Consider the following 144,179-nt stretch of genomic DNA (forward strand, 5'->3'; position numbering starts at 1 on the left):
GCAGATTTAAAAAAAAAAACACATATTCAGAGTTAGACAAATAAAATAAATACAGGAATATCTCTGGGCTCTCCTCCCCAGGACAGGACGTTATTTTATCAATATGTCTCAATATCCATCAGAACATGTGCCCTGGCTCAGAAGAAAAGTATATACCGTAAAACTCCAAATAATAGCCAAATCGACAAACTGCATCGGCTAGTATTAGAGACAGGCGTCTATGAGAGACAGGCCTTTAATTCCCTTTACACAAAACTTTTCCTCTGCAAAGATGTAAAATATTATCGAATTAATTATTTCAGACACACTGAATGTCTACCCATATGACTAGGCTATCCGATGACAATTACGGATAATCATTCATTTAGTGCTGAAATGTTGTTCATTGATTGAGATAAGATCCAAATAGCGGGGATAGCCAGAACAGATGAAAGACGTTTTAATCAAACGTAATTTACAAAGAGATCGTATCACACTGAAAGCTCATATTTTGTCACTAGCAACCTAGCCTATCTGTCAAATACAGTTGCATTATCAGCCCTGACCAAAACCGTTCAGGAATTATTTATGCAAAAGTGGAACGTGCATAATGTTTAATTCTCCCTCCTTTTCCTCACGAATGAAACAGCAGGAGAGAGCATGAACCATATTATATATCATGACCTTCGCATGCGCAGTCTGCGCCATACTGGCTTAAGCCCAATTCACACCAAAGATTCGCGACGAGATGAGCTGCAACATTCTATAAACCAGCAACTTGATGCAACATTCTAAAACCTTGCAACTGTGACTAGACATGGTGAATGCTTTGTGACGGCTTGCAACGACGTGCAACATCTAATTCACACCGTTGCAACTCCTTTCTGCAACGGGCTTTAAACAGATGATCTGATAGGTTTTAGAAGATTAAATACAACCCGAAACTAAAAAACAGACCAGGCCTGTATTTGAGACCGGCCTTTAACCCAAACCTATAGCCACACCAGGCGTTTAAAAGAGACAGGCGTTTATTTGGCGCTCAGCTATTATTTGAAGTTTTACGGTAGTTGGAAACTAGTATGTAGCGCCGGCCAGGTAAAGACTTTGTTTTGAAGGACGCTATCAGTAATAGATATACCCTCTGCTATTCACACTATTCTAACAGGGTAATTAGTAGCTGTGCAGCCAGATAATCAAGGGTAACATCCAGGCCTCTGTGAAAAATTGGATTTTTTTAGGTTGAGAGAGCAAGTTAATAGTAGAATGACAATTTTCTTATCGGCTACTCTGAATAGGGAAATTAATTTTTTTATTTTACTGTCTATAGGAAAAAATGAGCGGCTCTGGAAGCAGTTGGACCCGGAATAAGTATTACGTAACATATTTTACGGCACATTATTGCATCACGTCTTAACCACTGGATTAATTTTTTTCATCTGTAAAGTTAAGTTAAAGTTATTGATTTTCCTCAAAATCTTCAGTTTCCAATGTATCAATATACAATAAAATCTGCGTGTGTATAGTAAGTATAAGCATAAGTATAAGTATCTATACTCTTTTGATCCCGTGAGGGAAATTTGGTCTCTACATTTATCCCAACCTGTGAATTAGTTAAACACACTGAGCACACAGTGAACACACAGTGAGGTGAAGCACACACTAATCCCGGCGCAGTGAGCTGCACAGTGAGTGAACAGCGGCGCTCGGGTAGCAGTGAGAGGTTAGGTGCCTTGCTCAAGGGCACTTCAGCCGTTCCTACTGGTCGGAGTTCGAACCGGCAACCCTCCGGTTAGTCCTAAGCGCTAACCAGTAGGCCACGGCTGCCCCCGTGTGTGCGTGCGTGCGTGTGTGTGTGTTGATGGATGTATAATTTCAGTGGTTGGACCAACTGCAGTGTCCTGTGACCTCTGTGATTCAGTCTATAAATATATTTTTTTTTTTTGGCCCACCACCACCTCCTCTCTTCGGAGGACAACTTTATTTTTAATTAAGTAATATATTTTTCAAATGCAAATACAATTTGTCCTACCTCAACCATTTATCTAACCCTGGAATCATATAGCACCACGTGAAGTGAAACATCAGACACATGAAACGCAAGTGAGACGGAGAGATAGACAGACAGATAGATAGACAGACAGATAGACAGACAGACAGACACACAGACAGACAGTGGGACAGGACGATGACAGAACTGACAGGACGGGACTCAGTTGTTTGTAATTGAGTAGAAAGGTCTGTGAGTGGTCATGATCGGGTTATGGGAAAAGGCTTTGGTAACATGCTATGTTTGGGTGTTGTTAGTGTGTGTCTATATATGTAGAGTGGTGAATGTAGGGGGGAAAGGAGGAAATAAAGTTAAATAAAGGATCAACCAATCAATCAAATAAACAAACCAGGGTTCTTGCAGGTTTCAATAAGTCAAATTTAAGACCTTTTTAAGACATTTTAAGACCATAAAGATTGAAATTTAAGACCTACACGAATAATCAAATCAAAGAAATTCTGAAAAAATCATTGAAAAGTCGTTGAAAAAGCATTAATTTAATTTACAGATAAAGCAATCAAACTAGTAACCTTCCACACCCAACGTCTACAACCCAACTGATTTTTACATTGCTCACTTGTAGTATACTCAAGGAAAAATATCCGTGTCACATACCAAATGCCCTAAACCTTAAGCCCAAAATGAAAATAATCTAAAACAAACAAATAGAAATAGATTTCAGCAAGGAAGTCAAAAGTTGAAACTGGGTGTGAAAGTGTGTTTTGGGTGGACATTCTGCACTTGTGTGTGTGCGTGTGTGTGTGTCTACCTCAACCATTTATCTAACCCTGGAATCATATAGCACCACGTGAAGTGAAACATCAGACACATGAAGCGCCAAATTGAGGCGGAGAGATAGACAGACAGATAGATAGACAGACAGATAGACAGACAGACAGACACACAGACAGACAGTGGGACAGGACGATGACAGAACTGACAGGACGGGACTCAGTTGTTTTGTAATGAGTAGAAAGGTCTGTGAGTGGTCATGATCGGGTTATGGGAAAAGGCTTTGGTAACATGCTATGTTTGGGTGTTGTTAGTGTGTGTCTATATATGTAGAGTGGTGAATGTAGGGGGAAAGGAGGAAATAAAGTTAAATAAAGGATCAACCAATCAATCAAATAAACAAACCAGGGTTCTTGCAGGTTTCAATAAGTCAAATTTAAAGACCTTTTTTAAGACATTTTAAGACCATAAAGATTGAAATTTAAGACCTACAGAATAATCAAATCAAAGAAATTCTGAAAAATCATTGAAAAGTCGTTGAAAAAGCATTAATTTAATTTACAGATAAAGCAATCAAACTAGTAACCTTCCACCCAACGTCTACAACCCAACTGATTTTTTACATTGCTCACTTGTAGTATACTCAAGGAAAAATATCCGTGTCACATACCAAATGCCCTAAACCTTAAGCCCAAAATGAAAATAATCTAAAACAAACAAATAGAAATAGATTTCAGCAAGGAAGTCAAAAGTTGAAACTGGGTGTGAAAGTGTGTTTTGGGTGGACATTCTGCACTTGTGTGTGTGCGTGTGTGTGTGTGTGTGTTTGCATGAGAATGTGTGGGGTGGGGTATGTGTATGAGCCTTGTCAAGGACGTCGTTAGGCTTACAGTATTTTGGGGGAGCTGAAACCACCCAAAGATGATCAAAAGCCCTCCTAAAAATATATAGTATTAATATGCGTCCAAATTCACTTAAATTATTCTCTGTTGAATTGCTCACGGAGTACTTATCTCGCACAAGTCGCACAGACGTCACTTGAAAGAGCGAAACCGGAGCTTTCAAATGATGTTAGCGGCTAGTGCTGATAAGCAGTTTGCATTTTGCGGCTAGCTTATGTTTCTCTGCATGCTCTGGCTTGCGACTCGCTGTGATCTAGCCCAGGGGTTCCCAAACTTTTCGACAAGGTCCCCCAAATACCACTAGGTTCTGGCCAAGGACACCCTTGACGTGTTAAACCCATCGACAATACTAAGGCAAATGTAAAATACATTAAGCAATCCTAATAATTATTTTAGCCACAAGCACTTCGCAATGGAGAATACAGTGTGTAAAATTGGAGTTTTCTGCTATATGAGAGCTATCACTCTACTATTATTCCCAGTCATTATAAAGTTCAGATATGCACCAAATTATTATAATGACATTGTATAACAACTCTCATAGTAATAGGTATATTTCAAATGTATTTATTTGTTGCTTTTATGTTGCACCCCCTTGCGGCCCCCACTTTGAAAACCACTTATCTAGCCAGTGTTGCCACAGTTACCTTGAAAAAGTAATCTGATTACTCCTTTAAAAAGTAACTTAGTTACTTTTAAAATCAAGTAATCAGTAAAGTAACTTCAATAATGTCTAGTCAGTACACCAAATAAGGAAGGCCTATAGATAGAAATTGTGATGATAGAATATGTAGATTTTGGTAGTTTGGGCTTTTCATCTTCAAAAAGAGAACAAACGGGAGAGCGTGGTGTTTGCAAAGAAAAGGCTTTTCATGTAGCCTTGGCAACTAGCCATCTAGTATAGGCCTGAATAATAGCAAATTAAATGACACTTATTAAACTCACTTCAACAAGTCTTTTGAAGCCATGGGCAATGCTACAAACAGTGCAGTGTGCAAGACTATCATTATGTTTTACTCTTATGTGAAATGGGTCTTAAATGTTCCTTTATGGGGGCCATTGACTCTGCCATGACACTCCTGTTCCTAGATACACTGAACTGATTAATTTAGTTCAGGAGAAAAAAGATAAAAGCCCACCTACACTGAAAATCGATTGGTTGATTTAGTAAAACAGGCCAGGATGCTTTCTGTCTTGGATGTGCTTCAGGCACACACGCACCACCCCTCTCTCTCTCCCTCTCCGTTGTGTGCGCGCTAAACTCAGATGCACACGCGATTTGAATTCCCGATCTGGCTTGCGCGCTCTTGTTCGTTCTAGATTCCGGGAGATTTTATCTAATTTGCGGGCGTCAGGAAGCCGCTATCGGGAGACTCCCAGAACTTCGGGAGACTTGGGATGTCTAGCTAGACAGCACTTTGTCACCAGCACAGAGTGTACAACGTACCATAATGTTATCATGTTTAGCGGACACAAACTCAAAATAATGACTGTATAGCTAAAATGTGCATCTCTCTCCTCCCTCTATTGTTGTTTATGTTTGTGTTGCTGCGTGGTATTACACGTGAGTCATCATGCTAAAAACGTGAGCGTTAACCCCCGAGACAAGAAAAAAAGCAAAGAATATATATTTTACTAAGGTAGGCTAAATGACAAAAATAGTAGGCCTAACGCACAGTGACTTGGATAAGTAACTTTAATCTGATTGCTAGAAATTAGGGGTTTGCACCGACGTCACGTTCTGGCCGGTAACTATGGTAACCCAGCACGCGCGGCCATATTGGCGATACTCAGTGAATGAAATACAATGGAGTATTATGCACTTTGGATATCTTACGTGATTGTAGCCGTGTCTAAACAACAGAAAAGCTCATCAAAATGCGTCTAAGATGCAAAGACATATAGGGCAGGACTTGGACCACAAGAAAAGGCGCGATATTTCGAGAAATTACGGATTATTGGCAGCGCAGATCCATATGAGTTGGGTGAGGGAGACGAAGTACCAAGTTCAACCACAAGCGCCCCCGTTCCTCTGATAACTTCTGGCATTATTGTCCCTTCTCCCTGGTTTTTTAATAACTTTTGGAAGTCGATACCTACACCAGATGTTTTTCTCAGTCTGACCTATTGGTACAACCTAAAACACGGCAATAATTAACCATTTTCCTTGACGATGTTAGGGATTACTTCAGTGCCTAATGCTTTCTAATGAGGCGAGTATCTCCACTATGGCGATGTCCAGATCTGATGACACGCCGTGCAAACCCCTAATAGTAGCGTGTTAGACTCGTTACCGAAAAAAGTGGTCAAAATAGAGAAACAAGGATACAAGGATACAAGGATACAAGGAAGTTTATTGTCACATGCATATAGTTACTGGAAGTAAGAAATGCAGTGAAATTATGTCTGGTGTCAGCCTATTTGTGCATTAATGGGGGGGAAAAGTGCAGTAGAAGAGGGGTTTAGTAGAAACGCAGCATCACTGGATCTAGCCATGTCTCGTTGAAAGTAGACTTTCCAATTTTCCACACATAGCCGAACTTTAACAAATTCTGAGGAGACGCAGACGTATTTTGCGGGCAGGTATTGCATTTATCACAGGATTTGTAGATTTATCACTGCGTAGGCTAGGTACCAACACCAATATCCCCCAGAAAGAACTATAACACACTGAACCAATGTTCTGAGCATTCTGCTGGTTTTGGTACAATGGTAGCAAAGACGCTAGAGCTCTGCTTTGCAAGCTACGACTCAATACTTTTTTGCTACTTTGTAATAACTTTCTACGGCCAGCGTTTCTGGAAATGAACGATGGTGAAATATTTTTTAGACCTGACTAAATTAATTCTAAGACCTCGGAATGAAAATCTGGCCGTTTTTAAGACGTTTTAAGGCCTTACATTTAAAGTTCTGAATTTTAGGCTTTTTAAGACTTTTTAAGACCCTGCGGGAACCCTGACAAACAGATAAAGACAGAGAGGGAACCAAGGAAGGTCTATAGATATAAATATTTCTACTCAAGGAGACAGTTTTTCAATTGAACCGCTGTCCAGTGTGTGAGTGTATGTGTGAGTCTGTGTGTGTGTGTGTGAGTAGAGTATGACGGTGAGTCTGTGTGTGTGTGTGTGTGAGTAGAGTATGACGGTGAGTCTGTGTGTGTGTGTGTGAGTAGAGTATGACGGTGAGTGAATGGATGTAATTAGGTTTTATTTGTGATGCCTCCTTCTGCCTAACTCCTTGATTTTATTTGTGTTTGCTTAGGCCACAACGTTAATCCCTTCACATCTTGACACACACACACATGTTTGGAGCAGTAGATCAGACGCAATCAACGGCTTCCACAAGTGCTGCTGCTGGTTTGAGTGATGGGTTTAAAATGAGCACCTGTGACAAGTGGACATGTTGTGCACAGGTTAAAACCTTTCTAATGAATTCCACTGACCTCCTGGGAGCCTTCCTCAAATACTGTCTTAATCAAGCTCATGCACACACGCGCCGACGAATCAATCCTTTTAAATGTCAGGCGACAAAAGAGCCAAACCACCATTAAAGCATCTTGATGCCAGAGAACGAGAGAGAGAGAAAGAGAGAGGGAAAGAGAGAGTAAGAGTGAAAGAGAGAGAGAGAGGAAAGAAAAGAAAGAAAGAGGGAGGAAGGGAGATTGGCTAATGGAGAGAGAGAGAGAGAGAAAGAGAGATCAATTGGCCATTGTAAAGCGACCTTGGGTACCATGAAAGGCGCAATATAAGTCCAAGTTATTATTATTATTTCTGGTGAAAGAAGCACTCAGGAGTCCATTGCACTCCTGAATGGCAGAACCAGGCGCTATTGCCAGCGTCTGTTGCCACAGTCAATTACCACAACAAAAAAATCCCACACAGATTTATTGATGAGCAAGTGCAGAGCTTCATGCCTCTTCTCTTTACTCAAAGAGGAGCAAAGAGGATGAAAGAAAATGTAATCCAGAACATGTTTTTAGTATTTTCTCACTCACTCACTCTCTCTTACTCTCTCTTACTCTCTCTCTCACACACAGACACACACACGCAGGGACGCATGTGCGTACACACACACACATTTCTCTCTCTCTCTCGCTCACACACACACAGACATACACATTTTTTTCCTCACACCTCTCTCTCCTGTATTCTTCTCTCTCGCCTTTCCCCTTCTGTCTGTCTCCATACCTTTAGCTGGAAGGGCTTGCAGTGACAGTCTGAATTCTTCTGCCTTATCTGTTAGTTGCGAGTTGAGAGACTACAAAGATTCACAGAGATTTGCATTGTCTTCTGAAAGAAATGACTGTAACCATTAGTAATAGAAATATGAAATGAAATGACTTCCAGTAGATAGAAAAGATAAACCGTGTGTGTGTGTGTGTGTGAGAGAGAGAGATAGAGACAGACAGGCAGAAAGGGAATTCCTGTGGAAGGGGGTTATAATGTTCTTTATTACATACACCTCTAATGAGGACTGATGGGTCATAAGTGGCTTTTAGCACTCGTGCATGCGCGCGCACACACACACACTTACTCACTCACTCACTCACTCACACACACACACACACACACACACACACACACACACACACACACACACACACAAGCACAAACTCAATAGATTCACCACTGCCATCATGAACCAGTCAGCCCCAGTCACAGTCTCATTCAGTCATGGTGCTGGTGCTGGGTGAAGAGTGCATTAGAGAGACAAGTAGGGGGTGACCAACATAATATAGCAGCAATAACTGCGCCGCAGGAGCCCATCTGACTGCGTATAGATGACAGCTAGCAGGGGTGAGTGGGATCTGGTGTCCATATGGAAGGACAGTTGAAACATTAGCACTGGCCAGAACAGCTGAAGTGGTCTCTTACAGGGTTCATCAGGAGTTCCTCAGAAAAGTGGCTTTCCAAATAAAACCTCTTTTTATATACCCTTCTGAGAAGACACAAGGGGCCTCTAATTTAAATGACAGGCAGACAAACAAGTCTTTTTTTTAATCAAGCTGATTTTTTAGTAATAAATACTATGAGAAAGACCCTCTGCATAAGCATCAGTTGGTCAGTTGCCATTTGAATTAGGGCCCAGAGTCTAAAAAGAGACTTCTCAAAGTTATCAAACAGCTGTAGAGCTGTGACTTCAGAGGCGATACTGGGGATTCCACACAGAATCATTTCTCAGAGGACTTGAAGTGAAATGCTATTCAGAAATACTATTCTTTTTTTTCAAAACTGCTCCACTTTTTTACTTTTACTCTATGAATAAAACATGAAAGAAAAATAGCAACTTAACCCATAACCAGAAAATCTGATCTTTCTCTGGGCAAAGATGGCAGCTGAATTCTGATCCATGGTAAACAACATGGTTCCTAGAAGTGGCTCCTGAAGAAATATCTTGCTCTGCCTATGTATAATCTTTGATACAACACAACAACTCCTTCACACAACAACAGACGCACCAGTAAAGGCTTCTACATACCTGACGCACCCGACCGGTAGCGCGACAATGTGACGTCAAAATGACGTAGATCTCTCTGGCGCGCCAGGGTTTTGGCCGTGTAGCACACGGTAGGGCACCACCAGAGCCCGTCTACGGAGAGCCTGGCCACTCCGTATTAAGTCCCATTGTACCGAATTTTGGATGCAGTTCCACCAGAGTTCCACTGGGGGCGATCGCCATGAGTGCAGAATGAATGTGAGTCAATGGAGCTAGACAGCTAAATTTGTCTCTTTCACCTGATTGTCGTTGACAAATCTCAGATTTGATTGTAGTTTGTATAACTTCAACATGGGTTATAGGTCAAAAGTTGAATGAACGAGTACTTATGTCCTTTTGTTTTCTTACAGGTTGGGTCGTTGTTTCACATAACACGCTAGCATTGTGCTAATGAATGACATCATTGACACATTTGAAAGGCTTTTTAGAACAATTAAGTGACTTTAAAAAATATAATACTCAACCAAGTGTATTTTCTTTGCCTCCCCTTTCGAATGCAATACTCAAATTACTTGAAAAAAATTATATCCCAAGAAAAGTGGCTTTTTTGAGGGGTACAGCTCCATAGACCTCCATGCATTCTGCACTCGTGGACGAGCGCCCTCATGTGAAACCACAGAAGGAACTACAACCAGTTCAGAAACCGGAAGTTTTCCGAGAGTGGCAGTTCTCCCCTTATTAGACATTCTCTGGCACCACTAGCGCGACAAGGCGGAAACAGGAAGATGGACTAGTTCGAGGGCAAGCGAGAGTTGCAGTGTTTTGTTACAGTCGTGAATTTTTAATAGTTTGCTGGATAAGTTAACAAAGTTACCAGCGAGAGTTGCAACACATGGAATTAAGAGGAAAGAATAGAAACAATTTATTTTCAAACAAAGGATATCTATTAAGGCCTGAACAAAATCTCTTTCCACTTCAGGAAATTACACAAACTCAGCCAGCTGCTAGCTAGCTAGCCAGCTAACTAAACTGTTTAAATTATTAAAATTTCCCTCGGGATGACTAAAGTATCTATCTATATATATCCATCTATCTATCTATCTATCTACCTGTGCGCACACCTTGGAAACTAGATGATAATGATGGTGGTGGTTGTGAATAGTAGCAACCAAAGTCTGAAGCACCATCATCACAGAAGCTAGCTACTAGTGTTTCTTACTGCAGCTTCTTCTGCTGTGTAACGTAGTTAGCGTTAATCTTTTCACAACAGCGACACCTCTGTTCAGGAGAATATTGCAACTAGTGTTGCAACCACCACGCGCGAGTATAAATGGTTACGGCGCTTCTGTGACGTCACATTGTCGTGCTACAGGTCGGGTGCGTCGAGTATGTGGCGCACTTAAGGCAGATGCAGCAGTCATGCTGTGTACTGACTCCAGGTTCTGGGAATGGGCCGTTGGTGGTGATAACAAAGATGATGATGATGACGGTGATGGTGCTGTTTTGAGGCTGATGACATGGGCCATTAGGGGTCGTGGGCATGATGGCGTGGGCAGTGCCCAGATGGCAAAGCCGGCTAGAGCTCTCCACCGGGCGTCATGTCGCAGCCTCCCAGCAGATGTGTAATTAGTCCCAGAGCCAGACGTTTGGTCGAGTTGCTCTGGAGAGAGACCTGTTGCAGATGGTCCGTGTGTGTGGAGAGAGAAGTTAATTAGCCTCCACGCTTTGAAGCTGAAAATGCCACCAACAGCCCACTAGTTTCTCTCTCGCTGTGGGCTGTGGCCACACTGTGTGTGTGTGTGTATGCCTGTATAGAAAGATGCTCCACCACTCTTATCACAGAACGTGAGAGTGTGTGTGTGTGTGTGTGTGTGTTGGCGAGAGAGTGTGAGTATGTGTGTGTGTGTAAGTATCCACGAGAGACTGTGAATGAGAGAGGGGCTTCTCAGACAGCGCCTTTCTCAAAGTGCTGGAGCGTTTTTCCAAAAAAACAAAAAAAAAACGTATTGATTTCCTTTGGCTCCTGCCAAGGCTGCTGCTGTGGTGGGCTTGTTTTGGGCTGGTGTGCTGGGAGTGCTACAGACAGTGATGTATGTGGGAGAGCCCCGCTGCGCTCGCTAGAGACCACACAGACCAGCAATACGCCACATTTATTAAAAACTTGTAAAAGAAAGTGGCAGTGGAGTTGCAGAAGCAATTTCTTTTTTTTTTTTTTCTGTTACTCTGCCCTGCCTCTCTCAACACTGCCTCCATTTTACCTCTAATGCACTTAGAAAAATCTGGCAGGAGCCGCTGCGTTCCTTAATTGCCACACATACACACACACACACACACACACACAGAGAGAGAGCGAGGGAGGGAAAGAGAGAGAGATTGATTTTAACCTTACATTTTGTAGCTTGCAGCTCCTCATGCTGTTTTTACTATGTAACAAATTTATCTCTTTTTCTCTTTATCTCTCTGCCTCTCTCTTTCATCCACCCTCTGTCTCTCTCTCTCTCCTCTCCCATGGCCAGCTGGTGTTGTGGCGGGGCAGTCTGTTGGTTGTAACTCAGGACCAAGGACATGTTCTATTAACTGCACTGGGGCATGAAATGCCGTGAAGCAGACATCATCCAAATCTTTGGCCAGAACAGCTCAGTGTCCTGCTGATGTTCTGGAATATGTTCAAGAATGTTCCAGAATGCTCTAATGACATTAGGCAGACCCCTGAATCTAGCCAGTCCTGTGTTCGCTGCAGGTATTGTCTGAGTGGTCCAATACGAAATACAGCATGTTACCGTCCAGCTTAGAGGAGTAAGGTAAGGTAAGGTATATATTTATATAGTGCATTTTTATTGCACAGAGTGCAACCCAAAGCGCCCAATGTGCAATGACATAGAGGATACCCTGGTGAAATCGGAGAGTGGTTTAGGGCATTGAGTGTGGAGAAGGTCAATTAGCACATTAAGAGAGATAACAGTGGTGTCAAGTCAGATAGAGGGGAATAAACAGATAAGAGGAAATACAGAATATATATATATATATATATATATATATATATATATATATATATATATATATATATATATATATATAAAGGGGATGGGGAAAGAGGCAATAACAGGAAGTATATCACACCAAGTAGAGTGTCTAGTCTAGTAGACAACTCAATGTCATTCTCATTCCTTTTAACAGACACAGTATCAGAGCCCTAGGGGTTATATTGGTAGGTGTTTGTTTCTATATATCATATGGTTATGGTTATTGGATTTGACAGATGCTTTTGTCCAAAGCAACATACAAATCCAAAACAATATAATATTTAAATTTAACAGGGAACAGATTAAAATGTTGGTCAGACTATAATAAGGAGAATAGCAATAATACACATAATAAATAAATTATTAATAATAAATGTCAATTCCATCAATAGCCTAATGAAATAAACAATGAAAATGAGGGAAAAAAGCAATAATAAACAATAATGTTCATTCAATCAATAATATAAAAACAATAACATGGTAAGACTACATTAAGGAGAATATCAATAATAAACAATAATGTCAAATTAATCAACAGCCTAATGGATATAAAACATTATACAAACCATAACGCATAAGAAGCGCTTAAAGAACTAAGTGCATGTTGAACAGATATGCCTTTAGACCCCTCTTAAACAACCCACAACTATCATAGGAACGAAGAGCACTAGGCAACTCATTCCAGCAACATGGAACCACTGAGGAAAAGAGTCTTGAATTAGACCTAGCGTTTATGACTGGTCGACACAACAGACGCTCATCAGAAGACCGCAGTGGGCGGTTTGAGATGTACGTCTTGATTATTGAATTAAAATAACAAGGAGCAGATCCAGTCAGTGTCCTATAGGCCAAAGTGAGAGATTTAAATTTAATTCTGGCTACTAGGGAGGCAATGGAGAGTAACTAGGAGAATACATGTGTCCTCTTTGGCTAATTGAAGACCAGGCGTGCTCCAGCATTCTGAATCAGCTGTTATGATCTTATTACACAAGCAGGTAAGCCAGCTAATAGTGAATTACAATAGTCCATGGCCTGAACAAGAAGTTGTGTGGAATCTTGTGTCAGATAAGGTCTGATCTTCCTAATGTTGTAAAGCATAAACCGACACGATTTTGCAATTAAAGCTACATGCTCAGAGAAGTTAAGTCGGTCATCAATTACAACGCCAAAGTTACGTGCCGATCTAGTTGGGGTCAGTGAAGTTGAGTCAAGCTGGATGTTAATCTGTTGGGGAATAGCTGTTTTACACTGTACTGTAGCTGGAAACACCAAAAACTCAGTTTTTGAGAGATTAAGCTGAAGGTGCCGATCTTTCATCCAGGCTGAAATATCCTTAAGGCATGCAGAAATCCGGTGGGAAACACTATAGTCATCATATCCACCTCCTTATAGCTTCATGGTAACATCAATGGCCTTCACATTTCTAGTTCAGTGCTGGCTGTTTGGCTTGATAATAAGTAGAATTATAATGGTTATCCCCTCTCCCAAAAACAGATAGGACCCATGAGTGATCCCACTTTGGCGTTAATTTGAATAGGGGAAGGGATTAGCCTTAGGATAGAAACGACATTAAACATTTTCACCATAAAAACACTGGCTTTTCCCACATAATTGATTGGAGAGGAACATGCTTAATGTAAGATAATATCCAGGGCTCCGAACCGGTTCAAGGAACAAAAACGAACGGAATTTTACAGAATTTTACGAGGAGCGGAAACGGAAACGAAAACAAAATGGTCTTCAACTGTTCCGGAACAGAAACGTTATTCTGAAATCCACAAAACCGGTTAATAAATTTTTTTTTCGTTCTCTATATAACAGCCTAATAATTTGATTTCTGCAACGAATAAAAAACGAATAAATGGACCTTTGGTCCAAATGAGTATATTTTGTCTTGCTGTTGTAATGTAACCTATCTGTCTGCCACTTCGGATCTTAGGCCAGCTCGTAGTGTAGGCTACTGAAACTGATTTGGAAATTGTTTGTAGCCTATGCGTAATAGCCTATTTTGCCTGTCCACGCCTTGTCGTTTTAAAGTCGGGATTTGAAATGTTTGCGCAATTATAGCCTATTCTATGTAGAAGAGTTAAAAGGGAAATTTGAGGTAGGCCTTGTCAGCAACAGACAGGTTTGTTTATAAACAGGGTTGGAATTATAGCGCAAGCCTTTAAAGATCTCCATATAACCATGGGGCAGCCGTGGCCCACTGGTTAGCACTCTGGACTTGTAACTGGAGGGTTGCTAGTTCGAGCTCTGACCAGTGGGCCACGGCTGAAGTGCCCTTGAGCAAGGCACCTAACCCCTCACTGCTCCCCGAGCGCCGCTGTTGTTGCAGGCAGCTCACTGCGCCGGGATTAGTGTGTGCTTCACCTCACTGTGTTCACTGTGTGCTGTGTGTGTTTCACTAATTCATGGATTGGGATAAATGCAGAGACCAAATTTCCCTCACGGGATCAAAAGAGTATATATACTTATACTTATATGGATAAAACTTAGGCTACAACCAGGTAATAGCCCATCTGAATGTTTTTGGATGCCGCCTGTGATTTTATTATTTTTGGGCATAGCTACGGTATAGGCTAAATCAAGGGGAAATAATGAGTAGCCTACGTCTATTCTAAGGTAAAGTCCACAAAAATAGACTTGATAGGCCCGCCAAACACTGCCGGAACTTTAAGAACGAACAATATTTTGCGTTCCGAACCGGTTTAGGACCGATATGTTGGTGGCGGAACGTGTGCAAGAACGAAAACGTTAAACATAGGCCTACCTGAACCGTTCGGAACGGAACGTTTGAAAAATAATTTTGTTTTCAAGCCCTGATAATATCCATACTATTAGTTTATGACAAGAAAGTTCCTGAGAGACTTCACGATCATTGACTCCAAGCAGACTATACATCTATATTCACAGTTTTCATCATTTCTAACTAATAAGCTGTGTTTTCTGTTATGTGAAGCACAGGACACAAAGGCAAAAATTCGGATGAATGGTCACCCTGGGCAGCATCTAACGTGAGCCGAATCAGTTTTATAAAAAGGAAAAGTTTTACAATTTCCTTTTGTCTGAGTGAAGTGTGTTGCCAAGACTTTTTTCCAAGAAGGTTTCTCTGAAACAACCGCTCCGATCTGGCTTTGACCAGGCTCTGATCTGGCCCAGATCCCAAGCCAGGAGCTCTACATGCCAACAGCAAGGAGTTTGAGAGAACCTGGACAGGATCCAGAACATGCGGTATGTCCACCCCCATTCTCTCGGCTGTCACTCTTCTCCAAAGATGAGGAAAGCAGTGAGTCAGAGTGACGGGGCATTTTATCAGATGTTCTGCAGAGCCAACATATGGACCAGCTTGTTCAGTGATAAGTGAAGTCAGAGATCTGTGGGTATGGATGTGCTTTTATCTCTCTCTCTCTCTCCGTGTGTGTGTGTGTGTGTGTGTGAAGGAGTGCATGCAGTATTTATGTATGGGTGTGTGGTTATGTGTGTATGTCTGGGTGTGTAGGTTTGTGTGTGTCCACATATCTCTTTGTGTGTGTATGTGTTCTGTGTATAACTCTGTAAGTGTGCACATGTGTGTGAGAATTTGGAAATGTGTGTATTAAAGGCAGTATCATATCCAAGTGTGTTTGGGGAGCTTGTTTTTGTTTGTGTGCGTATGTGAGTGTGTTTATGAGTGAGAGTGTGCGCGCAAATTTGTCTATGTGTGTATCATGGGCTTGTGTGTGTGTCTGTGTGTGTATCTGTATTTGGAGTTATGTGTGAGTGTGTGTGCGTCTCTTGTGGTTCTGTCAGATGGTGGGGGTGCCTCCTCTCCTTCCCCTCGGAATCCGCCTGGCAGCACGCTAAGCACGCTCCTGAGTATATATGGTTGCCATGGGCAACAGAGGGGAGGCAGACCGCTAATATGCATAGAGTGTACGGGCAGCCACCCAGTCAACCTGCATTTGAGAGAGGGCAGAGAAGGAGTCAGAACCAGGAGAGCCATGACAAAAACAACAACAACAACAGTGTTACAGTTAGTCGGTGCTTTTGATGGTGTGACTGCTAAATAATGAACATTTTGCTATATTAGTGTTCAATGGTTCGGTGTTTAAGGTTTGTTTTAATACTCCTGATGAGATAGTCAAGGTATATTGTCTTGCATTGTGGAAACCTGTGAGCTGAAAAAAGGAAATTTATTTTAATAGAACCAGAGACTGTCAACTGCTGTGAGTTTTTTCAATTGTTTTTAATCAAAAGAAAATTACATGAAGTTACAACCATTCATCTGTGGTAAAAAAAAAAAAGCATGCACTGTGCAGAATCTGAAAGACGGTGTTGTCCCGGAGATTCAGATGAAATAAATTACCAAAATAATTTCATGTTTCAGGATGTGATGTGTGGTGGTGGCAGGTGATCATGACAGTGACTCACCCCCCCCCACCAATCCCCCAAGCCCTGTCCCCTTACTTCATGGTGTCTGTGTGGGAGAGTGATAACGATGCCCACGGTCAAGCTGACGGGTGGCTGAGCACGCCCTCCAAAACACTCACTGGTCCCTGGCCACCAACATATACAAACAGACACACACATACACAGTGGAAATAAACTTGCTTTGAAAGCCCTTACCAGAGAGAAGCTTTTTTGACAGAAGACTAATTTCTCTTCATCTGGGTGTATTTCCTTTGAGGAAATGATGAGTGTAGAGAGGTGGGTGAGGGTCAGAGTGAAGGAGAGAGAGAGGGAGAGACTGACAGAAAAAAAGTCAACAGAAAGCACACATCTTGAGAAGCTTTATGCAGAAGATGAGTATCCTCATGGTTGTGGGGTGTATGTGGATTGTGTGTGTGTATGTGAGGTGGACGGTGAGGGGTATATGGGTTGTGTGTGTGGTGGTGGTGCTGGTGGGTGGGGTGGTGTGTGGGTTGTGTGTGTACACATGAACAGTACGTGTATGCTCCTGTTTGCTTGTGTGTGTGCGTGGTTGCATGTGCGTGTTTCTGAAATTTAGCAGAAGTCTGGCTTTGTCCCTTCATATGACAAACTCTCTCGCTCTCTTTCTCCCTCCCTCTCTCTCATACTTCATGCTCTTGCTATCACAGCTTGGCTTTTCACATCCAAACAACCAAATACATATTGAATGTTCATCTATTTCTCATGAACAGGACTTTTTACCGCCTGGAACATGAAAAATTATAATAAAAATATTAAATAGATATATGCATGCATACGTTGGCGTTTCTGTGTTATTGTGTGTGTAATTGTGTGTGCGTGTGTGTGTGTGTGTGTGTGTGTGTGTGCATTCACCCCCAACCACCTACAATGCCCCAGGACAATCCAGACTCATAAGAGTCTCCTCAAAGTAAGAGATGATATGATATTTATCCTTATGACATAAATCTGAGATGAACAATTTAGGTGTGAACACACAAAAAAATTCATAACGGTTCTCTCCCAATGCATTTACAGATTTCTGTGGTATAACATTCTTTCAGATAGATAGATAGACAGATAGATACTTTATTGATCCCCAAGGGGAAATTCAGGGAATTCAACTTATTATGCATGGCTCTGAAGAGACTCCAGAGAACTCGTCTAATTCAAGGTTTCCTGGCAGAGCCTGTCATGCGTGTAGAGCGTAATTCACCTGTAGCACCTTTGCCATGAGCACAATATCTGCAGATGGATGAGTGGCTAAGCAGAATCCTCATTGTCATGCAGCGCCCCCTACTGATTTCAGGCTACATCACCATTACCGGAGTGTAGAAGCGCTACAATAAAACCCTATAGGGGTGACTCTTATATCAGTCTTTATGACATGTGAATTTTAGTCATTACAGTAAACGACAGAAATGTGTATGCCAGTTACATGGCTGCTAAGATTAATGTGAGGATATGTCTCATTTGCAAACGTTTCACTTGACAGCCTAGATCATCTATGTTGTTCTTTGTCAGTCATAGAAAGAGTATGTTCTTCACTTGTGTTATAGTTCCACCTGCTGGTTGGCCGATTTACTGCTGACCTCCACATGACCTAGTTTGTCAAAAAATGGTCTTGACTTCGTTTCAGTTTAGAGGTCTTGATTACAACTTTGGTTTTGTACATGGCTATACAATGGCAGATAGCCCTACTGAAGGCCTATAGTGGCTCCCTCTCATATGGAGTAATATAAATCAATGAAAAAATCTATGCAAATGAATTGTTCCAGTCTCCTCAACAGCATGTAATAACAAACCAATGTATAGCCTAGCTCAAACCTAGTTCAAAGTAATATTTAAAGCTCCAGGCACATTTAATGAAATGAATCTATCCCTAAAAACAAGTGTACTGTACATATATGTGTATTTATAAGTGGTCTCTTGTGTGTATAATTTTATATTTAAATTGTTATATGATGTTCTTATTTTTAATATTAGTGAGTCAATGGAGGACCAACAAAGTAAAAAAAAAACATATTTTATGGTGCAACACTGTGTTTTCACTGTAATTATAAAAATGAATTACCCATGTCGCTGGACATAAGCCTACAACTGCATTAAAGTGCAGAAGTTCTCCAGTTCTAGTTCTCTAGTAATTTATGCAGTTGCATCATCCTTTACCCACTTTCCCACATGTATACTCCACCATAACTACAGCATACAATTTCAGGAAAATTGTTCATGATTACATACATTATAAAATGTTTTTTTTTTCCTGTGGCGCACAGACTGGCTTAGAGACAGACTGGATGTAAAAGCTTACGTTTTGTATATCCGATCAGATATACACTACATTGATTTATACTTGGCTTATACTGATAAGTATACACAAAGGTTTAAGTTGTTATGTTTTGGCATCCAATACAATATTTGGATGAATATTTTTTTATTTATAAAGAAAACGTAGTATAAAAATGATTAAACATAGTTTACTGAGGAATTACTAAGTTTTCTATCATGACCATGAAAACATGGGCTAGAAATATATATCAACAGTGGGTGGCACTGGCTCAGGAGGTCGAGGAGTCGCCCATGTACCGGAGAGTTGCAAGTTCAAGCTCAACTCCTCCTGACAAGACACTAAACCCCAAACGTGCTCCTGCTGTGCAAGTTGACGCCGTGGTGCAATGGTAGCCAGCTGGGCTTTTGGCTCGATTGTTAGCACACTCAACTCTCAATCCGAGGTGCTGCTGTTTGCAGGTTTGAGTCCAGGCAAATTCAGGGCTGAGGCACACAGTCAACACAACGCAGATTACATGCACAATACACCTACTGCAATAAACGTTCCAGACAAGGGGCAATGATAGAGGCACAGTTGTTCCAAAATTTGGATTGCTTCTTGACTGCAATAATTATGTATTTATGAGTGGAAATTTGTTTCAAATCTTTGTTGTATATTTATGTCTATGTATGTATAAGTATATATACTTTTTTGATCCCGTGAGGGACATTTGGTCTCTGCATTTAACCCAATCGGTGAATTAGTGAAACACAAACAGCACACAGTGAACACACAGTGAGGTGAAGCACACACTAATCCCGGCGCAGTGAGCCTCCTGCTTCAACGGCGGCGCTCGGGGAGCAGTGAAGGGTTAGGTGTCTTGCTCAAGGGCACTTCAGCCGCGGCCCACTGGTCAGGGCTCGAACCAGCAACCCTCTGGTTACAAGTCTAGAGTCCTAACCAGTGGGCCACGGCTGCCCCCATGTGAATGCATTATGTAGTGCTATGGTTGCACGAATTTATGAATGACTAACTGATGCACAGGAACCATTAAAATAAAGCAATATTGGGAAGCATTTTTATTTGTGACAGCAAAACAGAGTTGTACATGTCCGACTTAAAGGAGAATTCCGGTGTGATATTGACCTAAAGTGTATTGAAACATGATACCGAGTGTGAACGTATGTCTCATAGCCCATCTCGGCTTGTCCCCTGCCCTCCAAAGGGCCCTGACATTTAAAACGAGACATTGAGAACTTTGAAAATAATTCAGTGGAAATGCATGGATTCCAGTTGCTGCTACTGGAAGAAACTGGAATCCATGCATTTCCACTGAATTATTTTTGGAATCTGATCCCTTATCATACCTGTTCATTCTTACTAGTTGCTCGACTTATCGTGACTACATTCAAGATGGCTGCAAACGCTAAACTTCGTGAAGGTACTGTCTGTATAAATCGTCTTGTAAGTAAACTACCAGTGCTTTTTCAAAGTTCTCAATGTCTCGTTTTAAATGTCAGGGCCCCTCGGAAGTCTACCAATGAAGTGTGGAGATACATTGAGCCTCGTAAAATGGGTGTAAAACAGTGATTTATTTGCATGGCTAGCCGATGCGAGAAGCACCACTATTGAAAAAAGCTGTTGGTAGCATCGGCTAACTAGCGTAGATTTTGGAGTGCAGGGGACAAGCCGAGATGGGCTATGAGACATACGTTCACACTCGGTATCATGTTTCAATACACTTTAGGTCAATATCACACCGGAATTCTCCTTTAATAATGGTATTTATTGTTCTGATTAACCTTTGTTTTTGAATATTATTAAGTCCACTTGGAAAGCTACCTGCCCACACACTGTTCCCCAGACCTCTTAGTTTATAAAAAGGATTTTCATATCCAACACTATCTAACTGCCCTTTCGAAATATGTAGCCTAAATTACTGACACATTTTTTTAAAATAACATAGGCTACCAGAGACACTAGGAAAACATCTACAGGCAATGTCATGCAGGTTAGGCTATTACAGGGCCTAAAGCAAGGACATTTTCTGTGTCTGAAGTTAGGCTATCAGACATTTTTAAGATCTACATTTTAAACTTTCAAATCTCGCCCGAAATAAAAATCGTTCTGTTTTCAGTCTCTGTTTAACACAAATGATTCGACTAATACGCGTATGTCACACAGTCACCATTTTCAACATTTTCTGTGGTGGGAAACCATCTGTTGCGCTACATTCTATTACAGACAGTAATCTAGACAGTCTTTTAGGCTGGAAGCACTGTGAGAGTCATGTTTATTTACTTCTCTAGTGCCTTTAACACCATGCAGCCTTCAGTGTAGGAGGACAAGCTCAGATGCATGCAAGTGAACATAAACCAATGAGTGACATCTGCAATTCCCTTTAAGACAGAGGTGGGCAAATTAAGGCCCGCAGGTCACATGCGGCCCGTTATGCAGTTTAATCCGACCCGTCAAGCATTTACATAATAGGCCTATAATTAAATTAAAAAAACTGGTATTCATTTAGCTATTTTCTATCATCAGTCAACAAAGCACGTCACAGAACCCAGCCCACTGATGAACACTTGAGCTCTATCCTACGAATTACCACAACTAAAATGATAACTTTGATGCACTGAACAGCACTGTTCCCATTAAAATTGAATCTGTCCCGGCCCATCTGTATATTTTTAAACCCCAATGTGGCCCTTGAACCAAAACGTTTGCCATCCCCTGCTTTAAGAGCAAGGAGCGGAGTGCAAAATCAAAAGGCATGTTGGTATTTTGACGACAAGCGCATCTTTGCAGAAAGAATCTGCTTTCACAGGAGACTGTGTATGCAACAGCTTGCTTTGCTAAAACGTGCGTGTGTGATAGGCTATACTTTGTGATAGGCTATACTTTGCTTATGTAGCATCCGCACTTGCACTAGTATTTGAACTGGAAGCATACCTATGTTCCCAGGGTACTATGTTCCCCAATTCATTTTTCTGCTAACATAGAGAAATTATGGTGTTACAGCAGCAATTAATAATATAAACATATATCACACATATACACATACATACAAGTTAAAAAATAAATACAATTGGATATAGTCTCTGTTAAAGAGGTTGTAAACTGCATTGTCTCTCAGCATAAGATTTTCTCTCATGGCACAAAGGGGAGTTGTAAAGTTATGGCAGTGGGCAGGAATGATTTTCTATAACGGTCCTTGTTACAGCGAAGTTGGAGCAACCTCCAGCTGAAAACACTCTGTTGTTTGACCAGTAGTTCGTCGTTCAGTGGATGTGAGGTGTTGTCCATAATGTTAAGGATCTTTTGCAACATCCTTCTCTCAACAACTAACTCTAGGGGTTCAAGTGTACTTCCAATTACAGAGCCAGCTCTTTTAATCAACTTGTTGAGTTTTTTGGTGTCATTTGCCCTGATACTGGTGCAGAGGATGGCTGCAAAGAAAATGGTAGTAGAAATAGCAGACTGGTAAAACATGTTCAACATCCTGCTGCACACATTAAAAGACCTAAGCTTCCTCAAGAAGTAGTCTCTTCTGTCCCTTCCCAGTTATGGACCCTTTCAAGAGAGTTCAATTATCAGCATCATAGTTGGCCCCACAAGACTTCCTTTTTAACATTCCATATGTTATCTTAATGCAGAGGAAGTAGATTGGGAACCAAATAGAACGTTCAAGCATTGTTTTTGTTTTTATTGTTGAAAGGGTCTATAAACAGCCTCAGTGTTGCACTTCCAGTCTAGTTTGTTACCCAGATATTTGTAGCTTTCCACTACCTCCACCTCTTTCCCCATGATGGACAGTGTTCAACTTTGTCCTAGCCCTCCTAAAGTCCACTACCATCTCTTTGGTCTTTGGCCACATTTAAGAGTAGGTGGTTATTTCCACACCAGGCCACAAAGCTGTTCACCAGTTCTCTATACTTAGTATATCCTACTACTGTACTACTACTACTACCTAATACTGTATATCCTTCACACACCCTACAACTGCAGAGTCATCAGAGTATTTGTGCAGATGACAGACTGCAGAGTTGTACTGAAAGTCTGAGGTGTATAATGTAAAGAGGAAAGGAGAGAGTACAGTCCCCTGCGGTGCTCCTGTGCTGCTAACCACCTTCTCGGACACACATCCTCCCATCCGTACAAACTGTGGTCTTTCCGTCAGATAATCAACAATCCATGATGTTATGGATGTCTCCACCACCTGCATCCTTTGTAGGTTCTCTCTTAGCAAAACAGGTCGTATGGTGTTGAAGGCACTGACTTAGGGCTGTCCCAATGTGAAATTGTGAAGTGCACAAGGGCTCACTCTCATCCTTCATCATCAAGTCGGCATCTATGCACTTTAGCCAAGAGAATTAATAACAAATCATAATGTTGTGATGTGAAACACACAGTTATCCAAAGGGTGGCTACACATGTTTGGTGTGGTCAATTTAACAATATGTCACAGGTGATGTCCCATTCCTATTATTAGCATGTTGAACCCTTACAGCCTCTCAAACCCAATCATTTTTCAATGGATATCAGTTAAGTCTTTGAGGGTTCAGGGCTTAGACCTGAGGGGGGACATAGAAATTCAGCCATTAACCCTTCTATTATGTTTTTTGGCCATATCACATACTGTATATTAACATAGGCTAAGTAAAACAGCGATGTTTCAAAGCTGAGGTTAATCAGAATCCTGATTTGCCCGCTTGACAATGGGAGAGATGGAACTAACGACTGGCCTTTGGCCATAGCAACCATCATTTTAGCGCTAGTAATGGCAGTTTGCCCTGCAAGGTGAGAAATGTGTTGTGGTGAAAAGAAGACAGTCGAGCAACGAGTACGAATAAACAGGTATGATAAGGGATCAGATTCCAAAAATAATTCCGTGGAAATGCATGGATTCCAGTTGCTTCCAGTAGCAGCTCGACTTAATTGTGAATAAATTCAAGATGGTGGTGAATGGTAAACTTCCTGAAGGTACTGTCTGTACTTAAACAGGCAACGTGCACCAGGAGATACATACTTTTTTTAACATCCTGTGGGGGCATTTCTAAAAAAAAATTCCAAATCAAGTTATGATTGATCAAAAGTCCTGTCTGTTATCAGTCTCTAGGTCACATGACTTGGTTCAGAATACTCTTCAGGCATAGGCACTAGTGATGAAGATGAGGATAATCAGGTAGAATTGAGAGATAAAACATGAGACTGTAAATAGTTCTGCTGAGGAGGAGGAGGAGGAGGAGGAAGAAGAGGCGATGGAACAAATGCCTAAAAAAGCTATAAGGAATTTAGGTGACAGTGCTTAAATTGAGGGACATTTGGCCATATTTACTGAAGTGATCAGGCCAACCAGCTTAACAATGAGCAGTCCCTTATAGAACTCAACAGTCACCACTACCTCCCCAAGGGGTCAGGTACTGGATGCAAGTTCTCCATTAATTTCTCCATTTGATGTCTAAAAAAATCTGTGGTGCTATGGTGTGAATTGTGATCGTGCAACATTTACTTTTTTGTGCAAAACAAAAACTAATAGAAAATAAACAAAAATACATTATATTATACATATGTATACACAGTGGCGGAACAAGTCAGAGACGGGCCGGGGGCGGGGCACATGACCGGGCCCTTTATTAAACTCATCATAACATAATTTTACAACATACACATGCTCAAGAATAGCAAGCCTGACAAGCCAGCTTCACGGAGAGCAACTATGTAATTTTGAAGTCCATCGAACCTACATGAAGTGTAACCAACAGAACAACACCCACCCTGGACCCCTTCCAGTTTGCATACCGAGCCAAGCGGTCTACAGAGGATGCAATCTGCTCTGCCCTCCACCCAGCCCTCACCCACCTGGAAAAAAGAGACTCATATGTGAGATTGCTGTTTATAGACTTCAGTTCTGCATTCAACACCATAATACCACAACAACTCATCTGCAAACTTGACAAACTGGGACTCAGTACCTACCTCTGCAACTGGCTACTGGACTTCCTCTGTCAGAGGCCCCAAGTAGTAATGTGTTGGCAACAATACCTCAAGCAGCATCACACTGAGCACAGGGGGCCCCCCAAGGCTGCGTGCTCAGTCCGCTGCTCTTCACCCTGCTGACGCATGACTGCACTGCAACCTACAGCAACAATCACATAGTGAAATTTGCTGACGACACAACTCTGGTGGGTCTCATCACTAAGGGCTTAATTAGACTCAATACAGGTTGGAGGTCGACCATCTGACCACGTGGTGCAGGGACAACAACCTCCTGCTGAACGTCAGCAAGACCAAAGAGATTGTTGTTGACTTCCGGAGAGGTCACACCCAACACCTGCCACTGACCATCGACGGTGCTGTGGTGGAGAGAGCGAGCAGCACCAAATTCCTGGGGGTGCACATCAGTGAAGACCTCTCCTGACCACCAACACTGCATCACTGGCGAAGAGAGCTCAGCTCGGAAACTCAGGCGAGCAAGTGCTCCACCAGCCATCATGACCACATTCTACCGAGGCACCATTGAGAGCATCCTCTCCAGCTGTATCGCTGTGTGGGGCGGAAGCTGCACTGAATACAACAGGAAAGCCCTGCTGCAGCATAGTGAACACAGCTGGAAGGATTATTGGTGCTTCACTCCCCCCCTCCCTGAAGGACATTTACACCACCCACCTCACCCGCAAGGCTGACCAAAATTGTGGAGTGATGCAAGTCACCCCGCCACAATCTGTTTGATCTACTGCCCTCTGGGAAGAGGTACAGAAGCCTGCGCCCCGCACTACCAGACTCACCAACAGCTTCATACACCAAGCTGTAAGGATGCTGAACTCTCTCCCTCCTCTCCCCCTCCACCCTCAGCTACATAACATCCTGGACATTGGACCCAAAATGGCCGCCTGCACTACTCCACTTGCACACTTGCACACTTGTACACTTTACAACTTGGTGTTGTTGTCCTGAAAACACAACACTTCTGCTGCTCTTACATAACTTGCACCACTATGCCACTTTCTTTCTTACTTAGGTCAAACAGAACTACCCAAGCCTTTTATTGGCCTGACTTTGCACTAGTATTTTATTGACTGTCTATGCACAATTTCAACCAAATTTTGCTGCTCTTATTTTTTCATTATTATATGTGCCCTCTTATTTACTTATTTACTTACTTTTTTGTTTACTTGAATGTTATGTTTGTCTGTGGACCTAAATTGGCAAAATATGTCTTGTCTTCACCGTGGGATAGTGAGAAACGTAATTTCGATCTCTTTGTATGTCTGGAACATGTGAAGAAATTGACAATAAAGCTGACTTTGACTTTGACTTTGAACAACAAAAACATTAGGCTACATTAGGCTCAAGCCCCGAATCTCTTTTCAAAAGCCCCGAATATTTTTTTGTATGTGTTTTCAATTTCCAGCGATTCTAATTTCTAATTTAACTTCCCCTCGGTTTCTATAAATGTTACAAAATGTAGCCTACTACTACTGAGCAAATATCCCTTACTTTCAAAGCCCAATATTGACAGATAATCTGATTTCCCACACGATGAGTTTAGGCAATGCCAGAGCCGAGATGTAACGGTTTACGTCATAAACCTGGCAGGAAAGTTCAGAGCGGCGCAGTCAGTTTAAACCGCAAGCCGGTAAGAAAAACTGTTGTCAAGACATTAGGCAATTAGGCTACTGTACCCTAACCTGGCAATAGCCAGATGAATTTCGCTCCGCCTAGCTCCACTCATCCATCTGGAACCGATCCATTGAAGTGTTGCTTCAGAAGGGTGGGCCTAATCAAAAAATGCTTGCATATGATTGAATAAGCCACTTGTCCGTCATCTATTGACGTGCTACTTCAACCACTCACATCGAAGCCAACCTGTGACGCTAATAACAGACTCACAGTCGCTTCTACGCTATGTCACATCTATGAAACTCCCGCCCTGCGTCCTGATTGGCTAAACCATAAAGTTGGTTGGAGAAATCATTCTCAATGGAAGATGTCCCAGATGGATGTGAGTGAAGCTAGGCGGAGCTAAGCGGAACGACATTCATCTGGCTAGGGTCAGGTTAACTGTACCCCGGAATAAAAAAATAAACTTCAGAAAGACAGAAAGTTTGTTGTACTGTATTCTGTAGTCTGTATTCTGTAGTCTCAATGATCGAATCAGTAGATATACTGTAGGCCTATACCTGTTGTCAGTTCGTTCAATTAATTTATTGTAGGCCTAGGCTAGTAGCCTAGGCAAATATGAAACGGAGATGTAACGTGGCTAACGGCGGGATTTTGAACTTGCATGTTTCATGCATTTTAGGGCAAAAAATACCATGGGATTGATGTGTTCTCCATTTGAGGAACGTAATCAACTGCGGACGTGCACAGACAGCTCAGACACAGAGCGCATATAGGCCTAGGTTAGGCTACTTTCACTTTCTAGAGCGCATTCATTAGGCTACGTAAAAGATGCTTCATACCAAAACAACGATCAAACATTATCAAATGTATCATGACGTGTTGTCACAAAGACTTACTCCAATTAGAAAATCGAAACCAAAATCATGTAAGTGTAAGTGTTCTCTCATTGACGCCTGTAGGAGACAATATCGTTGATCCAATTTTGTAAATTAGCACGTCGTAAAGTTCAATATGAGAGTTAAAATAAAGCCAGTCATACAGCAGAACATTTTATTCAATATTTTACACCTACTAAATCATCAAAGTAAACTTCAAAACATTTCAGCAACCGTGAGTCATAACTCGTCCCGACTGGGGCAACCTATAAGCCTAATATGTCCCACTCTGATGAAAATTATTGAAAAGAAACCATTTGCATGATTAAAAAGAAACCGTTTCCATGAGCTCCTCCGGCCTTGTGCCGTGGGAGAGGCCCGTTCCCCCTTACCCGGAGGTGGGGGAGGGGCGCCCTCGCACCGGGCCCCTGCGGTCCCGGGCCGGGGGCGTGTCGCACCCCCCCCCCGCACCCCCTCAAGCTCCGCTCCTGGCCACTTGTATCAACACAAATTGTGGTTTATATGCCACACAAACTTAGTCAGTGCACATACTAAATAGACCACTATATATGTTAGTTTAAACATTCAAACTTTTCAGCTAGCCAACAGGCCAACTGCTAGTAATGTTCGGACATTGAATCGCATTGTTAACCTAGCTAGACAGCTAGGCTAAATGCTGCAACACAGGTATGAAATATATTATGTCTCATTGACCTTGTTGTTTCTATGAACATGAATTGTTGTTTATAGGCAACATCTTTGTCGAGGCATAAATACCCCTGGATATCTACATTAAGTACTTAAACTTTTGAACTAGCTGAGTAGCCTAATTAGCTCGCTCGCTACCTGGCTAAACACTGCTGTGTGGAAACCCACAGTTAAGCGTATGTGTCACTTAATGTTCATTTCTATACAAACCAAGACGGCAGATTACTAAAGAAACGCAAGCACCCACACCATAAGTGTATCTAAATTAGCTATGTACCAAAAATTACATTTTACCGTGACTCGAAGAGTTGTAAACAGTGTTGTAATGCTGCTTGTACAAATCCGCTTGGAGCTTCAGTGGAATTTTGATTTGCCACGAGAATTCTCGGTCTAACGTTGATGTGCCGTGAGAAAGGTCGGAAATAGGCGACCCACCAGGCCAGGACTAACCTCCGAGCGTGGTAAACAAAATTGGATATTACAGGCAGTAAAAGCCCCGGTAAGAACCAAACCAGATTTTGTTCAAATCTCCACATGACTACTGAAAAATGTAAGGTTAACTTATGACATTTTATTTTGAATTATTAAAAAACATGGTTGTTTTAGAATTTTCGAACAAAAGTGCCAGTAATTGGTGCTTTTACGATACCTTCTTATATGTGATTTCTGCAACAATGGTTGGCTGGCTGGTTGGTTAAATAAATAGACACATACGGAAAACACAATTTATATGATACAATGCAGGCCTGTTAACTGTATGACAATAGTGGTTTATTTAAACTACATCATAACAATTTATTTCGTCAGTCATAATGCTCATTTTAATGAGTAAGAATTAAAGGTACTAGTGCAGTGCCCATTCAAACTATTCCTGTAGCCCAATTACATGCCTGCAAGTAGGCCTGCTTTAAAAAATAGGATGATAGGGAAAAACATAACTCCAGGTAAGCATTCAGTAATGAATACAGATAATATAATAATTGAATAAAAGTGAGCAGAACTTAAGCATGGCTACATGTGACATTTTTTACAAATCAAAATGACATAATCCTAACCGCTGTTTTGAGTCAAGGCTATATGCTTAGCCTATTGAATAACTTGATGATAGAGAAAACAAACCATTTTGTGGAATGATGCATCATCATATGAAATTTGCAACAGTGTGACTCAAAAACAGTCTCTGGTGGCCTATAAGTGACATCACACTCTGTCTGCCACTCGTTGCTTGTCGCTGGTTATGCTTTGTATGTGTGGCATAGACCTCTCCAGAATAAGTCCCGCCTCCGTAACTTCCGTATCCATCCAACTTCCGGTCGTCAAATGTCTATGGGAAATAACATGGCGTTTTGAAAGATCGTACCTGTCAAACTCTGTAGGTGACAAAGTAGAAAAAGCTGGTGGGCCGATTGGCCTACACACTTTTGCCATCTAGTTTCCACTGGATTTTTTTATTGTCGGTGGCGTTTAAGAAGTAAACGATTATTAATGCTAACCGGGAGCTAGTTCCGATGTACGCGGGCGGAGGAGGGCGTTAGATCTTGCTCACAGCCAACCAGTCACAACCTAACGTGATGGGTCATTTTCACGTGTGATTCATGCGTGGTTTCAGTGGTCTATAAATGTAAATCGTTTGCAAGGTTCAGCCTCTTTTCAACATGACTTAACTTTGGTTTGACTGTGCGAGTTTGTTGGCTGTTATTGAGATATTTGAAAAAGAAAGAAATTGCAGACAAAGACACTAAAGACATGACGAGATGAGATTTTTTTTCACGAATAACAGATAATGATAAGCAGACTAGGAATCAGAGGCTGAATCGTTGATTGAGTCAACCTATCAAACATGATGATTTCACGCGGGGTTAGTGCTTTATTTTGCATGACATTGATCAGAACCAGAATCGGCCCACCATTTTTTTCTATTTCGCTACCTACAGATGTTTTACCGGTATGATATATCGAAACGCCATGTTATTTCCCATAGACAATCGACGCCCGGAAGTTGGATGGATACGGAAGTTACGGAGGCGGGACTTATTCTGGAGAGGTCTATTCTGAGACGCTCTTTAATTCTGGACCATTATCGCTCGTTTCAATTTAGGACCTTGCAGTTGGAATTGTCGTTTGCTTATTCAAAGTCTAAAGACAGTCCAAAGTAGCCTGGGCTATTCGAAGTGTCAGTTATTGCACATCATTGTTTACGTTATTTTGAAGAGCCACTGCATACCTGAGTGTGTTGGCGTGTTGTTGCAAAATCTGCAAAGTCATTTCATGCAAGCAAACCGCATACAGGGGGTCTTGCACTCGCTTAACTTTTTACCCATGTAACCTACATTGATCCACTTCTGCCAAAGCCCTAGCCTGAAATGTAGGGTCTGGGCACTCACCGTTCGCAGTGCTCAGTCCGAGGGGCGGGATAATCGGTTGTCTTTCAAATTCCATCTGCACACAATAGGACAGCGAGTCCCATGTGTTTTCCCACCAGCGGAGCTAGTTGGCTAGTTCAAACTTTTGCCAACTTAAAACTAGCTTAACTCGTGTCACACTGTTGGCCAACAGCAACATCCATCTTCTTTGTTTTCAAGTAGCAGGGAATTCAAGCCAAACCGTTGCAACTCTGCCATCACTCATTATGTTAATCCCGCCTAACGACTCTATACACGATTTGATTGGCCTGATAGAAGTTTAATTTTTCGAGCTCACAAGCCAACGGAGAGTTGCTAGACTAGCCCTGGAAGCAAATGTAATTTGCTGCCGCTAGGGTGTGTCTAGATTTCTAGGCTACCAAAGCCCTGCTTCTATGCTAGGTTACGGGGACGCTGGCGAGACACGCCGCTCCGTCTGGTATCATGTTTTTGTTTGTTTTTGTGTAATGTTCGTGATTTTATGTAGTGTCATGTTTGTTTTTTTGTATTGGTTTGTCTGGTTGGGTGTTTTCCCTGTTTATTTACGTTATTTTTGATGGTTTTCGTGTTATTCTTGGTCCTTTTTGCTGCTTCTGGGTCAGCTGAGATTAGGAGCTTGCTATGGCTGGCTTTTGCCCTAGCTGGGCATCGGACGTCCTTCCATCCATCCGTGAGCGGTGCTGCACTTCATTGTCTGGTCGAGGGGATCTCTCGGGACAGCTGGACCTGGGCTACTCTGCGAGGGATCTGCCGTGGCCGCCGAGCTGTTGCTGACCTGCGGGCTGCCATGCCAACTGCAGACTAGCGTTGGCCTGGCGGTGAGGAGCTGCAGTCTCACGGAGTAACAGACGGTCGCTGTTGGAGGTCCGCCGAGTTGCGGATCTACACGATCGCCCACTACTTCAGACTGTGCATCCAGTGATCTCCAGACTGCAGTCTACAAGGCCTAACGTTGACGTGATCTCCAGACTGCCAGTGGGTTCACCGGGTTGATCATTTGCTGACGTTGAAGAACTTTGTTGGCATGTCGGTTGTGAAGACACTCTGTGCGGTTTTCGCGGATCATCATTGCCCTTGGACATTTTCGGCTGGTTTGGAGATTGGACTGGTTTTGACATCACCTTTCCCCTTTTTAAATATATTTTCTTTTTTTTCACTTTTTGTTTGTTTATTTGTCTTGTTGTCTGTCTTGTGTGTCTTGGTGTCACGGGTGCGCTGGCGACTACGCCGCTCCGTCCAGCATTTTTTGTATGTGTTATTTTTTAAATGTATTTGTCATGTCTTGATGTCATGGGCACGCTGGCGACTACGCCGCTCCATCCGGCATTGTTTGTCTTGTTATGTGTCTTGTTTGTTGGAGCGATTTGGGTTGCACTATGTGGATGTTAAATGCGCTTTAAAAATAAAACTGACTTGACTTGACTTGACTTCTATCCTCACTGGTAGCTTACAGTACAGTGCTGTGTGGGAGGGGGAGTGGCTAGCGGCGAAAGCCAATGTGTGCTTCTTTTACCGATATATTTAACAATATCTTTTGCATTTCTTATTCAAACAACGTCAAATTTGGCACTGCACTTACTCATGCCTGTAGCAAGACACCTGCCAAGTTTCAGTCTGACAAACTGTCAGCGAGATATGCGTGCCACAGACATTAGGACAGACACACAGACGCTTCTTGCTTTATAGATAGATGCTGTATTTATTGCAAACAAAATTCCGCGATATCTCCCACGATGTCTCCCACGAGTGACGTCAGGCAGACTGTAGCCGGTCTGTCCGGGATAAACTGCCATCTGTTGTAGCTCCTCCCAGCTAGCCTCTGAAGTTCACGTTGACGTAGACAAGTGACACGTGACAAGTATATTCATAGGCCTATAGACTCTATCAACTGCAGAAACAAACATGTGTGTTCCTAAGGCATTTCCGGAGGCACAGAAAACAACATTGACCTAATGGTAAATTGGGGACAAAGAAAGACAAGTTAACATTTCAACCGTAAATCCTCTAGGAACAGATTGAGAGGGTCTATCCTATATATAGAGTATATCTATTCATAGGCCTATACTAAGGTATGGGTATTCAGTAAAGTAATGAATGTTTGTACATTGAGGACTGAGTGTGAATAAGTGGCGAATAAGTGTGGCATTTTGATAGGTTGTGTTTGAAAACCAAAATCAAGTTACTTCCTGTTAGATTTTTGTGTGTTAGGTAGAAAAGTGTGTGTTGTGTTTTGCAAAATGTGTTTCACGAAATTGAAAACTGAGTCAAACACTGAGAATTAGTGAATGGTTTTGCAGATTTGGTGTGGGGTTATTGTGTTGGGAAGACCTGTTTAGAAAATTGTTTGACAAGCAGAAATTTAGTTTGTAAGCAGTTGAAAAAAACTGTAATGTGGCACGTCATGGAAGACGTTTCAAAATGTTAGTTCCACGTGAGTTGGCCACGCTTGTAAACAAAACCATGGTTCCGTGAGAACCAGCTTCCGCGAGGGAGAGTAAAGCTCATCCCAAAGCTGAGTGCGGTATTATAATCCTAAGCACTAATCAAGGGAACTTAATTTAGCTGCAAGGGTGCTTCCCACCCGAGTTCACTTGGTAATCGAGGGGGAGTGGGTAGGGATTAGTTTCGGAAAGGGTAAAATTGAAATATTTTGTTTGTGTAACATGGTAACAAAATACCATTTTGAGAAGAAATAACATTGTTTTGAATGTAAAGTTTCATTTTGCAGGACATTGTGTGTATGTTTTTTGATTTGTGTGTAGAGTTCTGAGAGTATGAGGCATGCTTTCAGAAAATGTGTGTAAACAATCGAGAAAAATGAACTCAAAGACTGGTTGCAGTTCACTATCTGGCCAGAGTTTAACATTGTTTTAGATGGGGCTTCTGTCAGCGCAGAACCATAGTCATGATGATGACAAGAGTGTGGAGGACCAGGGGCATAGCACAAGATCCTGGGCCTATGCATAGGCAGTCCTGATGGGCCCCCATGTTCCTCAGGTAAAATAAAATATATTCCAGACTTTTCAAGGGCCCCTCTTGGGCCCCTATCAGTAGTGGTTTTACCCCCAGTCCAACACCCCTGAGGAGGACTGAGGAGAGGCTATAGCTAACCTGAATTGTCCAATTATCATCGCTCAACCCAATCTATTTGTATTAATATTTTGTTTATTACCTATATGTATTACTATTGCATGGATATTTATTTTATTATTCCTTAAGATGTTCAATTTCAACTTTTTGGAAATACATTGTGTTGCACAAAACGTTTTTAATTTTTTTTTAAGTTTTCCATTTTTTATTTTCCATATGTTTTTTTCTTAATTGTTTACACACAAAATTTGGTACTTGAGACACAATGACCACAACATGTAACTGCACCAACCCCCTGAACCAATTCTGCTAAACTACAAGCACAATTCCTGCTTTACACTCAAATTGCAGTTCTAAAACACACTTTTTTCACAACACTTCACACAATTCTTTGCATTTGGCACAATTTTCATGATTTTTTTTTGTTTTCACAAGGAACACACTGCCATTCAAATTCTAAAGTTAATTGCCCTACTATGCACACGGACTCATCACATGGGCAAACACCTGTCACTCAGTTTTACAATTAGTAATCAGGGGCCGTATTCAACAGGCAACCTGTAGAGAGAGTCACGAGTTTTAAATACCTTGGTGTCCACATTACTGAAGACTTAACATGGACTGTTAACACTCAATATGTTCTGAAGAAGTCCAGACAACGACTCTACTTCCTTCGTCAGCTAAAGAAATTAAAAGTTTCTACATCCATCATTAAGGCCTTCTACACTTCAGCGGTTGAGAGTGTTCTAACTGGTAGCATCATCACCTGGTATGGGAACTCAGTTAGAGATTGTAGTACTCTGCTGAACGTACTATAAGAACTCAACTCCCTGCTCTACAAAATATCTATTCCAGAAGAGTACCTGTAAGAGCCCAAAAGATTCTGAAGGACTCTTCTCATCCTAACAATGGATTATTCCTACCGCTGAAATCAAGAAGACGCCTATGTAGTCACAAAGCCAGAACTGAGAGACTCAGGAGAAGTTTTTATCCCCAGGCCATCCGAACTCTGAACTCACACTATACTGACTTTGCACACATTCACTCCTCAGCACTCATGACCCCCCACACACACACACTTTCTCCAACTTTTGCACATCTCCATAGAACTTTTTATTGATTATTTTTTATTTCTCTCATCTCATCTACCCATGTCCTTGAATGCCTAGCCTTTCTGCCCTTTCTGTGCTACACAAGTAGTGCGAAGGACGGAAGATGATGAATAACTGAATAAAAAGGCCTAGCCTAAATCAATAAAGAGTAAGGCGAAACAAATAGCCTAGTAGTTGCAGCCTAATGAAACATATGGATTGATGCAGTATCTTTGCAACATTATTAAATTAATCTGTCACCATATGCCTATGCCTACGTTTGCAAAAAGGAGAACATTTTAATTTGATTCACAATAAGATGTATTTACATGTTGAGAATGAGTAGTTTTGGTTGTTGGTGGCGTTATTGCATCCCTTAGTTATGCCTACAATGCAAAAATGTTCCATCGCGATTGGAAGCTCCTGTAGCCGCATAGGATTTCAAAACATCGCGACGCGAAATGCCACAAAAAGCTGTTTGTGAATAGGTCTTAGTGAGTTAGGAGTCCTCGACTTCTTTTAAGCTGTCCCAGACTTAGATGCTACTTTTAGGTCTAAAATGCTTCATGAATTACTTTTAGTGAAAAAAATTAGGACCATTATTTTTAGGAGTTGCTCCTAAATTCGCCACTTAGGAGCTACTTTTAGCCTTAAAATTATTTGTGAATACGGCCCCAGAGCTTTAGCATAATGCTTGTGATGTGGATGAGGTGCTGTAGTCAGACCGAAACAGAAAAGAGGATGCAGCAGCATAGTTTTTTTTTTTTACTGTAACTGTATACAGTAAATTCTTCTGTTGTTTTGTATGTAGACCAATGTATGTGCAACTTTATGTTGGTTGGGATGTACTGTACATTGTACACTGTACATTTTTTTTGTGGGGGAAAATAAAATATATTTATTTCAGTGTACTTGTGTGTTCTATAAAAACAATATTCTCAAATATTTTACAACACACTTATGTATGTACTGTCTGTAGTAAGTGTAACACTGAACAAAAAAAGGCCTAAGTCATTATGATGAATGGAGAAGTGTTTTCTATTCATCATAGTGTTTTACACTGAGCATGTCATTGTTCAACTGGTTCTTATAAATGTCTGTTCATATGATGTTTGTGTGTGTCATTTGAAAACAAAATGCCATTTTGAAAAGAAATAACATTGTTTTGAATGTAAAGTTTCATTTTGCAGGAGATTTGAGGGGTTTTGCCCCTTGTGTGTGTTTTTTTGATTTGTGTGTAGAGTTCTGAGAGTACGAGGCATGCTTTCAGAAAATGTGTGTAAACAATCGAGACAAACTGTAAATATGTATCCATTCCTGGAAAAAAAAGGTTGTTCTGAAGAATGTGTCAATTTGTCCCATATAGGGACATAATTGTGTATACTAGTTATTAATTCATATTGATGTAAACAACTTTCTTCCAAGACAGAATTGCTCAATATGCTTTTCTTCAAAGATTTTGATTGCTTCAGATACACATTTCTACTCCTTAAAACAGTGATTTGGATGTTCAATCATTTCATAATATTAATAAAAGTACTGTAAACAACACAGTGCAAAGACAAGCACAGAAAAGAGCAGTGTTTTTATTTGTTGAAAATGAGTCTGCCTTTTATAGAATGTTAATTTTGCACAAATATGCAATACATTTAAATTGAATGGCCCAGATATTGAACATTTAGTTTTGGCCCGCTGCCCTCCACCCCGATTCGTTTTTGGCCCTTGACGGGGAAGAACTTGGGTAACCCTGAGATCGAAATTATGTTGCCCAATCTCAATGGGAAAGTGTCGCTCAGCAGCATTGCCCAAAATGTTGCCCCGTGTATCATCACCTTTACGTTTGTGATAGCATAGCATAGATTAGAATAAGCATATAATTTTGAGAAAAGAATAGTCTACCCTAAGGCCTACATTAAGGGAGCCCATAGGCCCTAGTTGAACAGGTTATGATGATTATGCAGATAAAAATCCCATTTTTAATTTTCTACATCAAAATATTGTAGGCCACTCAAACTGTAGATTCGCCTACCTCCTCACTGTAGCCTAGGCTATAGGCTAGGCCTACTCTGTAGGTTCTCAACTTTGAATTGATTTTGGTTATTTGTAGCTGGGAGGGCTCATTCACCGTGAGAATTTTTATGATCTCTGAAACTGACTCAAGTGACTTAAAAGACTCAAAGGATCCGTATCTGGTTAGTAAGTGAACCAAGAGATCATCATGAATCCGTAAAGATCGAGTTTACCAAGTCTAGAGTTATCCGAACTCTCACGGCTCTGTCAACATGGGTTTTGTGGTCCCTCTAGTGGTAGACTACTGTCATACATCCTCTTATGGCTTAGATGTCCACACGATGTCACTAGCGCTACGCCTACTCACCCTTGTGTGGTGCTGTGGTTTCAGATTATGCAAATAAAAGTCAAATGGATCAGTTTATCCAAACTGAGGTCCTAGAAAGCTGTTCCTTTAACTCATGCAAATAGGCTATTTGAATTTCACTCAAGTTCAGAAAATGTCGATTTACATATCATACGGTGTTTTAAGTTTATTTTTAGAAAAAAGTAAATAATAATAATAATAATAATAATAATAATAAAAATACGTTTAACGCAGACATAAAGTATTTGGCAGGGAGAAGAGCGATAATCTTTTCCATTTTCTAAATCCTCGGGCAGTTTAGGCTGCTGCATTTCTCCCTATTACAGTATGCATGCGTGAAGGTATCCACCGTTTGGAGTTGCCATCTTGCAAATTCCCTTTCCCTGGAGGAGCCCAAGCAGGCATGGGACAACCAAAGTGTAGTTGGTGTGTGTTTTTCAGGTATAATTAGCTCACTGAACAACATTGCTCTTCCACTAGAATATTATTGACACGCCCAGACTCCGAAGCGGAGTTTGACCGAAGTGCTAGCCAGTGCTGTCGACCAAACATGACAGTTCTTGGAATCCGCCTCTAGACCGACCCCAATTCCCGCCTCTTTCGCTGCCATTAGCCAGCGTTTCACCCAAGCCCTGCACAAAATCCATTCTTTCCCTCCTGTCACTCACCGCAGTTGCCTAGTATCGTACATACATCATACTAGACTGTGTTATACTGTTTTCCACAGGAGGAAGAGACACCGTCATCTGCAAAAAAGTGGCAGAAACCATTCTAAAACCTAAAGCCCATTTGGCATTTCACGCATTTTAGATAGTAGCACGTATGTCAGCATCGCCGCCTTATTTGCGCTGCAGTGACATAAGAGGGCTTATTGTAAAATAAGGCCGCATTTTTGCGAATGGACATTTTTATTTGTATCGAATCCGTTAACGACTCGGTAAATGTGTGAACTGTGCCTTTTATCAAGACACCAGTCAGACATATTCTGTCCATTTTGTTGCTAAGGAGCAGAGGCTTTTCTTGGTTTGAGAGGTTGTAGACAGCGCGGAAAAGGTAGTCACGGATGTCGCGACAGTCCAGTTTGTCCCGTTGCCACCGGGACCCGTGTTGGTGAGCGCTCAAGACTGAAAGCCGTGGATCTGGGGGAGTGTCAGTGAAACGAACGAGAGGAAAGCCTGCCCTGGATTTCAATCATTTGCGAGATAAGGCCCGAACGCAGAGAGAAGGGACAGGGCCTCCTCCTTCGCCTCCTCCGCTTCGACGCTACCCCCTCATTCCCTGTTTCCTCCGTGATTTGCTAGGATTCGCACGCGGGTGAAGTTGGATACATTTCGGTGAGGACTTACTTGAGAGCGAGGCCCCCTGGACCCCCTCCCCCACTCCCTTGCAACCCCCTCAATCAATCTACTTTCCCAAATTTCGTGTGAGGATTGGGATTCCACAACCACCCAAGGTCCGTGTGGTTTAGTCCCGTCGAAGCCGGGCTCTCCAAACCAGGGGGATGACTTTAGAATCTATGATGGCTTGCTGCCTGAGTGAAGAGGCGAAGGAGTCGAAACGAATCAACGCAGAGATCGATAAGCAGCTTCGCCGAGACAAGCGAGACGCCAGGAGGGAATTGAAATTACTTCTTCTGGGTACGGTGTCATTTTGCTATATAAAAACTGTCTGTGTTTGTGTTGGTGGATCCTGTCGACCGTGGTTATATAGCTAGTTAGCGTAGCCACATAGAATCTAGGAGGCTAACATTTTAGTGGGAGTGTTAGCTTAAAAGCTAAAAGCTAGTTCACTTGCTAGTCTGCTAGCGAAACATCTGTAATGTAGATTGATAGCCAGCTGGCTAGGTGCAAGCTAACTTGGCTAGCTTGCTTTTTATGGTCCTGACAAGCTAGCCTAGCGGTAGCTAACTACTTCATTTCAGTCGGCCGAAATGGAGGGCCTCAACCTTTAGCGGAGAACACTCGCGTAAATCTGCAATGAGCCAATTAACATAATAGACTGTTGATTGATTTTTTTTGCCTTTCGCAGTATGTGTGGATATTGTTACAGTGTTTCTTTTTGACCAATTCGTTTTTGAAATTATGTCATGAATCTTGCTGTCTATTGACTTTTAAGCCATCAGTTTGTCTACAGCTAGCTCTTTGGCTATGCGATGTAGAAGACGGTGCTTGCAGTGGTTGTAAATCAGTTGGACCCATTTTTGAGGGCCGCAGATAATGATCTAACGAGATTACTTGTCCACAACGAGCTGCCCCTCTTGTCACGGCAGATGGCTCACTGTGCCAGCTTTCTTGTGCGTGGGCTGTTTAACGTTATAAAAAAGGGTTAACTTGTTCAAACCAACATGCCTATTAACAACGCTTAACGTTAACGTTACAACGCTTAACGTTAACGCTGCTTGATGCGTTTCATGTTTTTGACACGCTATTTTAATCTTAATTTTCAATACGTTTGCCCGCAATATGCCTAAACTATAACATGATTGGTCGTTATCGCCAAGGAAGTAACGTTAACCCTAGTCGTGTGTCGTCAACGTTAAATTGAATACATTGGTCATCTCTTATGTTTCAGTCCACCATGAAACACGGAATCTTAACAGGTAAAACTAGGCCAGATACTTATGCCAAATTCCAATTTACTGCTTCTTTGGAGATGATATGGCAAGGGGCCGGAGCATGGACTGTAGCTTCTGGACGTTACATCATAGGCTGACTTCGTCTGTCATTGGTGGTTAGCCTAATTTATTCTCACTTTCGAAGAGGCTGATCAGTGAATGAAAACGATTCTGGCTTTTGGAACTAATGTATGTTAACCCAATAATCTTCTTAAGTGCTGCAATTGAGTCTTTTGGTGTTAAGTTTATGCATAATGTACCAGGCTATCTCGCTGAACAGTCCAGATTTTAAGACCCACTCACTCCGTCACCCAAAACAGGCACTTTAAAATTTAATGTGCCCAATGGTTGAAAATAACCATCTCTCCCCACTCTTAGTTGGCACTGGAAGACTGATAATGTAGGTCAACACAGTCAGTTAGTTTCTTTGTTCTGGATGGAGTTGTCTCCAGAGGCCCAAGTCAAATGGGAACCAGGGAAGAACTGGTGCCTCAGCCTAGGGTACAGAGTCTTAAAGGGGCTGGAAAGGTTGAAGGCACTGTGGATCCTCACAGTGCCCACACACACACACACACACACACACACATACAGGCTATACAGGCTATACAGTGCTGATGCGTATGTGGGTTTGCCCACTTAGGTATCAGAGCTGAACAGCTTTTCCAATCATTTCCTATCAGTCACTAGCTCTGCACCGCAAAACACAGGCTTGCAGATAACTAACTCTTGCTCTTGTGCACATACAGACACACACACAAATGCACACAGACATACTCACACTGGGGGGAAAAGGGGGAGAAAAGATTAAACTCCAGGAGGATGTTGACTTTTCTCCAGACTAATTTTAAAACTGTCAGCATATGAACCCTGTGCACTGTCTTTACACTTCCTACAAACTCAAGCAGGGGACCAACGGCTCCTAACCTTACCACTCCTATCCCCCACCCTCCCACTCCCAAACACATCCCCTCCCACTCCCAAACACATCCCTACAGTTTTATCTCTCACTCAAGACTTTTTGGTACTAGCTCTTTGTCTGAGAACAGACATTTAGGTCGTTCGGTGTTTAACAGCCTCGAGGGAGGAGGAGGGGAGGCAGCCTCTCCGGGGTGGTTTGCGGGGTTAGGAGGGCCAGTTGGCATCAGAGAATGCCCTAATGCTCCCCATCAGGCCTTACACACCCACTGGCTGACCAGGTCTGTGTGTGTGTGTGTGTGTGTGTGTGTGTGTGTGTGTGTGTGTGTGTGTGTGTGTGTGTGTGTGTGTGTGTGTATCTGTGTGTGACCTATTTAAAAACTAGAACCTCTGAACCTACCAACAGAACAGTGTAGCAACAGAACTACCCGCACAGAGAGCGTTAGTGGGCAAAGGTAACAGTCACTGAGTTACTGTGTGAGTGTGTGTTTTCCTTTGTTCATTTTGTTCTTTCATTTCCTCCACAATCCAACTCCCACGCCCCCATATTGCATCCCCCCTCTACTGCCTCGTCCTCCCATGTCTCTGGAAAATCAGGGTGAAAGTGTTGCTCCCTTATCCTGTTACTGGTGGATTATAAACAAATTAAAGAGTGTCTGGAAAAGACTTGGGATTAGCCCTGGTCTTAGCTGGCTATGAGTTAGGCAGGGTAGCAGCTCAGGGCCCAGGTACAGCTACAGCCAGTGTCCAGCAATCCAGTGTCCTGTCCATGTGCCCCTTCTCATCCTGTAGGGTTGCATGTGTTCATCTGTTTGTTTACTCATTTGCACTTGAACAAATATCGATGGCTTCCTCTAACCATGTTCTTGCGTGTACCTTCTGCTGGGCAGCTGTGCCAGGCTAGGTTGTGCATAGATGAGGGACTTAGGCTACCGTCTCTCTATCATGCGCGCACACACACTCAAAGAAACCCACCCACACACCTGTTGTACTCAGTGCTTTTTTTCTTGCTGCGAGGTGTGTATGCAAACTCCCTGTTTCTAATGGGCGCATTTTTAGGAGTATTATTTTGAAACAGGAAGTCAGAGTGACACTTGGGACTTCCTTGTGGAGGACTTAGCTTAGCCTGACTTAACCAGAGTCTGAATGGATATCACAGGGCTGGATGTCTATGCAAATTTGCATCCACTGTGCATTTAAGGTTTGTTAATGACGTGGGAACCCCCTAACCTATCAGGACCCTGTCAGGCCTTGGATAGTGTGTTTGGTATAATATGTATGATGTATGGCATGTTTTTTTTATATATTGAGCACTGCACTGTACAGGTTTGTTGATGTGATAGGTGGTAGAGTGAGACACACACACTCTTCTTTAGACTCTTCTTTTCACTCTTTCTTTATGTCAGAAATGGACTTTACAATTAAATAAACAAAATGTACCAAGCCATGAAGGTTTAGGAAGTAAAGAAACTTTTAGTAAAGCTGAAGCCTGCACACGTTACCATTAACAGTTTGTGTTAGGCCTTGGTGTTTATAATGAAGTTGTTATATTGGCAGTAACACCATGTAGTACTGGAGTTGTTTGAACCGTGGGGTTGGGGTGATCTTCCCTCACAGCCATTTTGGTTTGAGATACTGCTGTTGATGCTCTGTGGTTGGTGGGTGCAGAATCTCCTCTCGTTCAACCATGCTGAGGAACCTATGTATGGCATGCCAATTGCTGTTGTCGTTGGCATGGTGGGCACACATGGTATTCACCCCCCATCTTCCTCCATACTCCTTATAACCTGTAAAGCAACTCCATACTTGCCCCACAGCACCCCTGATCCTGTAAAAACAGCCCTGTTGTCCTGCCTTCCTTCCTTTTTTATTCCCTAGCTGCCTTTTTCTGGACTCCTTAAGCCCTCAGCAATGTTACTCTGTGCTCCCTGAAGCATAATGTTGCAAGGCCCACTTAAAATAAAAAAATAACTCCACCATGTCTCACCTCCCTCTGTTTTCTCTTATTTCCTTGGAGCCTGATCTGAACAAACCCAAAAGCTGTTTGATTGCCAAAGGCAGTGATTTCGACACACCTGTTTCCTTCCCAACGTTGTTAATCCATGCATCGTTCAGTGGAAGTAGCTTAAGTAGTGGTGTTAGGCAGCACACTGAGCATACTTTGTACAGTGCAACACCTCACAAATGATGGACTTATTTGCATTTCCCTCCGTGTCTCTGTCTTCTTATAGCCTAGGCCTACATCAGGGTAATATGACTTCCCAAACTCATTAGCTAGCCTGCAGGGCAGCACAGTGCTACATTTCGTTTCCCCATGAGCGTTTTTTTTCTCCCTTCATTGCACAGAGAATTGAAATCAAAGGCACCCACGTAAAAAAAACCTCCTTCCTATTCTGATAAGGCAATGGCTTGTGGTTTTCATTTTGAGTCAGAAAACAACCAGCAACCACAAGGAACTTCCTTGAACTGAACAAACTCTCACACCTCTCCACATTGACAATAATCCAATAAGTTCTATATTGTTGCTTGGTCTCTGCAGTGTACTGTACCTATTAGCATGTAATTCTGTGCTTCGCCCAGATCAATAAGATGTTGCATCTTATGTCTAATGCACTGGGGTGCAGGGCTGATCTCATCTACAGAGATGCCTAAACGTGTATTCAGCAGCTGGTTCTTGGAGGCATCTGCGCTATGCCTGGACTGGGTCTGGGTCAGGGACACTTCTGTCTGAAACATCAGATGCTAAGCCTCTGCTACTACAATCTGTGAGTTGGTCTGCTTCTGTCCTCTTACGGATGTGGTATTTTGTTCTCCTATGCCGCCACTTTATATTATGTGTTCTGCCTAAAACCACAATTTGCCAGACCTGCTCATCAGGTTGGCACTTACCATAACCCACTGTGCTCCTCCCTCCGAGCCCTCCCTTTGGCCAGCACAGACCAGACCAATCACAAGCACTCATGAGAATGGCTGATATCCTAAGGTGGGGATCACATTAGCCAGTGGCAAGCGGCAGGTTTCCTATTGTTCTCTATGGTTCGGCAGCGGAACGGTGGCAACGCTGGCGTAGCGTTGAACAAGCTGAGCGTTGAACTTGGTTCAACTTTCAAAGCGAGCGTATTCAATTGACAAACCGTTTGTATTGCTTAGGAACGAGAGAAAACTTTTTATGGTCTAAACGTTGCGTTACGTTTGCCACTGCCGCTTGTCGCTAGCTGATGTGATCCTCGCCTAAAGACCATATACCTGCCTGGAAGCACCTTAGAGAGTGTTATTTAATGAACCTGAGTGGCTTCAGTAGTATTAGTGGTAATGTGTCCCATTAACAATAGCTGACTATGCTCCTTATAACCTTGATACCCTTGATAGCCACAGTATGCCAGGTGATTTCTGCTATCAGCTTAAAAGTCTACCTAATGTGTGTAAATGCTGAAGGACTGGACCAGACAGTGTTCTCACTGGAGAAGAATGAAACCGTGCTCTTCTTGATCCCTACTGAAGTCTCCTTCAGCCAGATTCAGCAATCGTAACGGATGGTTTTGGGTGTTCTGGATGCTTGACTTTGATGGACACTCTCTACGTTTCTTCCAGTGGCCGTACCCCAAACATCTTTGGAAGTAACATTTCTGACCTTTGGTGTCAGTTATGCCACTCTCAATGCTTCACTGCCCCCCAACTCCTACATCACCACCATGATGTTTCTTCCCACTGGTGTCAATGCTCCACTGCACCTCGAGCCCTTACCTCCGCCTTCCCACGACCACCAACACCTCCCCAACCACTGTGCTGTGGTGAACTCCCTGGCCCACTGCGCCATATGAGGCCAGGGCCACAGGACAGGGGCTAGTCTTGGCAGGCAAACCCCCGTGTTGCCTGTACTTGGTCAAAACAGCACACCTCTGCAATTTTCCGAGAGGCGGGACCGTTCTGGGTGGTGGTGGTGGTGGTGGGGGTGGGGGGTTGTACATAGGCAGTGTATTAAGGAGAGCAAGGGTAAAGGAAGGAGGGTTGGATTAGAGTCTGCACGTCCCCCATACCCTCAACACACACACACACACACACACACTCCAACTGTCTATCTAACAATTGGTACCCATCAGTGGGCACATGACAGATTAGCACCATGTACAGGCCGTGAGCCAACACAGGTTTTCCTGCTTCAATCAGATTTTGTCCCGCCTCTACCTCCCGCCACAATTTTTCAGTACTTGTGTTCATGAAAAACATTGTCTCCTAACTAGCCTTGAAGTGATTTGACGATTGATATTTACATGATTTTAACATCACTTTTTATCCGTCTTCTCAGATAAAAAACATAGGTTGAGTGCCTCTTTCCATAAGACCCCCTTCACCTCTCCCCTCCCTTCCCCCCTCCACTTTGCTGAAGGCAGGAGGGATGCATAGGAGGAGGAGAGAACATGCTAGAAGTGACCTCCCCAACCGTTCCTCCTCCCTGCACCAGTTTACCATAAGTAGGCTACATCTGACACAATATGCGGACCGGCGCCTCCTCAGCTGAGACTGCTGGTCCAGTCCCACTAGAACACTTGGATAGAAGAAGATGGAGAGAGTTACCAGAACAGGGAAGGGAGGAGTGAAAGAGATGGAGGGGGGGATTTTAGAGAGAAGTGAAAAGGAGAAGGGAGAAGTGTGAGGCTCTTTCGTCATGTGGGTTCTGAAACAGGATAGAGTTAGATGGGCCTTGCCCAGGTGAAGAGGGCAGGAGATAGGCATGGACAACAGCTTACACTGGACCTTGGCTCGATCAGAACCACATCCATCTCCAAATCTGATCCTGTTGGGAAGGGTTCTGTGCAGGTTCAACCCTAGTTAAGGGTGCAGACTAGACTTAGATGGACTTCATCTTCATCTTCCCCAATCACCCACAACCACCAAGTCTAGTATGTGCTCAGTGGTGAAGGAAACTTATTTAGGCCTCTTGTCCTGACAGTCACTGTAAGTTTGGGGAACTATGAGTTTCACTCTCTCACACACACACACACACACAAACCAATTTGCACTTTCAGTTTTACTTATGTTTTTTTTTTGTCTTGTATGCATACTTGTGTGCTGCAAACATTGCCACACAGACACACACACTCATACAGCTCAGCAAATACAAAAACTTTCAGGTATTTTCCAAAGGCTCCTTCTTGTCAGATGGTCTGTGTGCTTTGATCTCTTTATGCCTGCCACACATTAATCTTATTCCCTAGCTGTCTCCTATCCTTCCTCCATCTTTTGTCCTCTCATTTCCCATTTCTTCATTCCTTTGTCTATCTATCTGTTACTCCCTCTGTCTATCTGTCACTATTTCATCTCGTACTGCTGCTCACTCCCTCTTCCCATGCAGCCACCTGTCAAAGAGGTGTGTTAGAGTGTGTGTGTGTGTGTGTGTGTGTGTGTGTGTGTGTGTGTGTGTGTGTGCATTAGAGATGGAGGTATTACTGGTTTAGCAGAGCACCACGATATAATCCATAATGCCTGTCATATTGTCTTGTTTATTAAGTATTTACAAAAGCCATTGTTGTTGTGTGATTGTGTGTGTGTGTGTGTTGTAAAAACTGTCCACTCCAACCAAATGATCCAGCTTGAGCTGGAGTTGGCCAAAGCTCCACAGGAGTGCACAATGCTGCAGGAAAATCATGTAACACGTAGTTGCCAAAGTAGTTCTCTTCATTTTAGCCAATGCAGAAGGCAGTGATGCCACTTTTGGCCTTTTCACACTTCCGAGTGGACCTGAAACTCAATTAGAAAGACTTCTGTTGACACATTTCTATGGAGCAAATACAATGAAATAGCCTAGCCTATAGGGGACCTTACCAGTGTGACAGTGGTTCGATGGTAAGTTGCATCAGTGTGGTTATGACATTGAGCATTTTGGCCACTGCAATTGTGTTGATGTGATTGGGCTCCCTGTTGGCTGCGGTTCTGATGGCAACTAGTGCTGAACCGGTGGTGAGATCCGGCCTGGTTCGAGCCCATATGTGGCCCGGGGCAGCCCGATGTCTGGGGGCATGGAGTCCGTGCCGCACGAGTGGTCTGCCAGTGTGGAAGAGTTTTCGCTCAGCTCAGGCTGGTCTGTTCCCATCCGTTTTGATCAAATAAGGCAATGTGGTCATGACTGTGCTCTTGTGACGAGCTGCTTTGACAACTACACACACACACACACACATAAACTTTTATCTTTCCTCCCCTTTTTTGTGGCAGCCATGGGAGGATATCATTCTCTGCCTGCCTATCCAGTGCCAGCCAGAAAAACACACACACACACACACACACACATTGCCATATATACTCGTTCACACACACACAGTTTTTTTTATTAGCTGAGGCACCCAGGGCGCCCTGTTCTAGCACAAGAGTCCAGTAGGGTCATGACCTCAGGCAGACAGTGGTTCTATTAATACAGGAGGTGAGGCCCTGCAGGAATCAGCTGTGTGTGTGTGACGGAATGAGCGCAGCGGGAACGTTAATTGAGTACGTCTCTCAGGTGATGCTTATGCAAGCCCACAGGGAGCGCCATCGCTCCTGTTCTCACCTGGGACAAGAGGGCAGGAGAGGAGAGCAGCCCAGGTGAACAAACGAGAGAGACACACACCACACATCTTTCTTCATTTTCTTATTGCTGATATGAGTCCTACCAATAAAAGTAATTTATAGTTTATTCACATGAATTCTTTATTATTCTCACTATATTCATATGATGTGCTTAACAATAACTTTGGAAATGCTAAATCCAAACTATTAAAGCAAGTATAAGAAAGACCAGTCCCTGATGGGGTGGGGCAAGGAGAGCATCTATGCCATTGGAGGAAGAAAGGCAAGATGGAGCAAAGATGAGAGGAACGTGAGTGGTGTGGAGGAGATGTGGATGTGGGATTAGGATTAGGGATCTTAAAAAATGGAGCCCAACAGTGAAGGGGAGACACAGGAAGTACTGACACTACAGGAGGAAGGGAGGACAGCTTGGCAGAGGACCAGAAATGGAGATGAGGAGAGAGAGAGAGAGAGAGAGACTGACCCAGGGATAACGAAGAGAGTGAATGAGACCAGAGATGGTTGATAAAGTGAGATGAGAATGTAAAGGAACCATATGCAAGATTGTGGCCAAAACTGGTACTGCAATCACTTTCAAATTACTGTAGAGCGGTGTATCCCCTCCTCCTCCCCCCTGACTCGAGGTTCCAACCCGGATGCCGAAACACTACTGACTTCGTGATTAGTAGATAGGTGGAGGGTGGTGCATCAGGCCAAAACACAACATCAACATCAGTTGAGGGCTGCAACTTCACTTTTTAAATGACAATATCCTGGCCAGACTACTGTTGTCAGTGATATAAGTATTTGAAATGAACATGATTTCTTAATGTCTAGTGACATATCAGGGCCATTTTATGATTAATTGAAATACATTTCTTACATGCGGTTCCTTTAATTATTTATCCCGTGTCCAAAATAGTGTTTCATTGGCATCATACACAAGCAATGACGATAAAACAGTACACAAAATTATATTTATCTTCTCTTATTGCTTATTCAGAGAAAGTTTATGTTTTGACGTTATGGACACACCTTTAGGAGTCTGGAACTAGTGCCAGTTCGTTCCATTGGCGAATCCCTTTATCGTGGTAACTACCGACATTTTGACGAGACATTGGCAAACGCAAGAGACAAGGAGCTGGAGGGGGAAGGCCTACATGCGGGAACAGAGAGAGGGCAGGTAAGGATGGGAGGAACTGAAAAGGAGAGTGGCCTCCCTTGTGGGGTGGGTTAGCGCTTACGGCAAGTTGCCTTGAGCCAAACTCTGGTCTCTGAGTGGGTGGCTGCAGCAAGAGATATGTGGATGAGCTGTGACAGCCATGTTGGCTCTTCAGCTGATACTGGCCGCCATGTTGGCTCTCCATTTGATGCTGGTAGCCAAGTTGGCTGTACAGTTCATACTAACCATCATGGACCTTTTCCAAACCAAGACCCTATTCACACCTACTGTTACAGAGTGAAGAGTGAACTCCATTTTGTAGTGACACTCATGAAGGGGTAGGGTTACCTGCATATTTCAAACCAAAAATAAACAAACAATTGTCTAAAACAAGCCTCCACACTGGCACTGTCTCCATATCTTAATTAAACAAACTATTAACTAGACTATTTTGCACTCTCTCACTAAAATCTGATAGGGCAACAAAATATGATCCCACGTGACCCTAGAGACATTTGTTAAAGTGGTGCGGCTCCTTTTGAGTGCCTAGTGAGCGATAGCAAGTGTGTGCTTCTCAGCAATAGAGGAAAAGAGAGAAGATGCTGCTGCTGCAGAGCCTGTCTACTAATTGCTGCCAAAGCAGAGTTAGTGAAGGATATGCATTGTTTAAATTATTGGCCATTGAATAAAGCGGTGATTTCTCGCACAACATCTCTTGCATTTACCTGTTGCTCATGACCTACTGTTGAAGGGAATTGGGTGCTGACTTCGGTCTTAGAGGATATAATGATCTGACTAACGAGCAGAGGCAGGAAAGGGTAATATTTCTCAGTAAAAATGGCAAAATATGAGCTAACAAAACACTGCAAATTAGATTTATCTACTGAAACAAAAACTCCAGAGTTTGTTTTGTAGGCTACATATCCCTAATTAGCGCGAAGTGCAGCGCTACACCAACACACCAGCAACTACACTCAACTAAGTGTATGCCACATGTATAGTTTAGGTAAGCTATAGTTTAAACGGAGAACCATTTGGGCGAGGGTAATAGCTGCGTAGGATGTTGTTTGTTTTTGAAGTGCAAGACTGAAACAAGAGTCGCAAGTAAGCTATGTGAAGGCATTGGAGCAGCTAAGCATTTCGCTGGTTACTTTGTGACTGTGACAATAAAGGCCTACTACTACTACTACTACTACTATTTTTGGGTATTTTTGGCGAAAATACATTTTTAATTTTACTCTGCCGTTTTAAATAGCCTAAGTCTTACTTCTTGTGGCTTGTACACAATGAAAATGCTTTTGTGGAGGCGAAGTTTTTGTCTGTTGTTAATCCTATCTCCAAAGAGCTACATCTACTGACAAGGTAACGTTTCATGATCCTCGCAAGATGTCTTCGGGTTGACTATTCTTGAAGTTGTATGGCTGGTTCTCTCGTTAGCAACTCGCTACGGATATGCTATATGGCTATGCTAGGGGAACGATTCCACAAAAGTTTGTTTACCATCAGATTGGATTTGTGAAGGTGAACATCTTGCATAGTGTACCTTTTAAGTTATGCTGCTGATATCAGTTTCACTTTTATGATGTTAATTACGCTTCAGTTAACAAATACTGCCATGTGGCCTGAAAAACAGCAGGTTGGGTTATGGTGCTGCATGGACACGTAAAAACTTGCACATGCTCGTTAATTTAGCATCGATGCATACTCTCTTACAGCATTTTCTTTTGTGATAGTTGTGGATGAGTACCTTTATTTTATCAGATGGTAGAGATGCCCATTCTTCTTGACTAAATGCCTCCAGGTCCTGTAAATTCTTGGGTGGTCTTGCATGGACTGGAAGTTTGAGATCTCCTCACAGTGGCTAAATGATACTGTAGCCACAGACGGTTCGACTTGGCCTTATGCGTCAGATCATTTTAATTTTGAGAAAGTCCAAATGTGTCCCATGCGGATGTTTTGGGCAGATGAGGGCAAATGATCCTCCAATACCAATACTCCAACATGCTGCATTTTCCTTCCCTGTGTCTTTATAGCTCACATACCCCCAAAACATCAGAGATCCACATCCATGGGATGGTGCACTTTTCATCATAGGCTTTGTTGATTCCTTTCTAAACATAACGTTTATGGTTGTGACCATGAAGTAAGTTTTTTTGGTCTCATCACTCCAAATTACTTTTGAGTTCTGAGGCTTGTCTAAATGCTGTTTGCCATATTGACAGTGTGCTGTTTTGTGGCATGGATGCAGTAATGGTACCGGACTGTGCAGCTCATTTTTGCTGAAGTGCTTCAGGGTTTTGCTTCTTTGGTTCCAGACCAATGTTCTTTGTAGTTGAGTTGTAACAGTGCTGACCAGCATTTTCCAATCTTTGGATATATTTTTCTATTCTTGATTTATACAGTTCAATTGCCTTTTTCCCCCGCAGATCTTTTGATATCTCTTTTGCTTTCCCCATGGTTCATTAGCCAGCAAAGTTAGAGGGTGAAATGAGGTCTCAAAAGAGCTATTAAACTCATTGACCATATACATGCACTAATTACAATCAAACATGTCATATGTGGGAAAACGTACCTTTAATAGCAGATTAAACCTGGGCATGTGAACTTGTGTATATATATATATATCAGGCCAAACTTTCAAGGGTTTGTAGACCTTTTGATCAGGGCCATTTGTGTGACTTCAGTTATCACTGTTAGTTGAAACAGTAAACTTAAACTTATGTAAAAGTAAACTTATGAGCACAACTGTACCTGTCTAGGTAGGTGGTTCCATGGTACAAGAGATTCTTGACTCAAGACAGAAGCGTTAGTCATCTTTAAGAGGGTTTGTTTCTTTTTCACGTTCTGAAGTCTCTAGTTATCTCTGCCTTCCCCCTCTGCCTGTTTCTAGCCTTTTATCACTCCATCTTGAGGTTCTCTCTCTACCTCCTTCTCTGTCCCATACACACACACACACACTCACGTCCACACATGCATACACACTTTTTTGTTCTCCTTGATGAAGTGCCTGAAGGTGTCTGAATGACCTGAGTTGGACTGCGGCTCCCCTTGTGGCCATAAAAATAGATCAGGTGCCATTCTGCTGCGTTACAAAAGAGATGAATTTTTTTTTTCTCCCCCCTCTGTGTCTCCCATCATTCTCTCTCTTTCTTTATCTTTCGCTCACTCTCTCCATACTTTGCTTGTCTATCCCACTATCTTCCTATCCCTGTCTCAGTCTCTCAGCCCTACTTGGGGTGGGAGTTGCTACAGAGATGACAATATGATGCCAACGATATTTGGGTCACAAATATATAGTTGGAATTATTTACATTTTTACGATACAGCAGGTATTGGAATTTGATTCCCCTATACACTTAGATCCCCTTTTATTATGCTTTGTTTTAGGGCTGGGACAACGCGTCAACGTAATCGATGACGTCGACGCAAAAAATACGTCGACGCAAAATATGAGCGTTGATTCGTCAAGCATAACATGTGCTGCTAAATATTTTTAATTTTACACCTTCAGTGTTTTCCATACGTTGACTAATCTGTGGCTGGGCACCACAAAATCAAAACCGGCCACCACACATTGATGTTCTATGTTGTAGTCCTACTATTTAAATTAAAGATAAGATAATTTCATTGAGCTGCACTTTTTACTCACACATAGCCTTTCCTCGCCCCGCCCGCTCTCTCTCGTAACGAGCCCGCTGCTCCTCCTCTGCATGTGCATTTAACAAATTATTCACGATTGTTGTTGCCACATAGAAGCACTGCATAGAACACAGTGGGCTAAATTGCTATTAAATCCGCTTAGCATCGTGACCATGCTGCGCAAATTTGTTGAAAACTGCAGCATTAAAGTTAAGGTAAACTCTGCTAAGGTCTTATCACAACATAGATTAGTCTCCTCAATGTACTAAGTTAAGTTACAGTATGCAATCAAGCAGTATTTCAAAGCTAACGTTAGAATACTTTTTGGATGTCAAGTTTAGCATGCTTACTTGCAGCTGCTTGTATTCGTTACTCAGGCTCATTTTATTGACTCTGAATGTTTGCAAAATCCCGATGTAAATGGAAAAGTGTTTTCAAAAGTGCTTGTCCAAAGGAGAAGTACGAACCGTTATTTGAACTAACTACGTTATGAATTGCATCCACACATCAGCAGCCTTTTAACTGTGTTAATGTTAATTGCAAGGATTCCCACACAAACGTCTTAAAATGACAGGCACTCAATTAGACATACACTACTGAACTTTATTGAATGCTACCTCTGACTAAGAATGCATTACTTTGCACTTGTATAGTCTTTTATTTCGGAATCTTAAGAGCAATAAACATATATTGCAATGTTAAAGAATTCATGTTTTTTCATTCATATATGTAAATAAACATGTATAAGTTGCTATTAGTGAGTTAATTGGGAGATAATCGATAATCGAATCGAAATCGAATCGGACTGAAAAAATGAATCGTTAGATTAATCGATGCATCGAAAAAATAATCGCTAGATTAATCGTTTAAAAAATCGTTTATCCCAGCCCTACTTTGTTTACTTGGAGCCTTCACAGCCATCTTGGTATCGTAAATTTGTTTGGAACTCACTATTTACTCGCAACACTTATGCAAATCTTTCTTTTTCACTTTCCACCCTGAACATGGGCAAAATGCACCATTAACATCAATAGGTTTTGTATAGAGCTACCACAGGTTACTCTATACAACAACAGGTGGCAGTGTGGTGACTATATATAAAACATATTGATGTCAATGGGACATTTTGCCCATGTTTAGGGTGGAAAATAAAAAAGAAAGATTTGCATAAGACAAGTGAAATTGGTGTTTTCAAAAAGAAGGGATCATGGAGAATTAAGAAAAACATATTTAAAAAAATCTTTGTATATTCCCACAAGGTGTTTGGGTGCTCTGAAAATGATAACCAAAATGATTTTTCAGACTTGTGAGGTCTGCTGTTCAGACCCTGAAGGGATTTGTTTTCTGTTCATTGCTTTTTGTGAGAGTGTTTCTACTTATCTCAGTAAGGAAAATAAATCAAGAGCCTATGTTGAGTACAAATATGTCTTCTGAAGGCTTAAACAGAGCCCAGCCAAAAACTCCAATAAAATTTGTATCAACTTTGAGGGACAGCTATGACCATGCAGGATTATCCAGACCAAACGTGACGATTTTGCTACATACTATTCCTATTTATGTACCAGCATGCAAAATTTGGTTTAGTTCTTGCGCTGTGGGCTTGTGAACTTTGACAAAAATTGAACAAAATCGACACCCCCCTCCCCCTGTAAAACTGGCTGTATCTTGGAAAGTATTGATCTTACATAAGAGTAATTTTACAGTGTGTCTCCTGGGTAACATAGGTACACCTGGTAATTTTTTCAGAATTTTTTGAGACCTAAGTGCGTGGGCCCTGGTTGAACTGACGTGGAATGACCCTAATATTATAACTCCATGCTGTTTTTGTTGATGGACATCGCCGTTTTTCTACCGTTTTAATAAACGGCACACACACTTGCATGGTCAAAGTGAGGAATTATCTGCACTCGTTTTCTTGCCATTAGATAAACATTTAAAAACAAATGCCGGCATGTTGCCATGTTAATTATGTTGATGGCCTTTTAAAATGGTAAACTAATATTTGCGCAGATCTAACTTCGTTTCTGATAGGCAAATTCGGAGGAATAATTTTATCATTGTATTCTTTTGAAAACTCTGCCTTTGCATTTTAATATGGACATTGAATCCGCAAACATGTGAAAACGATGATGTAGAAACCCATGCTCCCTTCCTGATTGGACCTTGTCAGTCTGATGTTTCTTGACTCCCCATAACTCACTTCGACTTACTACTAGCCTACCAGTGGTGAAAGCAGCATGGAGTCTGAAATAAAAGCAGCCTTTTTCTCTTTGGCATCATCTGTAGTGCAGTGAAATACTGTATTTTACAATGCTGACAATTGCGTGATGTGATTTGTGCAAATGGTCATGCGGTCTGCGCTTCAGGTGTCCATCCCTACAGCCTAGATTCAGAAATTGCAAATGTGTGTGTGGACGGAGAACATACTTAAAACGAAACAATGTTTTAAAACAAAACAAAATGGTGTGGAAGTAGCCTCCAACTCTCTCCATTCCCACCTCCCACAACTCTCTGCATCTCTCTCTCTCTCTCTCTCTGTCCCTCCCTGTCCCTCTCTTCCCTTCCCTGCTTTCTCCTCTCTCTGCAGTAAGCATCATCTCATCCCAGCAGCACTCCATGTTTGTGTAAAATAGTAAATGGACTGCAAAACTTGCATGTTTTTCTCTTCCAAGTACTCGGAGCCTAACAATGAATACCTCTCATTCTCCCACACACAAACACTGACTTCTGTCACGTGTAGTGCTGCCCATTGTGTGTGTGTGATGTGTGCATTGATAAATTAGAGGGTTAAATAGATGAATTAATTTAAAAAGTAGTGATCTGTTTTCTTGACACAGTGCACAGAATGAATGGTATGAAGGAGGGGCTTGATGAAGTCTTACAGTTGACACTCTTTTAGTCTAAAAACGTGGTGCATAGCTCAAGGGAACGTGCACTAGGCTGAGAAACTAGGCTATGCACCAGTCACATTTCTGGATACACCATGTCCTGTTTGTAGGTTAGTTTTGCATCGCCGGTCTGCACATCCAAAAGACATACATCAGAACTGAGTTTGCCGGTCTTGTTGGGCTTACTAACGACATTTAAGTCTAATCCAGTCCCAGGAACCTGGGCCTGGTCCAAACTGACATCCGATCCAGTTACCACTGTCATCTGAATTGTGGAAATGAGCACAGTCAGAAATGTGTCACATCACATGTCCTGGAAGTTGAAGAGGAACAGCCTGGTCTGGGACCTGCACTGCAGCGCTGTCTATCTTAGTCATGATAGAATTGTAGGTTGCACAGCGATACCTCAGATGGCCCTACATGGCTCCTCCCATCTATCCCATAATCGAACCCCCCCCCCCCCCCCCCTTTCCCAGTCACTCTTTTTCTTTCCATCATTTCACTTGCACCCTCTTCTCCATAGTAGTGTCTTCATATGTACCCCTTCTCCTCTCTTGCACACTCTTCCCCCTCTTTGTCTCACATGCACGCTCTCTCCCTCTTTTTCTCTCTCTCTCTCTCTCTCTCTCTCTCTCTCTCTCTCTCTCTCTGTAACAGTGTATCCTTGACACATTTTAAAGCCTTAACTCTATCCTCCAGAGTGCACCAACCACCAACGGATCTTGAGGAGAGTGAGGGAGGGGGGGATGGCATACTCAAACAGTCATCCACATTGTACACACACACACGCACGCGCACACACTTACACTTGCTCTCTTACTCTGACATGGTGCTCAGTGAAACTCGCCCGCTGAAGATGCCCTCCATTTTGAGTGAGTGAGTGAGTGAGTGGTGGTGGTGGTGGGGGGTGGCGGCAGAGAGATGGTGGTGTGGTGGGGGGGGGGGTGGCGGCAGAGAGATGGTGGTGGAGGGGAAGTGAGAAAAGCTGTGACTAGAGGAGAGGAGGATCTACAAGGTGCAGAGAGATCCTCCTGTGAGGGCCAGATGAGCGTCAGCAGGAGAGGATGGAGAACCACAAGGCAAAGGAGAGGATAGAACAGTGATGCAGGCAGATGAAGAGAACGAGCGATGCAGTGATGCATCCTCTTGGTCCTATCAGCTACAGCTCTTATCTGCAGCTTCCACCCACACCTTCTCACACTCACACTCCACACACACACACACACACACACAAAGACACACTCACACTGAGATGTGAACATACTCGCACACTGACATCCGTGCACAGATTCACACAGCCATGCACATGCTCTCTCTTTCCCTCTCCATGTCCCTTTTCCCTCACTGCCTCACTCACACATCTAACATGGGTCCGCCTTTCATGATGATCTACTCACACCTGCCCTGTTCTAAAGATGGTCCAATGTTGAACACGTACTGTAAGACATCTTGATGGGTGACATTAATATGTGTTTTGGGTGTTGCAAGGACCTGTATCACTATGTGCTCATCTAATTTGTTTATGAGTAGAGAGAACTGTGAGGTTTTAATGCAAAAAACACCCATTTTACTCTCGTTACAACTCTAAACTCTGGCTGTGGTGACGCCATGCTGGTCTACCTCTGTGTATTCACCTGTGGTTTATCTTGCAATGGTGTCTCCTGACTGCACATCTACACCCCAAAATATAACTTCTAGAAATAAACACTGACAAACTAAAACAACTTCCCAAAACATCCAGTCAAATTGAGCCCCATCCCAAACAGAACTCTGCTGTCAACAGAGCTGCTGACATCAACGGCAGTGTAATGGGGTCACCATGGTGACACTTTGTTTTTGTCGGCTTCAGCAGGTTCTGAAGCCCCGCCCCCTGCTGTTCTGCCCCACCTCTAGCAGGTGCGCTCCTCATGGAGTGCACACTACTTCCCCCTCAGTCCTTACTAGATGCCTTTCAGGTGCTCACTCCATAGGTCTAAAAGTCACATGGCTCAAGACCTTCAGCAATAACCACATAGCTTCTACAGTCAGTCTTGGATACATGACATAAGCAGTCATTGCTCAAGATGCAAAGACTCCATGTTGGCACCATTGCTTTGTACTGAATCAGTGAAATCACAATGCACATGTATTCACTGGACAGGTCAGAGCTTGGATGGCTGTGCGTGTTTGTGCATAGCTTAGCAGCCGGACCAAGTGGAGCGCCCACCAACTTAAATTAGAACTGCTCACAGTCTTCACATGGCCTAGAATTCTTTGTGACCGCAGGCTGGTGGGCCTGTGTGTGGCTGTCTGTCTGTCTGCTGTGCTCTGCTATCTAGATATCTTTAGACAGATGAGCCTATATAGCTGCACTGTGAGGCTCAGACACTGTTTTTTTTTAAACTTTATTCCCATTCTCAGCCGCCATTCACACAGTTTTCCAGTGCTTGCTGCTACGCCAAGCTCTATTTTACAAACAATACAAATCAGCCTGGTATTTAAAGTACAGTAGCTATACAGCCAGAGGGGTGTTAACTGTAGGAGACAAATGTTTTCAAAGCCGCAGCAGGCTTAAGGGCTTTGACTGGCCACTGTCTAGGATAAAGTGACTAAAGCTGCTGGAGGATTAAACGGTTTTCTTCCCGGTAGGTTAAACCTGTTTAAGCTAACTCATGTTAAACTCATTGAAAGCCCTTAACCACTGCATTGCTTACATTAGACTGAAACTAGCGCTACTCCAGCTATTACCACACATTCTGTCATAGTTCGGCAAACAGTGCTTATGTCACTCCAGGCTTGCTGCAATGTTTGGCCAGTTGACGCACAAACACAATCATAGGTCAAAATACTGTGAGGCTTGGCGATATGTAGTTCTGAGGTTCTAAGGTTTTGTATAATAGATAGTGAGTGGGTTAGTTTTAGATTAAACTTCGTAATTAAGGTAACTGCTCTAACTCTACCAGGTAGGCTATAGTCTCACATTAGAGTTAGTATCTCTTGGCACATACTGTAGCCAAAGCTAACAATTTAAAAGTGAACATGTACTAGAGTTCTCAACGGGTCGGGTCGGCCCGACAAACCCGATGGGACCCGTGGGTTCGGGTCGAAAATATAAGCAAATGACTTGGGTCGGTTCAGACCTCGGGCTTAATCTTTTCCGCTCAGTGAAAAAAAAAAAAATCTATTACAGTAATCATCGCTGCTGCTGTTCACCGTAAAGAAAGTCTGGCTGCTGCATGCAACGTGCATCATGTAGAGGGGCGGGGGCGACATGACGCCGCTTCGTGCACGCCTTTAGCCTGGAGAAGAAGATGGAATTGGTGAAAAGTAAACTTGCCGCAGGTGAATTCACCGTCGCTACTACAGGAGTGGGGAAATCAGAGGTCTGGAAAGTGTTTGAAGTGGTGCTGGATTCTGAAGGAAATTCTACAGGTTATGTCCAAAGCTCAAAATGCAAGGTGCTGATGAAATATGTGACCCTGCAAGGCGAAACCAGTCGCTTTGGTAAAATTTACAAAATTAAGTTATTGTGCTCACAACGGCCATAAACTAAGCTTTCCAACGATTAGCATATTGAGGGTATTGCAACAAGTATCGCTAAGATAACCGTTGCCATGGTTCATCCGTCACGATACGCCAGAAGAGGAGAAAACGCTAATGTGTTGAATCTTCACCTAAATAAAGTCAGGGTTTAACAGTCAAAACGTATGTTTTAGGTCGGGCCGGGTTCGGGCAGGTAATTCATGTTGATGTGTCGGGTTACATCGGGTCCGGGCTTTAAAAGCCACAGGCCGGGTCGGGTCGGGTTGTAAGTTTCAGGCCCGTTGAGAACTCTAACATGTACATCACTTTGGGCTGGGTCCGGTATGGGTCTCAAGATTCCAGGTGTTCCACAGGTCATGCTGTTACAGTGAGAGAGACGTGTGGACAGACACACACACACACACACACACACACACACACACTCACTCACACACACACACACACACACACATCCTGGCTGGGTGTGTAGGTAGGTCAGTGGCAGGTACCACACTGTGCCTGGGTCTTGCCCAGCCTGAGGGCCACTATGGGCCTCCGCACCGACACAGTTAGTTGCCATCTGATTTTGCGTAGCGCCTCAAGGCCCTTCTCAGACCTGGCTTCCTCTCTTTCTTTTTTTCTTTCAGTTAGTGTGTGTTTACGTGTGTGTGTGTGTGTGTGTGTGTGTGTGTTTTATATGTGAATTCGTTGGTGTGTGTGTTTGTCTTAGCCAGGCATTCAGCCATTTCCGTGTGCATCTGTGGCTGTGCACACCTCAGTATCTCTGTATTGGCAGTTCCCTCTGGTAGAGTGAGTGTGTTTGTATGTGTGTCTTGAGGCACCTCCAGTGAGCTCCTGGGCTCTTATGTAAGCATGTAGCCCACACAACGGGCTGTGCCTGTAGCTTTGCAGACCTCTTCAAGATGGATGCGCTTTGATGGAACAGAAAGAAAGAGGGGAGAAGTGGATATCTGAGCGGGGGGGGAAAAGAAAGGCAGAGATGAGAGAGTGCCAGAGAACAATGGAGAGAGAGAGAGAGAGGGAAAGAGAGAGCAAACAGAGATTCTTCTTTAAATATATAACCGTTCTCTCCGAGATGAGACGGACTGAGCCATCTCTCTCTCCCTCTCACAACCCTCCCTCCCTCTATCTCTCGTGTGTGTGTGTGTATGTGGAGTGTTCTCGGCAGCTGGTAAAAATAGCCATGGCGCAGAGGGGAAGAGCGCTCTCTCCACGCGTTTCAGGGCAAATTAAAAGTCCTCTTGCGCCGACGCAGTCAACCCCTGCGCTGCCGCGGTGACCTGCTTCGCATTGGTTAGCCTAATGAACTTGTGTGTACTGTGTGTGTGGTGACGGCAAAGCCACATGTTCACAGAAAGCAGAAAACGGAAGAGCAAAAAGGGGGCTTCTGTTTGTATTGCCATGTTTTGTTTGTCTGACCTCATTTATGTTGTCACGTCCAGGTTAATAATCCCAAAATGGCCAAGGCAGAGTGTGTGTGCAGCTTTTATAAATGATACAGTCTCAGTTCCATATCCTTTCCAAACCATTAAAGACTTAACTTTGCCTCTTTTTAATGTGTTTTTAATGACTCATTGACAATTAGATTTCTCCTTGAGTTGGCCACTTAAATAGCCTATATCCTAGATGTTCAATATGCAGTATCATGCAGTTCCGACTTGGGTTGAGCTGGTCAGGACTTCCTGAGGACCTGTCTGATGGTCAGTAAGTAAATATGGACTCTGCCACCTAAACGCCCCCTCACCTCAAGATTCCGCTGAGAAGATAAATGTGTAAATCTGTGTGCATCTGCAACCTAGATAGTGCTTATTAATGTGCATGTGAGGCTGTGCACACCTGTATGGTTGCAGTTTTATGTGTGTGTGTGTGTGTGTGTGTGTGTGTGTGTGTGTGTGTGTGTGTCTTGAGGCATCCCCAGTGTGCTCCTGTAAAGACTCGAGGATTCATCAGGCTAGTCAGTGTATGCCACTCCATAAGGCAGGGGTGAGCAAACGTTTTGGCTCAAGGGCCACATTAGGTTTTGAATATTGGCTGGCGGGTGTACCAACCCCACCCCACCCCAAAAATAAATGAATAAATAATCTAAATGATGATAATGACAAAGAAGCTTAATGTTGTTTTAGAATATTGATTTAATAAGAAATACTGCTAATTTGATGCTATTTAACTCCTCTATAAATGGTGCTAGCCTAGAAATCTAGACGCACCCTAGTGGCAGCAAATGTAATTTGCAGCCAGGGTCGTCTAGCAACTCTCTGTTGGCTTGCGAGCTGGAAAAAACAAACTCTGGTCAGGCCAATCACATCGTGTATAGAGTCGGTGGGCGGCTTAACACAGAGTTGCGACGGTTCAGCGTGAATTTCCTGCTTCTTGAAAATAGAGAAGATGGCTGCTGCTGGCGAACAGCGGTCTTTCGAATCTGCTTTGGGCACTGAAGTCATTCCTAAAAAAGAAAGATTGGTTGTAGCGCTATCGTATTGCGTGCAAAGGGAATTTAACTCAGCGGTCAACGCTCCCAGACTCAACATCTTGATGTGGGTCTGGCTTGTCAGGCTAAAATGGTGCACTGTCACTTTAAGATCATTACTCGTTCTCATAATGATCTTTTGCCAGCTCCATTCAAATATAGCCTATGGCTAGTGCTGTGCCTTCTCACAGTTTATAAATGGGAACTATTGGGAACTACTGTTGCCTTCATGATTTTCTTTTAGATAGATCTGCTGCAATGGAGATAGAGAGAGGACACAAAAAGTATCATCCTAATGAATCATGCAGTTTTGACATTGACATTGTAAACATTCTCTAAGAAGAGTGAAAAGCAGTTTGCAGTAAAGCTAACTGAATGTCATCCATCACAGGAAAAAAATCGCAAGCAGCCTATGATAACATAATTAAATGCTTGACAGGCTGGGATAAAGTGTGTGGCGGGCCGTAGTTTGCCCACCTCTGCCATAAGGTCTTTTTAGTTAAGTGACGAGCCTAGCTGTGCAGTACTGTATAGGAATCGGCAGAATTAATAGTAAAACCTATTCTCATTCCAGGTGTGTGCAGACATGATGGATGTGTACTGTATAGGATACTGTATAGGAATCGGCAGAATTAATAGTAAAACCTATTCTCATTCCAGGTGTGTGCAGACATGATGGATGTAGGCCAGGAGAGTTTGTTTCATACCCATAGTTAATACCCTTATTGTTTGGTCTTGGACCTTTAAGGAAGCTCTCGCCAAAGCCTTTGGTTCCAGTGCAGGAAAAAAGGCTCCATGAGTGCCAAAGTCATACAGCTGAGGCTGTGGTTTTCCACTCCTCTTGTCTGGGGATAGGCGATATAGACTATAGATCACAATATTTCATGGTATTTTTTGTGAGAATGGTACATATAACAACATGGAAATGGTACCTTGGTTGACCTCGCCATCGCTATCTCAGATTTCTCACAAATGATATTACAGTTTGTAGGTGACATCATGACATTTTAGTAGCCATACACTTAGTCTGAACATGGACAGGCAGATCGGGACTTTGTGTATGATGACCCAAGTACCCCATGTGCATTTTGGACAAGCGTTTACACACATCTGAGGTGTCATTCTGTTGATGTAAATGCAGAGTAGTAACACAGGGAATAAGAAATGTGTATTATCAGTGTATAACTCCAGGTATACGTTCCATCCGTATCCATATATTGTATATTGTTGTGTACAGCACATACATAGAGCACCTGTATACAGTTCATGCACAAATAAATGCAAACAATACACATTCATACACACTTAATACATGCATATATTGTTTTCCCAAGTCATTTCAGTGGAACTGTAATTGGGTTATTGCTATTTGATTTATCTTCACTCAATCAAAATAGTATTACCTGAAATACACAATTATATAACATGACCTTATTAATGATTTCCCAAATGGATTTATAGTGTTTTTGAAAGGAGGTCTTCATATATGTAGTATGTGAGTTTGTGCAGTATGTGAGTTTGTGCCAAATTGTCCCCCATTCTCTCAGGTGTATCATTTAACTTGCGTGCTTCTCTGCTAGGAGTCCCTGTTGGGTTAGCGGTCTGCTTAATGCGGTCAGCTGTACATGACTGCAGCTATTTGCATGTGGTCTGAACGCAGCCTGACGGGTGAACTTATTGCCTCACTCCCTATCATGCACCACCAGTGGATTTGCATGGGGTTCAAATCTGAGCTTGCTGGCATTGTGTAGAAGTCTCACTGACAAAGATACACACAGACACACAGAGGAAGAGAAACCAAGGCCTCTCAGCTGTGAACTAAGCCCAAGAACCCTTCCGTTATTTGAAGAAAGCCATCTTTTTTTTTTTTTTCTATCAGCTTTGACTCAGACACTGATCTAAATCTGATCTAAAGCTTTAGCCAAATCTCACCAGATTCCATCTTTAATCCAGATATTAAACCAGATCTTGTTCCTGATCCCAAACCTGGTACTGATCTGAATCTAAAATGTTAGTCACAACATTCTTAGCTCTTGTCTGTATTCTTGACTCCCAGGCCTGGTATTAGCAGCACAAGTCTCTGGATGAGCAGAGTTGGCTTTGTACTGAAGAAAGGTCCTTTGTGGGCTTTGTGCCTCAGAGTTCTGATCCTACCACAAATGTGCACGTTCTGCTTTAACCTATCTGGCTTTATCTTTAACACAGATTAAGGTGAGCATGGTTAGCTTTATGCCGTCTGGAAATGGTCTTGGCAGAGGTTAGAATGAGAGCTATGGTTAGCTTTATGCAAGGGTGTTTGAGTGGATCAGTGCAACACTTGGTGTTGCTCAGGATTTTATTCCAATATCTCTCTCTCTCTCTCTCGCTCTCTCTCTCTCTCTCTCTCTGCTTTTTCCATTTTATTTTTTTTTTGTGAAATAGGACGGTCTCTACGGCAACAGCATAGATTTGAAACGCCTCCTCCCACACGCCGTGGTTTCTGTGAGTGTGCTCAGTTCCTGTGGCCTCCTTTCCCGCATGTGCTAGGCAGGGCAGGCGTGTGTGTGTGTTGGCACCATATATGCAGAGGCGAGTGTGTTCACCATTTATGCAGAAGCGTGTGTGTGCATGCACCATATAGCCTATGCAGAGGCCTTTGTGTCTGTCAGTGTGTGTGAGCACCATGCGTGCAGAGACTTGTTTCTGTGTGCGTGTGTCTCTGTGTGAGCACTATATTGAAATTTGTGTGTGGGGGTGCGTGTTCATGTGTGTGTCTGCATGCTACACATATTTGTGGTTGTCTGTGTAAATAGGAAAGGCAGCACAAACAAGTGTGTGTGACTGTGTGTCCATACCACGTTCATTCTTGCCTATGTCTGTCACAGAATACTTCTAACTGGCAGTCAATTGCCTACTCTGCCATTATTGACTGACTGATAATGGAGTAAAATCTGCCAAATGGGATGAAATGGGTACTGTGGAGGCTTAATCATGACTCCTCTGGTGTACAATTGGCTAAATGTAAAAATGTTAGGGCTGGAACGATACACCAACCTTACGATTCGGTTTGTATGACAATTTTTGAATTTTTTTTGTTGGGGGGGGTAGACATTTTATTAAATAACATTTCAATAGCCTACCTTAGAATGCCAGAGTATTACAATATAATATAATATATCTGTATTATTTTATATGCTGATATAAAAAGAGAGAATACTGAATGTTTGATATTTATGACAGCACACTTTATGCAGATTAGCCTATAGCCTAGGCCTACTATCTATCTTATAAAAAAAAAAAATCCCTCACGGGATCAAAAGAGTATATATACCAGGGCTCTACAGTGCGCCCATTTCACTCGCACATGCGAGTAAAAATGATGACGTGCGAGTGCAAACAAATATTTAGGCGCACTGGTGCGAATGACTTCTAACCATGTCAATGTTTGTCTACAAAATACACCGCAACATCGAGAAACATGTGCAAACCATAGAATCACGTCGCGAATGCAGCATAAAAACTACACCTCCCATCAACGTTAGCAGTTTCGCGTTGTGACTCGCTAGTAGTCGCTTCTATCAAATCCAAGAGCACGCAGAAAAAGCGGAAAGTTAGACTAGCCAGCCAAGATGCAAAGATTGAAGAAATTAGTTCTTCTATCCACCGAATTCATCGGATATAGGAGGAACAGGATGAGATTCTGAGAATGCAGTGAGAGAAGGAAAGGTAACCTAACATGCCTTTTAGCCCAGTTGACGTATTGGCTGCAATATGCAAAATATAGCTGTAGCGAACAGGCACAAAAGTAGCCTCCCGTAATACTCCCATTTTATTAAAAGATAGAACGCTACTGACAACTCCTGGCTTCCATGCATGCTTGTTTGTTTACACCGAATACAAGCTGAAGTGCAAAACGAAAGTAGGCCTAACGTTTGCCTACTGCCCCCATCAATGCAGATATTAAAAAAAGGATAAATATATATCCTTGATGGCCTATGTTGGGTTTTGTGGAAGAGAAAATGGACTGTTTTAGTAGTAGTATTAGGCAGTATGCAGTCAGATAGGACACCATGGGCATATTTGGATTAGCTACAGATGGATTCACAAATAAATAAATTGGCCTACATTTGGCAGGATACTTGATATACAGGCTAAATGCTAATATGGCAATGTATTATATTATTTTACATTAACAAAATGTAGGAAAATAGAACAGACTGAAAATAAAGTAGACACTGATCTTTAAAATCCTGTTTCCTGTAGCCTAAATGTTGTCAGTCATTCTTAATATTCGCAATTGGTGCACTGGCATGTTTAACTGTTAGCTGCAGTGTAATGTTAGATTATGTGTAAGTTAAGTACAGAAGTGACTGTGTGCCCAAATTTTTGTCTGTGCTCCTACATTTTTTAACTTGGGCGCACAAGTGCTCCTGGAAAAAAATGTTAGCGTAGAGCCCTGTATACTTTATACTTACTACTTATTACAACTCTACCTCTTTAATTCGGTTGAAGCCTGGAAATATTGTAAACAAAGTAGCATAGTTGGCTAGTTTATCATAGTCTACTGATTGGACTGTTCAGTTTGTGTTTGAGTTTTCAGGTAATACTTTTGGGAAACATTGGTATTGAGATGATCAGTCAACTTGAATGCAAGTTTTAAACAAATATATACAGCATGCTAATGATGCTAAGCGGATTTAATAGTAATTTAGCTAGTCGTCTTCTATGCGTCCTTGCTTTCACGATTATGAATGTTTTATTTGGATTGTGTTGGCCGAATCACGCGTGTCCATTGAACGAGGGAGGGAGGGAGAGCGAGAGAGAGAGTGGAGCAAGGAGAGGGGGGTTACTTCTATACTGTTTGGTAAAGTTGAACACACAGTTTACAATGAAAGCAACAAGATGTATGAAATGATTTATTTATTTATTTTTGGACGTAGGCTACCGGTAAGTAAAGCGGGAGATGTGTGTTGCATGCGGTCATAACGTGCAAAGCACTGCATGAAATACTAGAAAGGGTGTGTTGCGGTTCTGCCTTTTTCACACCGCGCGGGACAGGTTCGTGGATATGAGTGTCGCGATTTCGGTTTTGAATCGCATATCGTTACAGCCCTAATGTCTGTAAATGTGCATTATTAGGTGCGTTATGAGTGTCCGTCAGCCAATTCCCCAAGTTTTGTCAACGTACTGTATACCCATGTAGTGCTCAGGGGATACCCAATTAGTAAAAAAAAAAATTGCCACTACCCACAGCAAAAGTACCAGAGTCCTTATAGGCAAGTCTCCCCACTCAGCGGCCATCTTGGTAACGTGCTTCAGGCAGTTATTGGGAAGCTATTTTCCTATTCAAATGAATGAGGAGGCATACGTAAGGGAGGTCGTGCTGACATAATAGAATATCAGACAAATTTGTGTTTAAATCTAAAATACACTGTATTAATATCTCTCCCCAAATCACTGAAATAAGGCTAAAAACGACAAAAACGAGGTTGGCTACTTACATTATAGGATGTGTGGGCGGGATGTGTGCAGACAATTGCCATATTGGCGTAACAAAGTAACTTCATACATTTCTATGAAGGATTCTTTTTGTGCTGTGTTTCCTACATAGTGCAATACCAGGCACGGAGCAATGTCCGAGACTCCGTTCTCTGTATTCTATTCTAAGTCCCTCTTACATCAAAATGAGGTGCAGCCTTTATCTTAAAGGAAAATTCCGGTATTTAGCACTTTGAGTCCCTTTTCTGGTTTGTTTTGGATGAACTAGAGTGGTGGACACCGAAATTCTGACGATTTGTCCTGTCTCGACTTTTCTGACTCGTTTTGAATTGCCTTTGACTAGTCAGAGTGGCTGCCTACAGGCATGCTCAAACATGTCCTAAAATAACCCTTAACGTTCGTTTTCAAAACTGTGCAACTCACCGAGCTCAATATTTGAGCCTGAAGCATAGACGGTGGCGCAGTAATATCAACGTGCAATGAGTCTTCCAACAGAAATCAATGGGATTTTACAAAATGCCAAATAAAACACGACAGAAACTGTATTTCGCTACACTACTTGTTTTGGAACATTAACGAACACCACTAACCACGGTTGCCGGTTCGAATCCCGACCAGTAGGAATGGCTGAAGTGCCCTTGAGCAATGCACCTAACCCCTCACTGCTCCCCGAGCGCCGCTGTAGCAGGCAGCTCACTGCGCCAGGATTAGTGTGTGCTTCACCTCACTGTGTGCTGAGTGTGTTTTTCGCTAATTCACAGATTGGGATCAAAAGAGTATTTATACTTATACTGCTGGTTTGCTTGCTTTCTCATTTCCTTTCTTTTTTTTCTGTCTTGTTTGCTTGATTTCTGGTTTTACTTTCATTCTTTTTCAAATTATTGTTATTATTTTTTTCATGCTTTCTTTCTTACTTCCTGTCTCTGCTCTCTGTGCCCTCCTGTCTTTCCTGAAATGTGTCTGGTGGTGAGTGGCACCCTCCTTCTCCCTCTGTCGCCACAGCAGACCTGATCAAAGTTAACTGCTGCCTGGGCACACAGCTGTCACTATACACAGTCTGTGTCATGTCGTCCTGTGAACAAACACGCACACACACACACACACAGTTGACGCTATTGTGAAAGCTAGGCAGAACCAAACCCTGAGCCAGCGTTCAGGAAAAAATTGAAGTGGAAGTTCCCTCATCCCTTGGCTGAGGCTCTCAAGCTCAGCTCAGCTGTTGACGCTCAGCTGTTCTCACTAGGCAGCCACCTCTAAGGCCGCTGGGAAGGTGGAGGACCACAGCCAGTGCGAGATGAGGGAGAGCTGCTATGGAGCAGAGACTGTGAGAGGGGGATTGTGGGACCACAGGCAGCTATGTGGAGCAGGCCGAGTTTTGGTTGGCTGTCTTCAAGGCGGGCAGGCTGGCGTTGCCCCTGGTGACGTCTGCTCGCACGGAACACTCTGGAAATGCTAGTCAGCGAGTTGGCAGATAAAGGCAACGTGGAGAAAAACAACGGGCAGCTCAGGCGCGTGTGCAGTTCCGTTGCTTTTGAGCCTGCACAGTTCTGCACTGTGGCTCTAAAGACAACGGCAGCTGATCAGCAATCAGTTTTTGTGCTTATTTTCTTTTCTTCGTCAGTGGGTGAATGATGCTCTCGAGACATAAAATAAACACACTGGTGATGACACAGAAATACTAGTAAGTGTGTGTGTGTGTGTGTGTGTTACATTGTGCGTAGATGAAGAAGAGAGCCGTTGCCAGCCAAGCATTAAAAGAACTATAAAAAGGTGCCCTTCTGTTTCTAGGTCAGTCTAGAAAAGTGAGAGAGAGAATATCAGAGGATAGAAGGAGGGGAAGGAGAGGAGAAAAGTTCTGAATATCCTAAATTCTTGTCTAGAGGGGGGGTGGTGGCTTGTGAGGGAGGTGTTAAGGAGGGATTTAAGGAGTGGGGCAAGATGAAACGGAGAGAGAGAGAGCGGGACAGCAGCAGAGGCAATGAAGAGAGACCGTGTTTGTATGTGTTTTTGCGCACTCGTGTGATTCTGTGTCTTATACACATACTATATACTTATATACATACTTATACTATATTTCTGTCTTTTTTTGTTTTTCTTTTGTTTGGTTCTTTGTGTGCGTGTCTGTGTTAATATATACATGTGTTTTGTATCTCTGTTTTTCTTTTTGTTTGTTTGTGAGAGAGAGAGAAAGAGACAGAGGGGGTTGGGAGTGAAGAGGCTGATCTTGTGACAGGGTCACGAGAAATAGATGAGACATTTAAATAATTCTGCTCAAACCAGAGACATACACGCACAGGGCCCTGCCCTGGCTCTTGTGCGTGTGTGTGTATGCGCGCGTGCTCGGCCTGCCTTAACCTTGAGGCAGTTGGGCCCAGCTCTAGCACCCCCCTCACCCCTTAATGCCCCCCTGATCCCAATGACCTGGGCTGTAGTACTAGTGCCCTCTGCTTTATGCCTGCTGTTGCTCCTCAGTGCCCCCGCCCCCCATTTTTTATTGCTCCTGGCTGTGGCACTAGAGAGTGTGTAGCGAGAAGGATGATCGAGCAAGAGGTAGAGTACCGGTAGTTTGGATTAGTGTGTGTGTGTTTGTGTTATGACCTGCATGTGTGTGTGTTTTATTTATGGTGATGATGAGTATAATTTGGGGGCACTTGATGTTTGGCATGAATCGCTGTGCGTGTGTGTGTGTGTGGGATGAGTTGACTAAATGACCTGTGATCTGTTGTCTATGCGTTGGAAAGTGAGATTAAGTGTGTGTGTGTGTGTGTGTGTGATTAGTATCTGGGTGTGTCTGTGGATCAGGTCAGAGTTGCTCCTCTCTGTTTGCCCTCCTCTATAAAGCACACAGGGGGAGGGCTGGAGGCGTCGCCATGGCAATGCAAACACTGCTACTTTGAACCTTGAATACAGGTGCCTGCCTCTGTTTTTTTCCCTCTCTTTTCCTTCTGCTGCTCTGCAAATATTTGTGTTCACTCATTCTTTTTCTGTGCCAGATTATTTCACTGGTCTGTGTGTGTGGATCAGGAGTCAGGCCACAGTAACAAAGGAACATGGTGCCCACACACACACACACAGCCTCACACAAGGACTGACAAGGAAGGACTGTCACCATGTGTTTCTGTCCCCACAGAAACACACGGTGACACATCAAAAACATAACAGCACACCAGAATGTGCAGGAACAGTGTAGAAAACACCAGCTCACTGCCTATTTCTCTTTCTCTCTCTCTCTCTCTCTCTCTCTCACTTGTTCACTTGTTCACTCACTCATACACTCACACACACACTCACACGGGCACACACACACACACACACACACACAAACAGCTGACGAAAATACTTGAGCATAATGCTCTCAACTAATGCGGGGCAAAGATGAGCAGAAAACTAGAATTTCACTCTAAACTCTGAACTTGTGCTCCCTCAAAGCATTTCCCATCCTTCTACAGTAGCGCCACGCCTGGTCCTTTCCCCCCATGCTCAGCCCTACCCTCACACTCACTCTGCCACATAGAAGGCACCTGCGTCTATAGCATGCAGGCCCACTTGTCCAGCCGGCTTCTAGAAATTCCTCTAAATCAGTGGAAATCAGAAATCCCCCTGTAAATGTATTGTAAAGAATATTTTCATTGATTTAAACATATTTGCTTTATAACTTAATTGTTTCCCTCAGATTGCTCATGAAGACCTGAACATTTGCTCAATATGGATACTATATTGATAGCAGAGGGGAGTATTAAAGGCACCCTTAACAAGATTTGCTTTTGGGGTACCGCTCTGGTTGAGAAGAAATCAACTGGCTTGTCTTTGTGCTCCAAATGTGTTGCCTCCAAGTGCCGTCTTATCTTGATCGGTTTCAAACTGTCAAGCTAGTATTGTCAGACATAGAACACACTCTGGTATCTCCTCGTTACTCACCATTGTACTGGTGAAGCTGCTATGCTAGCAGTGCTGAAGTTATGCTAGCAGTGCTGAAGCTTGCTTGGAGCCCTCCATGTTATGCTAGCAGTGCTGAAGCTTGCTGGGAGCCCTCCATGTTATGCTAGCAGTGCTGAAGCTTGCTGGGAGCCCTCCATGTTAGGCTAGCAGTGCTCATTTGCAATAGCCCCGCCCCCCAAACTGTGACACGCCCCCATTTTGGGAACCACTGCTCTGAACTCAGCAGGCCTCCTGAGACACAGCAGAGGAGCAGCACTTAACTGGCCAATCCAAAGGCCTTCTGAGAAGATGGCTGTCTACTGGTCACCAAGACCACACACTTCCTGTCTGACAAGAAGTGATGTGAGGGGAGCAAGAGATAGATGGGAGGGACAGGAGGAGAGAGAAGTGACTTCTTTCCAATGGTACTGCATCATTTACAGCAATAGGGAGCTTTATGTAACGTGTGTGTTACATAAAGTGTGTGTGTGTGTGTGTGTGTGTGTGTGTGTTTTTTAGAGGTGCAGAGAAAGTGTAGCAAAGGATTCTAAGATACATTTTTTGAGATGCATGAATACATAGAGACCAGGCGACATCTTTAGTGTGTGTATGCGCTGCTGAGGCAATGTATGTGTGTTAGTTATGTGGGTTTCGGCTGTGGATAATTCATGTGTCTGTGTTCCGGCTGTGGGTTAGATATATGTGTGTGTGTGTGTGTGTGTGTGTGTGGGGTGGTGCCGTAGATGACTGATTATGAACCTTGTGGTTAACCGTGGTGCGTTGAAGGCAGTTTCAGTTTCTGCTGCAGCACAGATTGCCTCGGCTGTGTCAGTCCTTCAGCTCAGCCACTCTCTCTCTCTCTCCATTTCTGTCTTTCTCCTTTCCTCTCCATCCTTCTCTTCCTCGCTCATGTGCTCTGTCCATCTCTCTTGCTCTGTGTGTTTTGGCTAACAAAAATATGTGTGTGTGCATAAGCTGACGCCAAAACCTGTGTTCATTCATGTGGGTGTATGCGTGAACTGCTGCAAACTGTGTGTGTGTGTGTGTTTTTGACACATGTGACATCATCATGCATGTGTGTTGTTTGTTTAATGTGATTGTTGCCGTGGTAGCAACACAAAGGCGGCTGTGAGGAGACGTCCAGGCCGTGTCCAGGTCCCGACAAGCAACGTGTGTGTGTGTGTGTGTGTGTCTGCGTGAGTGTGTGTGACCCAGACTGTGTCTGTGTGTGTACATGTGTCAATAGGTAAATGTGTTTGGGGAGCGTATGTACATGTGTCAGTAGGGAAGCAAGTGTGTGTGTCTATGTATTTGTATGGCTTCACACAATCCTCATAACACACACACACACACACATACATACAACCCTCTGGCTGATTGAAACTCTTGTTGATGCGGGTCCAGTGCTGGTCAAGCTTGGATTGGGTTCCTGTCATGGTTCTAGTCCGGGATGGCCTGGCCCCTTCTCGCACGTTGTCAGCTATGGGTCTCTGATAGAGAGAAAACTCATTTTAAACCCTGTTTGCTTTACAGAGCCAAACTAATGCTGCCCAAGTGTGTGTTTTTAGATAACATTTTAGACTTTTATATATGTGTGAGCATATAGGGGCAGTCTCATTGTCACATGTAAGACAACTACACAGTGTCATCCTATGCGTTGGAAATTAACTAGCCTACCTGGTTCTCACACTCAGTTGACATTTAGCAATGTTCAGACTCGTTCAACAGCATGTAATGCTTATCATGTCTCATTTGTGCGAGCTAACAATGCACTAGGCTAGTGATTGTGATTCATGTTGGTTATGTACATTTGGTTAGAGTACATCTAGGTAGGTACTCCAGATCCTATGCCGATTTCCTTATTCCCTATTAAAGGGTTTCTGTTGCACCTTTACAATCACCTAGGCCTGCAATATTGACATTAACCTCTCCAGACTTAGTCCTGTAAACAGTATTCACATAACCTTAACATCCTGTACTGTCCATAGGTTTCACAAACATCCCTAAGGCTCTTGGTAATACAATTTCTAAAACTGATAGTTCCGGTCCTTGATTGTGATTGGCTGAATCGTGTTCAATGCCGTTGTAAAATCCAGCATAAACATACACCTTGACCGCATTTCGTTCTATATTACTGCGCTACCATAACTTCATACAAAAGTTAAAGTAGCTGCGTCTTGACGTTGCTTGGCAACCATTCAGATAGAGGAAATATATTTCTTGGCGGAAGAATGATTATCTAGGAATAACTCGTTATATTTCTAGTTGCTGTGCCTTTACTGTATGAAACTTTATACTAACAGTTTTAGAAAAGCAATAAGCCAATCGAGTCTGTAGGTTACACTGATTCTACAACAGCTAAGGGGGGTTTTAGGCAGTCTGCTACCGTATCGTGCCTAACAACGCCCCTTAGCTGTTGTAGAATCAGTGTAACCTACGTCCTCTCGGGGCTTATTGCTTAAATACACATTCAATATGCAGTCCTTCTCTTTGTGTCTGTCTGTCTGTCTGTCTCATGCACACATACCCCCCTCCCTATTTGATCCTGTTTGTAAATGTTAGTTAGCCTCGCTGAGACCAGACGGATTCTCAAAACGGAATCGGTCTGGGGTTCCTTTGTTCACTTCTGAAGGGGATCAAATAAAAACCGACTCTTTTCAAAAGTACAGCAAACACATCATTCTTGGTAGGTTAAAATGTGTTTAAAGCAATTGTTTACTCAATTCCAAAGAAGACACTATCGCCATCTGGTCAGCCGATGGTTGTGTTCAACAGTGCTCCTAACCGTACTCCTCTGCCGTAGAAAGTTCGTCCCATGCCGGATATGCAGTTGTAAATTGGTTTCTGGGTTTTTGGTGATTCGGAAATGGGATTGAATGGGAAGGCCAGATGCAATTCAAATGTGCCCACAGATTCATCCAAATATTGGCCAGCGTTGTTGACAACCAGTAACGGCTGTTGCTGCACCGACAGACGGCACCGGCCAATCAAGCCAATCAACGGATGGCACCAACCAATCAAATTACGGTTATACTTAAGTAATTATACTTAAATTACGGTTATACTTTGCATAGCTACCGTCGGGAACACCCACTGGCATGCATTGACGGAATGTAAGGGATTCTATATCTTACTGTATGTATGTCAGAATAGTTATGGGTGTGTCCAGTTGTCACTAATAAACAAGTTAATTAATTAAAGGGGAGTCCTAATCTCTCCACCAACCATTACATACCACATTCTCTGAATTTGGAGGAACCCCAGGAAAACACTGCAGAACTATATGTTCGTTAGTAATAACACACCAGAAGAGTGGAACTAGTCCAAGAAAAAGAGCACTCTGGAATAGTGGAACTAGCACATGATCACTTAGAACAGTGGAAGTAGCACACTTCAGAAATCAGTATGACCTGACATGTGGCCTCTTTTTTTTGATCCCAGACCTCATCAAGTGACCTACTCTACTAACTTCAGATACTGACTGAGTGCTTGACTTCTAGCCTAGCAGTCATACTGAAGGTGTTGAGGTCTTAACCCCTTTAATCACAAGTATCTAGTTAGGAAGTTGCTAACTTCTATGTTCTAACACCAGGTCAGGACCCGATCATCAGTTAATTTTCGATTTGTAACGAGAGTAACCCATGGTTAAAACAAAGGCAGTTATTTTGTTTTTTAACAACACCAGGTCAGAATATTTTAATTTACGAAATTAAGTTTGTTTTAACCGTGGGTTACTCTCGTTGGAAATTGAAAATATCATGTCATTGTTTCATATTGCAATCAATGTAGCCATTGGATGTGTACAAAAGTGCCTCAACTGCTCCTCTGTGCTCCTGTCATTGCTTGAAGCCCAGCCCATATTGGTTAAGTTGTTGTGATTTGGCCGACTGGAAATCAGTTTCAATGGGAGAGTGTCTAGATGGATATGCCAGGACGAATGCAATGAGCTCTCAGATTTGTCTGGTTCCAGGGAATACATAGAATACACAGAAAATACACAGGGGAATACACAGAAAATTTTTTAAATTCCTTAGGGACCTCTTGATTGTGATTCAGTAATGAACTCAGGCAACCATTTTAAATGGTAGAGTACCGAAGTGTGATGTTCCGTTTTCATGACCGCAGAATCACTGGATCTTAAACAAACTTTCAAAGTAGTGTTGAAAGTAGACATGTTGCATCATTTCTAGCTAATAAAAATAAATATAGCCATTTAAATGTGTTTTACCTGCTAGGAAGCAGCTTAGCCACATAACAAAATTCCACTGGATATTTCACATCTTCTCAAAGACTGGCGGCTGTTAAGAGTGAAATTTTTTGCCAAGAAAATAAAGCCAAAACACGTCTGTGAATTTAAGAATTTTAACCGCATGCTGTGAAGTTACATGCAGGTCTCTTTTACGGAGGAAACTCGTGCTAAAATAAAACTCTGTAGTCACGAATTTGATTGTGTTGGTATGAATATATGTTGTAGTATATGATTCCTACAGTGTAAAAAAAAATATATTAGCGTCTTAGAAACGTTGTAAAATTATTGAAATGGATTAAGAAAGCCACCACTATGGTGATTGATTTGTTTAGATCCAGTGATATCGCTGCCTTGACAACACTACGTCATGGCTTCGATACTCTACATTAGATTTACATTATAATTCTGGAATTACGTTATAATTCTGGAACTCTGGAAGGTATTTTGTGTAGTTGTTTAACTGAACTTGTGTATATATGTGTGTCTCCAGGCACAGGCGAGAGCGGCAAGAGCACCTTCATCAAGCAGATGCGCATCATCCATGGCGCAGGCTACACTGATGAGGACAAGCGCGGCTTCACCAAGCTGGTATACCAGAACATCTTCACCTCCATGCAGGCCATGATCCGCGCCACCGAGAATCTCAAGATCGGGTACAAGTACGACCAGAACAAGGTGAGAACCTAAACGCAGAACCTAGAACCAGGGCTGGACCCAAATGGCACCACTTGGGTAGCTCTTACATTACTCAGGTTCTTGGCTCTAGGTGTAGCACTGGGAGGCACATGAATAGATTGTCAGTTCGTGATGAACTGTATACTCACAATTCCCAGCTAACTGTAATATGGAGTGCATAATTAATCAGTGGGTATTTCTGTTGCGTTTGACCTCGGGCAAACTCTAGTTCAGACTTCTGACCCCAACCATGATTAGTCTTAAATGGCCGTGTGTGTGTGTGTGTGTGTGTGTGTGTGTGTGTGCGTGTGCGTGTGTGCGTGCGCGTAGTCCAACGCCATGCTGGTGAAGGAGGTGGACATAGAGAAGGTGTCGTCGTTTGAGCCACCCTACGTCAGCGCCGTGAAGATGCTGTGGGCCGATCCCGGCATCCAGGAGGCTTATGACCGCCGCCGAGAGTACCAGCTCTCCGACTCCACCAAATAGTGAGTACACACACACACACACAAGGATGAGATGAGTAGTGTGTGAGAGAATGTGGAGTTGAGGAGTGGATTATGAGGAGCTGAGTGAGAAAAGAAATCAGTCAATGTGATCATGTGCAAATGTGTGTGAGCGAGAAAGAAAAAACAAGATGAATTAGACACTGACTCAGGGTTCGTGACCATGATGAGGTGAATGAACTGTTTGAACTGTCTGTTTTTAATGCATTTGTTAGCCTAACTGTTTATTTCCTTGCTGTGTTTATGAGTGTGAGATGAAGGGAGGAAGAAAGATGAGTGAATGGATGGATAGGATAGGGGAGTAATAAGAAATGAAATACATTTCAGGACAAAAAGAAACCTACACAATTGAAAATTAATATACAAACATAGCACACACGGGTGATGAGTAAGGAGCACCCTTTCTGAACTCAGTGTGGTGATGCAAACAGGAAACTGGCAGGAAGTCGCATCCATGTTTGGAGTGGCGCCTGATGGTGGGCTGTCCCCTGGGTCTGTGTCCCTCTGCTGACCGACGAACTTAACTAGCCTACCGCAGAGGCCACCTGATTAAAACACACACACACACACATAAATGGATCAGAGAGATGTGCACTAAGAAGTTTTCCAAATAAATCCACTCTGTTCAATATTCAGACTGTTCTTCAACCTAATGTTGAAACAGACTTTACCGACAGACTATAGTAATAAATTACACATGCGCACACACACACACACACTCTCACACACACACTCTCACACTCTCTCACACACACACACACTCTCACACTCTCACACTACCTGACTTCCTATGTGATCATTCCCAGTGCTGGAAGTGTCCTTCTGTGGAGCCTGACAGCAGCAGCAGAGCTCTGGCTAGAGAGGCGGCACTAACTGCAGCCCCCTGGTGGTGGCACACCGAACTGCACCCTCAGGCCCACAGAGCTAGGGAGACAGGATGGGGCAAGCGATCAGTCAGAGAAAACCACTGGCGCCACCTGCTTCTCTCTCTCTCTCTCTCTCTCTCTCTCTCTCTCTCTCTCTCCCCCTCCTCTTTTCTTCTCTCCTACCATCTACCATTAATGAGGGCACATCCGCTGCTTTAAGAAGGCATTAAAGGAAGCTGATGGTATTAGCAGGTCCTGTAGGAACCGCAGACCATCCCTATGGTCGGTGCCCAGCCCAGCCCACACACACACACACACTCATGCATATACTGTATACATCTACCACACACACATACACACACACACACACACACACTGCTAGAGCGACAAGTCTTTTAAGGGCATTCTGCACGTTAGTTAATGTAGAACCAATCTACTCTCAAAGTAGCTCCACTCTGCAGAATATGGGACCAGGCGAGTGCTCAGAGCTTTCTGGAAACCCCAGTTATGTGGTGGACTTAACCACATGTGTGTGTTCTCTGGGAAGCCATCAGACTTGGAGTGCACCAGTTTAATGGCCATAACATGTTAAAACATCCCCAACTCCTTAAACCCATAAAGCTGAAATTGAAGAAGGAACTGAAACACACACACACACACACATATATGCATACACATTGTCCTGTCCTTGAATAAGTAAATATGACAGGGAAACTGGTCTCTGAGACTACACAGACACATGATTTCACCTCAGGCAAACACACCAGAGCAGGTTACACAACATCAGACAGGAGAACACACATACACATACACATACACACATACATACATACACACACTCACAGGGTACAAGGTCACAATAGGGTATTATTAGGCTACCAGTTTCTACCGGATAGTGAAACAGAAGAACACAACAAAAGATAGTGGGCAGACACACACTGCTAGGTTTTAGAGGAGAACATGGAACCAGGCTACAATACGAGGAACCAGCACATGGCATGATGCTTAAGTAGTTGAATGTGAGGTGGTGAAAGAGTGTATGGCTGATCAATTTATTTCTGAATGCACAAATACACTTACTGTTTCTTTTTTTGTAGTTGTTTAGTGTGTGAATGTGCATTGCGTGTGTGTCTGTATAACATGCCTTTGACCCTCCAGCTACCTGACGGATCTGGACCGTGTGACCGCGTCCAGTTACGTGCCCACTCAGCAAGATGTGCTGCGCGTGCGCGTGCCCACAACGGGCATCATAGAGTATCCCTTCGACCTGGAGAATGTCATCTTCAGGTACTGGTACTGGGCAAGGCACAGCACAATGCAGAGCAGAGCTGTGCTCCCTCTAGTGGTCTACGCAAGGAACAACTCCTCTACCGCTGTTGCTGCTGCCACCACTTATCTCACAAGACACCCTCACTGAAGAACACAGGCCATGCCAAAGCTCACACACACATCACATTGGCTGTGCAACATTTACTCTCCTGAAATTAGTAGGGTTTTATGACCCATTAGATGTATTTTGGATGAAGATGCACAAATTGTGCCCTGATTGTAAGGGCGATAATGAGCTTTACATTTTTGGTCATAAAACTGAGTTGCTAATGGTTTTTAGCCTCATGCTAACATCTCCAGTGTTGCTGCGGTAGTGGAATCTGAGTGAGCATGTCAACGGCTCAATAGCCTGCATGCTATCAGTTTCTGAGAGCTTATCTACTTGATTTTGGAGCAGTTTGCAAAAGCTAAAGAACTGCTTGCTGACATTTGTGGAGTTTCGATGCTCCTGGAATCTGGCCCTGTATGCCAAAGACTGAAGACGCACAGTTAGCTGGTGATGCTAGTAGCAGCTCCACAGTCCCGTGTCGGTGTGTAGCTGAAAGTGCTGAAGGCCTGGCCGCCTCTCTCAGTGGGGGTCCAGTGGGGTGCTGGGACTATAGTCTCAGGTCAGGGGTCGTAGGGACATGACCCTGTGTCCGTCTTCACCTCACACTTGGATCACACACTCACACACCAGCTCTGCCATGACACAGAAGGAGCACAGGTGTGTGTGAGTGTGTGCACTCCAACATCTCTGTTCTTTACCTGGGATTTGACTGTTTCTGTGCTCTCTCTCTCTCTCTCTCTCTCTCTCTCTCTCTCTCTGCCTGTCTCTGTATTTCTCTCTCTCTTTCTGCCTGTCTCTGTATTTCTCTCTCTCTCTCTCTCTCTGCCTGTCTCTGGTTTTCCTCCTCTCCCTCTCTCTCCCTTTGTCTCTGTCTATTCCTGTCTTTTGGGTTCTTTCTGTTTCTCCTCTTCTCGCTCTCTCTTTTCCATCTCTCTTCCTGTCTTGGTGTTTCTGTCTCTCTCTCTCTCTCTCTCTCTCTCTCTCTCTCCCTGTCTGCCTGTCTCTCTCTCTCTCTCTCTCTCTCTCTCTCTCTCTCTCTCTCTTTCTATAGCTATCTAAGCGATCTGGATCGCATTGCCGAGCCCAACTACCTGCCCACACAGCAGGATGTGCTTAGGGTGCGCATCCCTACCACCGGCATCATAGAGTACCCATTCGACCTCCAGAGCATCATCTTCAGGTACACCATCTGCCAGGGTCGCCCCTATGGGACCGCCTTGGACCTGCGCCGAACCAGCCCACGCTGTGTGCGCCTGTGTGTCTGTATCAGAGAGACTGCAGGATTGTCTCTGATGAAAGAGACAGATGCATTAAGACAAGGGTGTGTGTGTGTGTGTGTGTGTTTGTTTGTTTGCGCGAGTGTATGTGCGTGCTAGGGACCCGTGCCTCTCACAAATATTTTCTACCATGTGTTTGTGTGTGTCAGATGCGTAAATAGACTGTGTGTGTGCGCTCACATGCACAACAATTCAGTATTGTGCGTTATCTTCCTGAACACGAGGATGCATCTTGGAAAACTTTGGTGGAGAGTCGGTGGGAAGTTGGATCATGGACTTGGACTTAATTTGAGCCACAGTGGAGTTAGGTTTCAATACATGCTGAAAAGATGAATAAAGTACGTTGTGTAAATAATTGCAGTTGCAGTTATAGAGGATGTGGCTAATATTGCAAGACCAGGAAGTAAGAGTCCATCACGAGTCTGGGTATTGCTTGTGTGTGTTTGGAAGTGTCTGCAGGTTACTTACAGTATTTGCCTCTTGCCTCTGCCTTCAGACAGTTTGTGGTGAGATACACCTGTTGTCAAACCTGGTCATAGCACCAAGAGACTCATTAATCCATTGGCGGTATCTGTGTCTCTGTGTGTGTCTGTACATATGTGTTCTGGTAAGTGTTTCTGAGAGTATCAAAGATGGGCCTTTTTGGAAATCAGCCTCTACCTTTATCAAAGTCTGGGGCCTTTATATTTGATGCTTCCCCATCCGCCCAGACTCTGTGGCCCAGTTTCATATTGTCTGCCTGGTTCTCCTCCTGGCTTTACCCACAGTAATGCTGCCGATGCAATGGCTGTTGCCTCACTTGACGCGTTTTTCACCCTTCTCTACTCCGCTGTATTTGTGCAGCTTATCCATCCTCTTGCATTCATCCCTCTTTTTTGGACATTTTACAACTCCGTCGCCGTGCGGACTTTCGCCTCTTTCTCCATGTCTTCTCTCGCTCAGTTCCTCTTTTTTCTGTCGCTCCATCCCTTTATCCTCCCCACCCTCTCCCTCTAACTCCCTCCTTCCCTCCCTCTCTGCTGAGGTAGTGTAGCCTGCGGGGTGTGGCACGGCGGCCTACATTGAGGTTGGTGGCCATGTTTGTAAGTAGGGCACATGTGTCTGGCGTCAAGCAGAAGGAGGTCGGCCGTGTGAAGGAGCTTTATTTTGGGCATCCGTTCCTGGAGGGCCTCGTTTGTCAAAGCCCCTGTCAGCCCCCCACCCTCCTTTCTCTCTCTCTCTCTCTGTGCGCCTGGCTGTATACACACAGGGACACCAGAGGGCGCCATGGAGTCCTCTCACCATTCTTATCAACGTCATGACCCCTCCTCTGCATACAGACACAAGGGGGTGCCATAGATAACAACACAGGGCATGGATGTGAAGAGCATCCTCTCTTCTCCAATGTGTCTTTCTCTCTTTTTTTCTCAATCTCTCCCACACTTTTCTTGTTTTATTCCATAATATCTATTTTTCTCTTTGAGAGGCAGAGTGAATGGGAGTGGCCACATCTATTACTGTTTTGTCTGTGTCTGCCAATGGGACCGGTGTGTGTGTCTATAGATGTGTCTGTCTGTGTACGTACATCTGTGTGTGTGTGTGTGTGTGTGAACAAGGCTATGGCATTTTAATTGCCTCCAGGAGCTCTGGCCCGAGTTGAAAAACACCTAAGCTGAGGAGGAAGGAGGGGAAAGAAGAGAGATGCCAGAGAGATATGTGAACACCAGAGAGAGAGCGAGAAACTCGGGAGATGGATGTATGAAGGGGAGAGAGAGAATGATGAATGAAAGAGGAGAGATCTACATGCCAGCAGGTAGCATTGCCTCCATAATCTCAAGGAAAACAACCAAGGTAACCTACGGGTGATTTAGAGAACTGAATATAATGAAAATCCAAACATGAAAAGCCTGTATTTGAAAAGAAAAAGATGAAGTGTATTAGATACAGTCCTATTCATCAGATTCAGTCCTATTAGTTTTCCATGTTTGGGCAGTAATTACATCAATCTGACGACACCACATTCATACTGGCAAAGGTTATTATAGGCCTTAAATGGTGAGCATAAAATCTGTTGCACCATCCAACATCCAACAAAAACCTCCAGCTGCAAACTTCCTGAGACTTTTATTCTGAAGAGGTGACAAAGCGGTTTTCCTGAGTAAGGAACACCAGTAATGGGAGTCTGCTGCTGGTAGAACACACCTAAGAAGGGGAGAGAGAGAGAGAGAGAGAGAGAGAGAGAGAGAGAGGAGAGAGAGAGAGAGAGAGAGAGAGAGAGAGAGAGAGAGAGAGAGAGAGAGAGAGAGAGAGAGAGAGAGAGAGAGAGAGAGAGAGAGAGAGAGAGAGAGAAGAGATTTGGCAGAGAAAAAGCTTTACTCCCCTCTCCAGTGCAGCATTGGCCCGAGGCTGTTGGGAATCTGGATCTGTGTGTGTGGGAAGCCTGCTTGGTTTGGTTCGAGCTGTTTCTTGGTTACATCACCCTAAGCCCATTAGTGTTGAGAAGCAAGCAGCCCTGGACATCCGCCGTAGTTGAATTGTGACGTTCTCATCACACACTAAATTTACATGCGGGTCTTGACCATTGCTAGACTGTAGCTGCATTACTGCATACCATTACTGTTAATATTCAGTTTCACCTCTACATGCCAGCAGGTAGCATTGCCTCCATAATCTCAAGGAAAACAACCAAGGTAACCTACGGGTGATTTAGAGAACTGAATATAATGAAAATCCAAACATGAAAAGCCTGTATTTGAAAAGAAAAAGATGAAGTGTATTAGATACAGTCCTATTCATCAGATTCAGTCCTATTAGTTTTCCATGTTTGGGCAGTAATTACATCAATCTGACGACACCACATTCATACTGGCAAAGGTTATTATAGGCCTTAAATGGTGAGCATAAAATCTGTTGCACCATCCAACATCCAACAAAAACCTCCAGCTGCAAACTTCCTGAGACTTTTATTCTGAAGAGGTGACAAAGCGGTTTTCCTGAGTAAGGAACACCAGTAATGGGAGTCTGCTGCTGGTAGAACACACCTAAGAAGGGGAGAGAGAGAGAGAGAGAGATAAATGAGCGCATGTAGACCTAGTTCACTGCAGATTGCTAGGTGCAGATTCTGCTTCTCAACCCTAATGGATTTGGGTGTCAGTAAGGCAAAAATCTTACCTGTCTACTCTTTGGGAGATTTTTGGATCTGCCCATTGGAAAGTTTAATCATCCTCTTGTTTGACATTATGTACTATTGTTGTCTTTAGCTTAATATAAATATTATGGTTATGTCCTTCCTGCATGTATGTGTATAGAATAGCAGAAGCTTTTTTTTTTTTTTTTTATGTTTAACTAACTTCAACCTTTGTTATTTGCCTACCTTTTTGTAGGCATGTGAGTATAAACATAGTTAAGGCTTAGGTACGATATCTATCAAATCACAGAGAAAGTGTCCTTGCATTCTTGGCATGAACTGAAGTGCTTTTATGACTATGTTAGGCAGACTTCCTGAGATTGCTTAGTTAAACATTTATCCTGTATTTCTGAAGCAGCTAAAATTTTGTCAGCAATTAAACCAGAAAAGGGAAAAGCTACTTCTTTCCTCAGGTTAGCAGTAGCTTTAAAAATAGCTTTAGTTACCACTCTACCACCCTAATTTGTTTGATGGGCAAAGTCTTAGGTCAAACTAAAGCTAATTTAAAACCACCTTGGGCAAGACCTCATCCGAAAACATTGAGTCAGATTTAAAACTACCACATGCCACATAGCAGCTGTAGTTAATGCACAATAACTTTGCTTGTTGATAGACTTTGCACTTTGCCAGCCATTTAAATTAGGGCCAAATGTGTTGTTTAATTAGGGCCACAGCTAACTATAATATATACAAGGTTAAAAAAAAAAAAAAAAAGATTGCTGTCCATCACTGAAATTTCAGGTTTCTGGCAAAAAAGGTCATATTTTCACCTGCAAATTAGGTTTCTGGCAAACAGTTGTGGGTAACTTTTGCTAGTGTTGCAGCAAATTTGCAGCAATGTCATATGCAAATTAGGTTTGTCACAAGAAGTTCACTGGCGAACACATTTGCCACTAGTGGCAAACTTCTCATTGTTGCCAGAACTTTGCTGGAAGTTTGCCTCTAGCGGCCAACATTGGCAAACTTCTAGCAATATTTTCTAGTGAACTCATTTCTGTACCACAAATCACCCACAAGTTTGCTGCAAATCTGCTGCAAACATTTGATTTTTGTAAGGGGTTCTAAGGGATATGTGCAAATTATTGTCCCACACATTTTAAATCAATTCACCTCAGCAGTATTTGAAATGCTGATTATATGCAGTCTCTTCAAAAGCATGAACACACATTTACCAATTCAATTGTTAGGGCGTTCAGTTCATGGGAAGGTTGCAAGGAAACCTTAGCTGCTTAATGATGTCGTAATGGAACAGTCCTAATGTAATGTAAATTTAGGGGCAAAAATTAACTAAAGCTAAATCAAAAATCTGGCAAAATCTATAGCAACTACTTTTTTAAAATTTACTACCACAACTAAGATCCAAAGCACAGAGAAGAGTGAGTTGGCACTGTGCTCCCATATGCCATTGTATCACTTTAGTTCATATGCAAGAAGCGTTGCTCGTTGCCAGACTTTGCACTTTGCCCATTAGTGAAATTAGGGCTCTAGGTGTGGCTGAAATTATCTCCAATAGTGAAGTGTTTCCTCTTCCTGCTCCCTCTCTCCCTTTTTTGCTTTCTTCTTTATCTCTCTCTCTCTCTCCTTCTCCACTCCCCCCTCCCAGGATGGTGGATGTCGGAGGACAGCGTTCCGAGAGGCGGAAGTGGATCCACTGCTTTGAGAACGTCACGTCCATCATGTTCCTTGTGGCGTTAAGCGAGTACGATCAGGTCCTTGTGGAGTCCGATAACGAGGTACTGCTGGCTGAAACACTGTGCGGGTGCAAACAGTAACGCCCACCGACTTTTTCATGGGATACAAGGTTGTAAATAGAGTACAGTGTATGATTTAGAGTGCGGATCGGGCCGCAAATTTCTGTCCGAACCCGGCCCGCGTCCGACAGAGTTGCGTCCGAACCAGACCCGAACCCGACAGGCATTTTCATTTTTACAAATTGTCTACAGAATCAGATAAGCGTGCACGCACGCAGGTCGCACACATTAACACAAGCAAGCATAGCCTATTGAAATAGAATTCTTGTCTTACCATTGACGAAAAGTCTTAAAAATGAACTTCAACAGTCGTTGAAACTACAGTGCCTCTGTCACTGATCCATATGCAGCATCGACGTTAATTGGGGCAACTCGAGGAAATCCTCATCCAGTTGAACGAGACGACCTTAGGCTATAGCCTACCGGTAGCCTATGTCTTTACCACAGTATGCAACGCAAATAATCTTAAAATCTCCTGATAGGCTAACAACTTTTTTTAACGTCACCCAAGACTGTGCTTATAAGCGAAATGTGCATAACCATTTTTACATTTTACTTTATTCTCAAAAAACAAACGTTTGCATCATGTAAAGCAGACCTGTTGGTTACCCAACATAATAAGGAATTTTAAATGTAAAGCTTCCAATGCATATCGCCCTCATGTGTCCGAACCGAACCAGACTACAATTTCTAAATATTTGTCCGAACCCGACCCGACCCGTCGGGCTCGGGTCGGGTAGCCACACTCTAGTATGATTGCACAGTGCTGTTTTGATATTTAGTGTGTGTTGGTAACAGCTGCTGCTAGCTGTAACTTAACAGTCCTAGCTCAGTTTGGCAACCCAGGTCTGAACAAATCCACCTGAATTGAAGTCCTGAATAAGCACTGGCATTTGACGCTAAACTATTTGTAGTTGGACTAAGAGGGGTTGTAAGTCTTCAGTGGGCAGACATGATGTCCGCTTGTTTAGTGTGTTTGCTTTTTCTTCATTTTTTTTCACCACCTTACCGCCTGTCCCCTGTCTGCCATCCCTTAACTAACCCTCTGTGTCTGTCTCCCGCAGAACCGTATGGAGGAGAGCAAGGCCTTGTTCCGGACCATCATCACATATCCTTGGTTCCAGAACTCCTCCGTCATTCTCTTCCTCAACAAGAAGGACCTTCTGGAGGAGAAAATCTCCTACTCCCACCTGGTGGACTACTTCCCTGAGTTTGACGGTCAGTGTCCAACAGTGGCTCCGTGTTTTTCTCTTGCCTTGTTTCTCTTCCCTGGGGGCGTGTTCCAAGTATGAGGTTTTGTGGCTAACCTGGGTACCCTTTTAACTGTGAAGAAATGGTAAACCTACAAGACAAACCCCATTGTTGTTGGTTTGCTAGGAGAATAAAGCCATACTAGTCACAGACATATCCCAGATTAGTTCACAATATTACCATGCCACCATTTACGAGGCTCAAAGTAGCCTGACACTTATTTAGTAGTATAATGAGGGTCCTAACATATAAAACGAGACATTGACAACTTTGTAAATGTACAGATATTTTATTACAAAGGACAATAACATTATACTACATTATGCAGAGATTCCCTCTAGGCAGCAGAATGCTCACCACCTAACTTCATTTTTTCTTAGCAAGCATGTCAACGTTTTCATGGAATAACCATAAAATGGTAGTTGAACTGATTGACTGTTCTCCCGTCCAATTGGCAGGCCCGCAGCGGGATGCACAGGCGGCCCGGGAGTTCATCCTGAAGATGTTTGTGGACCTGAACCCCGACAGCGACAAGATCATCTACTCGCACTTCACCTGTGCGACCGACACCGAGAACATCCGCTTTGTCTTCGCCGCCGTTAAAGACACCATCCTGCAGCTCAACCTTAAAGAGTACAACCTGGTGTGAGCCACCTGTGGGGCCTCATACAGCACCCCCTAACACACACACTCACACTCATACACATGCGCGTACATACACAAACGTACACGCTAACAATAACACACACACTCACTCATATATATAGGCATATAAACACACTACACACACATGCACACACACAAAACAGAAACACAAATACACATATACCTGAATATATTTGTGCACTTGAGTGTGTGTGCACACATGCATCCCATGCACATTCTTGTGTATGTGCATAAACACACACAAACACACGCCCGCATGCGCATAGACAGAAACGTACAGACAAATAGTGTAAAAGTTGATATGTGAATCCCACTCGCACACATAAACTGACACGTACCACTGTCTACTCCCTTTGAATCTTCCTGCCCTACCACAAGCCCCGTCCTTCATTTGTACACTTCATTATTTTTGCCAAAGCCACTCCTTCTGGTTGGCAGCTGTAGGGCCCTGAGAGTGTGTGTGTGTGTGTGTGTGCGTGTGCGTGTGTGTGGGCAGGCGAACGAGCGTGCATGTGCACTCTAAACATCCTTGTAAGCTCGGACACTGGAAGAGGTCCAACCCTTTCCCCACCACACGCCTATCACCACCCTGACGACACTACTACTCTGACGACACTACTACTCTGACGACACTACTACTCTGACGACACTACTACCCTGACGACACTACTACTCTGACGACACTACTACCCTGATGACACTACTGCCCTGACTCCTGTCGCTGCACTTCCCTTTCATGTGAAACACACACACACGCACGCGCATAGCGCCCCCTCACCTAGCTGTAGGCACATCATGAGGAACCACAGCCAGGACTTTGATTGAAAGTTTGGCGCAGGCACTAACACACACACACACACACACACACACACACACACACACACACACACGCACATATAAGCACACACACACATATATATACACACACATTCAGCATACACAAGTCTTCAGCTCACGTGGTGAATGTATCTACAGGTGTGAGCATTGCGAAGCAAAAACAAAAGAGACAAAAAAAAAAAAAACAAGATTACAGCACCATATAAAGTAGAACACCTGGATGGCAAGATTACAGCACCATATAAAGTAGAACACCTGGATGGCAACAAACTCCAGACTGAAATCAAATGACATCTTTATAAAGCTGAGCAGAAGGGGGTGAAAGGGGACGAGTTTTCCAAAAACATAAACACCTGAAATCTCTGTAAATTCCTGAGAAACAAGAAAAACAACTATAATTACATTTTTAATAATAGTGACTATTGCTACTTGTACTTGCTATGAAATATAACGGCAGAATTTGAAGCAGTCTAAAGAAGCAAAATGAAGATCAGACTTATTTAAATATTTGAATACGTGTGCAAATTAAGCTTGATCAGAGAGTGAGACTGTGTGCTTGTGAGTGAGTGATTTACGTACGAAAACATGTATGTGTGGGTGTGTGTGGTGTAAATGGATGCCATGAGTATCCCTTTGCGTAATGTTGCGTATGTTTTATGGTAGGCTGCATCGCTTCTCTGCCTTGCACCGCCCCTCACAAACACCCATCCCACCTTCTCGACCCCTGACCCCTACCTACACCCTCTGGCCAGGTTGTTTGGCTCACGTGATTGGTTGGGCCGTAACTTGCCCTTGATAGTAACTGGCACAGGGTGCTATAGTCGTGCAAATGGACGTTCACACACACACCCTCCTCCCTTCATAACAGTCCCACAATCCCCTGCTTCCATTTCTCCCTCCCTACCTGCAGAATTGTGTGATGGGGTGGCTTGCGAAGGCCCAGGTGCACAATGTTTTTAAACCAGTTTACTTTTGTTTGTTTTTCACAAGGAAGCATCATCTATCTATCTATCTATCAGCTGACTCAAGTTTGACATGCCGAAGCAAAGGATGCTGGGATGCGGGATTGGGAGGGGTTTTAGGGGGTGGGGTCGCTTTTGTGGGGGTTGGGGTTGAGCATTAATGTGCTGAAGTCTGATGAAGTGAATTGATTGTGTATATTTATATTTGTAAATACGTATACACATAAATGCTTATGTACAAAAAGTCTGTGGTACACTATCTTTGGCAAAAGAAAAAAAAATTATAATCCACTTTTTTCGTAACTGTGTACGGTTTTGTTGGGGGTTTTTAATTTCTTATGAATTACAATATTATCATTGATACTGTGATTCTGTCTGTTTCCGTTTTGCTACCACCATTAACGTGTCACGCAAGCTGTCGGGGCAGGACTCATGTGCACAGAAAGGTCACCAAAGGTCAGAGGTGAAAAGTGACATTGTCAACTCTGTGCACATGACCACAACGCCCAGTCCAGATCTCTCCTGTTTTAGCTTTTCTCCTTATACCTACCATATAATGAAAGAATTGAAATATTTTCCTTTTTTGAAAGATAATTAAATAAATACATTTTATTTATCTAATTTATGGACCAGATTTGAAGGTGTTGATAATTTGACTGCTATTTGTTTTGTTTTTTTCCTCGCTCATATTTGAAGTGCAACCCGCTAACAGGTCAAGGTGGAGACATGAGTCTATACTGCTGTACAAACGTCTGTTATGGAACTTTTTTTTTCCTTTAGTGTATTTGGGGATTTTTAAAAGAAAAAAAAACTTTTTTGCCTCCAGACTTACTTGTTGCCATTTTATTACAATGTCCTACCATAAGATATATACTCTTCCCTGTTATATATATTTTTTTTAATCAGTTTGAATTTTCTCATGGGTTTTTGATGCAACGCTTAATCCAACCATAGGAAACGTACCGTATGAAAAAAAAGTAGACAGCTTTTTAAACAGTGATTAGTGACCTATTAGGTCCATATGCTTGCAACATGTTTTATTTCATCTTCTCTGCTTCTTCTTCCTCTTCTTCTCCTTTCTCTTCTTCCTCCTCTTCTGTTGTTGTTGATGTTTTTTTGTTTTGTTTTGTTTCTGGTATTTCTAAATAACACTGCTTGTTTTCTTCATTGTGCAAGTAAGTAATGTGCAGATAGAACTTTCTAGCAATTTTGGCGTTTTAAGCTTTTATACTGATGACCTCGCATTCTCATTATTCATCAAGGGCTATCACTAAAAAAATATATTGAAAGGAAGGAAGATGAGATGAATTTTGCTAAATTAGACTAGATGAATGAGGACGGTTGAAAAAAGGAGACGAGACGAGCGGCACAGATGCCACTTGGTAAGATCTGCGTGAGTGAGTCCTCGAGAGCTCACAGTGGTGAACAGAACAGGACAGAACAACAGGCTCACTATTATTAAAACCACCTAGTGATGAATTACACCATTACTCAAGTATGTATGTGTGAGAGATGACATTATTTTCTTTTTTTTTCCTTTTTCTTTTTGCGGGACAGTATGGTAGATTGTGCTCTGGTTTCTGAATGTCTGCAGCCTGGCAGAACCGGAGAGAGGGTTGGGCTCTGATTTCTGTTGTATCGGCTCTGTGCTCCCGATCACACCACTCAGCCCAATGTGCATACACCCCCCCCACCCCCCCACCCCCCGCAGAGACTAAAGCACTGGCCTGGTAGAATTTATAAAACATGACATGGGCAAGATGGTACAACTCAGCTATACACAGAAACACGCAAACATGGCTTCAGAGAAAATGTCCTTTTACCAAGTCCATACTGTGTTCTGTCCTAAAATACTCTTGGTGGACACAAGATTGAATGTCCTCATTTTTACTCTACTAAGGTTAATTATCAATGTGTACGTGTGGATCTCTTTCTTTCTTTCTTTCTTTCTTTCTTTCCTTCCTTCTTTTCTGTATTAGATATAACATTCCACACTCACCGCCTTGTAACGACTAATCTCATCTGACAGTATTTCTTCTAAGAGCGTACAAAAAAAAAAAAAAAAATTACACATCAATGAGCGAACCCCTTGACTATGCTGAGGAGGAACCACATTTAAAAGTACACACTCCTCTGAGTGGTCACCCTCCCACAGAATAAGAAGGCAGCTAATGATAATGCACCCCATCCTACATGGCCCAGGGCACTTTGTGAGGACTCCTCAGGGTTCCTTAACAGTGGACAAGAGCTAATGTTTTTTCAACAGTGTTAGACAAGTGGAGTTTGGGTGGTAATGCCAAGTCCATAGTTAGTAGGACTGCTCTGCATTTCTGCTGTTTTCCCCGTACCACTAGGGGGCAGTTATTCACGCTTGGGTTGGAGAGTGGAGGAGAGAACCAGAAGGCAGCCCATTTGGTTTGCTCTTCAGCTGAAGGTAGTTTAGTGGAGCACCATAGGCCTCATAGTTTGTGGAAATTCGATAGGTTGGGCGTTGGGTGTGTTGGTTCGATTTCTTTTGTGTTGTTTTTGTTCAGTTGGTCTGTGTCAGCCACGGGACAGTATTTAATAAGACTGTTGAGAGACATGGGACGACCCTGTTTAAGTCTGTGTGAGGGGTTTATGAGCATTCACTCTTGTTGCTCCAACTTGTAAAATACCCGGCTCTCAGTTTCATCCTCAAGTCTAATCAGGACAGCAGTCCTTACTTTTGCCATGACAATTACGTCTCGCTAACAATCAGAGCAAGGGTGCTGTACTTGCTTTTGCAGACAATTTGATGGTATCTGCCTTTTTATGGGGGTGTGGTACCTTGAGACAAGTCAGTATCGTGTTGGTTAAAATTCAAAAGATTATGTTTTTTCTTAATGCTTGCCAGTAACCCAACTAACATTACTCTTAATTCAGCATACCTCTTCTATGCAGTCACAGAGGAGGGTGCAATTTTGGCAAGCTAACATCTTGTTCCTGAGGGTTGTCAGTCACAGTATAGTTTCAGAAACGGGTGTATGTGATGCTCCGTGTCTCATGCGGATGGAGGAGCCATTTCGGAACATGATGGTACTGAACCTTAAAGGCCAGTTTCACAGTGAAACCAGTGGTATTAGTAATCAGTTGAGAGCTCCCTTGTCACCCGGTCTAGATAGTCTTTGTTTTATGTTGCCGTTTTGTATTTCAAGAGTTGCACATAGACATATCGGCTGCTCTTCTGCTGGTGGCTTTCATATTACATATGTGTTTTTTTGTTTTGTTTTTACCAGGGCAGTTGGGCATGGCAGTTTCAGGCACCAGTAAAAGGGAGCGTGAAAGCTGGAGGGGGGATTTATTTGAGTCGTTCCACTGTTAAACACTTGGAATAGACCTGGCGATGACGCCCCTATCGCCCTTTTGTCTCGCCTTTTGTACTCTGCAGTGGTCAGGATGAAATAGGCCAAGCCAGTGCTTCACTATATCCCCCTCAAACCTAGAACCTGCCCAGGTGATTTTCTTGCGCTCTGTTGGGTGAACAGAAAGAAAGAAAGAAAGCCCAGTTCATTAAGGCTCTCGGGCTGAAATGTAGATTCACAAAATGGAGTCCATAGCTCATTGCAACAGGTTTACCAATGAGCAGCTTTTTTATTAGGTGAGCAAAAATGCTGTGGGTTTGTCTGCTTTGATTAACAGGAATGCACAGCAAGGCATTTCTGGCTGAAGGCCTACTTTTCTGCTGTTTTTATTTTTATTATTATTATTATTTCTTGTATTTAACATGACATTACATGAACACTAAGGCATTTAGGACCACTCCAATCTCTTTTTTTCCCTTCCTCTTTTGAGTGCATTTCTCTCTTCCTTTCCTGCTTTTCAAATCAAACAGGACAATTTTTAGTGGTGTATAAAATACTTTTGTTCACCATTTTATTTTGTAAGTATTCCAAATGTAAATGATGTAAGATACTGAGTGTGCCAACCCCCATGTTGTGGAGAGAGCTTCTCCATACAAGTGCCAATGTTGTCCAAATGGCGAGCGGACCTTCGCAACGTGCGCTCCCCCTTTTTAAAAGCGAAACACGAAACAAGTGATAAACAAAAAAGTATATAAATATATATATATATATATATAACTTCATTCTGTGTCGAAGGTTTAAGAAAGAAACTGCTGTTTTCTTTTCTCTTGCTCTTTTTTTGTAAACAAATAACGAGTGATTTTCAGATGCATGTGCTCTCTGTGGTAGTGGGCGGGGCTAAAGGATTGCCCTTCCTGAATGGGGACATATTATTGGTTGTTGATGTACAACATTCTCGCCATATATGTTTGTTTTTTTTTGTTTTGTTTGGTTTTTTCCCCTTTCATTTCTTTCTTTTTGTATTTTGTTTTAATTTCAACCACTGTTGCCTGAACCTCATTCAAACATGAAAATGATTTTCATAGCCGCCTTCTAAAAAAACAAAAATAAAAAAAGAATAAAAGTATCTGTTTTAAATTTAAATAAATTTGTTCCTATACTTTGCTTCTTGTCTTGCTCTTTATTGTGTATTGCAAGTGGACTAATTTAAGTTGCCAATCTAAAATGAATGTTGATCAGTGAAGTAAAGGGGTGGGGCGGGTGGGGGTACTCTTGCTGACACATCTAGATGTATACTTGACACATCTAGATGTATACTTGACACTAGATGTATACTATAAACATTGATATAAATATCTTCTGTAATTCAGGGGTGCTTTGACTTCATCATTCCTGAGTGCGATAAGGATGCCAGGTTGGATGAGGGTCTAGAGGTTTTTCTGTTCAGACATTCTATATTCATATATAACTGTATGTAACCAGTTCATGACCGTATATGGACATGTGTAATATGACACCCACCCATATCTAATACAGTGAAACACTGTCTGATGTAATCTTGCCAAAATTAAGGGCATTAGGGCCTCCTACTATCCAACTCCTATTATGAAAAGATATGCAAATCAACCATCTCTTTTTGTCACCACAACTGCAAGTTTCAGTTTCAGGGAGAAAAGATGCTGTCCTGTAGCCTGGTTTCACCAGACACACTCACTTTGTGAAGTAAGTCTGGGTACTTTCCTTTGGGAAAGCATCATAATTGATGTAGACTTTGTGTTAACGTCGAAATGGTCCAGCTTAACTAATCACGTTGATCAGGGATTCCTGATGTTACTAACTACTTTGCCTTCGCCTTTACAAACTGTTGAAAACAATGTATTGATCTTTGCTGCGAAAATTCACACATTCTTCCAATTATGTCTACAGGCATTGCTACTACTGTTGACCACAGCCACTTTCGATTTTGAAATTAACGTCATCCCCTCTTGTCACTGATTGGCCCGCCATCCTGGTGGCTGAGGGTAAGTAAAGAGAGAAGTGATACTAGATAGATAGATAGATAGATAGATAGATAGATAGATAGATAGATACTTTATTGATCCTCAAGGGGAAATTCAAGAAGTACTATACTATACTAGAATACTAGTATCTCAGTGAGATGAAAATGAGAGGAGATGCCAGGTGGGTGGGGCCATGCTAACTGTACTGTGCTGCCGTAAACTCAATAAACACACTGGCTAAATGAAAGTTGTCCTGTGTGTCACCAACCTGAAGGCACAGACAAGTGAAATTGTGTATCTTCATTTTTTTTAAAAAAAAAAAAAAGTGCAACATTTTGGCAACAAACATATTTCACACAGTTGTATATATGGATAAAAACTCTGAGACTGGAGTAATTACAACAGCACATTTGCACAAATAAAGTTTTAGAACCTTTAGGTGCAACTTTTTTGCAAAAAAAAAAAAAAGTGCAACATTTTGATCTAGTAAAATAACAACTTTTAAACATATTTCACACAGTTGTATATATGGATAAAAACTCTGGAGACTGGAGTAATTACAACAGCACATTTGCACCAAGTTCAACCATAGTAATTTATTTAACTCTGGTTAGACTTCTGGTTAGAGCTCTGTGGTGATGTGTTTTTTAATTTAATTGTGTAACTGTCAGTTCACACACGTGTGTGGGGGTGTATCATCTTGCTTCATCTTGCATCAGTCAGACCAGCATCACTGGCTGTCAGGGGTTGTTTGTCATAATGTCATTAGAACAGAAAGAATTCTGTTTCTGTCTGTGTCCTTAGGAGGTCACTATTTCACCCCCAGAGATGAGGTCCCACTCTCAGATATCACAGACAAGCCATTATTGAGCAGGTAAAATTCAACATTGTTTGAAGGTTTGACAGCATATACCTACAGCCCCATACATTACATTTATACCATTTATGTGTACCATGTAATTAGCTGTTGTGGGAGTGGTGCTTGCACACTGCCCAAACAAAAGCCAACAAACACCAACGGTTGGGTCAGTGTGCACTGTCAATCTGTTGGTCTTTGTTAGATGTTTGCTTTGTCAGTTTGACTTTCTTTGACATATCCAAATAAAAACTGATTCTTTTCAATTACTGTTTGGGTAGAACAGAGCCCCCAAAGGGGCATGCGCAAAAAATATATTTTATACATTTCTGGTGCACACCAGAAAGGTGCATGAGAAACTGTCACCAGAAACGGACAGAAAAAAAGTATTGCCCATGTCCTCGACAGTATCTCGTAAGTGTTTCTGGTGCACACACAAACAACTTGTGCGCTTTCGAGTTTCTGGTGCATGCACTCTTAAAGGGGTTTTGAAGGGGTAAATTGATTTTGTTATTTGTTTCAAGAGTGTACACAGTATGTGTTGAAAATAACAGTTGAGTTGAAAACAACACAACTTGCATTGTTTTTAACACATCTCTATGTCCAGATAATGTTGTTTCCAAGACATTTGTTTTAAGAGTGTGTGCATTTGAAAGACTGCAACCAACAAATCCCAACTTAAAAATGTCGCAGCATTTTCTGGACAATATGAAAGCACCTTTAAATACAACACTAATTGCATCTGGGATTTAAGCAATGTAGTATTCTGTTTTAATTGAAGAGAGACAGAAGTCTGTGTAAGATCATAGCCTGACTGATTCACTTGATTCACTTGCCACATTCCGAAGTACTGCCAAACCATCAAAACATTGCTGAAATGGAGACTCTATGGGCTTCTCCCTTGACTGTATTTTTGTTGTGGTTGCCGCCGGGCTCAGTGCAAAATACCTATGATTTACACGCAGTGGTCCCCAAACTACGGCCCGCCAACTCATTTTAGGTGGCCCCCCAAAACATGTTCGTGGTATATAGCATCTGGGCCGCATGGGTGTACGACATCGTCAAACTATAACCTCCGTAATTTCCCCATTCATTCTCTATGGCGAGTCTTAACAGTACACATGTAATACTCTTTTTGTCCACTAGTGGTGTTTTGCCGCTGTTTCGCGTTTGCCATCGAAAACGGAATGAAATGTAGGCCTACCTGCAAACAATGTAAGAGGCCTATGCTGACTGCATCAGTGCTCAAAGTATTCTAAAAGTTTATCAATTATTCATTAATAACTAACTAACTTCTATTCAAGTCAAATTTCTGGGACTTTCTGGGATAATTACAGTGCATGAAAATGCACTGTTCTGTTATCCGAAGTCTTCTTCTTATTATTATTCTTCCCACCAAATTTCTGCGTCTAATTCAGCTTTAACCGTTTAACGTAGAAACTGAAAAGGACACGTGGGGAATGTATTTTTCACTTTTGTAAACTTTATACTTTTTGAGATATTAATAAAAAACAAGCTTATTTTTCCCCATAGACTTTGTATTAGCACTATGACATCACAATGGACTAATTAACTTGATTTGCACCTGTATCAACTTCCAGCTGCTCACTACTAGGACCCATCAAAGGGCCAGTTAAACTGATTACACCTGTATCAACTGCTTTCTGCTGAACTAGGCTAACTCTCTCTGTGTCTCTCCATTCTTCAAGGATATAAGGCACATTCCATCTAACTTTCTATCCATTCATCCTCTTCAAAACATTCACTCATCCACCCATTAAACTATACATCAACATCCATTAAACAATCTGCCTATCAACATCCATTCAACTTTCTGTCTATCTACATTCAATATATACTCTGTCTCAGGCTTTAAGCATACAATCTGGCTCTCTTAAGACTACTATTTCCTCTGCCCACAACTGTTTCAAAATACATGTCCTCACTACAATAATTCACTATTAAATTATTTAACTATTTAAACTACTCAACTATTTAACTGTTCAGCCATTTCAACTGTCAGTTGTTATCAACTATGACTCCTGCCAACTGTTTCCCAATAAAAGTTTGTTTGGCATTTTATGTTAATATACAGTATGTTTATATTTTCATGCACTGGTAATTTCCTCGAAATTACATTTTCTAGTTATTTCTATTTTTTATTCACATGTTCAAATGTTTATACAGAGTTTAAAGTTCTCATCAGGTGAGTGAAAGTTAGAATGGTGGTCATTTCAGATGTGTTTGCCAGCACTTCATAAAACTCTCATAGTTTGATTACTTTAAATTATTTGTAGGATATTGCTTGTTCACAACTTGAGTCTTTTTATTAGTATTATTTCATTTGAGCTACATTTTACACTAATATGGCATGGTGGCAACATAAACACAGCTAGCAATGGTATTAAATTGCAGTAGCCTGTGATTAAATGTATCCGAGTCTCTGGCCCTCTCTTAGAGCCAGGCATAGTGCGCTGGCCCTCTCTTAGAGCCAGGCATAGTGAGCTGGCCCTCGGAAGGCTCCATTGGAATCGCTCCATTGGAGAGGTGTTTCAGAAGGCTGGACCTTATCAAAAATCCTTGCATATGATTGGATAAGCCACTTGTCCGTCATCTGTATTGACGTGACCAACAAAAGCCTTCAGAGCCGTTCTCTGATGTTCTTTTAACGAAAAAAATATTGGTTAGATTGGACAACACGGATGAAATAGCAGCATCAATGTTGACGCTTGCTTTCTCGATGCGAGCCGCCATTGTTGTCTGAATCAAAACAGTATCACAGTCGCTTCTCTGCTACGTCACATCTATGAAACTCCCGCCCTGCATCCTGATTGGCTCTACCATAAAATCTGGTGCCGAAATCACTCCCAACGGAAGCGATCCTAGATGCATGTGAGTGGAGCTAGGCGGAACGAAATTCATCTGGCGAGAGTCAGGTTACGTTTTTCCTGCCAATGGGTCAAAATTCAGATTTTGTGATGTAACCACTACATCTCAAAAGTGGTGGCTACCCAAAACGAGAAAGTTGCTAGGTCGGATGGTTCCGTCAAAAACTGTTAAGGGTGCCTTTAAAAAAAGAACTGAAAGGGTCACCATGATCTAACCTGATCAACAACTATACACAGTGCATTCTGGGCAGAGGCTATGCATTAACAATGTTAGAGACTTCATTTCCCTGACATACGTTAGTGTGTATGACAGTTTGAAGCCATTATTTTAAGGTAGGCCTAAAAGAACTGCATTGGGTTGCTTAACCCACATTCTAGCTTTCAATAGATTTGGTGGTTAAATTTGTAGCCTACACTCAACAAGTTCAGTTGTGACTTTTTGAGATTATATATCTCTGATAGCCTAGTAGCCTCTAGTAGCCTGGGCTAGGCTATGACATGGAACTGGCAGGTCAGCATAAGTCCCTTTCCCACCAAGTAGTTACAGGAACGTAGTTATAGGAACAGTCCACTTCTAAATCTGTTCTACTAACTACTCTCCCCCAAAACCGGCTTTTCATTTGCATTGGCACTGCCAAGTGGCCATAGGAACTGGTAGGAGGGCGAAATGATCAAGGACAGGGCAAATGAAACTGGAACGACAAAGAAAGTTTAACTAGCTTTAACATTAGCGAATTATGCATGTCGTATAGGCCTACATAACTTTAAGTTTGTTTCTCCACTCGCTCAGAGAGGGACTACAATGAGGGACTACAAAGAGATTGTGCAACACTAACAACCTACGGGACTGTACCTATGTTCCCCACTTTGTATGGGACCGGGGAACGTAGGACCCTTTTTTTTAAAAAAGGTCCTATGTTCCCCAGTCTGCTATTTTTTTCCACCATCAGTGCCAAATTCCACCGTAAATAGGCTACAGGCCGTTTGACGCGCATATCCAAATAGGCCTAGAGGAGAGATTAGGCTGTACGTTTTGTTTGTCTTTTATTTTTGTCATGTTTGGACAGTTTAAATGTCTCCTGTGTTGTTTGTTAACAAAATCAACATTTTCCATACATAAATGTGGCCCAATTCATGTTTAATTACCACAACCACCAATTTGATGTATGCCTATTGGCTTAGAAATCCTCATTTACATCTACATAGCGCAGGGGCGACTCTCCATGTACGTGCGCCATTTTAAAATAACGGTGGCCAGCAAGGGACATATGCAAAATACAGCTCAGTCTTTGCCGTCTGCATGCATAGAAAAAACATTAGCTTGGATTCATCGGCAGAATTTCCCTACATTCAGCAATATAAGTTACGAACCCATTTTCTACAAGCCACATGCCTTCCTAACATTCCGACATTGAAATTGTATTTTTCAACTAAATAAATAAAGAGAAAAATAACTTCGTTCAGTCACTGTCTCACTTGATTTCTAGTCTCTAGTAGCCTGACGAGCCAGACCCACATTAAAATGTAGGGTCTGGACACTCACCGTTCGCAGTGCTCAGTCCGAGGGGCGGGATAATCAGTTGTCTTTCAAATTCCCTCTGCACTAATAGGACAGCGGCACTGCTAAGAGTCCCATCGTTTCCCACCAGCGGAGCTAGTTGGCTAGTTCAAACGTTTGCCAACTTAATAGAAGCTTAACTTCGTGTCACACTGTTAAGCCAGCAGCAACATCCATCTTATTTGTTTTCAAGTAGCAGGGAATTCAAGCCAAACCGTTGCAACTCTGCCATCAATCATTATGTTAAGCCCACCTAACGACTCTATACACGATTTCATTGGCCTGATTAAGTTTCGATTTCTGGAGCTCACAAGCCAACGGAGAGTTGCTAGACTAGCCCTGGCAGCAAATGTAATTCGCTGCCGCTAGGGGGCGCGTCTAGATTTCTAGGCTAAGTCTCTAGACCAAGGGTCTCAAACTCAAATGAGCTGGGGGCCACTTCTGCCAACGTCATCTGATTGGAGGGCCACGTCAGAGAATATTACAAAAAGCAACGGCTATTTCTGAAAATGCAATGGGGTTTTTTTTTCAAATACTACACAAAACTGCAAACAGAAAGTCTTTTTATCTCTGTTTAGACACCTGTGCTAGCAACCTTAGCTTATAAATAAAATAATGATAGAATAAATATTAATACAAATTACTAACTCATTAACTCATTTAAACCTGCATTACTAAACATTATTAACTCATTTAAACCTGCATTACTAAACATTATTAACTTATTTAAACCTGCATGGCAAACTTTAGGCGCCAGGGTTAAGAAAACAACACCATTGGATTTTGACATCAAAATTTCAAAAGGTTTGAATTGAAAGTGGTCAGAGATAAAGTCCTACTGTAAATATAAAAATCTTTGAGTATAAACAAAAGTTTATGAAGGGGGTAAATTTACCCATCTCATTTGCCACTGGATGGCAAGCACCTCAAATGATGCACCTTTCATAAATACTGGATGTTGCAGATATTTGAGCAGGTTTACATTCTTTTTTGTCATATTACCAAAATAACAAATTAAATGGAAAACAGTAGGCTTAAGATGTAAACAATAGTAAACTATTACTAGCCTATAACCACAAACCGTTATTATAGGCCTACAATAAAGTAGCCTGGTCAAATCAGTTCCTATCTTGGGTGACTTTGTAGTTCTTCAGAGCCCTATTTTTACTACTCCTGCTCTCTGTACCACGTCCATTATGGACACTATCACGATTACCACTGCCACCTCCAGCTATGTTGGGCAGAGGGTCGAAATAAGCATGGCATGCTTAGTGGACACCGTCATATACATAAAGACGCGCCTCCATTCACAAACCAATATTTTTCAATATTCGGTGTCGGCCTATTTCTGCTTCAATTTGTGCAAAATTATGGCCTGCATCGCTTCCGCGTCATTACAAACAAATGCACTTCTTTGTGTTTCTCGCGTAGTATTTCCTGAAAATTTTGTGCGGCAAATTTGGCCTTGAATCGAAGCTCTAGATGTCTAGCAACTAGTGGAGGAGAGTACAAATGGGATTTGCCACTGTACTTGGATCCTGCTCTAGACCCAGAGACAGTTGATAAACTAACTTAACATAGTTTTGCTAGAACTAGTAGACTTCCACAAAGTTGCTGAACGTGTGTTATTTCAGGTTAGTTTGCAACAATATACAAGTTTAACCAAAGTCCTTAGCTGCTACCTAGCTAGTGAACATAACTAGCCGTTCCCGTTCACTTTCCGTTTACTGTGCCAACGTTAGCTAGCTAGCAAGCTCGGTTAACAGGCAAAATGAAACTATTTGTTTTGTGTCCAAAAGAGTGTTTCATTGGCATCACACACAAGCAATGGCAATAAAATAGTACGCAAAATTATATTCATATTTTGTTATTGCTTATTCAGAGAAAAGTTTATGTTTTGACTTGCCTAGGAGTCCGGAACTAGTGCCAGTTTTTGAAATGCGACGGCTACCGTAGTTCTAAACGAGGCAGCGCTTGAGAGGTTGGTTGCAATATAACACCTAACCACTAGATCAGAGTAATTCTTACACAGGGGGGCTTTAAATAAACTAAACTAAACAAACAATAAATACTGATAATAAGTACACACACTAAATACGGATAATAATAATAATAATAATAATAATAATAATAATAATAATAATAATAAATAAACAATAAATACATAATAATAATAAATAAACTAACTCTCTAAATCTCAAACTAAAAAATAAAGTGTGTGGGGGGGGGGGGGGGATCGGTGACCTATAACTCAATTGTCATAAGCCCTAGCTACCTTATTACCAAGGGGACGGGACAATGGCAAAGCTAATGACTGGAGACCGAGGAGGAAATGTGTTGGCTCTGGACAACTTCAGATACCACAGGCACCGCACCAACCAAGAAAATATTAGATGGAGATGCTGGAGAGTGAACTGCAGGGCAGTACTGCGGACCAATAGCCTATAAATCTAGACGCGCTCAAATTACATTTGCTGCCAGGGCTAGTCTAGCAACTCTCCGTTGGCTTGTGAGCTCCAGAAATCAAAACTCAATCAGGCCAATGAAATCGTGTATAGAGTCGTTAGGTGGGCTTAACATAATGATTGATGGCAGAGTTGCAACGGTTTGGCTTGAATTCCCTGCTTCTTGAAAACAAATAAGATGGATGTTGCTGTTGGCGAACAGTGTGACACAAGGTAAGCTTTTATTAAGTTGGCAAACGTTTTAACTAGCCAACTAGCTCCGCTGGTGGGAAACGCATGGGACTCATAGCACTGCCGCTATCCTATTGCGTGCAGAGGGAATTTGAAAGACAACTGATTATCCCGCCCCTCGGATTGAGCACTGCGAACGGTGAGTGCCCAGACCCTACATTTTAATGTGGGTCTGGCTCGTCAGGCTAGCGGACCAACATCTCTGATGTTGAGGAAGAGGGTCCTAACATCATTGTGCACGAGGTCGGTGAACAAGTGCATCCCCCTGACAGAGTAAGGGTGCACAATGCAGATTTCCGCCAAGCGGTAACTAGAGAAGTTGAGAGGGTACCCACATTACCCATCAGAAGGGTCTACAATGCCCGGCGGGTAGCTCTGCAGCGGCAACGTCCACTCCAGGGTGGAGGAGACAGTGAACCACCACAGGCTTCCTGTCAGTGAGGTCAGTTATGGCCAGAGCACACGCAGCTGTGATGCCCCCCATCCCAGCTACCATTGAGGGCGTAAGGATTGAAGGTGCATGGGCGGAGACATGGGCCATGTTGGTTCTAATAACTCAAATTATTTATTTTTCAACATATTCAAAAATAGCAACACTAATACAAAAAAACAAACAAAATTGCACAAACAATGCACAGTCAAAGTAAATTCGCACTTACTTTGCCTCACAACAGGATAGTCTACCACGCACAGAACATTTTACAATCAAAGAGGGACGTGGTGGGGGAGTGTGTGCGCATGTAAGTCTCTTTCTCTCTTACCTGCGCTTGCAGTGCAACACGAATGAGACAATGAGAATGGTACAGTTCAGTTTCTCACAGTAGGGAACATAGAACCCTTTTACAAAAAAGGGTCCTATCAGGGTAGGAATTTCACGGCGGCCACGACGGCCATGGCCGTCGTTGGCTCTTGCGTTGGCCGTGAGGCCCCTTTGAAAATCAGAGACAGGCCACGGTGGCCTTGGTGCCCCTTCTTTCAATATTCTGCTTTGCGTCCTACTAATAGCGATTTTTATTTAGCCTGTGGCCTGTCAAAATAATCTTAGCATTCACAGCGCAAATTAATTTCGTCTTTTACGCAGTGGAGAAAGTGACAGCGCAAGATAGAAAGTGCGTCCTAATTCACCCATTCATCTCAGTTGAACTACTCGCGAAGTAGCCTATTCATCACACAGACATCAGAAGTATCACATGAAAGAGTTGAACGGTTCGCGAGAAAAGTAAATAATATAATTCAATTTAATCATACATTCTACTGAAGGTTTTGCGTCCCATGATCTCCCAACCCATTCATCTCGGTGGAACACTTCACGAACCCTTCTTTTAACACACGACAAACCATATATCAGAATAAACAGCAGACCTTACCGAACACAAAGGTGTAAAGCAGTCCCTTGTACAGTTAGCCGTTCCAGAGTAATCCCGTACATGCATGGATGTCTCCAAATTTGGGCTTTAAGTTTTACAATGTGTTTAAATTGTTCCACATGATTTCATAACGGGCCAAATACAAAATAAATGTTACAAATATCGCCTAGATATTGGTAAATCAGAGGACAGCTGACTGAGTTTGTGAAAGTAGCCTTAGGGCCCGTCCACACGGAGTCGCTTTTTAGGTTAAACGCAGAGGTTTTGCTTCGTCTTGGCCGAGCGTCCAAACGAATCCTGTAAACGCACTGCCCGAAACCGCACTTTTCTGAAACCTGGTCCCAGAGTGGAGAAATCTGAAACCGTAGCCCGTTTGAATTCGTTTAGACAGCGAAACCGCACATCCTGCTTGCGTATCGATGATGTCATCGCCACACCTCAGCTGCCCTGGACTTGCACTTATAGTATTGCCTAACAATACTAGTTTTCATACATGACATTACCTACGATTACACTCCGTAAGATAAATATCACAACTGGTGCTGCGCAGCGCCGATAGCTTATGACTTGGTGGACTGAACACTGTTTTTTCCCGGTGTTTTTTAATGCATTCTAGCTGTCAGTGTCGCGAGAGAACTTAAGTTATTAGGAAAGTGCGGTGTAAGTTTAGGCTACATTAATTTGTCGCGTGGTGCCAGTGTCATTCATTTATTTTACATGTCTTACAACATATATACATGCATTCAGTCGAGTGAAATCAGATATAAGCATACAAAGACGAGAACTCACGTTAAGCCGATGGTAGCACACTGAATGCAAATGCGCGATTTGATGCAGGCAAACGTATTGACTGTTACTAACGAAGGTTTTATAGCAATATTATAAATGTGGCGACAGAATAGCCTAGAACTTGGGTAAGCCTTTAGTTTAGTAGCCTAATTGCGGTGATAGCCAAAACTAATGTGAATCACGGACTATCCTACAACCAAAGAAAGTAAAGGTGATTAGTAGGCCTACCTGCGTTAGCCAAATAAAGGACGGGACTGCATCCTTCACAAACCGTAAAATATTTATTAGTTTTACAGTTGACTACAGTTGACAGTTCACCATCAGTCCACACAAACAATTCTGGTTTCCTTGCACTAGCCATTTTGTCATAGCCTATTCTGTCTGTTTGTAAAGCACAAACTTTGGTCAATTTCTATAAAGAAACAGTGCCACCTATAGGCCTGGGGTATGAAGTAACGTGTTGAGTCGTGTTGAGATGGATCCGTTTGGACGCAAATATTCTTGATGCGGTTTCAGGGAAGACGGAGGGAAAAAAGATCGGTTTCGTACGTGTGGACTAGCCCTTAGCCCAGGGGTGTGCAGAGACCTTTGAAGGGGCAGGGGCTCAAATTTAAAAAAAAGAGCACATGGAACAAAATGTTCTTGTCTACACAGAGATCATAGGCTATAAGGCTACATCTTATTGATTAAATTCAAAGCTAATTTTAATAGCCTAGAAATCTAGACGCACCCTAGCGGCAGCAAATATGTTATTGCCTAGTCTGGCTTGTCAGGCTATAATTTTAAAGGAGAATTCCGGTGTGATATTGACCTAAAGTGTATTGAAACATGATACCGAGTGTGAACGTATGTCTCATAGCCCATCTCGGCTTGTCCCCTGCACTACAAAATCTGGCTCTAGTTAGCCGATGCTACCAACAGCTTTTTCAATAGTGGTGCTTCGGCATCGGGCTAGCCATGCAAATAAATCACTGTTTTACACCCATTTACGAGGCTCAATGTATCTCCACACTTCATTGGTAGACTTCCGAGGGCCCTGACATTTAAAACGAGACATTGAGAACTTTGAAAAAGCACTGGTAGTTTACTTACAAGACGATTTATACAGACAGTATCTTCACGAAGTTTAGCGTTTGCAGCCATCTTGAATTTAGTCACGATAAGTCGAGCGACGGGTAAAAATGAACAGGTATGATAAGGGATCAGGGATGCCGAAGCACCACTACTGAAAAAGCTGTTGGTAGCATCGGCTAACTAGCGCCAGATTTTGGAGTGCAGGGGACAAGCCGAGATGGGCTATGAGACATGCGTTCACACTCGGTATCATGTTTCAATACACTTTAGGTCAATATCACACCGGAATTCTCCTTTAATGTTTATCACAGTGAACTACCACCATTAGCAAGCTGGTGTCTTGCAGATTCACGTGCTGTGCGTGTAGCCTCTGTAGCCTGGGTGTTCCCATGCTGCCTTGCGCGCAATTTGATTCACGCTGCTAAGGCAGCCTGGAGACCATGGAGCAAATTTTCGCCTGAGATAGGGAACCAATCACAGAACAGGTGGGAAAGCAAGACGATGATGAGCTATGCACAGACGCATTTGATAGACATCCGTGGCACCCAATAAACGGATCTGGGCATTTTTTTCAAATACGAGAAAATGAACGTTTGGTTCCCAGACCACGTCTCATTGAGAAGTGGTGGCGCTAGCCAGGCTATAGCCTCTGAGTGAAATGACGCGTAATGTAGCCTACTGTAAACAACGACGTGTGGAGTTGGGTTAGTTAAACAACTACAGTAGCCTATGTCATCGGCTTATGACGATTTAGAAAAGGTTTGTCAACTCTGTTTTATGAACTAGGTCTACTAACCTAAGCTACTATAACTAGTAGCTAACCTAAACAGAATATGTTATGAACGTTCAGCCTTAGATTTTCGAAGCTGCCAGGTCATTGAAATGGATGGACCATGACATGGTTAAAACGGGTTTGATAGCCTCAAAGTCAAAGTCTGCTTTATTGTCAATTTCTTCACATGTCAAGACATACAAAGAGATCGAAATTACGTTTCCTACTATCTCACGGTGGAGACAAGACATATTTTACCAATTAGGTCCACAGACAAACATAACATTCAAGTAAACAATATAAAAAGTAAAAATAAGAAGGCACATACAATGAAGAAAATAAGAGCAGCAAAATTTGAGTTGAAATTGTGCAATTGTGCATACAGTAGACAGTCAATATAATAGTGCAAAAGTCAGGCCAATAAATGGCTGAGGTAGTTCTGTTTGACCTAAGTATGCAAGTGGCATAGTGGTGCAAGTTATGTAAGAGCAGCAGAAGTGTGTTCAGAAGTGTTTTCAGGACAACAACAACAAGTTGCAAAGTGTGCAAGTGTACAAGTGGAGTAGTGCAAGGCAGCCATTGTGGGTCCAAAGTCCAGGATGTTATGTAGCGGAGGGTGGAGGGGGGGGGGTAGAGTTCAGCATCCTAACAGCCTGGTGTATGAAGCTGTTGGTGAGTCTGGTGGTGCGGGAGCACAGGCTTCTGTACCTCTTCCCAGAGGGCAGTTGATCAAACAAATTGTGAGCGCTGTGACTTGCATCACTCACAATTGTGGTCGCTTCTAGGGTGAGGTGGGAGGTGTAAATGTCCTTCAGGGAGGGGAGTGAAGCACCAATAATCCTTCCAGCTGTGTTCACTATGCGTTGCAGGGCTTTCCTGTTGTATTCAGTGCAGCTTCCCCCCCACACAGCGATACAGCTGGAGAGGATGCTCTCAATGGTGCCTCGGTAGAATGTGATCATGATGGCTGGTGGAGCACTTGCTCGCCTGAGTTTCACTTAGGAAGTACAGGCGGGCTGAGCTTTCTTAGCCAGTGATGCAGTGTTGGTGGTCAGGAGAGGTCTTCACTGATGTGCACCCCAGGAATTTGGTGCTGCTCACTCTCTCCACCACAGCACCGTCGATGGTCAGTGGCAGGTGTTGGGTGTGACCTCTCCTCGAAGTCAACAACAATCTCCTTGGTCTTGCTGACGTTCAGCAGGAGGTTGTTGTCCCTGCACCACGTGGTCAGAAGGTCGACCTCCAACCTGTATTGAGTCTCGTCGCCCTTGGTGATGAGACCCACCAGAGTTGTGTCGTCAGCAAATTTCACTATGTGGTTGTTGCTGTAGGTTGCAGTGCAGTCATGCGTCAGCAGGGTGAAGAGCAGCGGACTGAGCACGCAGCCTTGGGGGGCCCCTGTGCTCAGTGTGATGCTGCTTGAGATATTGTTGCCAACACGTACTACTTGAGGCCTCTGACAGAGGAAGTCCAGTAGCCAGTTGCAGAGGTAGGTACTGAGTCCCAGTTTGGCAAGTTTGCAGATGAGTTGTTGTGGTATTATGGTGTTGAATGCAGAACTGAAGTCTATAAACAGCAATCTCACATGAGTCTCTTTTTTCCAGGTGGGTGAGGGCTGGGTGGAGGGCTGGGTGGAGGGCAGAGCAGATTGCATCCTCTGTGGGATTGCATCCTCAGATTCTCAGATTGCAAACTGGAAGGGGTCCAGGGTGGGGGCCGCTCAAAGCACTTCATGATGATGGGTGTCAGTGCCACGGGGCGGTAGTCATTGAAGCAGGATGGAGCAGTTTTCTTCGGCACAGGTATGATGGTGGCAGCTTTGAAACATGATGGGACGATGGCTTGCTCTGTGGCGCGGGCTTGTAGTCCGTGATGGCCTGAATGCCCTGCCATAGGCTTTGTGCGTTCCTGCTGTCTTTGAAGTGGGTGGTTATCTTGTGAGTGTATTCCTTTTTTGCTTCCTTGATGCCACGGGACAGGTTGGCTCTCGCTGTTCTCATGCCAGCTTCATCCCCAGTTCTGTAGGCTTTGTCTCTGGCCCTCAGCAGCCTGAGGACATCCCCTGTCAGCCATGGCTTCCAGTTAGCCCGAGTGATGATGTCTTTTGTGTGGGTCACATAATCAATGCACTTGGTGATGTAAGAGGTTACAGTGTCTGTATACTCCTCTATGTCTGTCTGGTTGTTGTAAGTGGCTGCCTGCTTAAATAGGCAGCCACTTCATTAAAAATGAAACAACTTTTATTCTCTATCTCTAAGCTGAATACTATTGCATGTTCAGATAGGCTAACTGCCAAGTGACCTTACTGTGCTCCCAAACGTCTCCTGCAGCACTGTGCCTGCGTGCACCTTCTGAGAGTTCACTGAATGTATGATGTCACGGATTGGTGGCCGCAAGGCATTTCAATTAACACAGAAAATTGTTATTTTTGTACATTTCTAATTTCACAAACTATTAATGAGACATTTTAGCGAATATTCACGTTGGAACTAGCGGAAGTATTACAAATTTTAAAAAGTAAAAAAGGGTCTTGTCAAAAGGGCACTTGGACATCAAAGGGGCAAAAGGGCAGGTGCTAGAGCCCCTGTAGCCCCCCTTCTCTGCACGTGCCTGCCTTAGCCTAATGATCACAAAATGCTAAGCATGCATCTAGGCTATTTGAGTTTCTTGAGCTGTGGTTAAATAGTTCAATACATGATTTTATAACAGGCCAAATATAAAATAAATGTTATATATAGCCTAGATATCTGTAAATATTAGATGATCAGATGATTTACAGTTCTATGTAATATGTCATGTTTCATGTTTTTGTAATGTTTCATACAGTGATGCAGGTCTACTGCAGTGAATAGGCTAAATAGAACTTTGATCATTTGTATAGCCTACTACTGTATAGTTAACTTTGGCCTTGGTGCCCTGACATGTGGCCTTTGTGCCCCCCACCAAATATGCCCAACTGAAGGCCAAGTGGCCTTGCCCCCAGAATGGTGAAATTCCAAGCCTGGGTCCTATGTTCCCCGGTATGTATTGCGACCGGGGAACATAGGACCCTTTTGGGGGGAAACAGGGAGGACCCTTTTTCCCCACTCAGGGAACATAGGACCCGGGGAACATAGAGATGACCCCCAACCTACATCTATCCTCTGCCAAATACAGTTGCATTTTCAGCTCTGAACTAAACCGTGGGACGCACTTATGTTTAATTCCTCGGTCAGGACGAATGAAACAGGCATGATGGACGAATGAAGCCAGCAGTTTAAGCCATAAACTTCCCACAACTTCAATATTTTACAACAAATTATGAATGTCACTTTCAAAATGTTTTATTTTACATAGATTGCTGTGGGGCTATACGTCTTGAGTCTGATAACAACTCTTTCTACTGTCATTCTGAAGCGTATCTCGGGGTTATGGAAATATCATGCATATGGATGGTTCTGCTATTTGTATAGAGTGAGTGTTCCCATTTATTCATGTTTGCACCGTGCGAAATGTATTTCACTATGTTTATACATGGGTTAGGCCACTGCACATCCAAAGAAGTGCCCTTTACGACCCATAGCCTGTCAATCTCCATATTGTAACAAACTGCTCAGTTGTCTCAGAATGTTTTTTATTGGTCTCACACCAAAACACACGAACACATAATGCGGCCCAGACCCGGCCCTTATGCCCCAGCACTACACATCTGCTCCAGGTTGCATTCCATAACACACCAGCTAAACCTGGTTGTGCACACTCTAGCTCAGTGGTCCCCAAACTACGGCCCGCCACCTCATTTTAGGTGGCCCCCCAAAACATGTCCATGGTATATAGGATCCGGCCCGCACGGGAGTACGACATCGTCAAACTATAACCTCCGTAATTTCCCCCATTCATTCTCTATGGCGGGTCTTTACAGTACACATGTAATACTCTTTTTGTCCACTGGTGGTTGTTTTGGCACTGTTTCGCGTTTGCCATCGAAAACGGAATGAAATGTATAGTAGGCCTACTGTACCTGCAAACAATGTAAGAGGCCTCTGCTGACTGCATCAGTGCTCAAAGTATTCTAAAAGTTTATCAATTAATTGTTAATAACTAACTAACTTCTATTCAAGTCATAATTCTGGAACTTTCTGGTATAATTATTTATATTTTTTTTATTCACTGCGTTCAAATATTCATACAGAGTTCACAAAGTTCTCATCAGGTGAGTGAAAGTTAGAATAGTGGTCATTTCAGATGTTTCTGCCACCACTTCATAAAACTCATAGTTTGAGAACTTTAAATTTGTAGGATATTGCTTGTTCACAACTTGAGCTGTGTATGCAAAGTTCAGAGTTCAAAATATACTTTTGGGACTCCCTGCTTATAGTTTTGAGAATGCTATTATTAGTATTATTTCATTTGAGCTACATTTTACACTGATATGGCAAGATGGCAATATAAACACAGATAACAATGGTATTAAATTGCAATAGCCTATAGATTAAATGTAATGGATTATTCAACTAAGGTAGACTGCCTTTGTTCACAGCGCTAAGCTATTTATGGTTACTGATATACTCCGAGTCTCTGGCCCTCTCTTAGAGCCAGGCATAGTGAGCTGGCCCTCGGAAGAAAAAGTTTGGGGACCACTGCTCTAGCTAACTGGGAACACAAACATGACTGTAAGATGATGCAGTGACATAACCAACATTACACATAATCAACATTAACATTCCTGCACGCTTTGCACAGCATTATGGAAGTTCAGTCATGAACCAGCTGGGCTCAGTTCACTACACAGCCCCCCGAGACTTAGTCCATGTCCCCTTGACTCAAGTCTTACTCTTACGTCAGTCCATGAGCCTGGCTGGGACACGACGCTGTCGCTGCGGTGACTTCCGGGGAAGGCTGCACGGTGACCGGTGTTAGAGCCACAGCTCCATTGTCACCAAGTTACACAGAATCAGTGTCCAAGTCTCCACGATCCTCAGCTGAGGCCAGGGGTCGATACGGGGCCAGTCGATCACGGTGGAGAGCCACAACTCTCCGACGCTTAACCAGTCTCACACGATAGACCACGTCAGACAGCTTCTCTAAGACATTGCACGGCCCGACCCACTGGCTAGTGAGTTTCTGAGAAATGCCTTTCTTTCTCTCCGGGCAGTACACCCAAACTTTATCGCCAGTCTGGAACTCCTGGCCGCGACAGCGCGTATCGTAAGCTCGCTTTTGACGTTTTCCAGCTTCACTCATAACCTGCCGGGCCAACTTGTGTACTCCTTTCAGTCTCTCGCGTAGCTGCTTGTAGTATTCCAGCCCTGGCTTACCTCCAATCTCTGCTTCCAGAGGCGACCCGAACACCGAAGTCCACCGACGTGCGTAGCTCTCGCCCGAACATCAGAGCTGCCGGTGTGCATTTCGTTGACTCTTGCACCGCTGTGCGATATCCCCAGAGCACCAGGGGCAAGTGTAAGTCCCAGTTCTTTTGTCGGCGGTCGGCCAATATGGCCAGCTGCACTGCTAGCGTCCGATTAAACCGTTCCACTAGCCCGTCGCTTTGTGGATGCAGAGGTGTCGTTCTCGTTTTCCGGATGCCCATGCGCTGGCAAACCTCAGCAAACACCTCCGCCTCAAAATTCCGCCCTTGGTCGCTGTGGAGTTCTTCCGGTGCCCCAAACCGGCAGAACATCTCAGTGACCAGTCTGGGCTATACAACAGTCCTTGACGTGCTACTATTCCCGGCCACTGTGAATAAATCGCTTTGGTCTCTGGATCGAGTGCTGATCCGTCAGTCCATGGCGGTCGCTGACCGGCTTCGATCCATGACCACACTCGGCCGAGTGTGGCGTCCTCCGATTGCGCCTTCCGGATCTCCTCCCTTGACCTTACGTGTCCGACTGCGAGTCCGTGGCCCCGGCACTGGTCTGCTGTACACGGACGCCTGAACAGGGCGTCCGCGTTGCCGTGAAGGCGACCCGCCCGGTGTCGAATCTCCATGTCATAGTCCTGGAGCGCCTCCAACCAGCAAGCCAGCTGGCCTTCTGGTTCTTTGAAGTTCAGCAGCCAGGTGAGCGACCACCACAGCCAACAGTTCTCTGCGGGTCACGCAGTAATTCTTCTCCACTCAGTCCAGTGAGCAGCTGAAGTATGCGACCACCTGCTCGCCCTGCTCGCCTGCTTGTGAGAGGACGGCACTGACGCCCACGTCGCTGGCGTCGGTGTCCAGGATTAACGGCAGTCGAGGGTCAGGGAAAGCGAGCACCGGGGCCTCGCATAGCACCCTCCGCAGCCGCCGGAATGCCGCGTCGCACTCTCATGTCCACTAGAAAAAACTGGCCTTTGTGCGTCAATCGATGCAGCGGGCTGGCGACTGTAGCAAAGTCCCGAATGAAGCACCGGTAATATGACGCCAGGCCCAGGAAGCTCCGCAGCTCAGCACCGTCGCCTGGAACAGGCCAACGTCTCACCGTCTCCACCTTAGCTCAATCTGCCAGTAGCCGCTGCGGAAGTCCAGCGAGCTAAACCAGCAGGAGCCGGCAATGCTGTCCAGTGCATCGTCAATGCGGGGGAGGGAGTAAAAGTCTTTCCGGGTTACCTGGTTGAGGCGCCTGTAGTCAACACAGAACCGCCACGAGCAGTCCTTCTTCCGGACGAGTAAAGCCGGCGCAGCCCAGGGACTACTGCTTGGCTCTATTACTCCTGCCGCAGCCATTTCCTTTATCTTTTCTTCAGCTGTTTGTCGTTTGGCGGTAAGCGGTGAGGTTGAAGTCAGATGGGCCGGGCATTTCCGGTGTCAATATCGCGTTGGACCAGGCTCGTTCGGGTGCAGTCCTCATCTCTTGCGGCGAAGATGTCGGTGTACGCTGCTAGTAGCCTCCGCACCTGGCTACCCTGTGCTTCACTCAGCCCCTCACAGCTACGAGTGAAGAGTTCATTTACGGCAGTGGTCCCCGAATACGGCCCGCCAACTCATTTTAGGTGGCCCCCCAAAACATGTTTGTGGTATATAGCATCTGGCCCGCACAGGGGGTACGACATCGTCAAACTATAACCTCCATAATTTCCCCATTCATTCTCTATGGCGAGTCTTAACAGTACACATGTAATACTCTTTTTGTCCACTGGTGGTTGTTTTGGCGCTGTTTCGCGTTTGCCAAACTTGCCCAGTCTTTCGCCCTTGTGTCGCCGTCTGGAAGCGAGTTGTTCTCGGGCATCGCTGGTGAAGATTCTCTGGCCGAATCATCGTTGCAGAGCTGCTTCGATTGCGGTCCAGCTTGCTTGCTCTGCCAACGGCAGGTCTTCTACTACTTGTAGAGCTTCCCCCTCCAGAGCAAACGCCACCTGTACTCCCGTTCCAGGTATGTCGCCAGCGGCCTTTCGCCATTGTAGTGGGGCGCCCTTCTGCAGCCGCCGTCGCGCCGGGGACCGGCCGGTTTCCATCGCTCCCGTGTGGAGCGGGTTCCAGTGGCGGGATGCTGCCATCAGCCCGGTTCGTCTCCTCCTGTGGCTGGGGGCGGGCTTCTTCGTTACGGTCACGTTGCAGGCTGGCTGCGTCTGCTGGGCCCAGCAGGTGGCCATGGGCAAGCGTGCTGTCGAAGAGCCGTCTGGCAGGAAACTCATCATCGCCGGGGCATTGGTTGTAGCTTTCTCCTCCCGTCCAGTAGGGGTCGACATCCCACTTCTGACACCAATGTAACAAACTGCTCAGTTGTCTCAGACTGGTTTTTATTGGTCTCACACCAAAACACACAAACACATACTGCGGCCCAGACCCGGCCCTTATGCCCCAGCACTACACATCTGCTCCAGGTTGCATTCCATCACACACCAGCTAAACCTGGTTCTGCACACTCTAACTAACTGGGAACACAAACACAACTGTAAGATGATGCAGTGACATAATCAACATTACACATAATCAACATTAACATTCCTGCACGCTTTGCACAGCATTATGGGAGTTCAGTCATGAACCAGCTAGGCCCAGTTCACTACAATATGTTAACATGGCAAAACTTGATTTCTGCTTTTCCATGTCCCAGCCCCTTAAATTATAGATGAATTAATAGAGATCAGATAATAGAGAGCAAATGAAACTAAAACGCCAGTATACGGACAGTATTTCCGTATATTTTGCTTACACAGACAGCACGGATGAAAGAGTTATGGGAACTGCGGTCAGAGGAATTAAATAATTCCCAAATTGGTCCTGTCGGAGCACGAGAAAAAAAGGGTTCTAGGAACTGCAAAAATCCCAACGGTGGGAAAGGGACTATAGTTGATCTGTTGACTGCAGATTTATAGCATGTCTCAGGCAGAGAAAAGCTGTTGCTCTCAAACACTGTTCACTTTATCAACAGAATCGGTGTAGTGATGAAGGAATAAATTGACAGATATATGGAAGGTTTGCAAAGTGATTTCATGCTCCCACAAGAGTATTTTTAGAATACAGTATTTTATTTTTTATAAGTTGTAGTTTATATTGATACACTTGAAATGAGGGTATTTGATATTTTATTTTAAAATACATTTTGATGTATTTCTGCCCATCTGGTACCGTGTTATACTGATCATTTATTTTACTGTCCATGATCATGACCCCTGAAGAGGACAAGCAAAGGAAACACAGTTCCGCTTACATTCCGGTGGGGGCACATTAAACAGCAACACTTCCGCAAACTGTAATTTTATACATTTGACATCTAAAATGGGCCTTCCGAGCGCCACCTCAATCCCACATCACATGGGGCGCTCGTTCCTCGATGGCTCGTACATTTTGTAGCTAGAGAAGCGGAAAGAGATGGTTGTTCCACTCCAGCAGCACAAGCCTCTATGTGACTACTAGATGCGGATTGCAACCGGACGCCAGGGAGAAGAGACTGATTCAACAAAGGATTTTCAAAAGGCCTTAAAACAAGATCTGTATTTCGACTAAGACACGTTTGGGTCAAACCTGCCTCTAAATAGACTGAAACCAGTTTGCTAGTGATATAACCTTAGCCACATCGCTTGCTAACTTGATGACTGTTCACAAAGCTAGCTAGCAAGCCAAATGGATGCTACGAATGACTAACTTAGCATCCGCGAGCTAGTTCTTGGACGATTTCCTGTGTGATTGTTCAGTTTTCCATTTATACAGAACTGAGCTCTGAAATCGGAGATCGTGACATTTCTTGCAGTTGGCTTAAAATATCAAGGTTATCCCACCAATTTGGCCAACCTGAGCCATTTTTCTACGTGTTGTTAACAACGAACGTTAGCTAAGTATTAATCGTAGCCGAAGCAAAAGGCGCAGATATTTCCATTGTGGAGGCACTGTTGGGCATATCTTTTATTAGTTTCAAGGAAGAATAACGTTAACCTATATACGAACTCTAGTCGCTGCAAACCGGACTTGCAGATAAAGGACATTTTGGATCACCTCGCTAAATCTGCCCGTCGTTAAAGAAAAGGACTGCATCCTCAGGCTAATTTGATTTACTTTGCAAAGGAGTAGCCATACCGCTAGAAACTGACATGATGTTTCCACAATCCAGACACTCGGTAAGTAAATAATATTGTAACGTTAGTCTGCTATTATTCAACTGTGTGCCAAATGGAGTTGTTAAATTTCTCCCCAATATTGCGCTCTCTAGGTAGGTTTATCAGCTAGGTTGCGGGCTGCCTAAATCTAAGCCAGATGTAGCATTTAGGTGCTTTGTCAATTGAATGGTTGTGTGCAATCTGCCAGGAAACTGTTTGTTGCAAATAATGTTAACCCCTAACGTTATTTGTTTAACAGACATGCGTGTGGTTTAAGTTATAATATATCACGTATTTATCGACGTACCTCTTACACAGTTTAAAGCAATCTGATAGCTTGCTAGCCGCCTCAAAGGCCATGGACCTGGATTTGCACTGCTGTATTTGAGGGAAAATCGCCACCTTTGATTTGCTAACGTTAGCTAGGTAGCATGAGCAAATGCTTTATGCGCTAGCTTGTTACATCGAATCGTTTTAGGTGTTCTGTCTGTAAGCTCACAATTTATCTTATGTTAGATTCGATTTGATTACAGTATTTGCTTTCTTTTTGCTAATGTTAACGTGCAACGTTGTCTAACGTTAACACGTTACACTCGGAGACTAAAATTGGTTGGGACAATAAAAAAATATGGGACCAATATATTGCAGCTTCTTTTACCAGGTTTCGTTGTCAAGCGTTGGGGGTTCTTGTCATGCACAGCTTTGTATAGACAGCTGTAAGTTAACGTTACCAGTTATAATATAGTTATAATATCCCCTACCACTACGTAATTATGTCCCAAACTTCATCACGCGTATGAAACAAAACATTGACATCTCGCTTATTATTAATGCCCACCCTCGTTTTTCTTTTGGTGTGAATGGTTGGTCGGGCCAATATTTGGGTTGTGGAAGACTTGCGGTCGCGATTCTTCCCTCTGTTTTGGCACAGCCTCCAGGATCAAAGGCATTTTAATAGGCACCTCGCACGGATGGCTCTGTGCACGCTACGGGTATTTCGTGTCTAACGAGTCTCCAGGCAGTACAGCGATTCATGGTGTTGACAGAGGACCACATCAAGACTGCTCTGCCAGCGCGCTTAACGGTAGCCACAACACAAATAACGTGGGCACCTCGAGTCGGCAAGCAGGTGGGGGGCCATGTATGTTGTCCCGAGAGAGATGGGGGAGGGGGACACGGGTTAATGAGTCCACTAATTGATGAATTCCCCAAACTAACACAATGGACGTGGACGAGGCCTGAGTGCTCAGCTGTTTATGAGAGGGCCGTCTCGGTGCGAGGGGAAGAGGCCCTGGCGCTGCGGGTGTTCACAGAAAACAGGCGGATCGGTTCGGCACGCATCCCTTGGGGGTGTTGTGTATTACTAAACACCCAGGTGCATGTAATTGTTCATTGAGTATCGCTTTTGTTTATAGGCCACATTTCCTAAATGATTACAAGCAGTCTTCAGGATGCAGTGATTTTTTTTTTTTTATGAGGTACACACATGGCAGTATACGTTCATGTTAAATGTCGAAACTGATCATTTTTGATCAATCATTATACCACATTATACACAAATCTACAAAGAGAGTGTATAATGTGGCTGGCTAGAAAGTAAAAAAAGAAATGTCATAATGTTTGGTGTCAACAAACACAACACAACACACACTTGGTGTTTCAACTATGCATCAGTTGTTTGCTATTCACATGCTAAACAATCTCCTAACTCTGTGGCTGTTTCAAGAATTTCATGTGCAGTTGGCAGAAATTCATTTAGGAGAAGTATTCATATGATGTACTGCTCTTGAGCCATGAGTGGCTCGGGTGGTGGGCCTACACACAAACTGCGTCACATACGTACGTCACCGCTCATTTGGAGGTGCAAACAATCGGATTTTTGGTTCCTTACTATGTGATCTCAGTGGCAATGCAGCGTTTGTTTGCACCTCCAAAAGCATGGCGTACCTGGTTACCTCCCCAAAACGCCCTTAAACGCCCACAAATACCCGTATGTTTGTGTGAAAGAATATTTTTTTGCACTGTCTGTAAGCAAAGCACTCGTTAAAACATCCAGGCTGTGTCTCAATCCGCCTACTTGTGCACTTCAAAATACTTAAAGTATATAGTCCAGACAATACTAACCATCGAAAAGTGGACACAACGCAAGTAAGCGCTCAGTTTACATTAGCGGTGTACTGAGGGAAGTATGTGGTTTGAGACACAGCCTCATTCACCACAATGCACAACATGACAGTTCACTAGTCTAGTGCACTGATTATGTGGATGAACATTGGATGAGTCTGTGTAACAAACACATGGACCAATTAACAGTTAGTAGGTCTAGTTAGATGTCCGCCATACAGCTAACATCGGTGGGGTATACTACGAAGCACGTTAGACATATCTAGGCTATGTAGACATCGAGGCTTCACAAAGCCTTGACTCAGGGGTATACGTTAAGTGATACTACGATAGCAGTTATGTGATCTATTTGTCAAACTAGGCTTTCAGCTCAGATCTGTGCTGCGTTCTCGGTGTTGGGATGACGCTAATAATCGTGGAAACGTGGAGACGCACAAGACCGCCTCTATTTAAAAACAATGACTTCCGCATACATGAGTGATAGCTTAATCTACACTGCGGTCATTTTTTGTGTCTAACCTATAACATCAAATAAATCGTCATCAGTTGTTGTATGGTATGCACGTCCATAGTGGGATATTTGCACACACAGCACTATTAAAGCGCATTCGAGATCCAAAATGTTAGTAGAGGCAGAGCTCCACCTGTAAGATATATGACCGAATCCTACACGTGAGAACTTTGTTTTTAAGACAATTGATTGGTCAGTGGGCGGTAGATTACACGATTTGAGCTATAACTTGGCACATAACCTCCTCCCGACCAGGTTTGGTTGACAGCATAAGATACCATGGTGATATAGCGACACTAAAACAGATCCACTTTCGTGTTACAGCATACCCTGGCTTTGAGCGCAACATACCTCGCTAACCCACTAATCGAGATTCGTAGTATATCCCACAGCTCCCTCAGTGGAGTAGAATAGTCTAAACATGCTCTGTGTGTGTGCTGGCCAGCTATCTGCAGGTCTTCACTCGGCAGCAATATTACTCTTGGTCAGATATGATGCAATATTACTCTTGGTCAGACATTTAACTTGGATGTGGATTGCAGTCAATTTTGGTAGAGTGAAGTGTATTGGAGAATTCTAGAAATGCAAAGGGGAGATGCAAGGATGGATGAATGGTAGTTTGGGGGGGAACGTGTTCTCCCTCCATGTATGTGTGTCAGAGTGTCTGTCTTGTAGAAGGGACCAGACTGAGCATTAGAATCCTTGATGAGGCAGTAACATACACTCTCATTTATATTATCAGTTTGTCCAGTTGATCAGAGTTTAAAACATTAAGGGTGATTTTCAAAGAGCGGTTTTCTTTGCTTGTCTTGTTATTTAGTCCTGATGTTAGTATGCAACTGTTGCAATTGGCAAATCGATATCATCACATCACCGTCTGAAAATGCTCAGGCTGTCTGGAAGACAAACCCATACACCTGTTAAGAAAGTTGTAAACAGATCAAGAGGCCCTGGTCTTTCCCTCATCTGTGGAGCAGTGACATCTAGAATGTGTGTGTGTGTGTCAGAGCATAGGTGAGCAAGGCCATATCATTACAGCACAAAGCTGCTCAGAGAAATATCACATATATCTCCACTCACTACCACAACCTACAAGTGTGTGTGGTTCTCTTTCTCTGTCTCTCACTGTGTGTGTGTGTGTGCCTGCCTGCCTGCGTTTAAGACAGACTCCCTCAGGAATTTACTAATTTTTGTTTGTTCTCTCTTCTGTTTCCTCCCCTTTCTCTCTATCTTCCCTCCTATTGCTCTCTCTCTCTCTCTCACCCCCCATGCCTCTCTTCCCCCTCTCCGAGGCGACTATGGCTGTAATCCAATTGCACAGCCTTATGCTGCTTGTTGGAGTCCTTAGAGCCTGTGCAGCAGATTAACTCCAGGGATTAACAGCCCCCGGTGCTGAGAGGCAGCACCCTAAGCTGCTCTACCGTGACCCCCCCCCCCCCCCGCTGACCCCCTTACACACACACACACACACACACACCACCACCACCACCCAACACACACTCGCAGGCGCACATACTTATTATGAAGAGCTACCACCATTACAATAATCATTCAGGGATGTAAGGCAAGCTAGGAGAAAAGGTGAATAGCTATTTTTGCTACCTGTTATGCACACTATTTTGTAACAGTTTGGGTGTAGTGTACCATGAATAAATATCCAGGCAAAAGGTTGCTGATGTTTGACTTTGAGCAAACAAATCACAACATCAGAGCAGATTCCACAGCCACAGATTTCCAATTATCGAGCCAGGGCTGTGTATGGACTGGAGTTCCTTCAGTGCCCAAACAGAACGGACCACCAGAGGGCCGTGAGGAGCACTGAGCTATGTGGAATTCTGTGCGATTAAAGTTGTCTTTAACGCAACCTCATTGCAGTCTTCCATTGACTTGCATTCTAGGTCTATTTAGTTCAGTGCCACACATGGCTCAAAGCTAGCTGTTTTGAATGCCATCATCAATGGATATCTAGACAACATAGAGGATGGGTGTTTTTCAATTTTTTTTTAATGCTGATATTTGCAGGTAATTTTTTTAACATTTTAAACTAAAACAAGCTATACATGATGGCACCTTCAAAGTAGGTATCGTAACACCCCCAATTATCACCACTTTTGTTCGGAAATTCTAAAACAACGATGTTTTTTAATACTTGCTAAATGAACCTTAAATTTTTCAGTAGCCATAGGTGTGTAGATTTGAACAAAATCTGGTTTGGTTCTTAACGGGAGCATTTACTGCCTAAAATATCCGATTTTGTTTACCACTCTCGTAGTTATAGTGCTGGCCTGATGGGTCGCCTATTTACGCCGTTTCAACGGCACATGGACGGTTAGACCAAGAATTCTCGTCATGAAATTAAAATTCCACTGGAGCTCCAAGCGGATGTGTACACGCAGCCTTACAACACTGTTTACAGCTCTTCGAGTCACAGTAAAATGTCATTTTTGGTACATAGCTAATTTAGATACACCTATGCTGTGGGTGCTTGCGTTTTTTTTTAGGAATCCACCTTCTTGGTTTGTATAGAAATGGATATTAAGTGACACATACACGCAAGACGGTGGAAATACGGGACCGACGGTAATAGGGGGAGTTCCGATATATTGTTCCTATGCTTGTCAGCAAGTTAGGTAGTAGTGGACTTTTTGAGTTATATGGTTGCCAGTTCCTGGTTCCAGTATGGTTTCTTCTGCACTTGTGCTGACGTGTCCTTGAGAAAGGCGTTGGCTGTATCCTTGACTATGCTTGATGAGCTGTTTGCTGCCTTGCTTGGCTGCTTTTGCTGGTGGACTACGAATGTGTGTGTGCACGCACGTCCATTTTTCTGTGTGAACAAATGAATGTGTCACGTTGGTTGTAAAATACATTGGGTGCTTGCAGAAAGTACAGGCTCTGTAGAGGATTGAGTTTTGCAGTACTGCTGTTGTAGTTTCAACTGATCAGGTTGCAGAGAGCTGAACACATTTTGTCCAGCAGGTATATAGTTTTTTTTTGTGTGTCTAAAATGGTTGGTTCATCAACTTTAGTGCCCCCTAAAATGTTTTTTCTATTATAGCAGATATCAGTATGAGAATGATTATCTCCATAATACCTCATAACTCATTTGGCACTATGGGTGTAGAATAATAATCATCTGACCATCATAGGCCTGTGTTTGATGCTGGAACATTCCAAAGGCAGCTATTGTAGCAATATAAAAACTGTCTTCCCAAATTGGTATTCAATTTTATTTAGTGTTCACATGATATTACTGTATGAAGAGCAGATGTTTCCAAAGTGTGTACATAGTGTGTTGAACTGAATCTCATCAGCTTCATCACAGCCTCATCCAATCAAGAACACATTCCATACTATTAATCATTTGGATGGATGTCCTCTGTCAGCCAGATGCTATAAGCTAAAGTCACAATCCCTTCCTCTTCTGTCTGCATTCGACTTGCTAATCACTCTAACGATCATTCTATCATCATAAGGATAACCATAAACAATGTATTGATGGTTTATTCATAACTACTCAATGCTGGCACACACACACCTTCACCACTATGCTTCATTACCCTGCACAGTCAAAGCAGGCTATTTGTTGTAGGGTGTACAAAAGCAATAATTGAAGAAAAAGAATTTTTATTTTTATTATTTTTTTTAAAACAAGAAACAAATGTGTTTCATTGAACCCTTGAGCTCTTTAATGATATACACTGACGTCCTTCAGACATGAGTGTATCCAGGTTTGGCTAAAACGACGATGTGTACTTTCCTTCTCCCACTTCCCCCCTCCCCACTCCCCACATAGGCTTATAATCAGCCACTGAGCTTGGGCTACTAAAGAGTCCTAGACAAAGGGAAATTGTCCACAATCTACAGAGGCCGAATGAACCCCAACATGAACTCGGCTGTGCTTTTTGTCCTCTCCGTGTTGCCGTCACCACATTCTTTTTTTCCTGTCTGTCATTCTAATCGCTGGCTGTTCCCTAGACAAAGAGCCACCCTGACTAGGGTGCCCTTAGTGCTAGTAGGGACCAAGCTGTGCATGGCCAAAAGGAACAACACTGGATCCTACAGAGAGAGGCTCAGATTAAGCCAGCCGTGTTTGGCGGCTTCGCTATGCTGTTGCCCTTTGTTATAGCACTACCCTTAAAGGAAATGGCCCATTCTCATTCCCCAAACGCAGACTCAGACTTTGACGCACGTTCTTAAGTAAGTCTGTATGGGCTTAGAGCCATCCCACTATAAAATCGTGAAGTGCACGAGGGCTTGCTCACTGACTATCTGAGGTCTTTCCATAAGTTGGCATTTATGCAGACTTTACAACAGGGATTTGCCAAGAATATGTAGCGTTGTGATGTGAAACACCGGGTTAACCATACGGGAAGCTTAAAAAACATTTTGGTGTTGTTGATTTAATGATATGTCGCATGTGCTTCCCTTTCCAGTTATTAGCATTCTGAACCCCTACAACCTTTTCAAACTCAATCGCTTGTCAGCAGATGTCATTTAAGTCTTTGAAGGTTCAGGGCTTAGGCTTTTGGGGTGAGAATGAGATTTAGCCCGTATCCAAACATATCTTTGCAAGATGATGTGTTGTCTCTGGAGATTTTAATCTTAACCACTAGATCACCTACACTGATTCACATACAGATTTAGGGAAATTACCCTGGAGGAAATGCCCTCTTCACATTTGGTCTGCATTTTCGAGGAACCAGAAGACAAGATGTAGGCTATGTATTGATGTGCCATTCATGGTATAGACGCTTTCACAGTGGTACCTGAAAAGCTGATGAGCCTTTTTCATCAAGAGACGCATGTTTAAACCAATCAGTCAATACATCAGGTTTCTATTCTTTCATTGTTATTGTTGCAAATGAGGCCGTTGTGTACAATGGCTACCTGGGTCAGCAGCAACGCTCTTAACATTTCCAAAAAGTAAATTTACACTCAAAGTTCATACACCATGATATACCTCCAGACATACCTACTGTTGGTTTGTAAACTTTAGTGGAAAAGTAGTTTCCTACCAAAAACTAAAACGCTGAGCCGTGCTGCTCATCTGACTACTGGAAAGCAATGGTAACCTCGTTCCTCCTGTTTTTTTTACTCTGCCCTTTCCACAGATTCCACAGACATTCTGGGTAACTCCCGCCACACACACACATACACACACACTTTCTCTACCCTCCCTCTCTTTGTTTCTCTACCTCCTCTCTTCCTTTCTCTCTCTCTCACACACTCACACACAAGGAGAGTGCAGACTTCTCCCGCTGTGTGTGAAATTGGTCATTCTCTTTGTGCAGTGCAAAAGTACACACACACACACACACACACACACACACACAAAGATACGCATGCTTTAGGAGAGTGCTGATGAATCTTGAGCTGTGGACAACAGAGACTTCGGAACGCACGCGCACACACACACACACACATCAGTCGGGGAGGGCTGGTGAGCGTTATTAAGGCTGAATTAGCACAGGGCCCCCAGCTGAGCAAGGGTCAATCCCCAGGCACCTCCTCTCCCACTCAACTAAACAAACACTCCCTTCCCCCTTACACACACATAAAACACTCCCTACACCATTTACACACACATGTCCCCAGTCACACATGGCACATGTACACCACACACACACACAGTCTTCCGTATGACACTCCCTAAATCATTAAAACACACTTCCCTAGACAAACACACACACACTCTTCCCCCTGACATGAACAAAAATCCTCACCCCCCTCTCTCCTTGGTAGCCACCACACAAGCACATTCACAGAACACACACAGGTCACATTTATGGGCACTTGCGTGGACACACACAAACACACCCCCTTCCATCACCATCTCACTCACACACAGACAAGCATCATTTGCACACACAGACAAGCGGAAACACAATTACACCCCCTGCCTACACAGATTCATAATAACACATTGTTTCCTCCATTTTTCTCTCTCTCTCTCTCACTCACTCACTCACTCACTCACACACAGATAAGTACCATTATGCATGCAAACACATACACATGTACCCATTTACAAACCCCAAATACACAAACACACTTTCACAATCACAAATGTATACAACCCATAACCCCCGCCACACACACACACACACACACACAGAGTAACTGCCCTATCCCACACACACTTTCCTGAGCACTTATGTATGGAGCCATACATCAGACACAGACATACCCATTTACACACTCCATATGTACATGTGTATACTTTAATTTCCCAACTATTAGCCACTGCTTATACATTGATTTTGCAAAATTTCTTCAGCCATGAGGTTAATACACAGGGGGTTTCGTTTGTTTTAACTTTCATAAAACACTGTCCTGCGGAATACACAATGCGGCTAATACACAAGAAAATTACTGTAGACACATACACATTTAGAAGAACATCCACATGGTTCTTGTGGCTATGTGGGATTTAGATCTGTACACACTCATTGTGGTCTCGGTGCACACATCACTGCACAACAGTGGAGTGTTTAACCTCGAGCTGGAAAGCACCTTGCTGTAGTACTAATTGTGTGTGAACGCGAACACAGGATCTCTGGTGATGGAGACACCACTGTTTGATGGTCTACTCAACCACAACACATAGCGCGCTCTCTTTCACACAGACACTTGCACCTAGATATGCACAAACTACTCGTACTATCTCTCACACACACACACTTTCACTCACTACCCTCATTTACACCTAAACATACACCTTTGTTCTCACTCACCCACACACACAGGCACACAGACAATTACTACCCACACTTACACCTGAACATACACACACACACTTGCACAAAAACATTCACTACCTTAGCTCTAGGAGCTTGTATCCTCTTTGTGTGTCTGTTCAACAAACTGAAATGGTTTGTGTGTGTGTTGCAGCAGATGTCTTGGTCACCTAGGGCAACGCTCCTCATTATCATCACAAAGCAGCGGCCGTGTCGAGGGCAAACCCTGACGAGAGGGGGTGGGGATAGGGGGAGTGTAAGAGGTCAAAGGTCGCCGCCTGAATTGATCTGCGTGAAGGCCTCTCTAATTGATTTTTAATGGAGGGAGAGGGATGTTTGATCACACACAGATCTCACACCACACACACAGTTCACTATAAGAACACACACACACACATTCATCATGAAAAGTAGGCCCCTTTTAATCACAAATGCTCTTGCATACATACACAGGAGTGAAACAGGATGATATTTGAACAGAAACACACTATTCCAGTATTGGCATACATATATATATACACACACACACACACACACACACACACCATCAAATGCTGTGTAAAGTCAGTTCAGTGGTATTTAGCAGACACTTTCATCCAAAGGTCTGGGAATCAAACCCGGGCTGACTGATTGTAGTGCGGTGATGTTACTGCTGATCCACCATGTTGTACTGCAAGGAGGAGGGCTGAATTTAAAAAGTGTCATGTGAGAAGTGGTGATCGCCCCATACCCCTTCTCTCTTCCCCTTTTGGAGCAACACCGACCTCCCATTGAAAATCAATACCACTCTTTCAAAAAACACACAACTCCCATTTCAAATCAATACTGTTGATGCAGTGAGCCCCCCTTGCTCCAGGAAATCAATACCCCCACGAGAGCAAATAAATAAATAAATAAAGGCAAGAGCCCGCGGGGAAAACATCTAAGCTTTATCCCTGCCAGTCCCACAGCGCTTGTGAACACTTGCTGAACCTCATTGTGCGGTACCCCCACTGCTCCTAACACTCATCTGCCAGCCAATGTAATAGCTGCTGATTGAGACACCTCACCAATCACAGAGCTGCTGATGAGGTTTTTAACCAATGGCGAAGTGGTGTTTGAGAGAATGCTCTGAGTACTAGAGCCCGACTGATATGGGATTTTGAAGGCCGATACCAATTTCGATGTTTGAGTCAAACGATAACCAATATATCGGCCCAATAGTCATTTTTAACAAACACAATGTAACATTTTTCTCCCATTAGGTTGGACATTATGTAATCAAATAGGCTTAAAGGAATTATCCGGAGTAAAATGCACTTTAGATCAATTTACGGATGATTGGGAGTACATACGTTGAGTTGACATCAAAATCATGTCATTCGGATGTGTTTTGAGAAAGTTCGATTTTACCGTTTTTAGTCAAAACTCGTTAGCCTGAAAGTGACCAGGGCATGTCATTTCGCCTCTACAAAACGCTATTTTTATACCTCTTCTACAGTTCCAAACAACATTACACTTACGTGGTAGTGAGTAGAGGGTCCCTAAAGCCAAACCGAAGTATCCCGAGGTCTGTGGTCGGATAGAGAGTCCAGAATGAATTTCATCAAGCCAGTACCTTTCCGGAAATGTTGCTGCTGCAGCTGGCATCTTTAGGGGAAAGTCCGTAGGAGTCGATTGCATCACGTCGTTGCACGACATCACGTCACGTGACATTTCAAAATTCCAACCTGTTAGTAAGCTAGAGTTTGCGGTTGCATACAACTTCATTTCAATTTCAAAAGAAAGCCTGAAAGTGACCAGGGCATGTCATTTCGACTCTACAAAACGCTATTTTTATACCTCTTCTACAGGTCCAAACAACATTACACTTACGTGGTAGTGAGTAGAGGGTCCCTAAAGCCAAACCGAAGTATCCCGAGGTCTTTATGTGTTTGGATAGAGAGTCCAGAATGAATTTCATCAAGCCAGTACCTTTCCGGAAATGTTGCTGCTGCAGCTGGCATCTTTAGGGGAAAGTCACGTGACATTTCAAAATTCCAACCTGTTAGTAAGCTAGTTTGCGGTTGCATACAACTTCATTTCAATTTCAAAAGAAATACTGGACTATTTTTTTTTTTTTTTTAAACGGCGACGAAATTGTGAATTTTCTAGAGCGTGTTACTCCACACTCGGCAATCAACTCCTATGGACTTTCCCCTAAAGATGTCAACTCAACGTATGTACTCCCAATAATCCGTAATTTGATCTAAAGTGCATTTTACTCTGGATAATTCCTTTAACTATCTGGTTTCCTAATGAAAGGTTCTTATACAGTAATTTTATTTTTATGAAATAAGGAGTGTCAGATCTTTGTTCTGTGATCACCACATTGCCACAATCTACATTGTGAGCAGTTTATGCTTTGACTTTTTTTTTTTTTGCAAGCAAAATGTTTAATATTGGTCCGCCGATAAATCGGTCGGGCTCTACCCAGTACTGTGGGTCTGCCTCACCCTCCACTAGGGTTGCAGCGGTGTGAGATTCTTGAGTGTGATGACTGTCACTGAGAGTTTACATGTCACAGTTTACAACATTTCTCTGTAGTATCAGAGAATAGTGAATGGACAGACAATGGGGTCGTGGATGTGGAAAGTTATTTCCATAGCGCACTTTATGATCAATGTTGAAATGGTCACACATTTGTTTTTTTATATTAGGGAGTTAGTAAGTAATAAACGGGAAGCCTACTTTGATCTCCGTGCAGGGATGGTGTTCTTGAGGAGGGCCAACATGGTTACCAGATACAGGGTATGAAAGCCATACATTTTATTACCACCAACGCTCATCTGCCAGCTAACTAGTGGCGGAATGGTGTAGGAAAGGGTGCTGCGATCTACGTTATGTAGCGTCTCTGTATAGTTGTGTTTGTGTGTGCGTGGGAGTAGGGGATTCAGCAGTCTTGTGACTGTACAAGTGCATCAGCAGGACAGAGAGAAGCAGAATGTGTGTGTTTGAGAGAGAGAGAGAGAGAGAAAGACGCCCCAGAGGGATTCAGTCAGTCAGAACAAACAGACCAGCAGGGGGCACCTGATTTAGCTGCCCTCCAGCAGTTGACCTGCCCCCTCCTCACACACACGGACACACATAGAGCCTAGAGCCTCACATATTTTTACTGAATTTTACAGGATTAACTGACCAGAAGATATTCTCTTACATATTTACATATTAACTTCCATATTAACACATACACTATATTGGGGTACAGTCATGCTGGAACTGAAAAGGGCTTCCTGAACTGTTCCAAAAAAAAAAAATTGGGAAGCATATAATTGTGCAGAATGTCTTGGTATAAGGCATTAAGATTTCCCCTCACTCACTCAAGCCCAACCCCTGAGAAACAACCATTCTGCCATCATTCCTCCCCCAGAATCACCATACACAGTGCACAAAGCAGGGTTCATAAGGACAGGTTTATGTGATTTGGGTATGGAAGAACTCGACTGGTTTGTAGGGAACATGGTTCTCTACATCATCAAACACCTTTGGGATGAACTAGAGCAGACATTGCGAGCCAGGCCAACATGGCTGTTTGCATTGCTGTCTAGTCTACAGACACTTCAAAATCTTGTGGAAATCCTTCCCAAGAGTGGAAGCTGCTAACGCTGTAAAGGGGGTACCAATTCCACATCAATACGGACTGAGAATGGGATGTCATTGAAGTTCTGTGGGTGTAATGGCAGGCGTCTACCGTCCAGTACTTTTGTGTATATGATGGTGTTGTTGTTGAACAAAACAGGTATGTTGCGGGACACCTTTCCTTAGGGTGGCAGGCCTGTTTGGCCTGGTGTCCGCTCTGCCGTTTATACACCAGACGACTGTGAGGGAAGGGTCAAGACGTGTGTTATGACTGAAGTAGTAGATGTAGTTTATTATTCAAATAGAGATGTGTGTGTAGGTTCTTTAGAGTGATAAGTTGATTTGTGAGTTCATTTTTTTTAAATTAAATCCACTCAAGAAATGAAATCTTATGAATGTTATGAATGACTCCATTTGGCACATTCGGTTAAGTTTGTTGCTCTGCCTGTGATTGACTGTGTGTGTGTTTGTTTGTATGCAGGGATTAACAGTGTGTATATAGGCTCTGTATACATGGACAAGTCTCTCTCAGTGTGTGTGTGTGTGTGAGAGTAGAGGGTAACTGTATTATTTTGGTTCTAGGGTGCGTGGGTGTGTGTGTTTATGTATAGCACATACGTGTGTGTGTTTGTTAGAAACACACACAGAGATGGTATGTGGTGTGTGTGTGTGTGTGTGTGTGTGTGTGTGTGTATCTCTCTAACTATGCCCCCTTCTCAGCAGGCCTCTTCTCAGTCCTCTCAGCCTCTCAAGTTCACCACCTCGGACTCCTGTGACCGCATCAAGGACGAGTTCCAGTTCCTGCAGGCACAGTACCACAGGTACCCACAATGCACCTCACCTCACTCCAGCACAGCTACCCACAATGCACCTCACCTACTGCTTGCGCAGCTTACCTGCAAAGCACATTAACACACATCAGCACAGGTACCAACAATGTATTACTTGTTACTACTCCAATGTATTACCCAAGCATGCACCGCAAAGTATGTCATGGCAACTACTATGCATTGCAGAACAAGTAGTTACTGAGTAGAGCACCTACAATGACCTGCAAAATGTGTCACCTACATGGATACCTACAATGCACTCCATTGTGCAAAATTGGAATTGGTAGTAATTGAATTGCTGTCCAGCTATTGATGGTAAACACCCTGAGAAGGTTAGGGGCATGAGGTGCGTCTGTCATCCTCACCTTGCCCACAGGGGAGAACAGTGTGGCACTGTGCCCAAGCACCACCCAGAGGCCAGCTAACACACACCTATTCTGTTCTGAGGCTCTGTTCAGGGAAGCACATTTAGGAGAAGGGCTGTAGAAGAATGGCCCATTACAGCAGTTAAACTCAACACACACACACACACACACACACAAACAAAAACACTTCAGGGCTATACACACATGAGGACACACAAAGAAAAATATGCATAAATGAGAGACACATCTTTTCATACTCACGCATAGGCTCATGAACATTCACACACACACACTGAGTCACATATGGACACAATTGCATACATCAAGGTGATGCACATAAATTCACACATGCATAGCAGCATGATTTTGATATACATTCTTGTACACACACACATACATACATGCTCATCAGTGTAATCCTGACTGACTCACAATGACACTCAGAGCTGTCTCCTGCTCTCAGAGCTGTCTTTTCTCGCCCACCAGCTGCCTCGCCCAATCACAACTGGCCCAGCTGCTTCACAGCCAATCGGTAGCCACTCCCCAGCCCTGCTGAAGGGCTGGTTGTCATGGCAACACAACATCGCTGGGAACCCTTTCTGGCAAAAAGTGAACGTGTAGGCCGCAACATCTCAAACAAGTGCACACACAGATACACATCAACTCAAACAGAGGAGCACACATACATGGGCCCACTCACGCTTTCCGGTGGCATATGTTTTCCCCGTATAATCCATGATAAACCATGGAACATATATTTAAATTTAACCTCTGAACTGAAAAACAGATGTCAAAAAGGCCGCAGAACAAAAATCCCCATATACAGTATACCTGGTTGGCAGCAGTCTTGAAGAAGCATGCTGGAGAAATGTGTTAAAGGAAGTAAACAAGTGCAGTGTGCGATGGTTCATTTTTTTTTCTAATTTTTGTAATTTTTGTTGTAATGCATTATTGCATTTACATTTTAGTTGGACTGCATTGGTTGTCCTGTTTCTACCATTGCACGCATGTAAAGGCGGAAACATTTTGTGGTGTTATCTCAGAGAGCCCCTGTGAGATGAGTTCTCGTCGTTATCATCATTATCATTGCTGCTTTGTGTTCTCCAACAGTGCACACATCACCAGAATTTGCAAACTGATTTTAATGCCCTTTTTTCTTACTCAATTACAAAGTTAATTTCACTATGTGAGCTTGTTGAAAAATGGTATAAGCGCTATTTCAGTATAGCGAAAGAAGGTCTGTGGTCCCCTGTTCTGTCATGTCCAGGAAAAAAAGCATGGCTTTGGAGAGCTGCAGCCCTGGAAAGACCGCTACAACATTTTGAAATAGACACAAAGTACCACAAGAGATGCATTGTGGCTGTGACCTTGCGCTTTAATAAAAACACCTTCAGTGGTTTTACTTTTCAATGGGAAATACTTTTCCTAAGTACTTATATAGAGTTACAAATATTTTATTTTATGTCAACATAAAGTACACATCTTTCATAGCAAAATACAGTATGTTTTGGGTGTTATGTAGTTGGTATATATGTTGGCACGCCAAAAATACTATGGAGGGGAAAAAAAGTTGATATCTCTAACAGTACTGTGTGTGTGTGTGCGTGTCCCTCCCACAGTCTGAAGTTGGAGTGCGATAAGCTGGCCAGTGAGAAGTCGGAAATGCAGCGACACTACATCATGGTATGGGATTTTGTGTGTGTGTGTGTGTGTTACCTACCATGTCTCTCTTTGTTTGATGATATCAATCGTGTTTTGAAACCCCATGCAGCCTAATACTACCTTTCAATTGTAGTTTTTATCCTCACATAGTCTAAAACATTACTGTTGACTACCCTGAACCTGATTCCAAATTCTCACCTTCAGTGCTGTGATTATCACTAGTCTTGTTAACTTCTGTAAAATGTCATGCCTTCCGGAGAGCTGCATCAATCCTGACCACATTTGAGACTAAGCACCCACGAGGACCCTAGTTCGATGCCAACCCGAAGTCGTTTCCCAATCCAACACCCATGTCTTTCGCACTTTGTCAGTCTTCACTGTCCTGTCACATAAATGCAAAAAAAATCCCCCAAAATACTTTCCAGTGTACTTTAAAAACGCCATGCCTGTGGGAGCACCGTGTGCTGCATGGAGTATATTTTGAGTTTATGTATTATTATGGGATATTTCATTTGATGTAGCATGAAGGGCTCAAGCGTAGTAATGAGTCGTACAGTGTTGTGCATGCCACTGTGGCTCAGTCAGTGCTGTTGCTAAGCCTTTGTGTAAGCCAAGAACCGTATAGGAACCGAGACAGTATGAATAGCTGAAGCAGCTTTTTGCCGTTTCAAGCTACATTTGGGTTTTCCACGGGTCATGAAATTTCTGGAATATCATGGAATTTTGAAAAGTCTAGTCCAGACATGGCAAGTCAGGGAATTTTAGCATTTTTGGGGGGAAAGTAATGGAATATCCGTTTAAAATTTACTTGCCAAAAATAATACATTAATTACAAATATTTCCATAAAGAATTGGTGTTTATCTGTTATTGACTTTACTGCTTGCTTGAGTAGCCAAAGTTTTTTTTTTTATTCAATGCTCATTTATTCATCTCCCGCTCTAAAAAAAGTAAAAGATTCTTGAACACCACGTGACTGCTCTGAAATTATTGGTCGGTATATTGTACAATTCATTATATAGTAAGTCATGGAAATTCAGGTTGTTTGTCAGGGAAAAGTCATGGAATTTTACATTTGACTGAGAGTAGGAACTCTCTTCATTAGCACACACATACACACACACACACACAGTAAGAAATAATACATCAGCAGCTATAAAGCAGACCACTGGATGAGGACAGAGGAAGACATCGGGTGATTTAGTGTGTGTGTGTGTGTGTGTTGAGTTGGCTGTGTATGAGAGCAATCTAGAGAAAGAGCCTTTAAAGAATATGCTGGCTGTGTCAGGGCGAACTAGAGAAGGAGGGAATATGTGTTTGCAGTAGAAAAAGAGAGAGAGTTTGGCGTGTGTGTGTGACAGAAGGCATGTGTGTAGCTGAGTGAGAGCGGGAGCTTGGAGTAGGAGGAGAGAGACTGTGCGTGTAGAAGGGTGCATTTTTACAAGTCTGTGTGTGTGTCTGTGTAGAAGGATGCATTTTATGTCTGTATGTGGTAGTATTGGGGTAAGTGTGTGTGTGTGTGTTTGTCTGTCAGAGTGTGTGTTTGAGAGAAAGATTGTGTGTGTGTGTCCTGCTGACAGAGGTGGCATAATGTGTAGATGCTGTTGGCAAGATGCCCTCAGAAACCCCCCCACCCTCCTCGCAATTTCCTCCTCTATTACCCCGCCTTTCCCTCCCTCCTTCTCTTTATGTTCTCTCCTCCATCTCCCTCTCTCTTTATTTCTCTCACCTTCTTCCTTTCTCTCTTTCTCTCCCTGCCTCTTCTTGATCTCTCCCTACCAATCTCTCTCTCTTTCTTTTCCTCTCCCTCCCTCGCTCTGTGTCTGTCTTGTTTTTTTTTATCCACTACTCTCTCTTCTTTTTTCCTTTTCTTTTTTCTTTTCTTTGTGAGGCTCCTCTTCCCTGTGATGACTAACCTCTACATTTTCCCCTCGTATCCCCTGCTGATGTCCTGCCTCTGTTGGAGATGGGCTTTGAGTTTGTTTGTTTGTTTGTTTGTTTGTTTGTTTGTTTGTTTTGTTGTGGTGTGTTTGTTGACGCTTTGTATGTTTGTTAATATTACTGTTAATGATTATAAATGTTGGACCAGGATTAACTGGTAATTTATTTAGCTGTTTTGTAATTGTATGTGTGTATGTGTTTGTGTCTGTCTGTCTGTCTGTCTGTCTGTCTGTCGTGTGTGTGTGTGTGTGTGTGTGTTTTTATTCTGTCTGTCTGTCAGTCTTGTGTGTGTGTGTGTTTTTATCCTGTCTGTCTGTCAGTCTTGTGTGTGTGTGTGTGTGTGTCTAACTGACTGACTGGCTGGACTTGCATTGTAATTACTCTCCATGATTTATTATCTCTCTCTCTCTCTCTCTCTCTCTCTCTCTCTCTCTCTCTCTCTCTCTCTCTCTCTCTCTCTCTCTCTCTCTCTCTCTCTCTCCCCCTCCGCTCTCTCTCTCCCCCTCCGCTCTCTGCAGTACTATGAGATGTCCTACGGGCTCAACATTGAGATGCACAAACAGGTGAGAATCAGACCTGCTGACTCTTCCACCCCAACTGAACACCTTCTGTAGCCCAAGCTGTCTGATTGTGGTTATAGCCTCATGTCTTTTTTTGTTGTTGGTTTATGTTTTGTTTTGATCTCTGCAGGCTGAGATAGTCAAGAGGCTAAATGGCATCTGTGCTCAGGTGCTGCCCTACCTGTCACAAGAGGTATGAACAAAACACACACACACCTTTAAAAACACACAGAATCACAGTCAGAAACATACATGCCCACATAATCGCTCACATTACTTTCAAAATATCTTATTACACACACATTTGTCACAGTTTCTGCTACATGCTACACCTTGACATTGTTTGCTGGTTCACTGGTGGTTTCAGGTCCTTGGATGGGAAGTGTTGCGTTGGGTTGCATTTACTCAGTGGCGGACCGTCAGGGCCTTCAAGGCCTTCTCTGAATTTCCAAATTTCCAAACGAATGAAAAATAATAGCGTCTTTAACATTTTACTTTACCATTTATTATTCACTACTTCTTCTCCTTCCCAATCGTTCTTGACTAGGCTACTACCATATCCTACCGCTGTCCGCTATATTTGATTGTGTGAACAAATAGTGAGGGCGTGCGATGCATTTTTATCCAGTCGCATGTCTTCCCTTGTTAAGGCCTGCATCAGGCTTTAACAAGGAATCACTGCGTATTCGGTACCTAAGCAACCATTAGAAATCATGTTTGGATTCGGGTTGATTGATGGCTAGCTTGAAGTTGTGTGTGAGTTGATGTGGCTTTGGTGAAGCTGTCTGGATCGGCCCTGCCCTGCTAGTTAGTCTGACTTTTTATATATCTGTGTTTTGTGGACATTATTGGTGAAATCCATGGCGTGGCCATCAGACATTATGAAATAGGCAACAAGCAGTAGTAGCAGCATAGGGCAATACATTTTCTGACTCATGTTTAATATCACGGTGGTGTGCTGAGACACTTTCTCATAAATACGTTTGGCAAACACTGTAGCAGCCTACTGTAGTTCCACATTAGCTTTTGAGTAATCAAAGCAGCAGCACAACCTAAAACAGTTGCACTGTAACATTAATGTTAAAGCTACAGCTAAGTAGGAGAGCCCTACAAACAGTCTAAAGCAAGTTTGTTTCAGATTAAACTATTAAATGATTTGGACACATCATTGTAGACCTGTGGCAGTGCCATATGTGCGTGCAAGTCATGAACAAGTTAGGCAACCGATAGCCTAAATATTTCAAAATAATCTGCACAAACCCATACTTCAGTGCACTTGGTGTTCACTTTCAATATGACATGGACTAAATTGCACGTCTTCACGGGACCGTAGCAGGCAGCAGATTGTAGGGGTGTAAATATTAATCGATTCGTATCGATGCATCGATTATGCAGCCGACGATTCAATGCATGAATAGGCTAATTGGCCATACTAGACCTGCACAGTAAGCATTAGACGTTATTATTTTATTTTGTTCTAATTACAATTTATCTAATTGCACTTTATTTTACTCTTTTTAACTGTAGCAGTAACTGTTCTATTTGCAGTACATTGAGCTCAAGCTATAGTATAATATTTACATCATGTGAATATAATTCTGTATTCTCAATAAAAGGCAAATTATTATTTTTTTGTTGATTTATTTGAAACTTAATAGATATCATGTAAAAATATCGAGTATTAAATCGTATCGAATCGTATCGTGGGGAATTCTAAAGTATCGAAAATAATCGTTGGCTTAAGAAATCGATATTGTATCAAATCGTCATGAAGGCTCCGATTTACACCCCTAGCAGATTATAATGAATATGGGTGATAAATAAGTAGCCTAGCCTAGCAGCCTGTTCACTTTGCTGCTGATGAGGATGATGGCCGGGTGCTATTCGCCTAATAAAGATACGGAATTCAGCTCGGAACATTACTTGTTTATCTAACGAAGATTCTAGAGTGCTACACAGATTTGCGTGAGAAAGAGAAAACTTTTTCCCCCCACCGTGAAATGCTGGGAAATTGCACATTTTAACACTGAAATGAAAAAAAAATTCTTCGGGGGTATCCCCCCTGGAACGCCCCCCTATTATTATTTTTTTTGTCAAAAAATAGTCATCATTGAAGGCCTAACCACTGAACGCACGGTCCGCCACTGCATTTACTTCATATACAATAAATGCTGTTGTTGCCATTGACTACCTAACACCAAGGTTGCTTAATAATGTGGCAGTAGTTGCTATAGCACTGTGGTGGTTACCATACATATCTATGATGAACAATAACATTGAGACCGCATAGTAGCTTTGCAACATTTGAAACGTTTGCATTGGTTGCCTGGTAACGGTGCTTCCTCCTGTTCCACTGTCCCCCGCAGCATCAGCAGCAGGTGCTGGGGGCCATCGAGAGGGCCAAGCAGGTCACCCCGCCTGAGATGAACTCCATCATCCGGGTAGGCAGCCAGCAGAGTGTGAGTCCGTGTGTGGGTTTGTCTGTCTGCAAGCTTCTGTGGGCTTTTATAGATTATATTTAGACTCAACATATGTCGCTACTGTTTTGTCTTTTCAGTTTGCTCATACATTTTAGCCAGATTTTAGTGCTTGTTGCTTCTTTTTTTTTTTGCTTATTTGTGTGTGTATATCCACAATGTATGATCCTCTAACCGGCCTTTTTGTGTTCTTTCCTGCCTGTGTGTTTGGCCGTGTGTGTGTGTGTGTGTGTGTGCGTGCGCCTGCGTCTGTGTGTATTTGTCTGTCTGTCTGTCTGTGTGTGTGCGCGCATGTATATGTGTGTATGCGCATGCCCACGTGTGTATGTGTGTGTTGTGCAGCAGCAGCTCCAGGCCCACCAGCTCTCCCAGCTGCAGGGTCTGGCTCTGCCCATGACCCCACTGCCCCTGGGCCTGACCCCGCCCAGCCTGCCCAGCGTGTCCACCAGCGGCGGTCTCTTCTCACTCTCCAGCATCCTGGCCTCGCAGGCCCATCTGGCCAAGGACGAGAAAGCCGCCCGCGAAGCACCCGACAACCACCGCGACGAGGATGGAGACAAGTCCGACTAGACGCTTCTGCGGGAGGGGGAGGGGGGGATGAGTGTGTGCGTGTGTGTGTGGGGGAGGGGGGTTGACTTCAAGGATTGGGGGAGGAGGAGAGCGAGAGGGGAGGGGAGAGAGAAGGGAGAAAGCGACACAAGGTCTCAGCTCTTAGGCTTTTTGTTTCCCCCCGAATTGTGGAGCTGTTTGTGTGTGTGGATGTATGTATGATGCTTCATATTTGCTACTTGTTTCTTTTTTCTTTCCTACTGTGTGTGTGTGGCTGTTAGTATATGTGTGTATGTGTTTGTTTATATATATATATATATATATATATATATATATATATATATATATATATATATATATATATATATATATATATATATATACATATACATATACACACATACATACATATACACACATTTTCATTTGTATATATACATTCTAACTTGTGTTTTATTTGCGATTTCCATCTCCTCTCCTCCTGTGCGTTAGTGTGTGTGTCGCTCTCATCTCATCACATTTCTTTCCGCTTCTATACACGCACATATACACACACACACACACACACACACACACACACTTCCTTTGCCCCAATTCTGTCTAGAATGTCCTCCTTTTGAGTTCCTCCAGACTCCAAAAAACCCTCCCAATATTTTCAGCATGTGTTTGAATGTATAAGTGGTTTGTGTGAGTGTGTGTTAACCTAGGGCAGAGCCCAAAGGTTTTGGCACACACACACACACACACACACACACACTCCTGTGCTCTGGTGTGTGTTCCACGCTCACACACATGAAGGGAGTTGACTAGAGGGTCTGGTTTGTGTTTAGTGAGTGTCATGCTAACACTCATTAAGCACTTATAGGTGTATGTGTGTGTGTGTGCGCGTGTTTGATGGTCTGTGTGCGCCTGCCTCCACATGCGTGCGAGAGTGTGTGCTGTTGGTCGGATTGTGCATGAGTGTGCATGCAGGCATGGGAATGAGGTGTGTGTGTGTGTGGGGGGGGCACTGGAGGTGGTAAAAGAAAACACTATCACCGGAGGATCACAGAAGGGACTGTCTGTTTTCAAGGCCCCATTAGATAGGCAGATACACTTTAGAATCTCACTGACTTCCTCCCCGGACAGGAGACAGACCAAAATTGCGCCAGGCCTGGGCCATGTCTGAGCCCAAACGGGCCTCTGTTCGGGGCTGTGAAAGCTATCAGAAACATGCCAAGCTCACGCTAAAAGAATTCTTAAGAGGAACTGATTTATAGTGTTTTTAAAAAAAAAATACTTGATGTTTTTATATATATAAAGCACCTTTATCTGTTTCCATCTTTCTTTTCAATCTGTCCCTCTTCAACCACATCCCTAAAATGGTTAGGGGGTATGTATGGGAGGGTGTGTGTGTGTCTGCGTGCGTTTGTGTCTGCGTGTGTGTGTGTGTGTGTGTTCGCTCACTCATGGATGTCATTGGTGCCGTAGTGCTCAGCTTGGCTCCCTTTGATTGGATGGCTTGAAATTTTACGTGGCCTCTCATTGGCTGGTCTGCATGTTGCATCCCATTTTGCTAGTCACATGACCCAGTTCGCCCCCTTACCTGCGGCTCTCCCTGGGTCTTGCCCTTGTTCAATGGCAAACGTTGACCAATGGGGGAGGCCATAAAGGCTCTCCTGAGGCAGATAACTGGTGTGGGATCTAGAGACAGGGTCAGGGCCTGTTTTCCACAGCCAACAACATTAAATGTGAAAGCTTGTTTAGCGCTGAACACCTCACACCTGTGTCCACGTAAGTGGGCATTTTTTTTTTTTTTTTTTTTTTTTTTTAGGGAGGTGTTGCATTTGGACCCTCTGGGCCACCATCCGAGTTCACAGTAGACCTGATCAACCAGAAAAACTAGTGTCTCTGTGATGATGATGGTGATACGACGATGATGATGATGATGATGATGATTGAATGAGTGATTGAGCTCGCTTCTCTTAGCATTTATGAGGTTCTCTTCAGAGCCGGAGTGATCTGAGAGGACGAAGACGTTCAGGCTGAACTACCCGATAAATCTTCCAGGCCTCTGTGACTTCTGTGCTTGTGTGAGGACCTTTTCTGGTACTACCTAAATGTGTGTGTTGGGGGGGGATTTAGATTCCCAATCAGACTTCTCGATACGTAATCACTGTACTATCTAACCCCCCCCACGTGCCCCCAACCACCCACATACACATACGTATCCCAATGGTCTCCGACTGAAAACTGGTCCCGATGGGGGGGGTCTGCGTGATGTAGGTTCTACTGGTCTAACCAGCTGATGTGACTGATTAGTTCTTCGCCTTCTCACTGAAGACATGCCAGTCTGGGATCTGGAGGGGTGAAGTGAACACCTGTGTGTTGAGATGCAGAGCGAAACGTACTGATTAAAAAGCTAATGAATGCCTGTATGTGCAGTTCTGCTCAAGTTAAACTGGCCGAAAGTCTGTCGGTAAGCACACTGGGTGTGAGTGTGTATGTTTGTGTGTGTGTGTGTGTGTAGTGGGGGGACTCTTAGGTCCTATATTAGTGTTTTTGTGTAACTTTTTTCCCTATTCTCTCAATGACCTCATGCAGTGCACTTGATATCCAAACACGCTAAACCCTCTGCCCAGCCAGGGGGCCTCATTAAGAGCTCATAGTGCATCATAAGCCCGAGCACGAAAAGAACCGCTGCCCTGTAAACATGTTCTAAAGGGTGATGCATGACGCATCAATGGGTTAGCTGCTCTGTAAATGATTTATAAATCACCACAAGGCCCGTTGTGAATGGGTATACACTCTCTATACACAGGTTTAATAAAGCCTCATAAGCCCTGGCATAAGCTGTGTAGCTGCTCTGTAATCAGCTTATAAACAGTCATAAGCCCCAGGGTGAATGGGCTAGTTGATCTGTAAGCAGTTTGTATGTCACAGGAGTCGCAGGCCTCTGGGTGAATGGGTTAGACACTCCATAAACAGCTTATAAGCCCTGGTGTTGGTGAGTTATTCTGTAAACAGTTTATGAAGCTTCATAAGCCCCAGGATGAGTGGGTCTGTTGCTCTGAACAGTTTAGAAAGCGTTGTAAAGTCTCCAGGTGGAGAGGCAGCAGTAGTTTGTGACTTTAGTTTGTTGTTGTCTGGTTGATGGTGTGCGAGATGCTTCCTTTTTTTCCTTCTTTTTTGTGTGTTTTTTGACCTTGTGTCATTCACAATGTTTTTTCTAAAACCTCTTGCAGCGAGTGCATGCAGTGAAGGCGTTAGCTTATTCCGATGGTTCTCTGTTAGCCAGAGCACCACAGCTTAGGCCTGGCATCTCTACGGCGATGTGCGCCATCTATCCATTCAAACAAGACGAAACGTCCCCATCTGAAATCCTGCGGGGCCCACAGTTTGGACTGTATTTTGTAAGTGGAATGGCTTTGCAACGGAGGACAACAAAGTCGATTTTTGTTTCTTGGTGTGGGGTCCCCACCCTGACCTCCATAATGATGCGCAGTGGTCTCCTTATTTGCTATTGCTTAAGTGGGCTGCTGCTCGTCGGCTCGAGCACACCGGTTTGTGAGGTGGCTAGCCTAGCGGGAGAAGCTCTGCTGTGTTCAGACTCACGAATGCGCCGCGTGTTCGTTGTGTTGTGAAGGGCCAATTTATATACATATATAAATATATCGATATACATATAATTTTTTTAAGGACATTTTTGTATGTACAAACAAAAAAAACTCGCATTTTATTGTGCGTGCGTGTGAATGTGCTTGTGTACGAGCCCGTGTGTCCTGGAGGCTGTCACTGTCGTGGTGTTCGCAGCACTGATGCGCCACCAAATGGGGGCACTATGAAATACTCCTCTCTCTTCCCTTTTCCTTCCTTCTTCCCTCCTTCTATCTCCCCACTCTCTCTTTTCCGCCCTCTGTCCTTTCCTCCTCTCGCCTGCTGTGATGGTATAGAAGCGTTTTTTTGAGCTTTGTAAAGGTCATTTCTAAAATTCTTGATTTTGTGTTGTATGTTAAAAATCTTCAGTGTGTACTTGGCAACAAAAAATGTATGTTGTTTGTGTTCTGAAAACTCATATTATAGCTTCATTTAAGAAAAATGGAAAAACTAAAATTGAAGTAAAAAAAAAAAAAAACATTTACTATAACTGAATGAGATCATGAGCAGTAAGGAAGTATTAACGGTGCCTTACCAATAAAAGATTCTGTGGACGTGAATGTGTGTTTGCATACTTTCTTTAGTGATTGTAGGCCCTTTGGTTGTAGTAGTAGTAGCAGCAGCAGTAGCAGTGCTTGGCAATCATACCAGCTTTACAAACCAGCTCAAATGTAGAGAGATGTGAAGTGCTAGAGTGGTTTGAGGTTTATGCTAAATATTTATGTAGACCTATTTATAGGGATGGATCATTTACAGTGATATGTTCACATGGAAGAGAGTGTGGGAAGAGTTAGTCATCGCCAGCACTTCCAGTACGGTCAGGATGTCTGTGTTGGCAATTAGCGGCTGAACCTGGGTCAGGCAGTCAAAGAATAGAGAACTGAAAACCTCCAACTCAAACTAACCGATTCACACCAGGAAAAACAAGTAATTGTTATTGTATTGTATCTATTATTATTATTATTATTATTATTATTATTGTACAGACAGTCAATCACCTACAGGCTACTGTTAGCTCGTAAGTGTTTATGCGCACCCTCAGCAAAGATTTTTCTCCACAGAACTCCACTAATGTTTTTACCGCAGTTGGGTGTTGTGTAGAACTCTACATTGGCTTACACAAGCAGTGGAGGCTGGAAACTAAAGAACATTTTTGGGGGACAAAGATGTCCATTTATTTCGCTCCAACAATGCCTTTAAACATAAAAAGGAGGACTACACAAAGGATCAATTCTGGGTTTGTGAAGTGTGATGTCATGGATAATTGTGTGTTTGTCCCAAGGCTGGGACATTACGGCCTAGAAGGCAAGCTGACACACCTCCATCAGACTCGAAATTGAGATATTGGTTGTTTTCTCATAAAACAAGATTCCCAGAGTTAGTCAAATAACGGCACAAAACCTGGAAACCCCTCTAATCCAGAGCAGGGATTTAAACCTAAACTGCCATTTGGGGTTTAACTCCCTGCAATCGTCCGGATAACTCCATAATCCTACTTTGTGAGATTCCTCACTGGACCACAGCGCTAAATGACAACAAAAGCAGTGTGTAATAAACATAATCACTCAAGACTGAGCAGTTACAGTGATTGAGTGGTGGCAACAGCCTAATCTTATATGTATGCCATTAAAGGCACAGTATAAGACATTAATATACTTGTACCTATTTAAGAGATTGATGCATTTCAAAACATTTTGTTCTCTCATCAGACCTTAAAGTAACTTTGAGTTTTAAGTACCCCAAACATTCTGGTGTGCACAATTTTAGCCCCCGTCACATATCCTCCCTTTATCCGTGTTTACAGATAATTTAGCCCTATAGTTCTTTTTGTAAATGGCCTACATTTTTGTTATTAGCATACAGGTCATACATAAATCTACAAAGTCTTTGGGCAAAATACCTTTGTTTGAGTCATCCCATTAGGGAAGACCTGAGGGGTATTCCAAGTACTTGGTTTAGTGACAAACCTGGGTGAGTTAACTCAGAGAAAGTGGTAAACCTCCCACAACAAAGCCATATGACATTGTTTTGTTAGGAGAATGAAGCCATACAGCTCTTCTATTCCTCTAGGAGGTTTACCACTTACTCTGAGTTAACTTACCCAGGTTTGTCACTAAACCACGTACTTGGAATACCCCCCAGTACTTTAACTGAAATACAGGAATGTAAATACCTACACCACTCAGTAAAGAAAAGCACTGGGAAGCCCATCACCTGTGGGAGATCATAGCTCTACTTGGCCACTGGAGGGAGATGTTTACCCAATACATTTTATGCCCACTCCGTTGTATCCCAATTTCTTCTCACAGCCTGGTTTCCATGATGAGATTGATGGGGTGTTGTTTCATTGCCACTAAGCCGACACCGAACAGAGCAATCTCCCTTAAAATCAGATCAAAATCAAGCTTTCTCAAGTAAGCCAATAAATCTAAGTAAACCAATAGCCATAGTTTCCTGAAAGGTCTGGTCTCTCAAAGAAGACAAGAAGAGCAGTACTCTCTCTAAACCAGAGGAGCAAGCACTAGTGACACCAAGGCCATCTGCGCCTCAGGTAATATAAGCACACAGCTGAGATGTAAGCATCTGTCTACAATCCACTGTGGGAGTTACGAAAAGCACCAGGTATGTGACTTACTATGGCAGTATGAGAGAAATGAAACACACACACACACACACACACACACACATACTGGGACAGTACTGGGGGTGGGGTATAAGCAATGGGTGTTAAGAGGATGATACTGCATTGGGTGCCTCCATTGTCACCTGTGATGGTAAACATGTACTACCCCCACCCCCATACATCATTCATTGCCCTCAGTGTAATCCCCCCCACCACCACCACCACCCCTAGGCTCTTCCTTACAGCGGTCACATGAGCTCCACAGCTGCTCAAACTATTTGGCCAGTGAGTAATTAGCCACTCCTCCCTTCCTGCTGCCAAATGTGAATAAACCCTTAACTCAAATAGCAGCTGACACTGAGAAGCCTCTGGGCCTGATCAGAACCAGATTATAGCCAGATCAGGGCCCGATCAGAACCAGATTACAGCCAGATCAGGGCCCGATCAGAACCAGATTACAGCCAGATCAGGGCCCAATAGTCCCAACCATTTATCTAATCTCCATCTATCTGTTGAAAATGATGACTAGATTTCAGATTCGTACTATGCAATGCAGGGGAATATTATTATTTAATATTTTTTACATGATTAAAAAACTGTTATAACACAAAATGTTATATTATATTTATGTCATTTTAATTTACGTAATACTCTTGTAATAATCCCTGTAAAAGATTAAATCGTTTCATTGGGTGGATGGATTTTGTTGTTTTTTTATTGCCTGAATGGATCATGTCAGTCATCTCTGTGTATCCAGTCAAACTAGTCAAACAAGTGCACTGATTTTCTATCTGTCTGACGGTCTCTCTTTCTCTAACCCTTCCCTCTGTCTGTTCGACTTGCTTTTATCTATCTATCGTAACACCCCCAATTATCACCACTTTTGTTCAGAAATTCTAAAACAACGATGTTTTTTAACACTTCAAAATAACATTTGCTAAATTAACCTGACATTTTTCAGTAGCCATAGGTGTGTAGATTTGAACAAAATCTGGTTTGTTTGTCAACGGGAGCATTTACTGCCTGAAATATCCGATTTTGTTTACCACGCTCGGAGTTATAGTGCTGGCCTGATGGGTTGCCTATTTACACCGTTTCAACGGCACATGAACGGTTAGACCGAGAATTCTCGTCGTGAAATTAAAATTCCACTGGAGCTCCAAGCGGTTGTGTACACGCAGCCTTACAACACTGTCTACAGCTCTTTGAGTCACGGTAAAGTGTCATTTTTGGTACATAGCCAATTTAGATACACCTATGGTGTGGGTGGTTGCGTTTCTTTAGGAGTCTGCTGTCTTGGTTTGTATAGAAATTGATATTAAGTGACACATTCACGCAAGAAGGTGGAAATACGGGACCGACGGTAATAGGGGGAGTTCCGATAGCTATCTCTAACTATATGCCTGTCTGTTGAATGTATGTGTATCTGTCCATCTTTGTCTCTGCATATCACCCTGAGGACCTCTCTCACTTATGTATGCGTGTGTGCGTGCGTCTGTGTTTGTGTGTGTGCGCATGTGTGCGTGCGTGCATGTGTGTGTGTGTGTGTGTCTGCACATGCATGCGTGTATGTGTGTGTGTCAGGCTTGTGCAAAATTCCAGAATTGAATTGAAACTGGCTCTTAAATTCCAATTCAATTCTTGAATTTCACTTGCATTTCAATTGAGGTAGCAAACAGGAAGCAGAATTGCAATTCGAATTGTGCACAACCATGGTGTGTGTGTGTGTGTGTGTGTGTGTGTGTGTGTGTGTGTGTGTGTGTGTGTGTGTTTGTGTGTGTGTGTGTGTGTCTGTGTGTGTGTGTGTCTGTGTGTGTGCATATACGTGTGTGTGTGTTTGTGCGTGCGTGCATGTTTTTGTATGTATGTGTGTGTGTGTGTGTGTGTGTCTGCACATGCATGCGTGCATGTGTGTATGTGTTTGTATGTACATGTGCGTGCATGCATGTGTGCTTGCACGTTTGTGTGTGTGTGTGTGTGTGTGTGTGTGTGTGAGTGTCTGTGAATGTGTGCGTGCGTGTGAGGGAGTGACTGCCACAGATCGTTATGAGCAGTAAAGAGGGTGT

General features: G+C 43.1%; 2 protein-coding genes across 8 annotated transcripts; both read left to right on the forward strand.

The window, feature by feature from the left end:
* Positions 1 to 37,626: 37,626 nt before the first annotated feature.
* Positions 37,627 to 92,175, forward strand: gna11b (guanine nucleotide binding protein (G protein), alpha 11b (Gq class)). 2 transcript variants are annotated; one of them, XM_048262058.1, is made up of 7 exons: positions 37,627 to 38,601; positions 74,847 to 75,031; positions 75,362 to 75,516; positions 77,559 to 77,687; positions 83,825 to 83,954; positions 85,037 to 85,190; positions 85,682 to 92,175. In XM_048262058.1, the coding sequence occupies exons 1-7, from the start codon at positions 38,466 to 38,468 to the stop codon at positions 85,870 to 85,872; spliced, it is 1,080 nt and encodes a 359-aa protein (XP_048118015.1). In that variant the 5' UTR covers positions 37,627 to 38,465; the 3' UTR covers positions 85,873 to 92,175. The 2 variants fall into 2 exon arrangements, with proteins under 2 accessions (XP_048118015.1, XP_048118007.1); XM_048262050.1 differs by lacking the exon at positions 77,559 to 77,687 and adding an exon at positions 78,830 to 78,958 and having other exon boundaries at positions 37,631 to 38,601.
* A 21,513-nt stretch (positions 92,176 to 113,688) lies between these two features.
* LOC125306636 (TLE family member 5-like) lies at positions 113,689 to 135,905 on the forward strand. 6 transcript variants are annotated; one of them, XM_048262125.1, is made up of 8 exons: positions 113,689 to 114,524; positions 122,250 to 122,267; positions 128,196 to 128,293; positions 130,287 to 130,350; positions 132,787 to 132,831; positions 132,959 to 133,021; positions 135,195 to 135,287; positions 135,648 to 135,905. In XM_048262125.1, the coding sequence occupies exons 1-8, from the start codon at positions 114,498 to 114,500 to the stop codon at positions 135,873 to 135,875; spliced, it is 636 nt and encodes a 211-aa protein (XP_048118082.1). In that variant the 5' UTR covers positions 113,689 to 114,497; the 3' UTR covers positions 135,876 to 135,905. The 6 variants fall into 6 exon arrangements, with proteins under 6 accessions (XP_048118082.1, XP_048118090.1, XP_048118104.1 ...); XM_048262133.1 differs by having other exon boundaries at positions 135,651 to 135,905; XM_048262147.1 differs by having other exon boundaries at positions 113,690 to 114,524; positions 135,195 to 135,269.
* The last annotated feature ends 8,274 nt before the right edge of the window (positions 135,906 to 144,179 follow it).

Source organism: Alosa alosa, chromosome 1 (genome assembly GCF_017589495.1).
Source record: "Alosa alosa isolate M-15738 ecotype Scorff River chromosome 1, AALO_Geno_1.1, whole genome shotgun sequence".
Classification (NCBI taxonomy): domain Eukaryota; kingdom Metazoa; phylum Chordata; class Actinopteri; order Clupeiformes; family Clupeidae; genus Alosa; species Alosa alosa.

Coding starts and splice junctions, on each gene's coding strand:
- gna11b (XM_048262058.1), top strand. CDS start 38,466: ATGACTTTAGAATCTATGATGGCTTGCTGCCTGAGTGAAGAGGCGAAG. Junction 75,032..75,361: donor ACAAGTACGACCAGAACAAG/GTGAGAACCTAA, acceptor GCGTGCGCGTAG/TCCAACGCCATGCTGGTGAA. Junction 75,517..77,558: donor CTCTCCGACTCCACCAAATA/GTGAGTACACAC, acceptor TTGACCCTCCAG/CTACCTGACGGATCTGGACC.
- LOC125306636 (XM_048262125.1), top strand. CDS start 114,498: ATGATGTTTCCACAATCCAGACACTCG. Junction 128,294..130,286: donor CTGCAGGCACAGTACCACAG/GTACCCACAATG, acceptor TCCCTCCCACAG/TCTGAAGTTGGAGTGCGATA. Junction 133,022..135,194: donor TGCCCTACCTGTCACAAGAG/GTATGAACAAAA, acceptor TGTCCCCCGCAG/CATCAGCAGCAGGTGCTGGG.